Genomic DNA, 141,590 nt, shown 5'->3' with positions numbered 1-141,590 from the left:
CCCTCTTACTCCTATCCCCCCGCCTCTCTCTCCGGCCCCAGGATGTCAGACGCTGCCCAGTCGGCCCCGAGGTAAAGCCAAGGCTGTCGACTTCTCACCCTACCAGGCATTTTGACAGCTCTATCTCCTCTCTCTGTGTTGTCTGTGTCGTCCTAAGTGTCGGCAGGCGAGCTTAGCTACCAAAAACCTTCCCAAACTGACAAATAATAACATGCAAAGGTATTAGCACTGACAGAGACGCAGTCGGGATTGCCTAGAGGTAGATGCTAACGTTGAAGTGGTTAATGACAGCATGCCCAGCCTCCAGCCTGTGACGTCGTATCAAGGTGTTGACCCTCCATCCCACAGATGCATGACGGAAGCCCACAGTAACTCTTGCGTGGTAGTGATTTAGCGTCACTGCATGTATTTGTAATACCTCTGTGCCACCGCCACCACAGACTGCAGTGATAAACCATCCTCCAGACGTTTTGTCAGTGTCAGCTAGGCCAGGCAGCAGCATTCCCACCCTCACCACCAGTTCAGGGGACAGCTCACGCCTGCAGAGCCCCGTTTTATCCCTCCTGCTTGCCTCTTTTGTTTTTCCCGTAACTGCCCCTCTGTCTCCTTGTGCTAAATCCTCCTCCTTTTCATCTCTGTGGTGTGTGCACATGTGTCAAGGATTGCTGTTGCGCAGATACAACAAAGACCGTTTCAGTCAAGGGATTGTGTTTGATTTCTCAATCATTTTTTTCCCCTGTTAGTTTTTTTTTCCCCGTTTGATTTTCTTGCTTTTTAATCACGTCTGTGAATTACTGTACACCTGCACTTCTTAACAAGACAGAAACTGTGTCTTAGTAGAAAGTCATGACAGTATGCTTTGATTTAATTTCTCTGTATACACATCTACACTAGGTTGCCTGGGCCAAAACATATTTGCAGATATTATATAATTAATTGTTAAAAAAACAAAATAAAAAGCCACTTTTCACAACAATGACAATGCTAATTTTTGTACGACAAATAAGCACTTTTAAAAAATTATTGGCAAATGGCATTTGACCCAGGCATGATGTCACGATGGTGACAGTGCTCTCGAGGTGTCAGGATAGTTTTTTATTTATTTTTTCGTAATCTTTCCTCTGCAGTGGATTGCCTGTCTTTTCTCTTCCATTCCTCCATTTTGACTGTTGTCCTCATTCCTGTTATTATTGTTGTGTGTACTGTGACTCCCAGTCGCTCCTCTCCTCTTTCTCCTCCTGCTCCTTCTCTCTGCTTATTACTGCGTGTCTTTCTTTCATCTGCTCCCCCCTTTGTCACACAGGTCCAGCCACGTGGGCTATGGCCACCTCCAAACCCGACATCATGAACATCTTACTCAGCAAACTCATCGAGGAAGGAGACAGTTTCTACAAGGTCAGAGAACAGGCTGTGCACTCAGCAGCTCAGATTTCATACTGTGAATGAAAGATGGGTTATGGATATCCTTTATATGCAAGTTTAAAGATGCCTTTTTGGTAAAGTCATAAACTCCCATTGAAAAATTCTGATCTTTGTGTCGCATATCTGGCTATAAATCATATCCATATTAGAATATTCATAAAGCCAAAGACATTATTTAAATAAGATCTCAGTAGTGTTTGTCCACAAATGAATTTATATGGCTAATTAGATATTTTGCAATTTATCCATCTAGAGTGTTTTGGTGCACGTTGCCCAATTTTGGAAGCTAGTACATGCCTATCCCCCATCTTTGTGAACACGAGAATGAAATGACGTAGGAGTTTCAAAGGAATACTATAGATACATCTTCTCAAACATCATAGGTGTGTTTGACTGTCTGTGACCTTGACTTGAGTGTCAAGGTCACAGAGTTTTCTGAAAATACTGTGAACGCGATAACTTGAGAAAGACGCCATCTTGGATTTTCAAATTAATATCATAGATCCATCTGCTTGGAGGGTGAGGGGTAGCCCACCAGTATTTTCTAATGTGTTATAGGTGCTTAAACGGTACAAATGGACTATTTTAGCCTGTGATGTAGTCGCTAGAGAATATTATGGTGCAAAAATATATTGGGCATAAGTTTTGTGGATATAAAATACATATCATTGGGAAATTAAAATCACACTATGTTCTTATAAGGTGTTACAAGTGGGTATTTTAAACCTCTTTTTAGGTGGTTGGGAAAAATGATGACATCATAATATCTGGTTTAGAATAGAAGATGAAGTTGCCTACGTGCTCTTTATGGTTCTTCAACTCCTGATCATGTCGGGGAAAATTTGCATTGGCTATTTGCTGTAATGATCTTTTCTTTCACTTAAAATAAATGGAATTAAAGAGGACCCAGCTTACGGTGCTAAAAGTGGAAACGATGCTAAAAAAAATAACTTAGCAGAAATGTCTCTTTCCAGAAATCAGTTTCTCAAAATAAATCGAGAGCAGTTTTGTTTGGGGAAACCGCTCAGATGCTTGACTGTAATGCCGGCTAGCTGCATGCTTCTTCTGGCTGGTCATTGTAGTTTATTAAAAATAAAATAGCTCCTACATAAAACAGCTTACACCAAAATGTATTAGACGATTTGACTTGGTGCAATTTATTTATTTGTTGTTTGGTTTCTGGAAAGAAACTAAATGTATTTTAAGAAGGTAGAAATCTTCTATTCTGTCTATTCTACAAAACTTGGCAATTCACAACAAAACCATCCAGATGGATGAATAGCACTGCAACAGTACTTGGAAAAAATGATTTTGGAATTTGGGTGCAGTGATTAGTCCAGCTGGCTCCGTACAAGAAAGTTCCTGATTCAAAATAACTGATTGTAATCATGTATTGGGTGGAAAATAAATGGTTACCAGCTGAAACATCAAATATCTGAAGAATATGAAGTTTTCATGTTATCCTGTGTGGGTACTTCTTTGCACAGTCCAAATACATGCTTGGTAGGTTAATTAGTGAACTTGAAAGTAAATTAAAACAAAATATAATTTTACATTAAATAAAAAAGTTTTAAACTTAATTAAAATAAAACATGTCTTAAATTAAAATAAGTAAACTGTAATGTTTATTGCTGCCAAAAAACAAGTTAAACACATTTGGACAGTGAAGGAATGTCAGGATTCTTGCTCAGAAAAAGGAGCTGATCAACATGCTCTGAAGTCAGTTCCAGTCCACAAAAACTTTTTTTGTAACAAAATATCGATTTCTGCTGTCCCTGTATCGATACATTATTAGCAAACAAAATATCACGATACTACACAGTATCGATTTTTTCCCCCACCCCTAATATATATGTGTGTATGTGTGTGTGTGTGTGTGTGTGTGTATACAGTGGGGCAAAAAAGTATTTAGTCAGCCACCGATTGTGCAAGTTCCCCCACTTAAAATGATGACAGAGGTCAGTAATTTGCACCAGAGGTACACTTCAACTGTGAGAGACAGAATGTGAAAAAAAAATCCATGAATCCACATGGTAGGATTTGTAAAGAATTTATTCATAAATCAGGGTGGAAAATAAGTATTTGGTCAATAACAAAAATACAACTCAATACTTTGTAACATAACCTTTGTTGGCAATAACAGAGGTCAAACGTTTACTATAAGTCTTTACCAGGTTTGCACACACAGTAGCTGGTATTTTGGCCCATTCCTCCATGCAGATCTTCTCGAGAGCAGTGATGTTTTGGGGCTGTCGCCGAGCAACACGGACTTTCAACTCCCGCCACAGATTTTCTATGGGGTTGAGTTCTGGAGACTGGCTAGGCCACTCCAGGACTTTCAAATGCTTCTTACGGAGCCACTCCTTTGTTGCCCGGGCGGTGTGTTTTGGATCATTGTCATGTTGGAAGACCCAGCCTCGTTTCATCTTCAAAGTTCTCACTGATGGAAGGAGGTTTTGGCTCAAAATCTCACGATACATGGCCCCATTCATTCTGTCCTTAACACGGATCAGTCGTCCTGTCCCCTTGGCAGAAAAACAGCCCCATAGCATGATGTTTCCACCCCCATGCTTCACAGTAGGTATGGTGTTCTTGGGATGCAACTCAGTATTCTTCTTCCTCCAAACACGACGAGTTGAGTTTATACCAAAAAGTTCTACTTTGGTTTCATCTGACCACATGACATTCTCCCAATCCTCTGCTGTATCATCCATGTGCTCTCTGGCAAACTTCAGACGGGCCTGGACATGCACTGGCTTCAGCAGCGGAACACGTCTGGCACTGCGGGATTTGATTCCCTGCCGTTGTAGTGTGTTACTGATGGTGACCTTTGTTACTTTGGTCCCAGCTCTCTGCAGGTCATTCACCAGGTCCCCCCGTGTGGTTCTGGGATCTTTGCCCACCGTTCTCATGATCATTCTGACCCCACGGGATGAGATCTTGCGTGGAGCCCCAGATCGAGGGAGATTATCAGTGGTCTTGTGTCTTCCATTTTCTGATGATTGCTCCCACAGTTGATTTTTTCACACCAAGCTGCTTGCCTATTGTAGATTCACTCTTCCCAGTCTGGTGCAGGTCTACAATACTTTTCCTGGTGTCCTTCGAAAGCTCTTTGGTCTTGGCCATGGCGGAGTTTGGAGTCTGACTGTTTGAGGCTGTGGACAGGTGTCTTTTATACAGATGATGAGTTCAAACAGGTGCCATTCATACAGGTAACGAGTGGGGGACAGAAAAGCTTCTTACAGAAGACGTTACAGGTCTGTGAGAGCCAGAGATTTTCCTTGTTTGAGGTGACCAAATACTTATTTTCCACCCTAATTTACGAATAAATTCTTTACAAATCCTACCATGTGAATTCATGGATTTTTTTCTCACATTCTGTCTCTCACAGTTGAAGTGTACCTCTGGTGCAAATTACTGACCTCTGTCATCATTTTAAGTGGGGGAACTTGCACAATCGGTGGCTGACTAAATACTTTTTTGCCCCACTGTATATATCATAAATGAAGGATAAGCCAGATGTATCTTTTTGTATTTGTCCAACAGAAGGGGAAGGTGAAGGAGGCTGCACAGCGTTATCAGTACGCTCTCAAAAAGTTTCCACGCGAAGGCTTCAGCGAGGACCTTAAGACATTCAGGGAACTCAAAGTATCGCTCTTCCTCAACCTGTCCCGATGTCGAAGGAAAATGAACGTAAGTCAGCAGAAAAGCAGCAACAGTGAAAAACACTAAATTGTTAAAACTGAAGGATGTTACTAAAGCCTTTGATGGTTAATGATACTATTGGCCACATGTCAATTTCTCTCACTGTTCTGTAGTGTTCATTATTCTTCTCCTGTGCTTAATCTCTCCAGGACTTTGGGATGGCTGAGGAATTTGCTACTAAAGCGCTCGAACTGAAACCAAAATCTTATGAGGCATACTACGCCAGGGCACGCGCCAAGCGTAGCAGCAGGTACACTCATTTTTATCCTTGTACAGATCAGAAGAATGCTTTCCTTTTTCCTTACCCCTTTCTCCGTGGTCTTCCTTTTTAAAGGATCTCTATATTCCTCCCCCAGATTTTACAGTTTTGCGTAATTTACTTTATTTATTTTATTTATTTTCTATTATTTTAGACAATTTCCTGAAGCCTTAGAGGACCTGAATGAAGCCATAAAGCAGTGCCCCAATAACAGAGAAATCCAGCGGCTGCTCCAGAGGGTGGAAGAGGAATGCCACCAACTTAACCAGGAGGAGCACCAGCAGCAGGACCTGGAGCTGGAGCCTCCTCCCTCACCCCCTCCTACACCTCCCCCAGAAGAGGAGGAGTCCCTGTCTCTGTCCATGCCTCTCCCCCCTCCACCAGAGCCCCGTCTGGAAGACATGGAGCCCGTACAGGACTTGTTTGAGGATGAGGACTACCTGGAGCAGGAGCTGGAAGCTATGTCGATGGGTCTGCCCCCACCTGAGTCCCTCTCAAATCCCTCCAGCCTTCCTATAATTCAGAGTCCACCCCTCTCCCCCACACATCCAGATCAGATTTACTTGGCTGGAGGCTCACCCATGGGCCAGCCCTATGAATACCACCCCACCTCTTCCTCCATGTCCTCCCCAACTCGGGGCTCCTACCAGCCCACGTCACCCTCCCTCTCTCCAACACATCAGAACTCCCATTACAGACACAGTCCCCCTCACACCTCCCCAGTACACCAGCCATCCTACCGCTTCAGCCCACCTCCTATGGGTACCGGGGGTCAGGGGATGGATCACCAGAGCCCACCGCCTTCCCCTTTACGTCGGGCTGCTCAGTATAGAGCCAGTCCACCGTTAGAAAGTGTTTGTCTGTACAGGTCTCAGTCTGGGTCACCTGTGCGCTATCAGACAGAGCAGCTTCCTGGAAGACCCAAATCTCCCCTCTCCAAGATGAGCAGCCAACGTTCTTTCCAGCTGAGTTCGCAGCCCTCTTTATCCTCACAACACCACCAAGCCCAAGGCCTCCGTCTGCAGCCTTCCATAGCCCAAATAGTCCGCACAAACCAGCCCAGCAACGTAATGGGAAATAGTAGTTATGGTGGCCAGATGGGCCACTCCATGGGTGGTCGCTATCAAGGGGGTTCAGTGGATGTAGAGAGCCGCTTGGTGTACCAACCCTCACTGGATGGACGGTCAATGTCCCAAGTCCAGGCCAGCCTCAGTTCTGGGGCCCTCTGTCAGCACGGCGGCCGAGGAGGGGTTATGGAGTCGAGCCTGTTGAAGGATGAGCTACCCCAGCGCCCCTCCTCTGCCTACCGCGCCAGCAGTGGGGGCCCAGGGGGCATCCGTTACAGCCAGACACCTCAGATAAGCCGCAGCCAGTCAGCCGCCTACTACCCAGTCTCTGAACACGTTCTTGAGCGTGCCAATGCTATGCCCCCCTGCCAGCTGGGCTCTCCCGAGATCCCCCATATGGTTAGACGCCCTGTGAGTGCCAATACTACTGAAATGAAGCAGCATGTGCCCACCCCTAGGCCTCTCATCCATTCTCAGAGTGTAGGCCTTCGATTCTCACCTTCCAGCAACAACATCTCAACTGGATCCACCTCGAATTTAGCCCCGGGTTTCAGGCCTTCCTCTTCCATTCAGCAGATGGAGATTCCCTTACAAGCCACATACGAGCGCACCTGTGATGACATCTCTCCCATTTCTCCCTCCCAGGGTGGTGGGGGGTTGTATCAGGGAGAGACCACTCGCTCCCGCAATACGCCTTTTATGGGGATCATAGACAAGACGGCTCGGACTCAGCAGTACCTGCATCAGCCCTCACGGTCCAGGGCAATGACATCTATGGACTCTGCCATCAGCCCCACCTCCCCCGGTCAGCTGGTCCAGCAAGGTTCCACCTACAGTCCCCCCGCCTCACTGGGTAATATCGCCTACTACAACAAGACCAACAACGCCCAAAACGGACACCTGTTAGAAGAGGATTACTACTCCCAGACTCAGCCCCCCTCTCTGGGAAAGCTGGCCAATGGCTCCCGTGGCAGTGGGGACATCCTGGAACGGGTCAGCCAGGTGCCCACCTACCCAGACGTGAAGGTGGCGAGGACTCTGCCCGTGGCACAGGCCTACCAGGACAACATGTACCGACAGCTCTCGCGTGACTCCCGGACCCAAGGCCCCACCTCCCCCATCAAACCAAAGAGACCATTTGTGGAGTCGAATGTGTGATGGCCTGTCTGTGATTGGATGGTTGGACTGGGCTTGTTAGTGGAACTGAGAGAGTAAAAAATATTTAGCTCGACAGAAGATGTGATGGGGTGTGTGTGTGTCATGGACGAACTCATCTCAACGAACTCACTAGAGAAAGAAAACCACAAAGCCAACAAACACATTATCTAAATAAAGACATTATCTTATATGAAAAACATAACGATGAGAAGTGATCCTTTCAATATCATAATCTGCAAACAGGTAGGATAACAGGAGGATCGCAAGTTCTAATCTAAATCAGAGACCAGTTCACTTCCGACACGTGGCACATTGTCCCCACGTGTGACCACATCAGGTGGGACTCCAAGAGTGAAAGTACTACCCATCGGACTCTACTTGTGGACTCTGTATCCATCTTCTGTTCTTTCAAAGTGTGCTCTTAACCAAGGTTGCTAGTAGGCTCTATTCTATGTAATACAATATTATATGTTCAATACTGTACATTGCTCAGAAAATACAAATGGCTCAACAACTCAGTACTTAGAGAAAAATGACAATATTTATAATTAAGTTATATATTGTACATAAAAAGAAAACAAAACATAGTTTGCATTTTGAATTTTATTCTGTTAACCCTGCCTCTGTGTCACACTGCAAGTCATACGGATGTGGAAAACCGACCGGTGGACAAGGGACACAGACAAACTTTGACTGATGAAGTTACCTCTGTTGTGTCAAAATAAAAAGAATTTTGCTATAATATAATGCAAGCGAATGTGTCAACCTGCAGATTATTTTTTGATAGATTAGTTAGAAAATGATAAAGTTATCATTCCCACTTCCCCAGCAACATCTTCACAACATATTTTGCTCTATCAGCAAACCAAAAGAGTTTAAGGAGAAAGCAGAAGAGCAACAAATCTTCACCCTCTTTTAAATGATATCAGTCGATAATCACAGTAATTAAATATGTATTGTCTGTCAGGCAATAATAGCAAATTATTTTGGCTGCAACTTGTCTTTCACTCAGTTGGGTGCTTTTATCAAATGGCAGAAAAATCAAAATCAAAGTTTGCCTCTGTCCCTCCTCCGTGTGAGCGATGGTGGAAAGTACTCAGCGACTAAAAGCAAGCAAATGCATACACAACCACTGTTACCAACCTTTCCCTTTCTTCTGCATTGTTTTTATGATTTCTTTTAAATCATAATGCATTTTTATTCAGCCACTTCTGCACTAAAATGCCTGACAAGGTCTTAACTAATGGTGCACTTTATGTATTTTACTTACTTTGTTGTTACGATTGTTACATTAGGAGTAAGTGAAAGTGGGCGTGTGATCCGTCAGATCGCTGATCAGTGCTAACCAGACTACGACAGACACTTATTATGTGAATTGCAATGCAGTGGTGAGTGACAATGTTCAGAATCTGGGATGATATATAAACTTTCTAGCACAAGAGGTATGTATTGGCTCAGATATTTCACTCTGTCCAGTTCAGGTTTGTTAGATAGTTTGTCTGTTTAGAGAGGCAAATCATACTTAAGTAACTCCACCTCATAAAAATATATTCCTCTAACTCTAAATCACTGGTTTTGACACCATGTCCACTGGCACACGTCTTCTAAATAAATCGAACCTACTGCAACAACAAAAGCCTGAGATTTCAGTATCCAGGAGCTCTGTAATTTGGAGTTTGAGTCATAGAGATGATGAATAATGAAAATATTGAAGTAATTTATATATGTGGGAATGATTATAGACTATTTGTCTGTAACATTTTATTTTGGATGTCTGATAAAGAATAAATGGAGACAGTTGTCCTCAGTTTCACCTGCTACTGGAGAGAAGCCCTACTTAACTTTATAGAAATGAAGGTATAAACTGTATTATACTTAATTTAAACAGGACTTTTTAAGTTGAGGTTATTTGAGGGTGTATGGTTTCAAGCTATCTGTGTATATTAGTTCGCTGTAAATAGTCTGATGCATGTTCTATTCTTTCCATGACCTCAAGCAGAAACATGTATAGCAGTGTCTCTGGTGTGTGTGTGTGGTACAACGTTTGGATTAAGATGAGGAGACTGCTATCCCCCGAACTTATCCTTGTCATTTTCCCTCAACCACGCCAGACAAAAAAAGTTCTTTTTATTTTATTTTAACATATTTGCTTGCTGAGCAGAGTTCTCTTGTCTGTAAATGTGAGCTTTCAGATCGCTGTGAAGTTTAATTAAAAACAATAAAAAAGAATGTGTTTTTATCTCATGATAACTGATTGTAATCTGTACAGTCGAACATATGTATTGGAAAAAAGGAGAACATATTTATAAATGGTTACCAACTGAAACACGCCCTGCATGTCAATCATTTATTTTTTTGCTGATTTGGGAATAACATAGGAATGTAGCTTTCAAGTTTTTCGGTCACAAAGCAATAACACAAAACTGAGCATCAGACATCTGCACAATGTTCAAATTCTTTGCCTTTCACTAGTCGCAAATCTGAGGTTTTAAACCTCGGTAACAATCTTTGACTCGTAAAGATTCAAACAACACAAAATGCACATAAACAAAGTTGCACTTTTCCCAATAAAGTCGATATTTAGCAAAAATACTGTAGTATTTACAACACTTATGATTGCACTAGATTCACTAGAGACATACTTTACGCCACAATGTCTCAATACCGGCACTTTTAAAATCATCAAATAAGAGGAAAAACACAGGTCACAGACTGGATAAAAGGCCATTGTTTAGTGAATTTTAAGACGTGAAAATTAAACTTAACCCATACCCATCAAAATGGTTCTGAAACGCAGCAAACATTAAACATTAAATGTGTTTATACAAACTCTGAAGGAAACTCCAGTTTTGGGAGGTGTTTAAGGTGCACATCATGTGTGGAGGAACTCTTCTAGTCTTTCTTTTTTTTGAATGTTAATAGGTGTACCAGCCCAGGCACAAGTACCATAACGATCAGAGGCACTAGGACGAATTTGACAAAGAACAGGCTGTAGAAAAGGCCCAGTGGTCGGACCGGGAGCGGTAGACGATTCACGTGGTAAAGACCCATGGATGATACAGCCATAGACAAAGCTCTGGGAGCCCAAGGTAGAGACCATCCACCAGGCTTCCAGTACTGTGCCAGCCCCAAACCCAACAGGGCCCCACAGTCTCGGGTGAGAGAGGAGAATGGGGCTGTGTCCAAACGAATCCATTCTGCATGGCTGCACCATTTCTTGGCCAAAGCAATAGACCTGTTGAATCAAAAACATGACCGGTCATGGAAGGAAGTCCCTTTATATTATCACAATATATACTGATCAGACTCACTGATTAAACATTAATGTAATAGAGTAACTCACCAGGAGAGGTCAATTCCCAGCTGCTTTAATCCAGCATGGAGCATCAGAGCTCCGAACAGCAGCCCAAAGCTTAAACTAAAGAAGAACAGCAGGGGGCGACCTTCTGGTACTCTGCAGCTCAGGACAATCCCCAGAATGAAACCTGACAAGAGCATTTCATCAGATTAAGCTGCACACATGGGAAAACTACCCTATGGGTCTGACAAATCCAATTATGAAATTCTTTTTTGGGAACTACAAAAATCCTGTAGAATTGCACAGATAGTTGATAGCAAGCAGCTCAAAAACCAGCACAAGTGATGATGGAGTGCACTAGTTCTACATGTGTTAGAAATATTAACACTGAATAATGTTTTGGAGCAACCAATGCTTTGATTCAGAGGACACCTGTTTTAGGAGGGGCATCAATCATTTCAGCAAATCACATTCTGCAGCACAGCTGCATATTTACACAATCTAGGTCTTAAACATTCTTGCCTGTAATCCATTAGAGTCAGTCAGTGAAAATATTTAGTGTATTTTGAATTTAAACCTGTATGATTTGCAGCTGTGATCATATATCAAACAAAAATGGCTTTTACACTTTGGAGATCACTGCATTTGGCTTTTAATATACTTTTTATAAAGTGCCCCGCCTTTTTCAGAAATATGATTTTTGCATAATATGTATTCAGACCTGTAATGGAGCCAGCAACGACCTGATGAGGAAAGTGTGCGAGGATAAAGATCCTGGAGATTCCAACTGCAACAAGCATCACCACATAGAGGACGTAGGGAGCAGCTGATAAGAGAACACTCCGGATTCAGAAAAGGAGAGATTTGTTTAAAAGTAGTTCCAATGTGCAGCAGTTTTGTGCATTTTTAGAGCCAAAGCAGCATACTGCACTGGATTTAGCTTAAACAGGGACGTACCTGTGAGAACGGGAGTACAGAAAGGACCCCAGCGAGGACACAATGACCCACCAGACTGCTGCTGTCACCATCGCATGTCCAGACGGACTGCCTGAGAAACAGATGCCAACTTTGGACTTGGAGATCTGAATGTTTGATGATTTAAGGACATTGGCTATGACTCAGACACAGTCTATTTTTCTAAGACAACTTCTAACCTGGGCCTGTTTCACAGGTGGACGGAAACTGGTGAATTTTCGGTTGCTTGTTGACAAAAAGACGCGATTCACCGATCCACCAGAATGGCCTCTCTCCAAACAGCAACCTGATTAAAAATAAATATAATATATAAATACATTTACACACACCCCAAATAACACAAATACATTCAAGGTCATGGCTTCACTATATTTTACTACATTTAATACAGTTTTTAACTTGTTGAATCTAAGACTTTTTTTGTTAATTGTTGAGGATTTGGGGCTTCATTTTTTCTATGCATGTTCCTCTGTCTTTTGCATGTTTTCCTTAAATTTATCTTGTTTTATTTCAAGTTTTTAATGGTATAATGTAAATGCATTTATTATAATGAAAAAAATGTATTTGTAATAACATTGTAACAACAATGTTATTAGTATGCAGGATCGCACCAAAGTATATTTCAGATCTTGAGGTCCTCAGCTAAGGCTGCTCTGGCCACCCCATAATCTCAGCTGGAAACCAAATGTGTTCAGGCTTTTTCTGTCAGGACACCCTTTCTCTGGTACAATCTGCCTGAGGAGATTTAGCTCATTATAATCTTTTAAATTTCTTAAAGAGACGTTTTACGAGCATTCTTTCCACTTCGTGTTACCACTTTGTTGTCTCTCATATTTGCTTTATTTTATATTCGTATTTGCTTCTTTTAGTAATCATTTTTTAATTTATTTATTTTCGGTCTTTAATTATCCCGTTTATCTTTGCGTTCTCAGTATTCATATACCTTATGTTGTTTAATTTTTATTTCTTATTAAACGTTTTATTTGCTGTTTCCTATCTCACCTTGTGAAGCATTTTATAACTTTGTTATTATCCATCTATATCGTTGCTTCCCTAAAATTTAATCCGTTGAAAATTTTGGTCAAATTTATGTTATATCGTTAGCTTCATAGCATAATTGCCTAAGTCATTGACTTAGTCAAATGACTTAGGCAATTATGCTATGAAGCTAACGATATGGTTACTTCTTGTTTTTAATTTCCGTTTCTTTTCGTCACTTTTCTTGTTACACTCCAGGCTGTTTGTGGGGAAAATTCCATTGAACGGTCCCAAAGGTTCCGCTCATTTCTGTTTCACGTCGGACTAATACAGGGTTGTACTACTTTGCTGTACCGGAAGCAAAGACTAAACTAAAATTATTTTTATTTGTTTAAACTGGAAAAAATGAACATGTGCAGGCGGTCTTGAATATATAATTAACAATTTTAATGTGAAAAAAGTTATGTATGTAATGTAGCAACATGCTAGCATGAGACATACAACCGCAATGGTAAGTGTAAAAACTAAGATGGACGGGAATATTCAAATCGTGCTTCATTAAAACGCCTTACCATTTGAACACTAAGTTTAACCACTCCGATATAGCTGCCATCCAAAGCACCGCTACCCCAGCTCTCCTGTTGATGAAATAAGTAAAAGGAAAGACGAGCAAAAAGGCTGCTTTAGGGTCTCCCATATGAGTGACCGTAAGCCAGAATTTCTCCTGAGTCTTCGTCCTCTGCTGGAGACCTTCGGCCATCCAGACGCCTTGGGTATAAATCTCCTCCATTCCTTTCTGCCTTCTCCCAGTACAAACACTTTGATATGTAGATGGAAATCTAAAGACAGCCCTTTATTTGATGTGTTACAATGAATTCCACAGTACTGCTCTACATCCGGTAGGGGGCGGGGCACATCGGAAGGCGGTTCAATGGGAAACAAAGCGACATCCTTCGTCGAAGAGAGAAGTTGTATTCGTAGTAGTTCTGCAGTTGAAGACCTTAGTTAGTGATTCAATGACACAACTTTACTTAAACTAGATTTGATTTGGCAGGAATTATAATTCATCACATTAGAAGAAACGATCGACGTACTTTTGTTACGCTCAGGTTTCGTCTCCATACGACATCGCGTCGCTTTACGTAAAGCAGGCGCTCCGGTTTCCTGGCGGAGAAGATGGCGGCTCCTGGACCCGGGGAGTATTTTAGCGTCGGGAGCCATGTCGCATGCGTCACATGCTTGGGCCAACGTCTGCAAGGAGAAGTTGTCGCGTTTGACTACCAGTCCAAGATGTTAACTCTGAGTATCCTTTTGTTTGTTTCGAGCTGCGGATGGAGGGGTTGCTGGCCTGCCTGGCTGCAAGGGCCTGTAGGGTAACCGAAATGTGGCAAATAGTGATCCGCGCAGGCGTAATTGGTGCTAGCAGAAGCACACACGTTTGCCCGTTTTATATATTTTCTTGTTTCGGATAGCACCTCATCTATCTTCTGTCTGTATAAGCCTTTAGTTGGGGTTGCCTGGTAATTTCTTGGCCTCTCGTTAGCCGCTCTAGCAGCGCATGTGTTTTGAATCCACTCATTGTATTGCCAGCCCTCAACATGGATCACTATCTGGCAACGAATCCTCGTAAGGCATCATGGCTGTGTGCTCTCAGCAGGCACAACCGTTGCTAGTTAGCGAGCTAACTGATACTGGGAGAGTCTCGCGTGTTGATGGTCCACATATTGACCTCACATGGTTGGTGGTGCCATCAGCCGGAGATGCTCACGATTATTTGTACAAGTTAGAGATTAAGTGGTTTCCGAGTCCACGCTACACAATCAGGGTGGTTTTAGCATGTTAGCATGCTAGATTTCGGTCAACCCCACACTGCAGCTACTGGCTAGCTCAATTAACGGGTTTGGCGTTCTCAAGCTTATCAGCTGGGCTGTAAATATTGTGTGATTGTGCCACAGTTCATTTTAACATGAGTCATTTGGGTGGGAGTAATAACTTACTTACTAACACTAGTTTGCTGGTGAACATGTCTACACCCATCAGTGTGAGTGAATGAGTGAGTGAGCGAATGTGCATCTTATCATGTTCCTTTATCTCTGATCATAGAGTTAATTGCACAGACTCGTGAGGTTATCGTGTAGTTGTCGTCATTGTGGCCAAACTTTGAGGTGATTAAATCAAATGAAGAGTGGGGAGCGCTTAGAGCTGATAGTCATGGTCTTTCTAAGTGTTAGTTTAACACTAAAAACACTTTGTGACGTTGTCTGAGCTGTAGAAACGCCTGGACACCTACTTTCAGCTCTACAATGTGTGATAATGACGTTATAAACGTGTAAGTGTGCTCAATAGCCATACAGGCATTGTATGTATTGTATGACTAATCGAGGTAATATGTTCACATGCTAAGTTTGAATGCAAGGCCTGTGTAAAATCAGATGACTTTTCTTATGTATTTATCGACTTTCAGACAGTCGTTTCCAATGTATTTATTGCAAGAATTCGGTTTATTCATCAACAGAAGTCATAACTTAAGTTTTATTTTTATTTTTTATGGATCAGTTTGCCAAAAAACATATACCGCTCAGTTAGATCTAATGTTCATAAATGGTGTGCCTTGGGATTTAGTGGGATCCATCTATTATTTATGCAGCTGCACTAGAACTTAATGAGTTGAATTTATATTTGCTAAATTAGCGAACTTCTAAGGTCCCAAAAGATGGTGAGGAAAACAGGACAGTGGATCACTGTATTTTGTGAACCAGAGAGTGGGCAATCCCCTGCCTATACAAAAGAGACTATCTGTGAATGACAGTATTATCTTTCAAGACAAGTTGACTAATCTTAACATTATTCCAAGACGGGATACTTAAACCCACACTCGATTTGAATTAGAGGCAGACAGTTTGTTGGAATATCTGTGGAGGGAAACTATATGGGAGTAGAACTTACTGCAAAGTGCAAAAGGGCTATTTTGCTACAGGCGTGCTATCATAAGTGTATAGTCAAAAGAAGAATTGATTGCATGGAGGATGTTCTATGCAGATGTGAATTCATGTGTGCCATGAAATGTTGGTTTGCTCTTAGGTGCACAAAACATTTGAAAACTGCTGCTGTGATATAGAACCCAGAGCGAAACAAAAATCTGACTAGTTCTTATGTTACGCTTGAGTTCCCAAGTCAGCAGTTTACTGTTTAAGTAAAATTTCCCGAGAGTTGTTATAACTAGTTACTGTACAGTGAGAGGAAACTTTATGTGTTATGACTTAAATAAATAACAAACAGGCAGTGTTAAAGCCCAAACAATGTGTGTATTTCCGGTCAGTCATAGAGCGAGCCAGCCCTGTATTAAGTAGCAATAATAATAACACTTTAGTAATGTAGCTCTTTTTGAGACTTTGTTACAATAAGCTTCACAATCAGTAATCAGCAAGAGAAGGTAAAATGGTAACAGCAGCAAGTAAACACTGAAAAACTTGGATAAACTTGATATGACGGGTAATAAATAAATCAATGCAGTAATAATAAATTAAAGTGGAGTGGTGATAAAGCAATTTCACTCGCTAAAAGCCGTTATGGTAAGTTGTAGATACTGGGTTTGCTGACCTCGTTATGGGTGCTTCGTGACTGTGGATCAGTACATGTTTTTTTTTTTTTTTGCAGTTTTTCCTCTCATAACACATTTTAGCCGTCTCCATTCATTCTTTCATTCATTCATAGATGCTACAGGTGGCAGCAATGCTTTCGGTAGTCCCATGCTGTAACTGGCACTACCTTTCACTGTCAGTGTTTGTCAGCCAGTGTTCTCTGAATAATGAGCTTCTCTGTGCAGAAAACCAATGTCCCAAGTTCTTCAAGGGGACAGATAATAGTCATTTTTGTTCTGTCATTCACTGTCACAAAGTTGTTTGCCTTGACCTAAGTGCCTTCAAAGAATGTGCTTCCTCCAGTGGTAAGCCAAACCTCAACGACGTCATCCTGATCAACTTAGCCTATGTTTCTGATGTGGACATTATAAATGACCGCACTGAGACTCCACCCCCTCTAGCATCACTGAATGTTAGCAAGGTAAGTCCAATAATTTATTTTCTTTTTATACCATTTATTGGTTTTTATGCCTCGGGTTACATCAAGTGTGGTGGGTGTCAGGCGCTGTTGGTGAATGGGCCAGGATATCTCCTAACTTTACAATGAGGATTGCCTGAATGCTCCAAAAATACTTGGCCCTCAGTGAAATACTGTATTCTTTTGGCCAAAATGCATTTGCCGTTTCGGCTGCGTTTTGAAGAGGCTGTGAAATGGGGCTGGCATTGTCAGTAGGTCTAGAAATAGACTTCTGAGGATTGAGACCCTGATTTGGAAAATTGGAACACAGCAGAAATAAAAGTCAGTGTTTATAGATTATTTCCCTCCCCCCACTTAAATAAAGTAAGCCCAAACTGAGGCCGTGAATAAATGGAGACATGTCGAGGGTGTTTAAATGCTGAGATATAAACACTGCCTCTGTAATCCTATGCGGGAAAGTGAAATGTACTTTTATATAAACCAAGTTCACTGCTGGAGTGCTGAACCTAAAATCACAATTGGAACCTGAAATTTAGTTTTTGCAGTTAAAAGAATAAGCTGTTCTTGTTTCAGACCAAATATTTGATGTGCCTAAAGAAAAAAAATTAAATAAAAAAATGCTGTGTGTTCTGTTTTAATCTTTACAGCTTGCCAATCGAGCACGGACAGAAAAAGAGGACAAGCTGTCCCAAGCCTATGCAATCAGTGCTGGGGTTTCTGTGGAGGGCCAACAGCTATTCCAGACTATTCACAAAACGTAAGAACTTTATGCTACTGTTCATTCACTTCACAGGTCAGATGGGGGTAAATGTTCACCTGATCGGGTCAAATTTCTCACTGCATACTATATGTATCATTGACCACTAATTTGTGAGTATTTTATGCCACTAGTGGCTTAAATCACTTAAAGATCTTCATCATTCAATCAAAATCAATGGAAGGACACTCACTGACCATCTTGAATCCTACAAAGAGATTATAACAACAAAGACTTTTAATGTCATGTCAAAAAGGGAAGTAAAATATTCAAAAGAAAACCCAACAGTTCAGCAGAATCATGCTGCTTATTTAGAAAACAGAAAGCAATGACATCATTTTTTTCCTTTTAAAAAAGCTGACTTTGAAAGTTTGAAATGTGAACTAATATAATTTTTTCTCTAGCCATGTTAAAAATGAAAAATTCACAGTGTACACATCTGTACATTGTGCAGATGTGTACACAACAGTGAAAACAAACCAGTGAACTTGCTGTTTGAAGAATTAGATTGAATTTTAAATACATAGATTTTTTTTTTTCTCCCATTGCCAAAACTTTCAGGGATTTTCTTGATAGTTTAATAACCTCACAGTTGCATCAGAGTGAAGCTCTTGCCAGCATTCAGATACAGTTATGACCGTATTTATTTGGACAGAATGGACAATGACAACTTTAATTTTAGCTACACTGAAACCTGCTTCAAGTTACATTTATACAACTGGTGTATAACTCTTGGCTTTCCCAAAAAGTTGATCCTGTTCATCTGGACTGGTTTTCAGCGGGAGAAACGTTTCATCACTCATCCAAGTGACTTCTTCAGTCTTAGCTGACTGCAGGTCTCCCCAACTTTATAAACAGTACATTTGCACAGTGACTGAAATACTAATGATCAAGGAACTGACCTCACAGCCCATTGTTCCTTCAGTGGGCTAGTTTCAGTCCTTCAGTTTCAGTCTGATCACAGTTTTTTATAAATTAAGCAGGTAAAAAGTCTGGTGATCATCGTGGCTTTAGAGTTTGGAAGCTGTTTCTGTGAATCTACGACATGTGATGAAAGGAGCTGTCAATGCAGGCCAGAATGACGTGTCTGAGAGATCATAGACTCTAGATTACAGTGCAGCAACTATTCCTGGCCATCATGCAGTGTTGGATGAAGTAACAGCAATGACTAGTTGTCTGTGGGCTCTTCACTTGTCTGAGTCCATAACGGTGTTTAATGCCCTGCTTTAGGCTGCAGAGTCAAATCTCGATCTTTGTAATTGTAATGGGGACAGATGGATGCTTTGCTGGGCTTGGCAATTTAAAAAAAAAAAAAAGAAGAAGAAGCCTGGAACAGTGGTAGGTGATGACAGGATCCTTTCTATAGTCAATAAGAAACACCCCCATCATATGTCCATCATAGAGAGAATACTCTGTGACAAGCTGCAAAATGGCGATCGTTGATCAGTCACAAGGTCAGGTTAGTGGGAAGAAGGAACAAAAAAAAGGGGGGGAAAGCCAGACCTGTTTAGGAACAGCAATATTTGGACAGTCAAATGCAGCTAGGTTGACTGGAAAGAGCTTTACAATGCAAATTGAAACTTACTGAGAATGCACTACAAAAACAAAGCGAAAGTTGTTGGAAGGCAGAGATGTTGAATTTCAACAATAACCTGATCTTAACCCACTCGAGCAAGAATTTCCTTCAGTTGTATGATAAAGGAAAAGGAATGCAAAGTATTAAACCCAGTCATTGATGTCTGAGATTTAGGAGTAAATCGGTTTCAATTTACTATAATCTGTAAATTGAAACCGAAATGTATTTTCATCTTGTTCCCTTTGAGCTGATTCATGAAGATGAATGCGCCTCTTGATAATTTAACTTTTACACTTTGTGACATGAAGGAATCAGGCTGAAGTTTCAGATATCTGATCCAGCCATGTTTTAGCCCTGAATCAGACTGTAATTGGATACCTGTCTGAGCCTTTTCCGTCTTCTTTAGTCAAAGGTCATATTTTGAATAAAATCTTTTTTGCAGCTCACATAGTTTTTGATTTAAAATGTTTTCAAAAACACAGGAGACCAGATGCCCCACAGAATTGTTCACTCAGAAACGTGAAACCTGTCCATTGTTGGCTCTGGTTTCACTTTCAGGTCGTTAACTCTCCGTATGACAAATGTGCTGCTTGTTTAACCTGCTTAAACTGGTTACCTTAGAAACAGAGCTATAGATGTCATAAACACTAGTATGAAATTTGCAGAAAGAAAACAAAAAAGCATTTTCAGCTGTGGCTAAAAGGTCGTTTTCTTTTCTTTACAGCATCAAAGACTGTAAATGGCAGGAGAAGAACATTATTGTGATGGACGACGTCATAATCTCACCGCCTTACCAGGTTGAGAACTGCAAAGGCAAAGAGGGAAGCGCTTTAAGTCATGTACGCAAAATAGTAAGTACTACTACACTTTCTATTTTCACATGTGTAACTGTTTATTACATGATGACTTTGTCTTCAGCTTTTGCTTTTACTTGATTGGGGGGGTTAGAGATGAGTGGCATTTTCAGACTTGATTTTTTTTTCCTCTTTTTTGTGTGTGAGCATGTGCTCATCTCCACATGCTTGCAAGTTTGGATTAATCTAATAAATCCGCAAATCCCTCGACCTCTGTTACTTCACCTTTGTCCGTGATGAGTGCCCCATATGCTTCATTTTTAACAACAGTTTTTTGAAGTTGTATGCAAATATGATCGCTGTGCTCTGTGTTGAATGTTCTGTTCTTGGTAGCATGCGTCACTAATTCCCTGAAGGCATATAATCGTTCTTATTGAATGAGTTCAGTTCCACTCTTAGCCTCTTCCTCGCTGACGATTTGATCGCTTTTCTAGGAAAATTCAAGCCTGTAAATCTGTGCTGTCTTGTTTTGGGCACAGACAGAAAACGGTGTAAATGGAAAGTGCAAATGTTCCCCCGATTAGACACTTTCCCCCCCACCCAACGCAGTGTAAGACTTCCACATTCAAGTGTATACAGTAGGTGTGTGTCTGTCACATAAAGCTGCTCAATCGTTACAAACTATTATCAGGATTATTTAGCACAGTCATTCGTAAACTTAAGAGTCTCATCTCGAAGGGGGATGACCAGTGAATAAGCTGCAGGTCAACTGCTGGAGGGAGGTGGGTGCAGACAGGGATGGGGACCTTGGAGCACCTGCATGGCAGCAACAGGGTGAGCGATGGAGAGCTTAAGCTGACTGCCAGCTGTTAGGCACCACAGAAAGCGAACTGTTGTGAGACACCCTGAGCAATCAAGAGAACCACTAATAGCACTTTACACAGGTTCATATATGGAGACTTTGTGAGTTTGACTTTCGGTAAAAAAAAAAAGTTAAAGGGGGGGGGTGTGTATCTCTGGCTTTCGGTCCTCTGTGCAGAAATCACGTGTATTTTTATGCCATGGAGCTGAGAGCAGCTTCTTAAATATGCCAGTCATTGGTGTTGCATTCGGTGGCCTCAGGCCTCATTCTCTAGTTTTTATACACCCATTCCCATCACACTCCAGAACTTGACAGACACTTTGTTGATGGGTACCAGATGGTCATGGCTAAACACGATTTGAATTGAGCAAGACCACATTCATTTAGCTATTAACTTTAGCTATGGTCCCAGTGAGGGGAACTTAAAGATAAGCATGTGTTTGGGGGGCCGTAACAGTAATTCGTCATAAGACTTGCTTTTTATATTTGGAAAATGTTTGAGCTTCTCGGAGCCGGTGACTTGTTTTGTTTCACGTCAGTTGTGACTCAATTTTGTTGTTATTCCTATCTTTGGTTTTTCCAGGCTGAAACAAGTTCAGATTTGTCTCGTTTCTGTCAATTTGGTGTCTCTATGTTCTATCTGTAAACCATAGCTGGTTCAAGTCTCACCATAGGAATTTTATCTATTAATAATGTTTTCTTTATTGTTTTTGCTTTACCCTCACAGGTTGAGAAACATTTTAGAGACGTGGAAAGTCAGAAGTCCATGCAACGTTCACAAGCACAGCAAACACAGAAGGACTCCACTTTATCTTCTTGAGTTGGCGGTGCGGGTCGGCCGGAGAAGGCGACGCGGGTGGTTTTGTTCCCACTGCCAGACAAAGTCGGCATTCCTTCTCCACAGTCGGAGACCACCAGGAGGAGCGTTGAGGGCCCTGGATCCCGAAGATCAAAATACCATTAAATGAAAAAGACAAAAAAAGAAAGAGGAAAGATTAAATCTTAAATTAGACTTTATAAAGAATAATTTAAACATGAACCATAAACCAACCATAGTTTCCTTAACTAACTTGTCTCATTCTGCCCCCACTCCTCCCCTCTTGTCCTTGAAGCCTTTTCTTTTTCCCGCCCTCCTTCCTTTGCCTTCAGTTCCATTTCAAAAAAGAGAAAACTAGAGCAGTCAGAAAGGCTTGTTAGCTTTATTTTCTGTCATTGTTTCCTTTCTTTTCTTTTTTTTTCTTTTTTTTTTTTTTTTTTTGCTGTATCCATGTTCTACTGTCTGTATTTTCTGTATTTTAAACAAAATGTGACTTGAAATGCCACACTTTAAAGGACATTTTCTAAAATAAAAGTAACAAAAATTCTGACTGTAATACCATAATTTTCAACGACTTTTTTGAGAGCAACTTGTTTTTGTTTTATGTTTTTTTTTTTTTTTTTTTTTTTTTAAATTGCCAGAGTGCTGTCTTTTTCTTGTCATAACCCTGATTTTATATGACATCCTCGGAATACATTTGGCTGCATTCCTGAGGAACCACTTCACTTGTGTCACGTGAACTCAGACTGACCATCAGCTGTCCTCAGTAAGGACGTTTTAATCAGATACGGGTTACACTCGGGTTTCACTTTCTGTCCTGTTTGGTAGCGTTGTAATCTGTGTAATTACAGGAAACTGACGCCATGTCTCTTTCAAATTAATTATTTAAATGTTTTAAGCCTCTGGGTTACTCTAAAGCTGGTTGATGACATTTGCCTCCATCCTGTGGGCAGCAACGAACTTCTCAGTAAATCAGTGTGAATTTTTAAATGAGTACCACTAATGGAGCTGCAGTTATGTGGAAAAAATGTTCTTTTTTTCCTTTTTCTGGGTGGAGGTATGGCTACATTTCAGGTAGGCTGATGGTTGTTGTTCAGTGATATCTTGTGGTTATCTTAATGAATTATTTCAACTCCAAAATGTCAGAAAAGTGTGAAAAATGCTCCCAAAGGTGAAGTCGATTTTATTTTATTTTTTTTATAGAAAGGTGTATTTTTAAAAAAATAACATTATACGTAATAGTCAATTTTTAATTTCTTTGGGGCAGTCTTTAAATATTGAATTGTTTTTGCTGACTGATCCTCGGTGCTTCCAATATAATGGTCCTGATGCTGAATGCTGTACTGAAGATTTACTTTTAAAGAGGCTTTTCCATTACATTACTACCAGTGCTACCTTTACCATAATAGAGATTATAAAAACTCATACAATCTTATGTAACATGTTGCTGAAATCACAGGGATGTGGGAGTTCTATGATGAAAAAGAGCTTAATATATCCATATAGAAGAGCAGATGTAAATCCTTACTTTAGGAAAGGATCCAAAATGGACCAAGTTTCCTGCCCTGATGTGGTGGTTATGTGATCATCTGTTTAAGCCATTAATCCCTCTCTAATCGGGAACCGTTCGATGTTTGCTCATGGAGAATTTGTTGAAATGACAGCGTTATCGTGCCCTTGCAACAAATTCTCTGGGTTTCTACATGTATTTCTCGGGGGGACTACAAGAGGGTAACCATGCCTTTCAGCAGGAGTGAGGTCACTCAGATTCCAGCAAGATGCCTGGCTTTGGCTGCACTATGCTGGCCACGATGTTCCTGCTCCCTCTCCTCCTGAATGCCGTGCTGGGCTTTAAACTGTGCCCCAGCCCCTGCTTGTGCTATGAATCTTCAGACCTGGTGGACTGCAGGTCTCGTGGGTTGACCCGGGTCCCATCCAGCATCTCCCACGGCACCTGGCTGCTGGATCTAAGTGCGAACAAGGTGACAGAGGTGCACACCAGGTCTTTCATAGGACTGTGGTCACTCAAGATCCTCCTCATGTCCAACAACAGCATCCATATTCTGCACCCACAGGTACGTCAGTAAGAGCTGGTTATTGTGTGTTTTCTGTGTTTGATATTTTAGTGCAGCTGTAGAAGTCTTTAGATTCTTACATCAAAGAAATAACCACACTTAAAAAGGAGTACTGCAATTTTCTAATTAATATTTTAACATGAACTGGTTATTGAAGTTCTCTTTCAAAGTCAGTATTTAGTGTCAGTTTGTAGTCTTAGCTGAGGTCTTAGGGGGTTATTATAAATTTAGATTGTGGGTGGATTTTGTCAGAGGCATATTTAAGAGGTTTAGAACTGATATTACAATGCGGACGGCACACAGTCATGCAGATGTCCTGAGCTCGATAAACAAATGCAGACATTTTTCCAGGACAACCAGCAAAGCAAATTTAACCAAACTGACAAAAGCTCTATATTTTATTTCTGCGAACTAAAATCCATCCTTTCAATCCTGAATGGTTTATCTAGTTCAGGGTTGCACAGGGCAGCTGGAGCTTATCTGAGTTATCACGTATTAAACCCGATGAGATGAGAGGCAGAGTATATCCTGGCCAAGTCTACGCTACCACAAGGAAATGAAGAAAAAAAAACCCGTTCACTCACATTAACATACAGCCAAGTTAGAATCAGCAAGTAACCTAACAAATGTGTTATCTACAAGAAACTTGCTTAGATTTTCAGTGGGGCATTAGTATATGCAGTACTGTGCAAAATTCACGAGCTGAAATTCGTTTCTTAATATGTTGCTAGGAAGATGGGAAACGAGTGCACTTTATTCGAGTGTGCACACATACATGGAAATGCAGTAAATAAGGTAAACAGAGTTTGTACAATTCTAACAAACTTGAGAAAGTCAAGATTTGGTAGGACCAGCTTTTAATCTTCTGCACCACCTAAACTTTCTCTATGCTTGCACTGGCAGTGTGTTTGGGATCAATGTCATGCTAAAAATTTAAGACACTTCCTAGATTATATTGCACAGTATGATGGTATTTTACTTTTCATCTCTAACCTCCACTGGCTACAATGCAAACCAGGAAAGAGCCTTCGCTGTGTTTTACAAATGGATGTAGACAGCCTTATTCTTTTCAGGGTCGCGGGGGGGCGCTGGAGCCTATCCCGGCTGTCATAGGGCGAGAGGCGCGGTACACCCTGGACAGGTCGCCAGTCTGTCGCAGACAACCATTCGCACTCACATTCACTCCCGCATTCACACCTACGGGCAATTTAGATGTTTTTCAATTAACCTATCCCCACAAAGTGCATGTCTTTGGCTTGTGGGAGGAAGCCGAAATACCCGGGGAGAACCCACGCAAACTCCACACAGAAAGACTCCCTTAACTGCTGTGAGGCAACAGTGCTAACCACCGTGCCGCCACCTCCATACATATTGATGACAATTTAAACCAAAAAAATTAAAACTTGGATTTGTCAGTCCGTAAGAGCTGTTGTCCTTGATTTTCAGTCCAGCTCTTGTGTGTTTTGGCATACCTCAACCTTTCCTCCATTTCCCTTCCTTAAGAATGGCTTCTTGACGTCCAATCTTCCACTGAGATCATTTTTAATGAGGCTGAAGGAACTGATGAATCACCAATTTCCTGTGCCAGGTCATTGCTGGACTTTTTTACTGGTTGTTTTTTTTTTTTTAAAGGAGATGACTGTCACACCATCTACTTATTCTTTTTGCCTCCACTTGTCCATTTTCCTCATTTTGCACACCATGCCAAGTTTTAAAGAACTAATTGGTCTTTGGAAATCACCATGTTGGTGCAAAATACAATTTCATGTCTTTCAAACTGTGTAAATTTTAACATTTTTCATAGTCTCAACAAAAGAAAGGGGAGCAAATGTGTTTTTGTCACCAGGCTGCAAATACCAAAGTGCCAAAAGATATTGTTTAAAAAATGGTTCTTTGCTAAATTGTCGATGTGTAGACACAACACTCTTTCAACTTGAACTCCCTTGATGCATTTTTTTTAATGTTTAATAATTAATAAGTCAGTGTTAAGTGTCTTAACAAACAAACATACTTCCAAAAATGATAAAAGGACACGGATGCGTGAAAAAGCAGCCAATGCCCAAAGATAACCTTGACTTTAGCACATCCATCCATTTTTGCTGCTCATCTGGTTTCGGGGGCAGCAGTCTAAGCAGAGAAACTCAGACTTCCCTTACCTCACTTACCGCCTCCAGCTCTTCTGGTAGGACAACAAGACGTTCCCAAGCTAGCCAAGAGACAGCAAGTCCCAGCAAGACTAGGACTTGCTGGGACTCTCTCCAGCAAGTCCTAGTCTGCCCCAAGGCCTCCTCCCAGTAGGACGTTCCCAGAATACCTCACCTAGGAGGTGTCCAAGAGGCATCCTAGTCAGACCACCTCATCTGGCTATTTTCGATGTGGAGGAAAAGCAGCTCTGCTACGAAGCCCTCTCAAATAACAGAGCTCCTCACCCTATATCTAAGGGAGAGCCCAGCTACTCTTTGGAGGAAGCTCATTTCTGCCGCTTGTATCCAAAACCAGAGCTCACGACCATAGGTGAGGGTTGACCAGTAAGTCAACAGCTTCACTACTATATAATATTTAACTCTTCCCCCCCCTCATAAAGACAACATTTGACCTCTCGTGTTCCCTTCATGACGAGTTTTGATACATCAGTTCATATCAGTAAAGATGTGGTTTGATGACCTCACTAACTTTTCATATCCACACCCGGTTATTTTCTTATACAAGGATGCATGAAATATAAAACAAACCACCAGTTCAGAAACATGGGTTAACTCTAGAAGATTATTTAAAGGGAAGAGTTAAAATTTCTATTTCTCCAATCAATTCAAAAATAAAATATTTCAATTAAACAGAGACAAAAAAAAAAAAAGTCTGCACAGCTTTGTTTGGGATTTTAGCTTGGCGGAAAAAACCCCTTAAATTTCCCTCTGGAACCGGTTTCCTGAGATGAGATGCAATATATATTTAAAAGTTGCTGTGAAAACACACCCGATAACTGACCACGTTTTAAGTTAAACCACAATTCAAACTCAGCTGATTTGAGTAACGTGTTGTTTCTAATTTCTTTTTCCATTTTAGTCTCTGTCATCCCTGCAGTTTCTGGAGAAGTTGGATTTGAGTTTTAACCGGCTGCGGTGGCTCCCTCAGGACTTCTCTCAGGGCCTATACTCCCTCCAGGAGCTCCGGCTGAGCAACAACCTGCTGCAGCACTTAGACTCCAAATCACTGGAAGACTGTGGCAGCTTGAGGAAACTGGACCTCAGTTACAACCACATCCGAGGACTGGACATCAAGGCTTTGAGCAGCCTGTCTCGACTGAGCTTCCTCAACATGGAGGGAAACAGGCTGAATGTTCTTAAAGATGGCCAGCTGAACAGGCAGCAAACCTTGGAGGTCCTGCTGCTCAACTACAACAACATCTCAAAGATTGAGGCCGAATCTCTGGCTCCCTTGCGAAGGCTCTCTCTGCTAGGTCTCAAGGGAAACCAGCTAGAGCACATAAGGTTCAAGACCTTCCTGAAGCTCCAGACAACCAGCACCTACCTTCAGATGTCCCTCAACCCCTGGATCTGTGACTGCGAGCTGCAGCGCATCTTCGGCAAGATCAACCATGTGCGACATCTGCACGTAGAGGACTACAAGGACATCATCTGTCACGCTCCTGCTCAGCTAGCTGGAAGTCTCCTGGCTTCGATGGACAGCCAGCTGTGTATAGCTGAGACTGCCTCAGTGCTCGTCATCACCATCACCGTGATGCTCGCTGTGATTGGTGCTCTGGTAAAAGCGGAGCGCAACCGTAAGAACAAACAAGCCTCAAGTGAAGCAGAGTCCCAGGGACAAGAAAAGTGATACTTTTTACTCATTTACAGGAACTCTAGGACTAATATGTGACCTGATTCTGGATGCTGAGCAGCAGACAAGTACAAATTATCACATTCTATTCTGTTTCAATGCTCTTTAAAGCTTTTTATACTTATGAAGCAGGCACTGTAGGAAAAAGGAGAGAAATCAAAGTGGAAATGGCTCATGTAGTAGCATAGTAAACAATCCAAATTTACCCATATGTTCTGGGTAACATGAACATTAAGTGTCATCTTGTATACTTGCCTAAAGAACTTTTTAATGAGACGCAAACTTTGTCTTAATCTACAGATTACAGCAAAAGAGCGCGAGTAGGGCCTAGAGAAAAGCCTGAGCACTATTCCGGTGCGTGTAGGACTCATTCAACATCAGGCTACCTCCGAACATTTTTGAAATTCCCTTTACTGGTCTTACGACACAGCCACATCTCAACCCCTTTGAAAACTGGTTGGTCTCCAGTACCTGATCTATCCTTTTTGTCATTGACCTTTTTTAAATGAGCTAAAACATGTAACATGTTCCATATGGGATGTGACACTATGGTCATATTACACTGGTTTTATTGTTGATGGAATATGAAATATTGTATGAAGAAATCTTTATTTTAGCAATGGTGGCCAAACCTATTGCAAAAGTTCATAGCAAACCACAAAACAAAACAAAACAGACTGACCAGTCTGGCAGGTTGGAAGTGATTCAGTGAGATTAGTAAAAACATAAAACCAACATATGACTAAAAAAAATTATTGAAGTCATTAATGGAATAAATGGAAGCTCAAAGGTGAATCTTCTTTAGCTAAGTATAAAAACACATTCAGGTGTTTTCTTTGTGTTGAACTACATGTTGGTTTAGACACTGACACAAGCCACACATTAAATATAAATCCTCCAAAAAGGCTTTATGCATATTTAATCACTCATCCTGGTAATTATGCCTCCTAAACACACTGCACAGTCTTGGACATGAAGGATCTGTTACATTCAGCCTTTCTTCCTTGTTAACTGAATGTTGAGCCAAATTGGGCACATCATAGAAAACAAACTGCAACTTTCAGTAAAATGAAGTGACTTGAATACCCATGTAACGAAACAGTTATTTCATATAAAATGTAAGCAGTTAAAAAGTATTACAGCTGTAGACATATAAAAGACGGACTGGGTCTAAAAAGTGAAGCCAATTGAGTTTGTAAATTTCGGAAGGAGAATAATGAGTACACTTATTTGTTAAGGCTTATGATTGACAACCCATTAAACAATGAGAGTGCTGTTTCATAGTCAGACCTGCTGCTTCTAATAACACAATGGTGAAGGTAAAAACGCGTATCTGGAAGCTTTAAAGCCAGCGGGAGACATCACATTGCCAAGCCCACCTTTTACACCATCTATGATGTCAGACAGGACTACCCATTGAAAGACTGCTTTAAACATGGTGTTTATTCCCAATAGGCCAGCATAGTCATTCCACTTCAAAAGCAATATCACATAAGACGTGCAACAAATTAAAGGAAAAACCTGAACCTTTGACCCTTCCCCTACAGTGAGGGGTGGGAGTTAATTAAACTTTTTATAGGAGTTCTAAATTGGCTGCAGGTGTGAGTGGCATACCCCGCCCCTCGCTCTCACCCAAAGTCAGCTATGACAGGATCCAGTTCCAACCTCTGGTTGGTGGTTAAGAAAGACAGCTGTATGTATGTACGTACAGGAGAGCTGATGTTTTAAGTTGGCGCTCTGCAAAAACCAAATCACAAAATTAGTGAATAATCTCTTAGGTTAAAGCTGTTTATTACAGAGACAGCTGGACTGAAGCTGTTCTGGCTCAGCATGTTGCTAAGCACAGATTGGCAATTAATCAAATTATACTTTCAGTTATCATTTTGGCCTTTTCTCGGATTGGTCTCACTGCTGTGTGGTATTTTGCACAGTACTGCTGGTTGTGGAAGAATTTATCTAAAATGATGCTTTTGTTGACAACTAAGATAAGAACCACCTAGGATAATGCATCTCAACTTTTCTTCAGGTCAAGAAGGACTTTGGAATTAAGTCAAATTTAAATTCTGTTACAAACATGGCTTCTAACAATTACAAAAACAAGGTAATGGACATAAAACTATTTGTTTGTGTTGTTCCTTTGCAGCCGTGCACTTTCATCCCTCTCTAAAACCCCAATCAAGCTGTTGCTTCATGATGGCTTTTTCCTTTAATTTGTCACCCAGCAATTTTTCCCTTTTTTAAAATCACGTATTTAAACCATCCACTGTAAATAGTGATTGAAATCATTAAGACCTCTTTTAAAAGTTCCCAGTAGGCTTGTAGTAATAACACTCCCTGTCAAGCTTCAGAGCATATCAGAAACAAAAATGTAAACATAAATCCAAATAAATTATTAACATTTAAAAAGCAAGGTTGTGTTTTTTCTTTTTCCTTGCAAAAGCAAAGTTACAAACTGGATAATCGACGCCGCTTACATCCAACCGTCTCAGCAGTGACTGTTTTTAATCCTGAGGCGTCATCGAGTGACGGCAGCTTTGAGTACAGAGTTGGGCCACGATGAAAAGGCCAACGACATCTTCCTCTGGTGCACACACCTTGGTCTGTAAAAGCTGTCTGAGTGTGTGACTGTTCAGCCATCAGTGGCTAGGATCAGTACAGCGGCGAAGATGCCCACATTATGACCTATCAGCTTCATCTGGTTCCAGAACTCCACCTTCCGAGTGTGGTGCCAGTAACCAATGTTACCATCGATGAGCAAGATAATAAGAGGAAGGATGGTGGCCAGGATCTGAGCGGCCAGGCGGATGTAGCAGCCGGAGAGGAAGGCCAGAGCCAGGATGCCAAACACCACCTCCAGCAGCATCAGAGTGACCTCTCCCCCAACGATGTGGTTCAGATAGACCTGCCTGTCCTCTTTGCTGTGCTGGAGGGAGTAAACCTAGTGGGGAGAAAATAGCACTGCAGTATTTGAACTAAAAACAAGGTCTGATCAATAAAATGTTACTCAGAAATTTATGGAATATTATTATTATTTCATATAAATGATTATCTGGTTTGTAGAAATTAATTACAAGTAGCTAATTTCATGTTATTTGATCACAGAAAGAATTCTGGTCAGACTCTGAATCTAATTTAATAAAACAGATCAATTCAAAAATGACCAGTATGCACAGTTTTGTATAAGCAGGACTAAAAAGATATACACTTAGTTTATAAAGACACTAGGGAAAATAAGGAACATCTTATATTTAAAACCTATTTAGTTCACAATGGCATTGAGTGAAAATAACAAAACCTCACACTTAACAATCTAGGTCTGGGTCGTTGTGGCAGCTGTCTAAGCCAAGATTCCCACACTTGCTTCTCCCAGCCAACTCCTTCAGCTCTCCTGGGAGGACACCAAGATTTCCCTAACAAGCTAAGAGACATTATCTCTCCAGTGTGTCTTAGGTCTGCCCTGGGGTCTCCTCCTAGTAGGACATGCCCAAAACACCTCACCTAGAAGATATCCTAGTCAAAAACCTGAACGACATCAACTCATCGCCTTAGAGACACTGATGTCTCCTCGTAGTGTCTCATGAACAAGTCAAGACACCTTTCAGAAAGAGCTCATTTCCACTGCTTGTATCCACAATCTTATTTCTTTAGTCACTACCCACAGCTCATGAACAGGTAAGGTAAGGAAAGGAAAGTAGATTGCTAAATAAACTGCTTTGCTTTCACACTCAGCCTCTCCCTCACTGAACACACTCCATGTGTCAATCTCCTGCTACACTCTCCCATACTTGTGAGCAAGACCTGGAGATTCCTAATCTCCCCAAAGTGGACTATAGCCCAACTAGCTCTAAAATCTATAGAAGTGAAATGTGTCTTACCATGCAAATGAGATAGACTCCCAGAAAAACTTGTCCAGTAGACTGCAGGGATCTGCTGCGAGGTTTCTGTCTGTATACTTCCCCTGCGCCGCTGGCCAGAATCAGAAAGCCTCCAATAATGGCCAGCGCTCTGGAGTACATTCGCACCTGTAGTGAAAAAGATTCAAGCTGTCACAATCTGAGGCAAGTTCCTACCACAGTTGCTCTGATAAAGCAATCTACTCTGACTTGTAGTGGTGGCCCAGATCCAATTTCACCGCCATGTGTGACACAGATCCACTTTTGATTAATAGCTCAAAGACTGATCCGGGCCATTGTTTGATTTAGTAGAAGTTTAACCTCCATCAGTGGTCAAAAAATGAAATTTATTACATTCAATGAGTATCAGACATAAACAAATATGTGCTCAAAAGTATTAGAGTTCATGTGTAGTGCAAAAAGACAACCCAAAAATAAACATCTCGAAGAACATATTACTGCATGTTCACACCATGCATGTTATATATTATCACTTCAGACTGGTGTCAGATATTACATTAAATAAAATCTGGCAGGCAATGGTGACGCAGAAGATCTGCTATGGCAAATACTATAGGGAGCAGCCAAAAGATTATTCAGAGGGTCCTCATAGGTTTTATTCATAGACAGGATTCTTCAGAAAGTGGGAGAACCAGCAGAATCCCGTCTCCAGTCTCTCCACAGAAAGAGACAATGATACAGTCATAACAAAAAAGAAAAATTTGGGTTTTCAAGTATTCTCTATCACAGACTAATTTATTCCTTTTCAAACCAAACTGTTCCATTTCACCAATCTTCTGAACTATTTTTATCCACTCAGTGTTTGTTAGAGATTGCTTATTTAAACACTTATTAGTTATTGCTGTTCTACTTTTAGTTAACAATATAAATATAACAAAAAGCTGTCTTTTTTTCTTTTTAGCTCAGGTAGCATATTCACTAAATAACACTAAAATCAAAGTTAATCTGTTTAGCTGACAATTTAACTTATATCTGTGAACAGAACTGACTTTTCTATCAAAGGACGTCACTCACCTTAAGCCATTCCCCATAATACACCTGCTCTCCAACGTATGATGCGTAAGTACTGATGGCAAGCTGTACGGCAGCAGCCAAAGCAAACCACCGTCTCTTCACCCCAAATGACATGAAGCTGGCACAGATCACCGCAGCGCCCATGTCCACATACAGGTACGGTATGTGGATATCTGGCTTCCTGTAGATTGTTGGGAATTAAAAGCGTGTCAGTGGGTCAGTTTTACCCCGCCTCAGAATAAAATTTTGTGTTACGTTATAGATTTACACTTATATTTATACATTTTCCGTGAAGCAGCTGTAATTACAGGATGGTTCAAAGGGGTGTGGTTGTCCACCATAGACTGAAAAATACACACCCAGTATCAACACTGAAACGACGACCAAGAAAGAAAATTACAGCCTACCCTATCTAAAATTACAGACGAGGCCAAATATAACACGGCTTCTTAATTTAAACCACTTCTTCAGCCCATCAACTTTCGGCATGGGAGTAATTTCTGCAATTCAACTCACATTAGCTAGCAAGCACATTCCCACATTTAAGATAAAAGAAAAAAGGTTGCTTCGTGTAACTTTATCCTTTAAACTCAACCTTTTCAGCCATAACAATTTTCAGCTAATACTTCTCCAATAACATGTTTTAATATTTAGACTATTTTTTCCCTCAAAGTTTGACTCGATCTTAAAGTAGCAGGTTGTTAGCGCGTCAGCTAACTTGAGCTAGCTCTCTCGTTCTTTCTTTATTTACCTTTTCGAGTCCGCTCGTTCAGCAAAGAGCATCAGCATGCTGAAGCAGTTCCAAAATCCAAACCGGGTCAAAATAAACGCCCCCACTTGGCTTAGAAACCTCAACATCTGCTTCCTACTGGGACCCGCCATCGTTGCTGCTGCACATCTAATCGCCAGCGATACAGTATTGGATACATCATTAACTTCCGGGTAACAATATGTTCACGTGTCGAACTAAAAGCATATTTTTCAGCTATTATTTTGAAAATATTTTTTTCCTGTCTTCCTATTGGCTGATGTGACAAACAGGTGGGTTGGGCCACCGGTGTGGCCCAATCACTGCACTGCCGGGACAAAAGCTATTCGACAGCTCCATCTGCAGGAAATGATTCGTAATTACAGAAAGGTTTAGAGGTCATGAGAGGAAATGATAGTTGACCTCCATTGCTCTAAATAGAAAAGGCTTGGATATCTTTCTCCAATTAAAAAAGATCGTCTTTTAATATTGATTCATTTTTAGTGAATTCATTAAGGCATTCATTAATTTTTCTTCAATAAAACAAGAAAGATTAGGCGACTTAACGTCAAGTCATCTAGTATCCCTTAACAATAACTATGCAAAAATATTTGTAAATATTTTCTTTTCTTTTCTTTTTATTTTAAAACTGAATTTGTATACACCCCCAAAAAGCTTGTATTTAATAGATTAACGCTGTTGCTTAAAAGCATTAAGTTTTATGTTGTATAGTTGTATAGTTTACACATATTAACTTTTTATATTCAAAATATAAAAGCAAATATTTAGTGCGAGTCTTACTAAAATATTTATTTATATATAATACAGTAAATATTCTATATAACCTCTTTGGCTCTGATAAAAGCCTCAGTAATTTATATTGTCAATTTATCAGGCCCTGTTGCATCTTAAAGACTTCATAGTATCATATTATCCTAATAAAGCATTTGCTCTAATACTCTAATACTGCTCTAATACTGTAGGGTCAGTAGCTTACAATATAAAGTGCCAGGAGGTAACTGCTGTTGTAAATTGTGCTACATAAATAAACTGAATTGAATATTTTTTGTTTTTACTCTTGATTGTTTATTGTACTAAGGTAGCCAAAATCAAAAATTAAAATATCTTTAAACTTGATTCTGGTTTCATTCAATTACAATTTTTTTTTTAAACTTGATACTTAATTTCCAACTTATAATTCATGTATTTTTTGTGTAACTGTGGAATATAAATTGGCAGTTTGTTAAAACTCTTCCAATCCCATATAAATGCTATGAACACACCAGTGACGGTCCTGCTCATTAACAAGTGTTCATAACAAAAGAAATATTCAAAAAACAATAAAATAAATTGTCAAAGCCACCAGTGACAATAACAAATACCTGTAAATGACATTTAGCACAGCTGTTTTGCAGTAAAAATGAACTCAAGGTGGGGAAAAAGCCTCTTCACAATGAAAAGGAGTGTTTCTGCTCTGCTGCTAATCCACAGTGAGGTTAATCTTGAGTAAATGAGACTAACCCAGATTCTGATAATGGCTTAGTGTGAGTCCTACTGAAGGTTTAGTGGAGGCCAATTAGCTTTCCATGTCTGTCAGATGTCAGTTGGAGGTGATGGGAACAAAGCGGTGAAAATGTTAATGCTTCCAGATTGAGTGACGGCAGCTAAATGCTATCACTTTAAATGAAATGAATGGCTTTCAGTTAATGTTCAATGTGTTGTTTTAATAAATTAATAAAGTACTGCCAATACAAAGCTGAAAATAAACCCACATTTGAACAAAAATGCTTTACTCACCAAAACATATTCTACAGAAACAGCAAGATCAGAAACCCTTCCTTATTGTTTTATGATGATCAGCAATCTCACCCACCTTTGTATTTATTTTCACTTCTGTAACTTATTTCCAAAGTAAAACTATTGTCAGTACTTTAACTGAATTAACACTAATGATAACAGAAATATGCAAATATCCACACATTCTTCACTGAAGCAATGCAGATAAGTGAACAAAAAACATATTACTTTTTTCTTGTACTTTCTCTGAAGGACATTTCTAACAGCTATTTTTGTGCAAAGCTAACAAGTGATGCCACTAACTGTACTTCTGTCAAAAGCATGTCTTTGCTTTGCACTTGTGTGTACTGCGTATGTTTTTTTGCCCTTTTTTCTATACATCTCTCTTCTCTCTACATTTCTCTATGAATCATGCAGATAAGCACAGATGATAGATAAACCAATAAGAAGCCTTTTTATTCCTGCTATTTTGTTTTAAATCACTTTGATGTCAGAAAAGCATGCAGTGATGTAAACATAATCAATAACTTTCCTCAAACGAGTTAAAACTGAACTAATGAGTCTGTCATGAATATGTATTGAATAATGATTCTGTAATAACTTCACAGATTCCACCATGGTCTATTTTGCAAGATCGACCTTAAGTATATCTGCAATGAGTCTGTGGTACCACAACTCTGTGCACTGTATTGTTATTCCCAACTACCTGAAATCACAACTATCAGTTTAAACAAACAATAGTTTTGGGTAAAACCTCTTTGGGGGACAGACCACATGTATCTCAGAGCATATCCTCTGCAAAGGATCTGCTGTTCCCAACTCTATCATTTCTATGTCCATATCTCACTTTCTCCAGCATGGCGTCAACAAATTGAAAGGATCTGTGTTCCCTTGCCTTCCTCCTTCCTGTTTAGGGGTCACAGCTCCTGATTGTTTAATCTCATCATGAGGGATTGGTGACATCAGGCCCAATCCTGTGCCGACCTCATCCAAAAGCCAGCACCGGGGATCAGCTGGGATGAAGAGCAGTGGGGCAGCACAGATCAGTCAGTGAGCAGAAGCGATCGGACTACAGTGAGGCACACAGTTGATGAGCTCTTAGGGGCCAGCACATTTCTCTGACTGTTGGGGACCCCGCCATTCAACAGGTAACGACACTGTTTCTTTTTTTGAAATCTTTTTTTAAAATTGAGGATTTAAACATAACTTTGACCATTAGAAAAATCTAAAGACATTACGATAGTTAGTAAAGTACACTTTTTCAATCTGTTGTGACATTTAACATATTTTGATCTGTAATTTCTTCTCACAGCCAGGATGGCTCGGGATATGTCAGATAAGGAAATCTTGAAAATGGAGCTAGACCAGTTGAAGAAGGAAGTTAGCACACCTAGGACACCAGTAAGTGCCTCTTCTTTTAGTACAATTAGCTTTAACTTTATCCACCAAAGCCTTTTGTAAACATTTAATTAAGATTAATTTTAAATGACTTGTGCGACTTCCCTGATCTTCTTTGTTTTCATCTTTCCGATAATTAACAGGTGAATGCAAACTGTACAGACACAATTGCTTTTGTGGAGGGACTGGCCCCGAATGATCCGCTGATTAAGGGTGTTCCCGATGACAAGAACCCTTACAAGGGAGACAAGGGCGGCTGCATAATAACATAGCACATAGAAATCCAAGGAAAAGTCACACAGTTTTTTATGAGAGTTGGTTGCATTGCTGTGATATTCCTGTAGCCTTTGTGGATAAAATGTACAGTAGAAAGAAAACTGAAATCTGTAATGGATAATTCCATCACTGGATTTCTGTATGCACCTGTGGATATTCTTTGTCAATTTATAATTAAATCCAAATAGCTGTGCAAAGCTTCAACCTGACGTAGCTGTTCTTGTTATTGAAAAGACATAACACATGTGATTTTTTTGAGCTCCTACTGTACTTTAATCTCATTTTATCACACTGGTTAATATTAAATAGTGATAACTACTCACTGATTTGCGTCCAATATCCCTGACTGTAAGTCAACATCTCACCCATGTTACTGTACAGAAGGGGGTCAAAGTCCCAAGAGAGTCAGTACTACTAATCGGATTTCTTTGCTGAGGTAGAGTCAGTCACATGGGTCTGTTGACACGGAGCCGCTTCCTGTATCAAAGTCTTTAAGCTTATTCCACACTTCATCCTGACTTCCATTTTGAGCTCTCCATCCAATTAGTGACGCTTTCAGTGCTGGCATCAGGAAATACAATTAAAGAACTCAACATCTGAGTCATCAAAGAACTCAACATCTACCTGTCAAATAGCTTTTTAAAGAGGTTTAATTTTTTCAATATTGTAAGAATATTATAATAACACAAAAGATAGATGATGGGGCTGCTGGGTACAGATTACAAATCAGAGTATAGAGACAGAAACTAAAACAAAATACAAAAAATGAGCAAAAAAGGATTTTTGAAACATAACCTATAAATATATATAATTATCACATAATTTACCAGTAAATAGTAAACAAATTATTGCATGATGACTTGTTTATATAAGTGTTATTATAAAGAATAAGTAAGATCAAAAGATCAAAAGAAGAATCACTTTTAAATGCACCAATTGTGAGTCTAATAAAGTTTTCGTTGTAATTTTAGTGTAATGTAAAATGGGAGAGTGAAAGCATTTTGAAAAGCCTCAACATTGCTGAACATCAAGTACACAGGTGTGGGGTAACCTGAGTTTTTCTGCCTATTATCAAACCAATCAGTCACTCCCTGCTTGGCTGGGTCTCAACTAATAATCAAAACTGTTTAGTATTTTCAGTCTACAAACAGAGAAATCAACAGGTCAGCACGAGTGGAACCAAATCCAAATAAAACTGATAAACACTTAGATAATGTATAAAATAGGGGCATAGCTTCTCAGTCTAAAATGTGAAACCTATGCAAAAGTGCCATAAACCCGTTTTCTTTCTAATGGCCAGTAGGGGGTAAATCTGGCACTTTAAGACAAGTAGACTTATTTTTTCAAGTCTAGTCAAGTCTGGTTAAACAGCCCTAGACTGCCATGCTCTCTGATCTCAGTTAATACTTTTCTGATGAGTTTATGGTCTGAATCTGTACTTACTAAAGACAATATGATATTTATTTGTAAATTTTTGTCACCTTTAATGTCCAGATGGACACTAAATCAGGGTGTACTCATGACTGTATAAGCGTCAGTTTTACTTTCACTTGCAATGTTCGAATTCAAAAAGCTAAAATCTCAGCAAATCAGCTACATTCATCTTGTATATGCTGCCTAGAAGGAAGAAAGAACAATTTTAAGAGGTGAAGTGTGTACGAATCAACTGCCCGGGGACCCTCAGTAGAGTCTTCATCAGAGTCTGCAGTCAGAAGAGACCAGCAGCCGGGCTTGGGGGCTTGTGGGCTGGAGTGCAAGCTTCTTAAGTACAGCAACCCTAATAGCTGCTGCGGTTTACTTGGACCCACTCTGTCCTATCGATCTTTTTGAGTTAATCAATCATTTCTTCTTCTTAAACAACAATGTGCCTTTAAGTCTCCATTCCTATAGGACTGCTGAAAGATGATTAATTTGAAATATGATTAATTTATTTTTATTAACTGGCTACATACCACAGGCTTTTGAGGTGGTGACAATAAAGCCATTACTTAAAAAGGCCTTACCTGATCCAGCTGTGTAAGCTAACTATAGAACAGTTTCTATCCTTCTTTGCATTTCAAAAATTCTTAAAAGAGTAGTTTTAAAACGGTAAGCGTATCATTTGCAAAGAAATGGTTGAAAAGCTTCAATCAGGATTTTGAGCACACCATAGCACAAAAACAGCACTAATACTTTTTACATTGTGCTTCCCTGAAGTAATATTATTAGAAAACACTGTACATATTTTCATTGGTATTTCAGATGTTAACTAGATTCACCTGCATTTCTAATGCTATAACAACTCTTAATGTCTTAAACCCACAAGAGTTACTCAGCCTGCTGAACTGTAAAGGCATAAAACATGACACATGCATATAAAGTCTAACGCAACTTGTTCATAGTGTATTATCTTAATTGCCTTATCAGATTACAGATATTCAGAATTGCTATAATGTATATGGGCTTCCTGTGAGTTGGTTGCAATAACAAAATAGCATGTTACCTTTAAATTACCACCTTTATGGGAATCTGAAATAAATTGAGACAACCAGATTGGCTTTATGAATTTGTAACCATTGTAAAGGGTTCAAATATGGACATGCTTTTTTTTGACCAAGAAAGGTTGTAAGCCTAGAATGTTCATTACAAGTTATCTGCTGTGGTCACAGGATGCTGTTCGAACACTGTTATAAAAAAAGATCACCATATACTGATGTACAGGTGCATCTGAAAGAATAAGGTAAGCTTGACAGAGCAAAATCTCACAAGTCTCCGTTACACATCTCACAAGTGTTACAGTGTTACACAAAACCATCAACATGTAGCGAATATTTACATCTGCATTTAATATTAAAAAAATCCACTTGAAGTTTAAGGCTACATTTCTGTCTGCCACAATTTCAAATTCCTTTCGACCATCGTAGCAACTTGTTGCTTCATTGTGGTTCACCCTATCTGTGGCTGCAGATTAAATCTGTAGCTCAAAGTCGAATGAACGAATGTGTAACTTGAGTGCAAAGTTCATGAGTGGATTACGTTAATAAAACTAGATCAGCTACAATCCATATATAGCTTCTTTTAAGAGAAATATAACATTGGTGCAGCAGGTCTAATTTCAGTGTTATTAGGCTCATTTTCTTCTATCGTGTAAGAAGTCTGACTCTTATATTCACCAGTAATGATTCTTAAAATGCTAAAATTTACTGAAGCAAGTTCCCTCAGATGCCCTGTTGTAAAAACATAAAATTGGACATGAAGTCCAAGAAGACTTCAATACAATATTATCTAAATTGTCTTATCAGATACAAGCAATTACAACTATCTCTATCTAGATTTGCCGTGAACGCTCTAGATTGACTAAATGCAGTTTATGCAATAAAATGGGTTATTGATTTGAAATTAATATCTTTAGTATTTATTCTTTAAAACAATTGGCATTCAGATTCCCCTACACAGTTTCAGTATCTTTAACATTTTAGGAATTTCTTCAAAAAAACAACAACAACAACAAAACAATTAGACCAGTTCCTAATTTTCCTTTGATGTTTTTGTCTTTGCCCTAAATGAGTGCTCAGCAAAAAAAGCATTACACACCATCGTTATTGTAATCTGTTATCACAGGAAAAATGGGCCTTTCGCCACTTTACTGCTTGTCATAACACATATATCACTACATAGCAATCTCTTGCCCCCTTTTCCCCAGACCTTTGGCATTCAGCAGGATAAAAGGTGCCTCCTCAGGGAGGCGAGTGTTTAGATCACACCTGCAATTGCTGCCGTGAACAATCCTGCTGCAGATCGAGATCCAGAATCAGCAAATTGACAGTCTCTGAGATGTGGCTCTTGATTTTCTTAGTCTGCCTGCTCATATGTGCAGGTAGCACATACTGGTACCTGTTTGGGAAACCGAGCCCTTTCTCGCTCAACTCAGTGAGACCGCCTGCACCGCGGGAGTTTGATCAGAAGAAGCGCGACAAAGTCATCAAGCAAGGTAAAATGACTGCAGGTGAAAAGAGCTGCATGCAGCATCAGAATAAAGTTGTTCCTGGATAGTCAGAATTCCTGGATAATTAGCCCAGCCTAGAAAGGGAGGGGAACATAAACAACTTTTTATTTTTATTATATCACTTCAAGATATTATGGCCTAACTTTAAAAAAAAAGTCAGTGAGTCATTCATACAGGAAGAACGAATTCAAATCTTTCTTCAAAAAGTTCATCTTAAGGGTGTGATTATTATATTATGCTCCTCTTTTTATAAAATGATTTTTAACAAATAAAGAGTTCTATATTATATCTATTTTGTACGAAAAGTTTTACATTTAGGCCAAATTATAAAAAGCAAAAATATTCAAAAGCTTAACTGTTAAAAATCAGTTAAACAAAAATTAAAACACATTCTGTTATTAATAAACCATATATTTAAAGAAGTACAATTGCCACATGGGGGCAGCACGTTTGTTAACACTGGTGCAAACTGTTGCCTCGCATTAAGAAGATTCCTGGTTTATGCTCTAGCTGGAGTGGGTTTCCTCCTACAGTCCAAAAACAAGCCCGTGATTCTAAATTGTACATGGATGCTAGAAGGATATAGAATAAAGCACTGTATGAAAGCACACAGTATTTTAGTGAACTAAAATTCCAGTTTCTATGTTAAGCAAAGTTACTGTTACTTTAAAAACCTTTACTTTGCATTGAACAGAGGTTTCTGTGACACCAGTCTGATGAGGTAAAGATTTTACCTTTTATTTAATGCATTATCTATGCATTAAATAAATACATAGATAATGAATATAGATATCTGAAATGAATTTGCTATAGTCATTATAAGTGCTGATACTGTTATCTTAGTGATCTTAGAGATGAGAAAACTGTCACTAAATAAACCAACAGTTTTTCCATGTGTGTGTTTTATCTTAATTAGATTACAGCTATTGCTAATGGGAAAACACAGATACCAGCACCAGTTCAATGTTTATGACAAGAGAAGTGCACAACCTTCAGCCTGTATTATGTAACACAGGTTGCAAACGATGCATTTTGACGTCCCAGTTTCAGCACTTGGACACGATAAAATTTATAATGGACTTTTATGATAACGATGTGAACTGGAACAAAAATCTTTACTAGGTTAACACCACCATCTGTATGTTTCTGTGCAGGTTTCAGCGTTGACAAAGTGCCCAAGAACCTGGATGTCATCGTCATCGGCAGTGGTATTGGTGGTCTGACGGCTGGAGCCACACTGGCCAAAGCAGGAAAGAAAGTGCTGGTGCTGGAGCAACATGACCAGGCCGGAGGCTGCTGCCACACTTACATAGAGAAAGGCTTTGAGTTTGATGTCGGTGAGAAATCTTCTATGACTGACACATAAGTATCACTCTTTTTAAGGAACTGTTACATTTTCCAGAACAGTCATTTGGAGAATCATTAGAGATTCATGCTAACAGCTTGAATTACATAAAAAATAACTGACACAGAAAGAATAATGATACAACTAAAGCAATAGGCTGATGATAATTTGGTCTGTCTAGGGTGACAGCTGCTTTTTCAGAGAAAGAGCAAATAAAGGCATGCGCTCAGCCATCATAACCCTACAGTCCTAAAAATCATTCTTTTCTATCTAAAAATGTTCACTTCCTTCATCTTCAGGGCTTCACTACATTGGCCAGCTCCATGAGAACAGTCTGCTGCGTATCGCCTTTGACCAGATCTCAGAGGGCCAGCTGGAGTTTCACCAGCTCGATCAACATTTTGACACCATTCAAATCGGCCTGGGCAACGAAAAACGAGAGTACACCATCTACTGTGGGAAAACTGAGATGAAAGCTCACCTGATGAAGCAGTTTCCTGATGACACAGAAGTCATTGACAAGTTCTTTAAAATCATGAAGGTGCTGTTGTTACTTCATCACTTATTACACACATATTTCAGTCTCAACTGTCGGAAGCTTTAAAATAAAATGCTTACAAATTCCCCTGGTTTTTCAACAGATCTCAGCTAAGAAGACGCACTACCTGGCAACTCTCAAGCTTATCCCGCAGTGGGTGTCTTTATTCCTGCTGAAGTCAGGCATTGCAGACCTCATCTCTCCAGTTTTCAGCCTCTCTGGCACATGTGCAACAGATTTTGTGAACACCTTGACCAGCAACAAGGATCTCCATACCATCTTTTCTTACTTTTTCTATGGTATGAACTCAAAAAGTTATCGTCATAACAGAAAACATAAGATATAATATAGTTATTTATTTCTATTTTTGCCACTGAAAATAAAATGCTTTTGGATATCTAGAAGTCAAAATTTAAGGTTGTTATATCAAATCTTGAGTCAGATATCTCAAAATTTCAACTGAACTCCAACCTGAAAAAAAACTTTTGATTTTGAGTGGCATGGTGGTTAGCACTGTTGACGCACAGCAAGAAGGTCCTGAGTTCAATTCCAACATCAGGCCGGGGTCTTTCTGTGTGGAGTTTGCATGTTCTCCCCGTGTTTGCGTGGGTTCCCTCCGGGTACTCCGGCTTCCTCCCACCGTCCAAAGACATGCAGCTTGTGGGGATAGGTTAACTGGATAATCCAAATTGTCACTAGGTGTGAATGTGCGAATGAATGTGAGTGCGACTGGTTGTCTGTCCCTGTGTGTTGATCCTGCGACAGACTGGCGACCTGTCCAGGGTGTACCCTGCCTCTCGCCCTATGACAGCTGGGATAGGCTCCAGCGCCCCCCGCGACCCTGAAAAGGATAAGCGAATGGATGGATGGATGGATTTTGAGTTAAGTTGAAAATTGTTCCATATCATGAGACACACAACAAAAGAAGACAAACAAAAAGAGAGAGAGAGACACACATACATAAGCCTTGCTATGTTAAATCAATACCAACAGTAATGTCTTGCCACATCACAGAAGTGTAGATCCAATGTGTCCCGAAGATGGGTGGGAGCTTGGGTTTCCCATTAGTTTTTAGAAATCATATACTGTATATGTGGTACATATTTGGGGACAAGTTAAAAGAGAAAACCATCATAAGGTGTCTGGAATCAGGTGTTGGGACACCAGTTGTCAGAAGATCTTTTTTTTAATGGTCGAGAGCAGTTAAAAAAAACAAAAAAAATCTCTCATCGAGGCTCTAATGAGTAAAAGCGTCATAGCATATGATTTACATCAGTCCTCGAGGTGGACATGGTTACTCCGAACTTGTATTGATTTGCAGTGAGACTTCTAGGTAAGGGAAATAGAGGCTGTAATATTATCAGGGGCCCACAATAATAAGACTACAAACCCCGAGATAAATATAAAAAGTTACTGTGCGCAATATGTACTGTATAATAGGGGTATGCAATTCATCAACTTTTTAAAAATTCAGTTACAATTTTGTCTTCTAGCAATTAATCAAACAAGAAAATAACAAATATTGTGCCTCATTCTGTTTTGCAGTAATTCCCTTCCTTTCCTGCTGTCACCCCTGTAAAAAAAGGCCAATTTCATCCCTGCGGCAGATTTAGTTCACTTATTCTTTATGTATATAGGTGTGCCACCAAAGGACTCCAGTGTCCTGATGAATGCCCTCATGATTCATCACTACAAACGAGGAGCGTACTACCCTAAAGGCGGGGCCAGTGAGATTCCTTTCCACATCATTCGCACCATTCAGAAATATGGAGGAAACTGCCTGGTGAGAGCTCCCGTCTCCCAGATCCTGGTTAATGAAGAGGGAGCTGCTTATGGTGAGAGCAGAATCCACCTCATTTTTAAAATCAGTGTAAGGTTAAGTTATTGTCAAGTCAATAGTGTGTGTTTGTTTGAGATAGGTGTAAAGGTGAGGAAAGGTCAAGAGGAAGTGGAAATTCATGCGCCTGTGGTGGTTTCAAACTGTGGAATCTTCAATACGTTCCAGAAACTTCTACCCCCTGAGATACAAGCCAAACCAGGTGAGAAACTTTACTGAAACTGAGGTAAAGTTGGCCAGAGCGACAAATGCAGGTGAAGTGAAGACGATACAAGGTGATAAATAATGTCTAAGTAATGCTTCTATATTATAGATATTCAGCAACGACTGAACATGATGAAACATGGCAGAGGATCATTATTAGTCTTCTCTGGCTTTGATGGAACAAAGGAGGAACTGGACCTCGTTTCCACTAATTTCTGGCTGTTCAAAGACAATGATATGGACAAGTCGTGAGTATTGCAGAGCACCGATTGCAAAGAAGAGAAAGGCAGCATTAACCAACCACAAGGGGGCGCTGCTGTATCAGAATAAACAAGAAAATCTCTCCTGCTCAAGTCTCACACATTTTTATAGATACAATCTTATTTCAGAACAAAGAAAAAACACCATAGCTGAACATTATGCTAAATATTTTATTTAAATAAACACAGTATATGGCTTATGATGTTGTTTTTTAAAGTTAAAGGTCCTTTCTTGTTCGCTACATAGGGCAGAAGATCAGTCATGTTCATCTCCTTTCGTCTGTGTTTTGTCCAGTCTCCGTGTGCTCTATTTTCCCTCTTTTTTACCTTTTCCCTTACCCACCCAACTGGCCATGCTTGAGCCTTGTTCTGCTGGAGATTTCTCCCTGTTAAAAGGGAGTTTTTCCTTCCCACTGTTGCCTAGTGCTTGCTCATAGGGAGTCACTTGATTGTTAGGACTTTCTACAGGTGAGGTGACTGTTGATGACCGGTACTACCTAAATAAACCTTAATTTAATTGAAACGGAGTTAAGATTGCTCTTTATGGGATTTATGATTTGTATTTTTTATTTTATTTTAGGATGGAGGACTACTTTGGATTGAGCAGAGAGGAAGCACCTGATAACATCCCCATGATTTTCATCACAGTGCCATCTTCTAAAGACCCTGAAGCCAAGATAAGACATCCTGGTACATATTAATAACAATTACTCACTATTTCTACAGTTTCCAAAGGATATTTATGAGATCTAACAAAACATATTTTAAATGAGGATTAAAGTGCTCTATACTCTCAAGACTCTTTGCAAGATTTGAATGATTTTGAATAAATAACACTGTCCATCCCTCTGCCTGAAAGAAGCTGTTTTAGCGCCCTTCCCCCTTTCTTTAAGCCATCTTCTTCTGATAGGCTGGCTCGATGACTATATAAGGACATCCTCTCTGTTTGATACTATAGAAAGCCAGGAGAAGAAAAAAACTGTCAAAAACTGGGCATTGAGGGCAGTCTGAGGTCTCAGCTTTTTACATGAACACATGTTGACCTCAAAATTTTAAACGTCGAGCACGTCAAGTATTTAGCTTTAAAATAAAATATATTCTTTGGCATATTTTATACGATCTAACACAGAACTGAAAGTCCACACAAATTAAGAGTGGTGACTTGCTGTTCATTTCTACAGGAAAATCCTGCATGACAATACTCACCATGGTTAACTATGAATGGTTTGAGCAATGGAAAGACACTACTGTACGCAAAAGGGGTGATGAATACTACAATTACAAAATGCGATTTGCTAAGAACCTCTTTGACTGGGCCTGCACTGTGTTCCCTAAAATTAAAGACAAGGTAGGATCCGTCATGTTTAGATGTGATTCTGCTGTTTTTTCTGCTGTATGTTAAATTTAATAACTGGCCTTACTATTCATAAGGATATGTTTAATAACCACGTTCTGTTTTACCAGGAATGTATTAGTCAAACCAAATCTGCTTATTACTCTGCCATTGTCTGCTCAAGTGAGAACTCTACCAAGACCCTTTTCTCACTATTCAACTCTTTTAACAGGCCACCTGATTCTCTGCCTGCTCATCTCTATTCATCTAACTTCTGTGATTCTCTAATGCTATTCTTTATTGATAAAATTCATAAAATACACTTAGACCTGGACCCTAATGCTCAATGTAGCTTCTCTGTCCTAACTTCTCCCCCTTCTCACTTCCTCTCTGTTTTTCAACTTCCATCCTTAGCTGATATTGCTGATCTCATCCATAAATCAAAGCCTTCTACCTGCCAGCTTGATCCTATCCCCACTGTCCTCGTCAAAGCCTGCTTACTCCCTCTCCTTCCCCTCATATCTGCTATTATTCACTCTTCACTCACCACTGGAACTGTTCCTGCTTCCTTCAAAGTTGCTGCTATTACCCCAATTCTGAAAAAAACTGGTCTAGATCCCAACAACTTTAATAATTTTCGTCCTATCTCCAATCTACCATTTCTCTCAAAAATCCTTGAAAAAATAGTTGCTTCACAAGTCCATCTTCACCTAACTGATAATAACCTTTACGAACAGTTCCAGTCTGGCTTTCGTCCTCTACATAGCACTGAAACTGCTCTTATAAAAATAACAAACGACCTTCTTATGGCAGCTGATTCTGGTCTCCTCTCCATCCTTATTCTCCTTGATCTGAGTGCAGCTTTTGACACCATCTCTCATCCCATTCTCCTTAGCAGATTAGCTTCTATTGGTCTCTCTCACACTCCACTAGCCTGGTTTAAATCATACCTATCTGACCGCACTCAGTTCATTCAATTAAAATCCTTCACTTCTCAGCTTTCCCCTCTATCCACTGGGGTGCCCCAGGGATCTGTCCTCGGGCCCCTTCTTTTCATCATCTACCTTCTTCCACTCGGACATATTTTTCGTAAATATAATATTCAGTTCCACTGCTACGCCGATGACACCCAGCTCTATCTCTCTACCAAACCTGACTCTACTCTTCCTCCACCCTCCCTCATCCTCTGTCTAGCTGAACTTAATTCTTGGTTCTCCTCCAATTTCCTTAAACTCAACAGCAATAAATCGGAACTTCTTCTGGTTGGCACTAAACGACTGCTATCCAGAATTAACAACTTCTCTCTCACCATCAATAACTCGCTGGTCCCTATCTCTCCCTCTGTGAAAAGCTTGGGTGTCATTCTCGATAGCACATTATCCTTTAACTCACATATCAATAATATTACACGTGCAGCATATTTCCAACTCCGTAACATTAATCGCCTCCGCCCCTTCCTCACACCTCACGCCACTGCCATTCTCATCCATAATCTTGTTATCTCTAGAATTGACTACTGCAACTCATTATTATTTGGCCTTACACAAAAATCTATCAACAAGCTCCAACGTGTCCAGAACTCTGCTGCCCGTATTATTACTAGGACTTCTTCTACCCACCACATCTCCCCAATCCTGAAGCAACTTCACTGGCTCCCGGTTAAACTTCGCATCCATTTTAAAATAATTCTGTATACATTCAAGGCTATTCATTCTCTCTCTCCACCGTACCTCTCTGACTTATTACAGATGAAGCTCCCATCCCGCTGCCTCAGATCTTCATCTTCTCTTTCTCTCTCTGTTCCCTCTGCTCGTCTGATTACAATGGGAGGGAGGGCTTTTAGCTGCTCTGCCCCTCGACTTTGGAATTCCCTATCCCCGGACCTCAGAAATATTAGTTCATTCTCTCTTTTTAAGTCCACCCTCAAAACTCATCTGTTTAAAATTGCCTATCCTTAAATTTCTGTATGCTTTAACTTTTATCTTCTATTTTTATTATTGTGTATATTTCCAGTTTTTATCTGTTGTACAGTGTCCTTGGGTGCTTTGAAAGGCGCTATTTAAATAAAATGTATTATTATTATTATTATTATTATTATTAATAAAAATATATACTTTTAAGGAATAAAGAAACAAATCAAAAGCTATTGGTAATGTATACAAACTATTAATGCTTGTTTGTTGACATCAAGTAGGAAGGGTTTTGTTAAATCTGCATGTGTTGTGTTTTTCAGTTGGTTTTCCAGGATGTGGCGACGCCACTGACAAACATGCACTACCTGGGTGCTCAGCATGGAGCCATGTACTCCGCTGAGCACAACCTGGAGCGTTTCCATGCTGAGGCCGTAGCCAAAAACAGATGCAACACCCCAGTCAAGAACCTGTACATCTCAGGTATGAAAATATGGATTTTATGCTAAAAATCATCTGCAAGAATTTAAATCGTATCAATTAGGTTTTAGGATAGAGTAAAGGAAGGGTATATACTGTAGATATATTCCCAATCATCAAATTATTTTGAATCAGCTAGAAATCAAACCAAGCGTTTTTGGTTTAATAGTTAGCTTTATGAGTATTGACAGGACTTTAATTTAAGACCACTTTTCAGTTTCACAAATAAATAATAAATTTCATAAATGAAAGGTAGAAACAGCAACACTGAGCTGTGAGCAACTGTGAGCAACTTTATACACAAAAGTGACCCGTGGTCCTCAAGTTCCCCCCAAAAAATGCATACAGATTTACCGTACAGCAAAGTTTAACCAATCTTAAACTGTTGCTGCGATATAACAGAATGCAAGCTGTTTTCTAGATAACTGAATAATAAAACTTGATTTAAGCTGAAGGAAATACTAGTTTTATAGAGAATATAATGCTCTTAAGCTTATCTTTTTTTCAGGCTTAATGATGAGCTGTTCTTTGAAAAAGCATAATAACCGCACTTGGTTCCAAGATTATCTGGTTCTTGAAAACCATCATCTTATTTGAGGGACTGGGAAATTGGCTTTTGAGTATAGCGTTTACAGCTATCTGCAGAAGCTTGTAAAATTAGATAGGCTAATCCCTTTTAATCAATATAAGTCCCTTTTGGTGAACAATGTACAGTTTTCTTGGAACTGACATTTTTCATGCTGATGTCCTTGCCTTCTTGGTATTATGTATATGATAACTTTATGGGCTTTTATTGCTTTATTGTATTTTCATGCACTCAGCGCCTTTTCCTGTTTAAATGAAAGGTTCGAGAGGAAGTGGAAGGATAGTAATTGACTAAGATAATGCTTTTAAATATGACAGTTTACTTTTGCTGTATCTGTTAGCAGCAAATAAGTCGTCTTTTGCTGGTGACTACAATGGTGCTATGAAAACATGATCATAAAAAAGTCCCAAAGCAGAGACGGATATATTATTGGGGGCGATCGTGGCTCAAGAGTTGGCAGTTCGTCTTGTAATCGGAAGGTTGCCGGTTTGACAGTCTCGGCCGTTGTGTCCTTGGGCAAGACACTTCACCCGTTGCCTACTGGTGGTGGTCAGAGGGCCCGGTGGCGCCAGTGTCTGGCAGCCTCGCCTCTGTCAGTGCGCCCCAGGGTGGCTGTGGCTACAATGTAGCTTGCCATCACCAGTGTGTGAATGTGTGTGTGAATGGGTGGATGACTGAATGTAGTGCGAAGCACTTTGGGGTCCTTACAGACTAAGTAAAGCGCTATACAAATACAGGCCATTTACCATTTATTTAAGAAGCTTCAGAAGAAAGAACACACCGATTTGAATCTGTCTTCCAAGTAACGTCTCATACAGAGGTATGCATGTGTGGCTGTGTCTTCCAGGCCAAGATGTGTTCAGCAATGGGATAGCTGGTGCTCTGCATGGTGGACTCCTCTGTGCCTGTGCTGTGTTGGACCGCATTATCTACATTGACTTGCTCCTCCTCAAGAAGAAGCTGAAGAGAAGGAAAGCCAGAGAACTGGCAAAGCTGGCTCAGAAGAAACTGCAGTGAAATTGCTCTCTTCTTCCCCTGCAGGACAAAAACGGAACTACACAAGTAGGGTATAACAGGACCCTGAAATATTGTGGGAAGCTCACGAGAACACAACACTTGTTTAAATTCTCAAATCCTAATTTTTTACATTAGAATTCACTTATTTGATGGATAGGATGTCTTGTTTTTATTAAGGGAAATAATCCACTTGCAATGAAGACTCAAATTTAAATAAATTTTTATTCTTTTGTTGTTGTTTTTTGTGTTTGAAATGATCATTATGACTGCGGCAGATACTAAAATAAAGTCTGTAGCCTGCTGGTTCACTCATAAAAATCACATTTTGCATCATATTTTGTCACACTAACACATCCATTTCTCACCTTGTTTGGCTTTAAGGTTTTCATATATGCTAATCACAAATTATCTTAACAATATATTTAATAATCCATCAAGTACTTACAGATGTTTTCAGTTGTGGTTGTTGTGCTGTTAACAAATACTGAAAGCAATTTTAAGTAAACTGCAACGCTGTATTATTTAAATCAATATTTCTTAGGGGTTGGGATGGTTTTATGAGAAATGGGTATATATTCGTACTTTTTTGTGTGCACATAAAAAAAAGATGCAGGATTTTCACAAATTATCGTATCAATCTTTCAACAATAATTATTTTATAGTGTTGTGTCAAATAGGTTATTATTTTTGCTGTTTATTTAAAGATCTTTTACAGGTGAACTGAGATTATAAGGCCCCTGTGGGTTTAGTTCCCACCTATGTTGTTCTGACCTGACTTCCAAACCCTCGTTTTGTTTGTTTAACTGCTGAAATCAAACATATGAGGGGAAACCTCAGACTTCCTGCAGCAAGTGAACATTTCCTTAGTAAACGGTGGGCAGATTGGTTGACAAGCTGTGGTTTGTAGAGGACGACTGGGGGGATCCGAGGAGAAGAATGTCCCCTCTGTCCAGGCAGACGGTGGTATGCCAGCACCTCTTTCCTTCCCTGTCAGCCTCCAGTCCCTCTGCTCTACAAACCCTGGATAAGCTCCTACTGCAGTTAAAGTTACAGTAAAAAAGCTGCAAGCTTTACTATCTTTCATACAATGCTTTAGAATAAAAAGGGCCAAAATTAAATTCAAGGAATGAGGAGCTAATTATACTGACTGTGTGTTGCTGGAACTTCAGTACACCAAAACTTGTAATTACCATGGCATGATAAAGTGCACAACATCACCCGAAATAACTATTACTTTCCTACACTGAGTTCTGACTGACTCACAGACCAACTTGAATTCAGTTTTTCCCTTTTTTCAGTTCGGGAATCAAGTTAACTCATCCTTTTTTTTTAGTGACGTGGCTTCACGGGAGACAGCCTGTCGGATGGCTGGCCTGTCCATTAAATTGGACCAGGCTGAACTACTGGATGCAGCTCAAGGTTCCCAGAGAAAGACTCTTCCAACAGTGTACATTGTTGTTTTGAATGACAAAAACCACTGGACTGAAACATGTTTATGTCCCCTTCATTATTTTGTCCAACATGACCTAATTTACATGAACTTAAACTATACCACATGACCTGCAAAAGTAATTAAATGTCCATCAACCTATGCTATACTTTCTTTTCTTACTATTAATGCTAAACTGGCAGCCTTTGTAACGTTACACCTGCAAAACATAAGCTGTAGATCACAGAGGAAGGTTGTAGGTTCAGAATTTTCCGTGTGAATTTGCATATTCTCCCTGTGTTAGTGCAGGTTTCTCTCGGGACCTCCAGGTTCTCCTGCAATGAAAATCTCAGTTAGTGCTGCCTACGCATGGTTAGATCTCTAACCCAACCTGAAACTAGAGTTGGTGTTCTCATCTTCTTTAATACCAATAAATGGTAAATGGCCTGTATTTATATAGCGCTTTACTAGTCCCTAAGGACCCCAAAGCGCTTTACATATCCAGTCATCCACCCATTCACACACTGGTGATGGCAAGCTACATTGTAGCCACAGCCACCCTGGGGTGCACTGACAGAGGCGAGGCTGCTGGACACTGGCGCCACCGGGCCCTCTGACCACCACCAGTAGGCAACGGGTGAAGTGTCTTGCCCAAGGACACAACGACCGAGACTGTCCAAGCCAGGCTCGAACCGGCAACCTTCCGATTACAAGGCGAACTCCCAACTCTTGAGCCACGATCGCCCCGATACAGATTACTTTATGTGGACGTTTTACAGTTCACGCAATTCTAATAATTTACACCTACTTTCAACTTATCACAAGTAAAAGTTTGTTCGTATGTAAATCCAAAAAGTAAATAACAGAGAACAAAAACTAAAGGGGTTGTTTCCTCTCAGTTTTCACTAAAAATACAACCACATTCTGAAAAGAAAATTATGTGACCTAAAGTGGGCAGATCATAGGAGAAATTTTAGGTTTTCTTGACCAGCACAAGCACCACCTCAACCCCCTTTCTCTTTTTTCCTCTCACAGACGGCTCCCACATGTTTAGACATGCTCTTGCACCAGGAGAGGCCCAGAGGGTCAAATTTTAACAAAAGCAGTCCGTTCTTTCCACTGCTTTGACTACTCTGCAGATCTACACTGTTAAATGAGTGCGTCTGTGATTGACTGGCAGTCCAGCGACACAACCACCTTTAGAAAAAAAAGAAAAAGCATTTGCATAAAGCAGACAGCAAACTTGCAAACACTGTGCAGCAGGCTTGGCTCAGCGAGTAGTCATGTTACCAGGCTCTCGTTTCTGTGCTTCAGCCAGATTTTCTTCTTTTCCAGATGTTGGAGCTCCTCCCTGCTGGCCGGCCACAGCCTCCCACAGCTTGCACTCAGCCAGCAACCACAGCTGCTACCAATATGAGAACTCTGAGAAGAAAGTTTTAGGCGACACAGAGGAGAGGAAGACCCAGTCTGAAGTTTGCACTTAGGATCAGACTGGGTTTAAAGGCAAGAGCAGGTAAAAAAAAGAAAGAGCCAGCCGAGTTAGGGTCACTCCTACTTTACTAACCCATCATAGTTGATGTTCTTTAAAACCTTTGTAAGCTGCATTATATATACACCCTTTTTTTCCACCATCTAATATGTAAAGACAAAACATTTTTTGTCGTGTCTTTTTTCCTTGATTCCTTCAAATCAGTTGTTTTCCTGCTTTGCAAAGATCACAAACTTCTTCTGTGATTTCGATAAAAAGCTGATGTTTGGGGCCATCTCTCTGTTGAGCTAAATGGAAAATCCAAGGAAAATGGCAGCTTCCCAAAACTCTCTTTTGTCTGCATGAAAAGCCTGCCACAATCTGAAACTAGTTGTTATGTCTTTACACTTAGAGCTCACAATATCAGCTTAATCATTTTTAAAGTCTCAGTTTAAGGTACATACTATATCATTGGATAAATATCTGCCTCTTTATTTGATTAAAGCTACACTGGCTTCACTATCTAGCTACCAAGTGCTCTACAAGTAGGGTTCAACAATGGTGTTGAACCAAAGCAGTAAATCTCAGGGTAGCTGCTGAACAATGAGCTTTCCATGTTGGCTAATTACGAAAATGACTCCTTTCACACTCTCAGTTTTCCTTTTACTTGTACTAAAACATTGCCTATGTTTGCATTGAAATCAAGAAACTAACTACCAGACGGCACCAGACATGCATGCTGGCTGATAGGGTTAAAGTGCCAGCAGTTCCTCCAAGGCCACTTGAAGCTAGCTCCAAAAGTGAATCAATCCCTGTGGAATGCCACATTAAAATACCCTATTTTACCCCCATATCTCACTTTGACACAAGTGGATCTCACCAAATTTGGACACTTCTCAGACCAAAAAACAAACATTTAGGCTTTAAAATCTAGACTCCAGAAATGAATATGTGACATCATGATGACACGTCTTCCTTTTACATACAGGTTATGATAATATCAGGTAGGCAGTGCATGCTTCATGCACAATTTAATTCTGTGGATTTAAATTCAGCACAACACCTTTTTTTAAACTCACAAAAATTCTCCTTCCCAGCCTAACAGCAGAAATGAATGTGTCTTGGCAGGCCTATACTTTCCCTTTTCATCTGTTTGATGTATTTGATGTAAGACTGCTGCATGTTTGGAGCTTGGCTGGGAGAGTGAGCAAGAGAGAACAGGGAAGAGAGAGGACCAAGTGCCAGAGGGGCCCAAAGACAGGAGAACACTGGAGGCTAACTTTGTATATTCACATCTCTTTTTTTATGAAAGGGTAATTTTGGGTATTCATCCAGCGCACTTTTTAAAGTCAAGTGTCGATTCCTGTAATTATTACCTCTATATCGGTTAGATAGAAAACATCTGGACCGTCTTTATCCAGTCCTGAGTTTTGTGTCCATTTATTTAAAACTCAAACAGAATGAGTTGGCGCCACGTTGCTTAAAGAAAATTAAAGTAATAATTATCTGGCAGACTAAAAAGTCACCCTCAATTACACCATGTGTTGAGCTGTACTGATGATATGAATCTCTGTCTTGAATCCATTATTAGCAATTTCTAACAGCTGAGCAATGTAACATAGAAAAAAGATGTTATCCTTTTGCTTGAATGAAAGAATTTAACTCTTTGCTCTTTCACACCCATCTGCACTATGTGACTGCAGCTCCACCTTCCAGTGGCTGCTTCGGACACAATCCAGTCTCATATTTCACCGTTTGGTCGTCACTCCAAGCCGGTTCTCCACTAATGCTCATTTCCCTAATGCATCCGCATTCGTCATCTCATGTTTACACCATGAGGGAGCTTCTAAAGTTCAGGGGAGCTTATGCACTAGATGGGGCTCTTCTGTGGGTTTAATCCCAGTCAGCCCTCTTAGGCGATGACTCCTCAACACATGACTATTATAGACAGTCATTTTTTTTAATGTGGCGTTTTTCCCTTTGTGAATCAGGCATCCAAGTACAGAAAGTGTTAAATGCTGCGCAGGCTGAGCAACCCTCTGGTGCACACTGTGATTGCGGGGAAGTATAAATAAACTTAATTTAACTTTTTTTTCACATTTAAAATTAAAAGGAACAAAAATAGATTTGTTCTTGAGCTCACCTCAACAACATACCCTTTCCACATCCCTGCAAACGTGTTACACAGTTTGCTGAGACATGCTTAGCTCGTGATCTGCATGCACACCAAGTGTTTACTTTTGTACTTAACATAGAGGTGGGAAACATTTGGCCAGAAGGTGGCAGACTTAATACCTTCATAAACAGTTTAAACTGAATTTATTATTATATTATTTTTGCATGTGGTACAAAAACTTCTGGACTGTTATAATTAAATATGTCCTCTAATTAATTACATCTCCACTTCAATCTCCAGCTGAGGTGCTTAGTTTTAATCTCCTCTGTGGTGTAGATTTTGTTTTCCTACTGGGAGGGGGTGTTTTCTCTGGCTTCTACTCACTGGTCCCAGATCTAACTAAAAAGCCGTGCAAATTAATGACCCCAGAGGGGTCGTACCTACATGTTTTTACTTTGGCATTCAGGCACTGTGGAAAGGCAGGATTAGTTTAAACATCTAAAGGGGTTAAGGAGCATGTAGACAATTTTGGGGCTTCATAAAGGTTTTCTACCATCACCTTTTCCTCTTTCAGTATGAGATAAAGACTAAGGCAAAGCTGGAGGTTATTATTACAGACGAGATGCTCTGGCTCATGATTCACCCTCATTGAACTCATGTGTTTGGTCTTCCAGCGAGATGAGTGTGATTAAATTTCCCCACTGCAAACGCTGCACCACAGACAAAGACATCACTGGGACCACAATGAGCGACTCCACCTTTAGCCTTCTGGTCTATAGTTTTTCCTGCAAAGTAAGTTGCCACTTCAGGACATTTTGTATCCTTCATGCCACTGAGTGCCTGTAGTTGTGCACGTATTTAAGATTTTCTGCATCATATTAGGTCATATTTGTCTTTCTTATCAGTTTTCCCCTGTCTTGGGCCATTCAGCCTACACATAGAATAAAACTATATAACAAAAACAAGATATAACGGGAGAAAAGGACTACAAGTAATGATTATTATGGATAATCTGTTACATCCTTAATTAACAATTCAACTAAACTAAGTGCTAAAACGCTTAGAGGTTTGTTTTTGTTTGGCCAAACCTCTAAAAGATTCACTTTTCTATGACAAAAGATTAAGGAAAATAGATAAAAATAGACTTGTAAACAAGAATAAAAGCTTAAGAAATCATTTGTTGCGCCTCTAGAGTTGGTAACAAAATAGAAAACTAAACAGATGAATAAAAAATTGATTAGCAACACAAGGAAATTATTTGAAAACTGAGCACTGATGTTATTGAGCTTGTATACCTAGCTGAAATGTGTGTGGGCGGAATATACATAGCTACAAGTGATATAAAGGAGTAGGTAGCCTACTCGTTATGGCTTGTAATGCCCCGAAGGTGCTGGAGACAAGGAGTGCAGGAATCACTTTCCCTCTGTTTGCATAGACACTCACTCACTTAACAGTGAAATATGTTTACCTTTGATCTACATCAGGTTGGACATGGGTTTAAGAATGGTAACATTAACAACAGAGAAACAAAAATGTGGTTAAAACTCCAGAAGAAGCGAGTGCATTATTTTAATGAGACCTGTTTTGTCAAAGTTTTCTTTAGGTTAGCCACACTATAGAGTAAAATTACTTGTTTGTTATGGTTAATTTAATCTTCAAAGGTACTAGTCATAACGTAGACTACTATACTGAAATACAATATGTTCCTATGATCCAGAAAATGTTGCATGCATAAGTAAGTACAGTATCAGCTGATGGCTGAGATGATGCTCCCCACATGTCCCACGGGCAAATTTCAAAGGGTATTCTTTACAAAACCAAGGAGATTATAATTGCCTTGAGGACTAGCTATCAGCAACATGTCCCACTGGCTATCTGGAGCTCTCAGGTGGAGACGGTCCTTGGGAGTTCATCTGACATTCATGCAAACCTCCAGTGATGACAACACAGTCGTCATCATGAAAGCTCAACAACGCCTTCACTCCCTCTGCAGGATGAAGAAGGTGGATCTCCCCATCCTAGTCCTGACCATATTTCACAGAGGCACCATAAACTGGAGAAGAAACAGAGAGCTGCTGAGAAAACTGCTGCCTCACATGCTGCCACATATTCAGGACATCTAGTCTTGAGGGCTGTAGATGCGGAGCAGTCAGGACTTCACTCACCGTTCACATAACTTTGTCACACTCAAGGAGACACAGAAGTTTCAGATCAAGTACCAATAAACTGCTAAATAGCTCTCTTCCTACAGTAACATGACTGCCTAACCAGAGAATGTGAACAGATATATTTTTTTTAGCTTGCAGTAATATTTATAACAATTAAACACTAATTATACTTGTTGTTGTTTAGAACATTTTACCTGACACTGCACTACTGACCGGCTGATATGTGAAACCCTGTCCGTCTCAGGATGCACAGGCGTGCACTTAAATAGAATCACAGAGGTTGTGAATATATGCTAGTATGCTGCTTTTAATTGAGCTTTGAGATAAATTATATTTTAAAATGTGCTTTGCATAGAAGATAATGTAATAACTTCGATGAATGCATCAATACTGGTATATAGAATGTTTTTGTGCGACTAACCAAAAATCCTTGAGCCTGTTTTCATTTTTTTTTCCTTAAAGTTTTGTTTCCGAAGCTGAAGTCGCAGTTCAGAGCATAGTACGGCCAGCCCTGCAGCTGTAAGTGCTTCCAGATGCTTAAAGAATTGAACTCATGTGTGGGACAGAACAAAAAGATGTTTCCCTCATTTATCCAAGTTATCCCCTGTTGCCGTCCCCTTTCTTTTGCTTTTCTCAAATACATTTGTAGAACATAACATTTAGACATTAAAATGTAAAAAGAAGAAGCACTTTTCTAAAGCAATGACATCAGAAGAGATATCAAGAGAAAGGTTTTGAAATAAAAAAGAATCCTGGTTAGAAGTGGGAGGAGTGCTGCAGGGCTATAATCTTTTCTTACACTTTACTGCTGTGAACGACACAATAAAAACCTCTGCACGTGACCAGAACTGCACTGCATAAAAAATGACAGCCCTGCTTCGAAGTGCAAAGACAAACTGTAGGATTTCATGGTGTGGCGAACGTCTGCCTGCAAAAAAGTCCTATTGACAAGTCAAACAGAGTTGGGTGGGATCGAGGCTGGGTTTAATGTGTGGGAGAAGGTGGAGTCCGACACTAGGTCTGCACTGCTACCTCGTGAACTCTGATGATGCCCCAGGGTGGCTACTTTTTTTTTGACTGGGTGCTCCTCTTCCTCTCACTGAGTTTAAAGGGGAAGCGGGAGGGGGAGTGAAGAGAAATCAAGAACTTCAGCAATGCACAAGACAGGTAGAGACAGGACCGAAATGAAAGAGAGAGGGAGCGAGAGAGAGAGACTACAAAATGTGTTTGTCGAAGTCAAGAGTGAGGATATATATGGTGGAAAAAGACAAACAGATCAGGTGTAAATAATAAAGTCTTGAGCTACAATATGTGTTTACTGGTAGTTCATGCCTGTGCTTCTACAACTGCAAGTAGAGCGAAGAAACAGCAGAATATGATATTAAACTACATCAATCTTTCTATTGCAGATGATAGGGAAAGCAGATTGCATTCAGTAATGGTGTCTTGTAAAGCGGCTGAGCTCCAGGAAAACTGTGCAAAGGAGGAATGCAGACTGCTGAGTGTCTCGACATGTTGAGAGGGAGAGCAGCAGTGGACGGAGAGGAGTCCAGCGCTGGAGTTTTACACACTCCAGAATCTTATGTCTATGATCTCTACGGATGAAAAGCTTTTAAAAGTCTTAGCATGATATCTTCCTTGATATCACAGAAGCCAGCTCGTAATCTCAAGATTTTTATTTACATGACCCAGATTGTTATGGTGTCACACATTGTAATATAAAGAGTCCTAAAGGCTCAGCCTAAAACAGTAATTAAAATCTGAAGGCGCAGGAAGCTTTGGATAGATGTGGGTGGCCACCATCGTTATCAGGTTAAGTACAAGCATTAAACTTAATGAAAAGTTTTTCCCCTGATGTAATTCCACCACCTGAAGCTGACGCACCCACTTTTATTCTAACATTTAAGTTTCTTTTACCTTAGCACTAAGTGACATCACATTTTAATAAATGTCATCTGAGTATTATATCCTGTTAAACTACCATCAAATTCTTTCCTGGGTTAGACAATGTGCTTTAACTAGGACCATCTGTTTTAAATGAAGCCAGATCTTCGATGCATTGCAAAGATGATTCATTCTGTTCAGACTCTCCCTCACAAAAGGTTTCCTTTGCTCAGCGATCGTGCGCTAAGGAGCATATTTTAAAGCATAATTTGTTCTTCTCTTCACGCACCTTCTTTTCATATACCTTTTCTTTTTAAATGGTGTAGTACTGCATCAATAACAAAGCAGAACTAACACTAGAAACGCGGGCATCAGGGGGTAAAATAGGCACATAGTTATCCCCCATCTTTGCTCCTAAGCCAAGTATACTCCCTTTGTTGATGTGGCAGGCCTGGGAAATGAAGAGTTGATGCTTCATGTTAGGCAAAGACAAGCACCTCCTCTCCTTTTTTTTCCACCCCTCTTTTGCTTGCAAACGTGGACAGAAAAGAAAAAAAAAATAGATCATTTGGTAAGCTACCACAATGACACAAAATGTCAGGTTTAGGAGACGGTTCGTGGTGGCCAACATATATGAGCTACGCACCAGCAAAGTCTGTGTCTGGTCTTCTTTATTTGAACATCTTTGGCTTTATCTAAAAGAAAAAAGGACACCAATTTGAGTTTAGCAGACAGAAACAGTCTTACAAATTTAACTCTCTGGGGCTATCAGTAAAAACTGATCCTTAAATGTTATCAGTATATGATCTGATTTCCATCTACAACACAAATCATTAGCCAGGAAAAAATGACAAGACTTTACTTCCAAAGCTGCCAGCATGTGAATTCATCCAGGGGAGCGACAGAGCAAGGTGCTTTTCAAAGCCAGTGAACTAGTTTTCAGTGAGTTTCCGTGATGTGGGGAGAGGGAGAAAGAGGGAGAGCACAACCAGACATCTTACATTTCATTCCAAAGCACAGCTGAACACAAACCAGGGAGGGACATGACGCTAATCTAAATATGGGCAACCGACTGGAGCCAATCAGACTGTGTCCATCCGTTTTTTACCCACCCACTCCCGACTCACCCTCATCTCCCTGCACTCATTGTAGTTCAACACATGACGTGGAGACCTCAAACGCTGCTGCTTTTTCTTACCATCCCTAATCTTTTTGGCTCAGAGTCTCTCTTCTTGACTATACAGTAGTTCATGGTATTTCCTCCAAAAAAAGTCAGTGTCTGTATCACAGCTGAGAGGCTCTTCTATTGCACCAGACGCTTCAACCCAAATCTTTATGTAGCTTACCTTTCTGTATTAATTTTCATCATCAGAAATTAAAGCTACTGTTTATAGAATGAAAATAAATTAGAAATCAGTCATGAACTTGCTGCTACAGTAAATAATATGTCGATGTTTACTTTGAGCTGTGACGTGGAACCTTGACTCTCATCGGTCGAACTGGAGCTAAATTTTGCAACGTGTGCTTTTCTTTTGTTTACTCCTGTTAAATTTGAGTAATGCTCCCCTGATAAGATCGAATAGCAGCCAGCATCACGTTAAATTTGTCTTTCTTATTAACCAACAGTTGGTTTTAAAAACGTCATGTGTTTATACCCATTTGGGCACAGTCATTTTGAAAATGGTTAAAGCACATAACATATAGCACCTGGCTGCAAGGATGCAGTCCTGTCAGCATTTCATAAAGCTTAATTGCCCCCTCTCTGTGTTCTCCATGTGGTGTTGCAGCCCCAGCACTCGAAAGGCTTCAGACAGGCAGGGGGTAAGGGTTTACACATTCATGTTTGACTGAGAACACAACAAGCTGCTCCTGTTTAAGTGCATGTAAAACCTGCTGCCCCATCTTTGTTAGTTGTACCCTGCTACCTGCCGTATGCTACCCATTAGCTGAGGGGAAGCAGGCTGCTTAATGGAGCCGTGCCACTGGGGAGTCTGATCTTGACCACATTTAATCAGCTGAATAACCAGAAAAAGGCCCGTGGCAACAATCAGCACTTTAGCTCAGGTACTAAAGACCCCAAACACTATTCCGGCTTTAATCCAAATCAGTTTACATTTAGTCAGACACTCCTTCGAGGGCGATAAGCTTAATTCCATCTTAAATACTGAAATTTTTTTCCCACCAGTATCATTAAAATGTGCTAATCTCCAAGCTGCAGTGAAACTGTGGATCACAGCCCACCTCATCTGCTTCAGCCTTCTTTAGAGCCTGTCTGTTATGGGTCTTTTTATTCTTGTGTGCTTTTTAGAAAACATAATTTGGTGATTTCAATCAAAATGCTCAAGAAAAAAAAAGAATAATGAGCAAAAATTGGCTCCAACTGAGAAACCAAAAGATGCTACACATTTGTACGGTAGCAACCTGTCAGTCACAAGTTAAAGATAAGATAACATAAGATGACCTTTATTAGTCCCACAGGTGGGAAATTTGTTTTGTTACAGCAAAAGTGCAAAGTTATGTAGCAGAAATTAGAAAACACTGGAATGCAATAAAATAAAATAAAATAAAATAAAATACTATATACAATAGAATAAAATAAAATAGAATAATATATACAATAGAATAAAATAGAAATACAAATGCTATATACAACTAAGTAAGAAAATACAAAAGTACAACTTCGTCAGAAGAAGAATTACAAGAATTGCACATATAGCATATAGAATTGCAGCAGTCTTATTGCATGTGTGAGGGTTTGATCAGCTGCAAAAGTCTTTGTTGTGGAGTCTGACAGCAGTGGGGAGGAAAGACCTGCGTCCCACACCGTGGGGTGCCGCAGTCTCCCACTGAAGGAGCTGCTCAGTGTGTCAGAGTCTCTTGCATGGGGTGGGAGATGTTGTCCAACAGGGATGACAGCTTAGCCGCCATTCTCCTGTCACTCACCACCTCCACTGGGTCCAGAGGGCATCCTAGAACAGAGCTGGCCCTTCGGATCACCCTGTTCAGTCTCTTCCTGTCCCCAGCAGAGATGCTGCCGCCCCAGCAGATCACACCATAGAAGATAGCTGAGGCCACCACAGAGTCATAGAAGGTCTTCAGGAGTGGGCCCTCCACTCCAAACGACCTGAGTCTCCGCAGCAGGTACAGCCTGCTCTGCCCTTTCCTGTAGAGGGCTTCTGAGTTATGAGTCCAGTCCAGTTTGTTGTTCAGATGAACACCAAGGTACCTGTAGCTGTCCACAGCCTCAATGTCCATACCTTGGATGTTCAGTGGTTGCAGTGGAGGATGCTTGTGCCTGCGGAAGTCTACCACCAGCTCCTTGGTTTTACTGGCATTGATCTGGAGGTAGTTCTGCTGGCACCAGTCCACAAAGGGCACACCAAAATGGTTCATGTTTGCAAACCACAAGATGTCTGGAACAATGTCCTTTGGACAGACAAGACCAAACTAGAGATGACTGGCCATTATTCACGTCATTACTTTTAGGAAACTGTCAGCACGGTGGTGGAAAGGTAAAATTTTATGCTTGGTTGTCATCCACAGCATGTGGGCACCTTGAAGTCATCGAGTCGACCGTGAACTCCTCTTTATACAAAAGTATTGAAGAGTCAAATGTGAGACCATCTGTCCAACAACTAAATCTTGGCCCAAATTGCAACAGGACAATAATCCCAAGCACAGCAGCAAATCTATGAGAGAGTGGCTGAAATGGCTCACTTAAAGTCTGGCAAACCTCAGTGAACTGAAGCAAAGTAAAGAAGTGTGGGCAAAAATTCCTACACAATGATGTGCCAGACTGATAAAGTCATATAGAAAAGAATTACTTCAAGCTTCTTCTGCTAAAGGCAGTTCTATGCTACAGGGTGTTAACTTTTCAGGGGGACTAAAACAATTGATGATTAAACCTTAATTTACACATGAAACAACTGAATGTGGAACACACTTACCAAAACTTCCCAAGCCACTTTTCTAAGTAGGTGCATAGTAAAAAACATCTGCAAGAGCGATGAAAGGGGCCACAGATTTCTATATCAGTTTTCCACTAACAAAAACAAACCCCTACAGTGCAGCCATATTTAGTCTTCAGTAGGGGCCTTTGAGACCTTTAGTCACCTACTACACATTTTGCCAGGGCCTCAAAGTGGTTTAAGGCTCCTAATTAAAAAACAGAAGCACCTGAAGCTACTGTAAAACACGCAGGGGTACTGAAATACCTAAAAAAAGCCCTTGATCTTCTTAGTTCTTAATTAATGATGGCAGCAAAGCAGCCTCTCTTAAACACTGGCTTGCTACTGTGAGGGCCCTTGCTTGCTTGCTTTAATAAACACTTTAATAAAAGCTTTTTTCTTTCAAACAAGCCTGCTTTTTGATGTGTTTGAAAGCAGAGGTTCCCAAATTCGTTTTATAATAAAATATATTAAATGTGTATCCAAAAGCGATACAGAGGAAAAGATAACTTTGTCAAACTGTGAGCAGCACAAACTGAATATTTCACATCTGTCTTCAGCAAGGAGGATTTCCAGCTAGACACTTGTTTTAGTCTGCTATTGATCTGACAGTTGGCTTCTACACTGAGAATGTTCGCTCAGGTTGCAGCACCAGCATCCAAAAACATCTGGATTTGTCACTCTTGGACACAGTCGTGGCTCAGCCATTAAAACACATCTTTTATGACTGGAAAAGAAATTAGGCAGACGACACTGTAGAAGAGCAAAAGAACACTGTTTGGAAAAGTTTGAGGGGATTTCTGTACCTGTATTTGGACATATCTGCTGTTAGGTGGAACAAATTTGTGTTTAGCTGACGAATTATAGCACTGTGTCTGTTTTTTTGCCATTTTCAAAGTCTGTCAGGTGGCTTCTAGTGTTGATCAATGAAAATCTCAAACAATAACAAATGTGAGGTATGAACTCACAGATTCAAACTTAAATCTTTGATGCCTTTCTTGCAGGCTAACACTGCTGTAGATAACCATTTTAGACACGTGACCACCAACCATGTGATGTTAACTCATGGTGATGACAATTCAAGTGAATAGAGCCTCAGTGACACAGGCCTAGAGACTGGTTTGCAACCAGAAATGTGTACTCCCAAAATGTCTCGAAAAGACCATTTTGTGATTGCTTTGGTTGCAAGCATATTATTGCATTTGTAGTTTGAATGGAAGACTTGTCTACAAGCACTGGCCAGCTCATCTCCAAGCTGCAGTGAAACTGTGAAAAGTGCATCACCAACTAGAAACATTACTTTGAAGGTGAACCTTTTTAATTTCCAGTTTGGCTTGCACTTGGCACTGCTAGTATTTAGCGAAAATACATGAAAAACTAAAAGTAAAACTGGGACAGTATGGTAGGAACCAAAGCAGGTTTTTGGTGAAGCACCTTCCTTGCAACTGAATCCCACTCATCGAAAAGTGTCCCCAAATGTCTACATTACCCTAACATTTAAGCAAGATGAGACAGAGGAGGAGACGGTAAAGCAAGTCTTTACCATTCCTTCCTTCAGTGCTCTTCATTTTTCTGTCTGCCTCTCCTCTTCCACCCATTTCTTCTTCTTCTCACTCTCTTGACTCATCCAGGCAGCAGACCAAGTATAATAGGAGACAGGAAAGAAAAGTCCACAGCAGCTGAGTGCGTGGGGCCAAGAACCAAGCCCAGTGGCCCTTTTTTTCTCTCCATACTATAACCCTCTAATTTCGCATTTATTTTAGGATGAAAGTTTATTGAGCTCAAGTCTGGCTGCAAAGCCAAAATCCTGGGAGTCACTGTGACACTCACTGCCCTCTCCACTCATCTATGGCTTTTTGATCAGAGGGCAGAATGATTTTGCTGCAACGTCTCTGAGGAAATGGTGTCAAAGTTAAATCTAGTGTGGGATAGAGGAATGTGGAAAATGACAGGTGAACAACTACATTAAAAGACTGGCTTTTTCCTTTTTTCCCCTGTGAAATCACATGATCTCCCACTGCACACTTCTTTGGAATCTGGGGCTCCAAAGAAGACACTTTTTTTGTTTTTATCTGGCATTATAATGGAAGCAGTTAAATGCAGAACTGCAGGGAGAACAGCCGTTTCAGTTAAAATTCCAGTTGGTACATGGGATTGTAAAGAACATAAACAATCAGTAGGAATTTCAGCAAACTCACCTTGTTCCAAAGCGATCCAGGTGTACATGCAACATAACTGTACATTCAGGTGAAGAGAATGAGTGGAAAAATTATAGTTTCGTGTTGTAATGATGGGGCTGACTGGTCCTTACTGTCATTGAACACCAATGATAGGAGGAAGTATTATTGGAGCCGTCGTTCACTGTAATTCACTCATTTTATATACTTCATACTTACAGCTGTTGTTAAAGAATGCATACATTCATGCACACTGTACAATAACACCTGGATGTATTTTACATTCATTCTCACAAATGAGGGATTGCTGTAGCAGCTGGTCAGGCACTTTTTCCTCAGTCACAATTATCTCAGCAGTGCACACCTTTGTAAAGACATTCATGATACCCAAAGGCTAGATGCTAATGACATAATGAGTTTTTTTTAGCACTTCCATTCGGATTCTGGTTTAGAGCCAATGATTTATATTGTAAATATATAGCAGCACTTTTAGGAATCACCCTCATTGGGTCAAAATATTTATTTGTCAAATATTTACTTATAAACCTATAAACCTATATACTGATCTGAATACTATCTGAATACAAATGCTTGCATATTACTATGCTAAAGTAAGATTGTGAACCTTACTAAAACTTAAATGCTGTGTCTGAAACTGAAACCACGTGTGTGGAGTTTACGTGTTGTCCATCTGGCTTTATATGCAGGTTAAACTGTGGCTCTTTCTCTAATTCTTTGCCTTTTGTCCCGTCGTTCTCTCGTCTGTTCTCTTTACCCGCAACTCCAACCAGTCACAGCAGATGGATGCCCCTCCCTCAGCCTGTTTCTACCAGAGACTTCTTCCTGTTAAATGGGAGTTTTTCCTCCCCATTGTCATCAAGTTGTTGCTCATAGGGGGTCATGTGGCTGTTACAGTTTCTTTCTAATATCATAGGCTCTTTACACTACAACATAAAGCACCTTGAGACAACTGTTGTTGTGACTAGGCGTTGTATTAACAAAACTCAACTGAATCTTTCCTCCTGCTCAACGGAGGCTGTTATAGTACGGAAAGTACAGATGGCAGCGATACCAAGTGCTGTCTTAAAGCCTAACAGTTCAATACACAACCAAAGTAGTACTCCTAACCAAAATTAGACTGGAGCTTCCTCTTGAGTGAGAATACATAATACAGACCACAGTGCAATATGTGGCTAGAAGACTCAAGATCAGGCTAATCACTCCAAACACTCCCTCACCCTGCAACCACTCTGCACCATTCAATGAACGCCTAAATGCCTGTTTTGTTATAGATCATTTACAGTGCAACCTTCCTACGCTACCACTTTCATTCTCCATACTTCCTCCGCAGTCAACATCTGAAAGCTGTTAGTCCTTTCAGGGTGACACAGAAGGCAGGCATAAATCTTAACTCCTCCTTCAGCACCAGCGCTGATTTCTGAACATGTGGCTGGCACCACCTTATCAAGCATGAAATTTCTTCTTCTGAGGTCTCTGTGATAAAATTTGAAAGGGGTAAACAATGTCGAGGAGGCAAAACACGAGTTTATAATGCCACAGTAACAGTGAGGATCAGGTTAATTTATAGTAAATCAGGCATTTTAGATGCAAACCGAGCAAGTGGGAACTCATTTGGATTTCCATAATATCCCAAATAGCTCCTCAGCCACTCTCTTGTCTATCTTGTGTGGTCATATTTTTTCTAGCTATATTAAGATATAACAATCTGAGGGAACAGATTTAATATTTACATTCTATTTGTTTGCTTTTCTGTAAAAAATAAGATAAGACAAGACAGGCAAGCACGAGTTCCACAACTCAAATAATCACACATGCTCAAATAGGTCATGTAGAAAGGAAGAATGGCAAAAAGAAGAGAAACTGTGATTATTAGATGTGATCAGAGCTTGTTTACTTTACTGAAAAAAAACTGAAAGTCAACAAAACTTCACTATGCGTAAGAAAATGCACACTGGAGCAGTCACATCCTTATGTTCAATCGGTTTTTGTTTTTTTTTCTCGTTTTTTTTCTCTATGCACGTCTGCCAGTAACGACTGTGCTCATTTTGTTAAAGATCTCTTTACAGAGTGAGAACAATCACAATGGGAAGGAGAGAAGGCATTTAACGTGGCAAGTTTACACATATCCTCTTCATGAAAAGAGGAGGTGAAAATAAGGCAGGGAGAAGAGTAAGGAGGGAGGAGAAGGAGACTGTGGCTATTTAAATGTCTCAAGTCGTATACACTGCCTCTGCTAAACTGCGGGTTAAGAGAAGTAATTTTTACCCGTGCTGAATGTTAGGGGAGGGAGGACAGACCACATTGCATTCTTCTGCATTGAGGTCACCTTCTTCTTCTCAACCATTCTGAAGTACTCAGCAAAGTTTGGGCTGGACTGCAGGCTTGTTACACTAGGGCACTGAGGGAGCTACTGCACATGCTCAAAACTGATATCAAATACTGGTGTTTCCTCTTTCCGAAACAGACAGCATTATCAGTCCCAAATCCTAAATCAGCAGCTCTGAAAAGCAAAGTTAATAGCTCCTGTAACTACACTGGATTCTATAACATACATGTTTATAATGCCCCAAATTGCCCCAAATTCTTAACTCCTAATGAGAAGATAGACTTACACAAATAAGGTTTTGTGGCTATACTGAATATCGAGAGAGCTTAAAGTTGAGCCCAAACCATAGTAGATTTTGGGGGGAAAGGATCCAGATCAAATTTTAGTGATTAAATATACTTACATCAGTACTGTACATCATTTGATGCACTTTACATACATACATACTACACTAGGAGAAAATTTGCAACAATGTTTCTGATGATACAGAACAAAATAATACAATGTTTTATTGATGCTTGAGGCAGCTGCATTTATAAGTAAATGAAGGGCATCTTTCTTTATTAATGAGATACTGTGATGACAAACCTTATTTCAAAGAAAGTGGCTCATATTAAATAAAAGGCTTTGTCTTTGGTTGGTGGTTCAATCCCTCCAGTCTGCATGCCAAGTATCCTTGGGCAGGATACTAACTCCAACTTGCTCTCTGATGTGTGTGCATGTTAGATAGAAAACACTTACATATAAAAAAGCGCGGTGTGTATGGGTGAATCGGGGAAGTTGTGTAAAGCGCAATGAGTGCTTAGATAGAGTAGAAAAGGCCTGTATAAGAACCAGTCCATTTACCATTCTTACACCACACTGCATCATCTGTCTTTTTGTCAAGGTGGTGAAGCAAGTAAAGCTTTCAGATACAGACCTTTATGCTGATTCTTAATATTCAGAATTACACACTTCACAGGTTTGACCTCCAGTTCTTGGGGTTTTAGATGCTATTTTACTTCCAACTGATAAACAGTCTTTTCATGTAATGTTAAAGACTTTCACAGGCGCTCTTTATCTTAACTAGACTTTATTTTTGCTCAGTTTTGGTATCAATTATACTATTCAAACCTGCTGGTTTTATTTAAACACAGTATAATTTACTGTTAAAACTTTTACACTCAAGTGAGCTTCTGTTTTAATTGCTGCCTTCTTGGAAACCAAACTAATAACGGTGAAGCTGGATGTGTTTGATTTGAAAACAAAGCTTAACACAAGTTAAGCACAGAGAAATACATCAAGCAGCTCTTTGCAGGTGACTAGTTACATATTATTTGCTATAAAGCTAAATACTGTACTTTTGTGGTTAGGAAGCGATCAGCTAATTTGTCTTCTAGCTTACTTAGAATCCAAAACAATCCATCACAAGCCTTACTACTTAACTTAACAATGAGCTACAGGCACAAACATACCTGCTATCCTTGTAGTGCGGAAGGATTTCAGACATGCTGCTTTCAATCACAGGAAGCGGTGTGATTGGGTAGTAAACAATTGAAATTTGTAAATTTCGTGCTTTTAAATGAGCTTACTACATTGTCAGTTTGCCAATATGTTCAAAGGGGTACACGTTTTTTAGTTTAGTTTAGTTTTGGGTTTTTTTTGGTTACGGCACATCGTGTAAATAGACAGTTAAAAGAGCTATAAACCACGTTTGATGGGACTATACTGCTTCCGATGTTTAAGGTAGGCTATACTCCTTACCTGGTACGAAAGGAGAAAACGTCTTTGTCTTCAGGTTAAAAAATAAAATAAAATGGCAATGAAAAATAAAGAGCTCAATGGAAGTGTCTCAGAGTGGGACACTTAAGTGACTAACTGTACTCAAAGGCATTAGCATGAATATAAATGCAGTCAAGAGACGAGGTCCCCTACCTATAGGCCTACTTGCATTAACGCTGTGGTGGTGGTGGTGGTAAAAGAAAATGTATGAGTCAGCATAAGAAGCATAAGATTAACACTTAATATTGTAAAATACGTATAACAGTAACAAATTATTTTGGAAAATATACAAAAATGTGAGACCTTATGGTGAAGTGCATGGACATCATATATAGGCCTACTTCAGTCTACTGTCTGTGACTTCAAATTAAGGTTTTTGTGAGACAGTGATATGACTGGGATTCAACAATCATGTTTTGCAATGACACCTCAGTTTTTATTTTATGTTATTTACAGAAAGCTTAAGCATAGTATATTGCATGTTCAGTCCAAACTTGTAGCAGGGGATTAAATTGAATTGTGGATTAGATTACTATCAGCCTAAACTGATCCACTGCCAAACAATATCCACTGATGTTAAAACTCAAATCTAAGATTTTACCGGGGTATAACAGAGCAATATTGCAGCATGAGCTCCACAAAAAGAGGTCTAGCAATTCACATGACTCTGTAAGTATCTCTGAATTAATTTCTGAAGTAAAATCTAAGAACTGTCGCCAGGCAAACTAATGCACTTAACTTCTGCTTATCTGCATCAGGATAAATCTACAAATATAAGACTGCCAATGCTGTGATAACATTGCAGCTTGAATTTCACTATCTTGCAATAAAAACCTTTCTAACTAGAACAAGACAGCAAAATGTACTCGTTGGAAAATGATCTGTACACAACTTGACATTGCTCACAACAATACTCCTATAATGTAAACATAATATCAGGAATGTATCCTAATACTTTTATATAAGATGAGACATAATTAATGTGCCTAAAACATTCTTCGAATATCATCGTCTCAGCAGTGTAAAAACTTTAGAGTTGTTAAATTTCGCTTTGGTGGCTGAGGGGAGAGTATGACTCATAGACAGATGGGAATTTTCCCCTGCATAGTTACAGGGCTCCCTGTTTCCATTTCCAGTGTCTCTCAGTTTGAGGTTACCTACTGGGTATTCTACTCATTTTCTCTGCATCTGTTAGTTATATAGATAAAATCGAATCGACTGCTTCATATAACTACTAAACTCCCAATTAATGTCTCCTCCTTCTTCTCCTCAATTTCTTCTCTTGGTTTTCTTTGTTTGTCTCTCCTGCTCGTCTTTTTCATCTTCCACTCTTATACTCAGCCGTACCTCCTACTTTCCCCTCATTTTTCTCACACGCGAACATCTCTGCAGGCCACAGTATTTATGAGCCTTTGCAGAGGAGTGGAAGGCAGCTGGAGTAACGATGTTTCCAGACAGGATCTCTGAGCTCATTTTTCCCCAGTCATGCCTTTCAAACTCACTTTGCGACAGAGGCTGACTTCAAAACTCAAAGCAAGGTTCAGAGACGCTGTTTAAAAGTTAAATGTTAACACTTGGTGGTGCAGAGGAGAAATTAAAGTGCTCACAATGACTAAGCGACGTGCTGAAGATAGTTAAGAAAGCCAAAACAGCTCAAAATGCTGTAAAAATAAAAATGGAATTTAGCCATAAAGTAAGGCACAGATTGACGTGGAGATAAAGCTAAAAGCAAAAAAAGAAAGAAAACTACAGATAAAAGGGAAGGAATGGACTCTCTTATAACTAACTAACTTTCCCAGATGCTGGAAAAGACCAGTGTCAAACCACCCTGAAGAAATTGCAGGTCAACTGGAAAGACCATTCAGAGAGGAAGAAGACTTTAACTTCACCAGTGAAAGCTAGAATCCCTCAGATTTCAACAGTTTCATGAAGCAGTTTTAGCTGAGTTGTGTGTCACTTTTTCCTGTTTGTGTGTGTTTGTGTATGTGTCTGTCTCATCCAAAGCCCATCCCAACAATACTGAGCCGAGTCTCCTCTGCTTTGCAGCAGGCTCTCTCCCAGTTTGAGCTATTGTGGCTGGGAAATATGACACCCACATGCACAGGGGGACTCTTTAGTTTTTGTCTTGTGGCCTCTGATGTTGTGCTAACATAAAGATAACCAACATAAGCATTGTCAGATAAGGGGGGGGACTTTGAGGGTCTGTGATTTTTCTATGATTAAAAATAAAGACAACACATTTGTTGTGATGTTTGTGTAAATCCTTAAGTTGTTGGAACATGTTTTCAGGTGTAAAGTGACTGAACTTTTACTTGCAAATGACAAACTAACCACAAAAGTTAGTTAATGACATACAAAGAGCTCCCTTTCAGATAAGCTGTTCACTGTCCGGTATGCTCTTATTCTTCCCTGTTTTTAGAGGTGCCACGCTCGCCAGCAGTCTTGCACATTATCTGAAGTCAGGGAAGGATCCAGTCATATTTTCCATCCACTCGCTGAGTCTGACTGGATGTCTGCACCGGTGGGGGGAGTGGAGGGATGGGAGGAAAAAGGAGGAGGCAGGGCGAGAAGGAGGGAGGGATGGAGAGCTGAAGTTTGGATGGGGGCTGGGACACTGGAGAAAACCAGATGCAGAGATGAAAAGAAAACCAGACCCAGAAAAGGTCTTTACAGAAATGTGTGTTCTGTGAGGGAAACAAAGTCAAGAGATAAATGTTGTTCATGAAATCCTTGAAAACACCTAATGTATCAGAAAATGTTATTTTAAGATAGGCTGATTAAAAATGTAGCTATAGGTTTGTAAGGGTGGGTCCCACATCATTCTGTTCCACACCTCAAGAGGATGTGGCATGCCATGATGGGAGGAGCTCTTGAGATGGTGGATTTGTTAGGCAGCTGAACCTTTGAAAAAAGGAGACTTTGAATTATTTAAATAGTTAGCATCTATTTACTATTTAGTAAGTTGTTTTACTGTGATCACTTTTATATTTAACTATCAAGATAACACCAACTACATTTTAATGAGTGATCTTTGTACCAGTATATAAATGATGCGCGTAATACTGGCACTGGCTTGCTAACTTGGTTAGTAATGTAGTGTGGTATTAAAAGGGATGCTAACTTTGGCTACAAATAAGATTAAAACAACAGTTGCCTGCTTAAAGTGTCATTTTTACAAGCTAATGTTGCACAAGACAAAATGTGACCCACTTGTCATACTGAAGCAACAGTCATACATGCAGAAAGACTATTTGGCGACCCCATTACAACCATTGGTTGGTTGGCCCTTGCAACAGTAGGTCATTAGCGAAAAATACTCCTCGACTTGTTGCTGAAAGTTGCTTGTTATTGAGGTCACATATCAGATCAAATCTAGCAAGCAGACCTTACTAAATAAATATTTTTTTTTGGCACAGACTTGTGTAGTGCTGAGAGTAGTGCTCAGTAGCAAGCACAAACCATCCTGAGGCTAAAAAGACAGAAAGCAGGCCTTTATGAGATGATTGCATCTCACATTGGGCTCTGCTTGAAGTAACAGGCAGAAGTGGGATCAGACGCTCACCCTGTAATTGAGCATTTACCCATGATGCTGTGTGGAAATCCTTTTTTTTTTTCAACTGATGCTGCTACTTTGAATAAACCTGCAGAGTCTGGGCCAGAGCTGGAAGGTTTATTTTCATGGAGGTGACTGCTGTAGTCACAGTAGTCATTTGCCCGTCTGTACACGTACACGGCAGACTTTAGCTCTCCTGAAACTGAACGCAGCTTACAGTTTAAAGAGTTGACTTGAGTGAGAATCTGCAATAATCCTTTGGCTAAGTTTCTCAGCCTATTTGATGGTCTGTAATGTAAAAGATGAAACCCAAACTGTTCCCCATGTATGCAGTTATTCCCAATGAACTGTAGCCCACTACTGCACATATTCAGTTTGTTGTTTTTTACTGTCATCCAAATGTTAACAGAGAATTATTATACCCTATATAATGGAGTCAATCTTCCAATTTGAAGAGGAATGTATACAATAAATGGCCACTAATTGGAGTAAACTGCCATCATGCAACAAAAAAAGAGGGAAAGTGAAATCTAAATCACTTGCCTAGAGTGGTAATACTCTTGTTAGCCCATAACATAGATTTCACTTCACAGCAAAAACACACATTTTTAGGATTTAAAAAAACCATTGCTTTATATCCAGTGCCATAAGAAATACATATGACCATACTAAAAGTGGTTAATGGGGATCCATATATCCCTATATACTGTATATATAAGAGAATGCAACATGATGCTTTTTGAATATGTTAAACACACTTCCAAAGCTTTCTGTTTTTGGAATATTTCTTTCATCTAATTCGAACCTGTTATATCAGCAGTGCTTTAACATTCTACATTGCAAATGTAAATATACTGCATGATCTTAAAAGTATCAGAAAATATTATTATCATTAATGTTAAGTAAATAAGCACATTTAAAGTTTGAAGATGCTCAAAGACAAACAGCATTACTGCTCGCCTTTGCACTTGATTACAGCCATTCAGAAATTTAAAGATATACTGTGCAGTGACTGATTTTAATTTACATTACTGTACAATTTTCCACATCATACCCTGTAATTTGTCTGAAGCAGGTGGGCCTAGAATGGGCTTCCACCTAAACAAAGCATGAAAATTCTTGTGCTTAAACCTGTAATTGAGAATAATTAACAAACGTCATAATCGCCTGGAACAAAGACTTAACACCAAGTAATAGTGGCCTTATTGCAAATTGGCAGTCAGGCAGCAAGTCAAAGGAGATATTATAGTTTTCAAAAAAACAAAAAAAACAAAGAGGAAAAACTTATAAATACCCCCTGGCACCTTAAAAAAGTCGAAGAAAGACCTTCAGGCACTAAGTGATAGAAAGCAGTGAGAGACAGAGTGAGAGATAGTCGGAGAAGGGGTTTGGCTTTGTTGAGTGTGGAACAGCAAAGGCTCTGAAGACGTACAAGTAGAAACACGTGGACAGCAAAGGCAATGCTACGTGTTGCTGGCTATAGCTCAGAGGCTTGCTGTGGAATGCACAGTTTAGTTGCATCGCAAGCTCTGTGACATCTTAATGCTGAATGGAACAAAAATACATCTCCAAAATACATCTCCTTTTAAATTAATTTTTTAGTCTGAGTTGCCGTGAGGCATGTGAGTGCTCGGATAGCCCCCAAAAAATAAGTATAGGTCTTATTTCAAATCACAGCTGTTTGACATAGGCCCTACGGATACGCCGCATAGCTTTTAACAAACACAATCTTTTTTTCCCCAAACACCCTCGGTTTCTGTTCACAAATGCCTGTCCTTGTGAGGCCTGTTAGTTTTCATTAAAGAAAACAGTTGCAGAATTCTAAATATTAAGATGCAAGACATAAAAACTTTGCAGCTGCAACTATGAAGACACCTTTTCCCACAATTTATTACATCTTGGGCTCATGAAGTTCAACAAGCTGCCAGTGACAAACGTGGAATTTCCTCCCTTGAGTCGACAAAGCACGGTGGCTGCAATTCAATTCTTTTTCACTCCCTGTGTTGTGATAAAAAAAGACTGTCTTACATGGGAGGATTTCAAGCTGTTACCTGCGTTGGCAGAAAAGAGAGTTTGTGTTGTTTCAGCTTCTCTTAACAGCAGTGTCATTTAATTATTTATTTTTTCTCAAACATCTTATCTTACAGTGAGAAAAAACATCTAGCTTCAAGCTGCACTGCTAGAATATTTGAAGGCAGCTAAAATGCCATAAAATCACTCTGAGCGCTTCCACCCAAACCACCAGTCTGGACTCTATATATTATAGATTGCAGCAACTTGAGTCCAAGGCAAACACTAGAAAATTACCAGTTCTATTTAAACACTGTCCTGTGAGCTTCAACTTCATTTCACTCATGGAAAGTCTCTTTGAAAGTGCTGCCTTAAAGATTTATCATAAATCTAACCTGATTCACATCACATTTCACATTCAGAAAATTTCAAATGATGACATTTTTCAGTTGTATTTTCTAGGTTAGAATCACAGAGGCAGCACACAGACACAAAGCTTATCAAATGAATTTCCTCTCAGACTAACAGCAGGACTTCCCTATTTTCATTTACAACCCCTGGAAAGCATTCCCACACTAAAAGTCTTGAAGCTCCTTCAGTGCACATTCAAAATTGTCACTTGGAGCCATTTCTAATTCATGATTTATTTATATGCTGCACAAATTACTCTGTTGTCTCGTACAGTATTCTCATTTATGTCACAAATCAGTATCTTTGACCTCAGAAAGCCAGTGGATGTTGCACAAATGCATAACATAAGCTGTAACTTAGGAGAACAAACAACCTTCTGGGATTAAAAAAGAGAAAACTTTTAGGTTGGCTCTGAAAGTAAAATTGATCGCTGTATGTTTATTAGCAGGTGTTTGAGTGCATAACCTGATTTCAATACACAAGGAACAAATTCTATAAAAGATCTGTTTACTTGATACAAAATCACTAAACAACTCCCCCTCAATCATCCAGACGGCTGAATAAATATAAAAACAGTGAAGATTTATGCAACCTGACAATTTATCTAATGCTGTCTTCATGTAAATATGCACTTCTTCAGAGTAGCATTAAAAATATTGATTGCTTAAGTAATGCTTCTGTAAATATTCAAGATGATTTTTATTCTGTTTACAGTGTCGTCACTAGCTTGTATGAAACTACAATTTAAGTTTATTTTTGAGGCAGATACTATGAATTAGCCTAACTATGAATAGGAAAACATACAAAAACTTTTAAATTTCAGATGTAATAAATTACCATAGGAACATTTCTTTACAATAGCTGACATGGTGGTTTTGGGCCTTGTTTGTACTATTATGTTGTTTTTATGTTTTTCTTCTGTCTTTATTGCTCCAGGTAGAATGATAAATATTGTATAGTATATAGCCGTGGGACTTACCTTCACTGCAGTATGCATTGTACTTTTTATGTTGGTATGAGGTTTTTTAAAATTAAAAGATTTCCTTTAATTTTGGGATGACAAAACTGAAAAAAATTATTTTCCCCCAATGCTGAATCAACTATCTAACATGCTTTTTTCCTTTTTTGATCAGTTCCTGATGGAGTCTCATACATCATCATTGTATCGTCAATATTGTTTCTTATATCTTCACTCTTTCTACTTAATGGAGGACAAGATAGCTTGAATGTAAAAAAACAAAACTCAAAAAAGATGAAGCAGAAAGAGGCAGAGTAAATGAAAGGTCAGATTGGGCCACACTGTAGTTGCAGAAGCTGCAACGTGTCCACAGTTAAAGCAGACTGCTTTGTGGACTTGCCAGATTTTTTTTTCTCGCTCTCTCTTTCCCTGCTTCTCCATCTCTAACATCATGGGATGTCCTATGTTTTTGGGGAATGGGAGCTTTTGAAACAGAAACATGGATGTTTTCAAACTGTGTCAATCTTTCTTATTGGTTTTGCTAATGCCAACAAAACACCAAATCTGTAAGCAATGTTATTGGTGATTGAGGAAGAGTTAAGATAATTAGGGGAAACATAATGGGTTATAATATGTTAATATTTTGTGAAGGCATCAAACTTGCAGTTACTTATACTTGTAACTGGATTTAATAAATCTATGTAAAATACTTTATTTGAATATGAACACATATGTTCTGTACACACAGAACACTGGTGTAATCTGCAATGTCCTGCAGATGCTTGATACTCGAAAGTGTTTAGGCCCCAAGAATAAAGAAATGGACCATAAGACCATAAAATGAATTCTTTTCAGCTTAAGTTTGAATAAATTTACTTGAATTGAATACATTTACATATACATACACAAAATGTTTCTCTACAAACATGTAAGGAGTCCCAAAATATCCTGTTTAATCTTGTTACTCTTCGTGCGTAAATTACGCAAACTTCTCTTCGGCTGAATTCCTCAAACATTGCGTTGAACCCTTTACATATATAAAATAAATAAATTAAATAAAACTCCCGTCATGAAATAAAACTGTGAAAAAGAACTCAACTTCCTGCACATCTGAAAGCAAACAGCTGCTCAGCATATCGATGAACACGGGAAAGACAAAACGCCTCAACACGAGTGTCAATTAAGAAAATCCACGGAGCGTTAAGAAGATAAAACACGTCTGCGCGGTGGAGAGCCTGCGTGTAAATGATGCCTTTCCTCATCATCCACGTTTGAGCTGAAACGTGAACTTGTTTGACATGTTCTAAGACGGCCCATCTCTCTGATGAAGGAGGGCCTCTGACTTGAACATGTACAAGTTATCTGCTGCGCACAGGACCTCCCCAAAAGTTTAGGCATATAAAAGCCAAGTTAACTCATTTGTTTAGGCAGTAGGGAGTTTCTGCTAGGGTCTGGATTGGAGTTACACACAGACCGGACCCTACCGTGTATGAGTGGTGTCTGAGGAGATAGAGGATTCCCCTTTTCCGCAAAGAATCTACATGTCTAATATTTAGACATGTTCAGCTTTGTGGATATTCGGTTAGCGCTTTTGCTCAGCGCAACAGTGCTTTTGGCGAGAGGTCAAGGCGAGGATGATAGTAAGTATCACTTTCAAACATTGATTTGAGTTGTTTTTGGAGCGTTGGCACCCTCAGGATGTGGATAGCCAGCAAAGGATGCTGAGCAGTTTGCTGGTGCTGATCGTCCTCTGCGGGATACCCGACTCCAGTGGGCAGACATGGTGAAAGTTGTTACACAGTGAGGCGCTTTGGTGGTTTCTTTGGAGACTTGGAAGCGAGTAGGAATTTATAGACTGGATTTTTTCCATTATTGACTGCTCCTTTCACTGGCATGCAGATACATGCTCAGTGTGCGTCCTCCTGCTGGAGTGCAAACCTGAAGGGAGCAGCTGCATTGTGTCTGATGCGCAGTGACAGGACAATGGTTCCATGAGATCTGAAGCAAATTTAGATAGGCGAATGAGTCTGATAAAACAAATCGTTTATATCTGTTTTGTCTGGAAAGCAGTCTTCTCTAGTTTTATAAGTTTGCGTTCTAGCTGATAATAAGCATGCGTCAAAGCCTGTAAGACTTGATCTTTAATCAACAGTTCACCAAAAACGCATCAAGAGAGAGCAGACAGAATTAATTTTGGTAATCAAGTGTGAGAAATTACTGTTTCAGTTGAAAAGGCAAAACTTCATGTCTAATGTCTAAGAAGCACACCGAATTAAACGTTTTTTCAGGCTGTGTAAAACTGGACACGGTTACCTGAAAAAAAGCGAGAATGGAAAAATCGCTTAAGTCTGACGTCGACCGTTAAAAACGCCAGTCTAGACGTCAATTAATCACCAAAGCAGCCTGGGCGCGGAAGGTGGTTTTTTTTGCAGGGTAACAGCGCCGCTTTGTGGCAAATACTGGAACTGTGCATTCATCCTCCCATTTCTCTGGCCCAACCTCATATCCACTGCCTGACATCTGCGTAGGCCCCACGAAAGTTTCCGTTCAGCGTTATAATCAAATGTTTCAGGAGGGAACATCTACGTAGGACAGTTGGACAAGACCATTACTACCCCTTATCTCTCTGCAGCCAGAATTTCTATATTTGACAGGCTCAAATTATATGTAGTTCCTGTAGATGTGCCTGGATGTTAGACTTTATTATATGCTCCTTTCCTGATCACACATCAGTCACCAAACACACAGTTTTCTAAGGTCAATAACAGCCCACAGTTTTTATATAAAATATGCCAGCTTTGTGTTTGTGTTATTTAGAGTCTGGTCTACGTGGTACTAGCTCCCTTGATCTCTTATATGAATTTGATACAGTCTTTAAGCAAAAGCCCATCCACCATAATGTACACCTGTGCAGGTGTAGCAATTCCAAACTATCCAATCTAAACACAAATTAGTTGTACTAACTTCTAGAACTTATGTTCTCATCACATTATCGCCTAACTCATCGTGATTTTCTTGTCTCAGGAACATTTGGCAGCTGCACATTAGATGGACAGTTGTACAACGACAAGGATGTATGGAAACCAGAACCCTGCCAGATCTGCGTCTGCGACAGCGGAACCGTCATGTGCGACGAGGTGATCTGTGAGGACACATCCGACTGCGCCGATCCCATTATTCCAGACGGAGAGTGCTGCCCTATCTGCCCTGATGGTACTGCTCACCAATTCCGAGCTTTATTTAGCTTTTTGGCACCACCCACTTTCCCTTTTGCTCCATCTTTGACCAGCCATGGCTTTCTGCCCTCAAAAGGACTCAATGCCCTTGGCCTTCCTGCCTGCCTATCTGCCTGCTTGTTTAAGGATTTTTCATTCAGAACCGAATCATTTTGGATTACGTTTTGATCCCTAAATTTTTAAATGTGAATTCTTTTAACAATGGATTATCCCTGCTCTTTGGCAAAGTTTGGCAATGATTATATAATTTCCCATTCAGTCCACATATGCAGTGAAAGTAGAGGGTTCTGCTGAACTTATACCTACTTTCCTATTTTTTCCACTGCAAAACTTACTTAGCAGTAACGTTTTAGATTGGGTTGGAGTTGATAATTATGAGAAATCCAGCATTTCATGGATGATTCAGCCTTCACTCACAAGTAACTACAGACAACTTATTGCTTACAGTTACCCATCACTTTCGCCTTTTCCATTATCTTTAAATATGAATAAATGTGTCTCCTATGAACATTAAAGAGGTGCTGACATTTTTTTTCTGTTTGTTTCCAGGTCAAGATTATCCTGAGGTACCTTTCCCTTTTGATGATGATTATTTTTATTAGTCTTATTATTATTATATCTAATTATGTTGTATATGAATTAGCATAACTCCAGTTTTCTGTCTGTCCATAGCCAACTTCCGAAGGACCCATTGGCCCCAAGGGAGACCCGGTAGGTGCTGCATTATTTAAATTATTAAAAACATTCATACTATTGAAGACATCTTCTGTTTGTCTGTCAGTACAAGTGACAGATAAGTTTTTTACATATATGTATATATATATATATATATATATATATATATATATATATATATATATATATATATATATATATATATATATATATATATATATATATATATATATATATATATATATGGCCATTTGTCTGTTTAAAACTGACAAAGGGTCTGTTATCTCTTTCAGAAATATGGTTTTCTTCTGAAATGTGTTGAAACAAAGATGGTTGTTTTTTGCTGTTCTCATGAGACATAATAATATTTTATTCAGCTTTAGTTCCAAATCTTTTGAATCACCATAATTGGTGCATAACAGGTGGCTGGTTGTGTTTGTTTTTAGAAGGAGGATGTTTTGTTTCCTATATTCTTGTCTAGCTAAAAATGTCAAAATAGACACAATCACTATGCATCAGCTAAGTGAGCCCTCACAAACTGATTTGATGAACTGATTTTCTGATGAAGCTGCTTGTTACTGATGACCTTTGATAATTAGGTCAGAAGGTCAAAAGGTCATTGCAAACTTCACAAGTGATTAAAGACAAATTGGAGGAGGAGGAGAAACATTAGGGCCAACTTTGAAGCTTTTTTAAGTACTTAAAACTACATCTGCATCACTTCTTTATATTGTAAGATCCTTTATATTTGCTATTAAGCTTTGTGAAATTAAGAAAAATAATTGAAATAACTAGCCCTGAATATTGCTAATTAATCTTTTTCCCCCAGGGTCCTCCTGGTTATCCTGGCGGTAATGGAATCCCTGGCGATCCTGGCCCACCTGGCCCCCCTGGCCCCCCTGGCCCCCCTGGCCTTGGCGGAGTAAGTATCATCGCATCAGAACATCCAAGACAGGGACTGAGTTTTGTTGATGACAAATGAGACCCATCTCATTTTCCATGTTACTTCTGCTATCTGGCATGGATTGTCTTCAGTTCTATACTGAACGCCAATTTAATAATCAAGGTGCTGAAGATTTCACTTCAAAGCTGGGACAGTTCCTCCATGTGTATTTCAGCACTGAGAGTACTGACAGCTCCCTTCTCCTCACATTAATGTCTCAAAGTGAAGAGTGCTCGAAGTTTATCTAGTGACCTGAACTGATACATAAAAGGATTCTTACTATTTTAAAATCTCCATGTTTGAATAGATCACATTGATTTCCATACAGAACATCCTATTCCTACCTTAGAAAACGAGTCTTTACACTATAGGGTGTGTGTTAGCAAGTGACTATGTAACATACAACAGTGACCTAACAGTAGGGGGGAAGATGGTGTGCTGTGCAAAGTTTTTCATGCTCTTCTATTGTCTTCCACTACAGTAACTGTACCTTGAGGTGTTTGGTGATTAACTCTTTGTGTGCTCCTCCCACAGAACTTCTCTCCTCAATATTCTGACCCCTCAAAATCTAGTGGCCCACCTGTTCCTGGCCCAATAGTAAGTAGGTTTTATCTCTCTCAAAATACCCTCATTTGATAATTATGTATAGGTGCAAGTATTTATTGGCTTCTTCTCTGCCTTCGTCAATAGGGTCCTATGGGTCCCCGTGGTCCTCCTGGATCTTCCGGCCCCCCTGTAAGTATTTCTCTATTAAATAAACGGTAGTCCAAGTATTCCATGCATTTGTAAAACCATGCAATTACAATAGGCCAGAGATTTCTTCCCTACATGTTTTCTTGCTTTAGATGTAAAACAGGAAAATGAATACTTTAAAGAAGCTATTACACTGAAATGTTTCTCTCGTTGTCCCTCAGGGTCCTCAGGGTTTCACTGGACCTCCTGGAGAGCCTGGTGAGCCCGGAGCTTCTGTGAGTATACATGACGTTCTACTAAACCTCTACCTTCCCTTGTTTTGTCTGTGCCTTTTTCCAGTTCGAGCTAGTGTAAAAGTTGGTTGTGAACCCCAGAAAGTCTTTAGACAGAATACTTCCTGTATTCATTCTACTTCCTGTTTTAATCACTGACCTACTGACACAAATCACTTTTTTCATGCCAACCAATTCCCTGTGCTGTACCTAGAGCAGCACAGAGCATATTCAGACACTTGCTTAAAATAGTCAGCAGTGTGTTTTGCTAATCCAGTAATTTATTGGTGTTTTTAGGGTCCAATGGGTTCTCGTGGTCCTGCTGGTCCCCCTGGAAAGAACGGAGATGATGTAAGTGATCTATTGAGAATTTTATTTCATGTCTATGCTTGTTTGCTGGGACACTTCATACAGAAATGTCATGCCTAGCTAACTGGGACACATAACTAATATTGGTTCACTTAAAATAGTGAATATGCTATTCTTTTAAATGTGTTGAGGTCTGTAATTGCTTTTGTTGATTGTTTGTTTGCACGAGCTTACTTCATATTCCTCATCGCGTCTCTGTGTGTTTACAACAGGGTGAGGCTGGCAAACCTGGACGCCCCGGTGAGCGCGGAGCTGCTGGACCTCAGGTGAGTGGTTCCCACTAGGGCAAAGGTCAGGAGATGGTAGGCCAAAAATGAAACCTAAACTGAGAAAAGCTGTTATTCAGCATGTATGTAGGGGCAAACAAGTTGTTGTGAAATATATTCATTTCCACATATTTATCCATTATGTTTAGTTTTCCAGGCCTCATTGTGCTACCTTCCAAATGCAGTCGAAGTTATTCACATCGTTCTTCTTTTTCTCATCTAGGGTGCTCGTGGATTCCCTGGCACCCCTGGACTTCCAGGCATCAAGGGACACAGAGTGAGTCTGAATAGTAATAAAAAGAAAAAAAAATCACTTTTAAACAGTTATGAGTGGTGATTGAGTTTAAAATGCTCGCTAATTTTCTTTGTAGGGCTTCAGCGGTCTAGATGGAGCCAAGGGAGACTCTGGACCTGCTGGCCCTAAGGTAAGATTTCACAATGATTGCATTTCATTGTGAAATGATATTAATCTGCATCTTTATAAAACCACAATTTAAAGCTGATCTCTTGTCTTTTTCCTGTATTTGTTTACAGGGAGAGCCTGGCGCTTCTGGTGAGAATGGTATCCCCGGTGCCATGGTATGTTTTTGCTCCCATTAATCAAGTTGTTGACATATGAATCATTTTAAGGATTAAACACTGTTTTGTAATAACAGTTCAGATTAGATGCAGCACTGCCATTTTTTCCAACGCATATCTTCAAAAACTAGGCCAAACCTTCTTGTGACCTTGGTTTGTTTTTGTCTTTTCTAGGGTGCTCGTGGTCTTCCCGGAGAGAGAGGCCGCCCTGGAGCTCCCGGCCCTGCTGTAAGCACTTTTCCTCTCCTTAGTCACTTATTAAAAGACCCATAATTACTACTGAAAAACAACACAAAAGCTGGGAGATTGTTGTGTTCTTCTCTCATGTTTCGTGTCTTACTATTGGTTGGATCTGAAAATATTTGATGTAATCTCTTCTCTCCTCTGCAGGGTGCTCGTGGTAATGATGGCAACACCGGTCCTGCTGGTCCTCCTGTAAGTACTGAATTTTGCATTGTTCATTTCAAATTCATTCGAGACTATAATTTAGATCTGTCCACAAAATGCTTTAGTAAGAGATTCATACCATAAACGAAGGGACTCTTCCTCAGCTTTCCAATCAATTTATTACAATGTTTGTGGCTCAGCATTGTGTCTTAATATGCTCTATATTAAATTTCAGGGACCTACTGGATCTGCTGGCCCCTCTGGATTCCCTGGCGGTGCTGGTGCTAAGGTAAGTCACCCAAAAGAGTTCAAGAGTACATATGATATCATAATAGCTTTCCTGATTGACCTTTATATTTATAACCATTAGATAATGTTGACAGTAAAGCTCTCTCAAGTCTAATCTCAAAATTTAGGTAGCCAAGGAAAGCTTTGGAGAACCATGACAATATTTTAGCTTATTATCCCCTTAATCCCTCACTAGGTGTCTCATCAACTCCCCAAGTATTAGTAGCTTATTAGTAGAACATTACGGGGACTCTGTGTGATTATGCCTTGTTTGGACTTAAAATGAGCAAACTTCCTGGTAAGAATTGTGTAGAAGCTACATACATCTAAGAAACACAGAATTTCCCAAAATGAGAAATTTGTGTCCAATGTCATGCATCTCTCCTCTCCCATGAGAAAGGTCTCGGCTTAACCCACTTCAATCTTTTCTTACACATCTGGTCTGTAAAGCTCTTTGAATGCCTAAAGCTTCTTGGCACTGGTCAGATTTCACCCTCAGGCCATTTGAATTACAATATACTCCAAGGTTAGCATGGATTGTAGCCTATTACCCAAGCAGTAAAATTGCTAATAGCGTATTTAGCCTAATACTGTATACTTCAGGTGAACAGTCTAACCACCAGATGGCATCAGTAGGCTTCTAATGGCACGTTAATCTCTGGTGCCTCTCCTTCCTGATGCCATTACTGAAGGAGCTATTTTAAATATCCTGTAACTTTCACCTACTATGATGTCACAAATTCCTGGTTTATTTTAGGAATAAAGAGGAGGAGAATTAAAAAAAACAGTCATGATGACAGAACAATCATGCAGTTTGAAGTTTCTTTCTAGATAAATCACTTTAGGATTATTGTGGGGACAGTTATGTCTCTAAAAACACACATTATTTGTGCTCAAATTCCTTCATAAATAATATTGTTAGGTGCATGTGTTACGCTCAAAATACATTTTATTTTCCACTTGTATAGCTAAGAGCAATACACCATAGCTTTGATAGAAAATTGCCTGTCTTTTGAGTGATATTTAGTGTGTATATAATATTTAATCTTTAAATTATGTTTCTGATGTTCAGTGTGGTCTCCTTCTCCTTTATCAGAGCACAGACATAATATTGGCGGTGCAGATTTATGAAATATTTTTGTCTTTGTGCACAGGGAGAGACTGGTGCTCCAGGAGGCCGTGGATCTGAGGGACCCCAGGGAGCACGTGGTGAGCCTGGTAACCCCGGACCTGCTGGACCCGCTGGACCTGCTGTGAGTAGATGCTCAACTTACACATACCATCATGTCTATCTCAGATGTTATAATAAAAAAACACTGAACAATTTCAACATTTTATATTATTCCTCTTTTAACAGGGTGCTCCTGGATCTGATGGTTCCGCTGGCTCTAAGGGTGCTCCTGTAAGTATCATTTACAATGATTACATTTATTCCATTTCAGTCCTGCACATGAAGTGTGCTTACACCCCACATTTTCCATCTGTAGGGTGCTGCTGGTATTGCTGGTGCTCCTGGCTTCCCCGGTAGTCGTGGTCCTGCTGGAGCTCAGGGAGCTGTTGGTTCTCCTGGCCCTAAGGGTAACAATGTGCGTTGGCAATTGATTTAGTGTTTTTTAATGTTTTTGTCAGTATTTTATAGATCCTAGATTACCTGATAGCTAAATAAAATGTGTATGCTTCTGCCAACAGGGTGACCCTGGTCCCTCTGGTCCTAAGGGAGAGCCTGGTGCCAAGGGAGAGCCTGTAAGTTTCAAAATACAATGATCCTGAACAGTTTCCACTGCATCTTGCCAAGATAATAAATTCATGCTTGGTTTAATGAAATTTCCTTTCTTTTGCAGGGACCCGCTGGAGTTCAGGGACTTGCTGGCCCCTCTGGTGAGGAGGGAAAGAGAGGAGCTCGTGGAGAGCCTGGTGGTGCTGGACCCCGTGGACCCCCTGGAGAGCGTGTATGTTTGTCCCTCTTTATCTTCGACCATGTGAAATTGTGTGCCTTATGGAAAACAGCATTAAAATAGCCAACACTCTCACCATCACTCATTATGTTTTAATTGAAAATGTCCATGTTGAAACCCTTTGATTTCTTTTTCTACAAAGTGTTCTGAAATTGCAGTGTGCTAAATTCCCACGGGGATTCATCTTAGTAGTTGGAGCCCAGCACCTACTTCCCTTTTAATGACTTGGTCGGTGTCTCTGTTCTTCCATTAGGGTGCCCCTGGTGCTCGTGGTTTCCCTGGTGCTGATGGAGGTGCTGGTGGCAAGGTGAGTTAGTCAACTAAAATCACTTAGCCACCTTACTCCAACTTATTCAAACCTATCAGAATAGCTAAACAAGCCATTACTGATCATTTAAGTCATAAATTGTATCCAGTATCACAGCTTCTAGATCTTTTATTAACTTATATTACAGGGTGCCCCAGGTGAGCGTGGTTCCCCTGGCCCAATGGGAGCTCAGGGAGTCACTGGTGAGTCTGGAAGCCCTGGTGCTCCTGGTGCCCCTGGACTGAAGGTTAGCACGACGATGTACTTCTTCAAATGCAACATTTCTGTGATGTTTTGGTCATGAATTTTACACATTAACTGTTCTCCTCAGGGTATGACTGGTAGCCCTGGAAGCCCTGGACCTGATGGCAAAGCTGGACCTGCTGTAAGTATTGAGCATCAAATAAACATATGTTATATGTTACATCACTCTTAGAACTTCATTTTTTGTTTTGTTTTTTTTTATATCTAGGGTTCTCCTGGACAAGATGGTCGCCCTGGACCTCCTGGCCCCGGTGGATCCAGAGGACAGCCTGGAGTTATGGGATTCCCCGGACCCAAGGGAGCTTCTGTGAGTTTACAGAGCTTTTCTGCTCATTGTCTTTCCAGATGTCATGGATGTGATTTTTCTTTTTAGCCCATAGAAATTAGTTTAAATAGAAATAATAGAGCAGAATTTCCCCATGTGGCAGATATAAATATGCACTTATTTCTTTTTACTAGGGTGATGGTGGTAAACCTGGTGAGAGAGGTGCAACTGGACCTGCTGGCGCTGTTGTAAGTAATTATACTTTTCCCACTTAAACAGTCACTTAAAACAAGTTCCACCATTAAAGACTGTATATATTAATATAATAGTGGAAACAGAGTGTAACAGTCGAGCATTTGGCTGTTTTTAATCACAGGGTGCTCCAGGCAAAGACGGTGATGTTGGTGCTCCTGGACCTTCTGGCCCCGGTGTATGTATCTTATCTGCATTATTAAACAGAAATTATGTTTGCATAGCATTTGAGTAGTTTGATGTATCAGAGGACAGAAGCCATAGTTGTATCTTTTATGTGGCTGACATGGATGCTTATGGTGAATCAGAGTTTGCATTGTATCATTTTGTTCTCGTCTTTTTGTTTAGGGACCTGCTGGAGAGAAAGGAGAGCAGGGACCCGCTGGACCTCCTGGATTCCAGGTGGGCTTTAGACATTATTCCAACAGCCACAGCACTCTCATATCTATTGTTGTGTTATAACGTCAGTTGATAACCCTAAAACATTGTACCTTTCATCCCTGTGCAGGGACTTCCTGGACCCCAAGGTTCTACTGGTGAGACTGGCAAGCCTGGTGAGCAGGTATGTAGTCAGTTACAAAGGACACACTAGAACCAGCTTTCCCCCCTTCTGTCTTCATGTTGACACAGTAAGTCAGACGTCATAACCCTCTCCCTTCTCCTTCTTTTATTCAGGGTGCTCCTGGTGAGGCAGGACCTTCTGGCCCATTTGGACCAAGAGTGAGTATCCCCTCTGTTGCAGAAGCAAAACATTTTCAGCTCCTGTGGTAGACATCAACTTACTGGCAAAACATTTTGTGGCTGATGAGTTCCTTCTTTCCTTCAGGGTGACAGAGGATTCCCTGGTGAGCGTGGTGGAATTGGCATTGCTGGCCCAACTGGACCCCGTGGTGCTCCTGGACCCGCTGGTAACGATGGACCTAAGGTAGGTCAGAAAAACGTCTAAACGATGAAGAAACTTTACTGATTTGGCATTTGAGATTCCTTTTTTTTTCTTGCTGTGTGTCAAATCCAGTCCATTTTTTGAAATGGCACAGAAATAAAATTGAAAAATCTACCTGATGTCAAGTTGTAAACCACCAAAAACTAAACACATATTTACTCAGGTATGTTTCTACTCCCAGCTTTTCTCAGAAAACAAGGAGAGCAAACTATTCAGTATTTCTGCCCTTTGTTTTTAAGTTCTTCTTTTATAGTATAAACCAGCCTGCCTGGACATTTAAACGACACATTCATTAAAAATCAGATGTTCAGAGTGGATATGGCACCAAGAATAATCATATTTATATAAAGACTTAAAAGTAGCAAGCAAGTTATTTATGTTGCAAAGGAACTGTAAGGTTTTCAGTTCAGAAATGTTTGTCACAGTCCTATTTATTTGCATTTTAAAGATAGAGGACACATTTTTCAACCCAGACCTCACCTGGATCGCATATAAAAATGATCTAGTGTTTGTAGCTGCTGTGCAACACTATTAAACCATCACAAAACTCATATGTTAAAAACACACTCCTGTATATCGTAGATTAGTTTGCAGGTCTGTTTTTATCACTACATATTTGATTGGTAGATCCTTATGCAGGGTTCCTGTTGCAGCCCCAATCTTCTCCTGGGATTAAACTAGGGATCTTTTGCCTGTTAGGTAAAGGTGTAACCCGCCACACTATAAAGCCAATAGATTTTACCTCCTCTGTACTTGTAAAAAGGTAATTTTAGCATTTTGTATGTATATTCTTTCATTTCAAGAATAAACAATAATATATTTAGAGCATATAGAGCAAGCTTTCTGCTTCAACCTGTTGTCATTAGTCTATGGCTTCACATGCTTAAGGTTTAAAGAAACTGCTAAACATAAATGTGTACAAGCAAAACAGTAGCAGTAAAGGTGTTTTTTTCATCCACAGGTGACTTTGTGGACAATTTATATTTGCTTTTATGACAGAAACAACCTGAGCTTCAGATTCAACAGAGAGCAATATCAGAGATCCAGAAAAACACATTAACACCCATCACCTGGTGGTAATCAGCCTGTAATGTCACGCCTGTAAAGATAATTCTTCACTTTAGTTTTGCAGGTTTGAGTGCAAAACTAATTAACCCATGAGTTAGAGAAACTAGAAAATGCTGCAAAACAACAAATGTCTCAAGACTAAAATCACTGGGCATTGGTGCAAATAACTAAAATAAGATTTAGGACCAGCAAAATTCTCCTTTTCTTAAACTCATTGTGCTTATCATAACAGAAACAAATCTACCAACATGGTTCATTTGTTGAGCTCCAGTGACCTGTATTAGCTGGATAACAATGTGAGTCTTCCTGTTTTTGTGTGTACCCAGGGAGAGCCTGGTGCTGCCGGTGCCCCCGGTGGTTTGGGATCCCCCGGTATGCAGGGAATGCCTGGTGAACGTGGAGCCGCTGGTCTCCCCGGTGCCAGAGGAGAGAATGTGAGTATCACACCAATCCCATTCGTATAAAGAAAAAGGCGTGCACAGTTCGATTTTCTCATCATTAAATTTTTTTAAGCTCAGTGAAGATAAAATATCTTATGTATTATACCTGTTATATCATGTGAAATCTTATATCATGTTTTCCCAATATTTAATAAAGATTTAATTACTCTAGAAATGTTGTAATGATTCAAATAACTGTAGCTGTGTAATTTTTATATCAACACAAGTAACTTTTTGTAACCTTTCTCTTTTTAGGGTGAGGCTGGTGGCAAGGGAGCTGATGGTGCCCCTGGCAAAGATGGCCCACGTGGTCTGACCGGTCCTATTGGAGTCCCCGGACCTCCCGGTGCTCAGGGTGAGAAGGTGAGATTGGACAAAAAATTGGTTTTGGCCTTCAAATATTAGCTGTTCGAGTTTAATAATTTTACAGGACCTTTTCTTCATTCAATTTTCATGTCTGGAGTGAAATTTGTTAGTAGTCTTACAACATTTTTACCCACACTTACAGTATGCATAAGTCAATGTCATAATTATATGAAACATGATGAATAGCATGCCACATTAATGCAATATTAAAAGATAATAAGACCAACCATGAGTTAAATAGAAATTCAGTGCTTTACTTAATTTTGGCTTTAATGTGGATTATCTGCAAGTGTCATTGATCATAAAATACGTGATTGGGATTAGCAACCAATGTGCCTACTGACCTCCTTTTTTCTCCTTCACCTCTGGTTTTAGGGTGAGCCTGGTGCTGTTGGAGTTGCTGGACCTAGTGGTCCTCGTGGTTCCCCTGTAAGTTCTTTTCTAAACTCAAAATCAGATTAAAACCTGGGGAAAAACAATCAAAATATTTATAACTCTGATATGCACATTATTATGACTGAATGACCTTTCTTTATTACTTCAACAGGGTGACCGTGGTGAGCACGGACCTCCTGGAGCTGCCGGATTTGCTGGACCTCCTGTAAGCCCCTTTTTTTCACTAATTTAGATGCTTAAAAAAAGTCACATTTGTTGACTTTGGATAACATTTGAGACGCAAAAAAAGCCATGCATTGATGCATTTCTTCTTTTCATCTCCAACCTCAGGGTGCTGATGGTCAGCCTGGTGCTAAGGGCGAGAGTGGTGACAGTGGACCCAAGGGAGATGCTGGTCCTCCTGGACCTACCGGACCTGCTGGAGCTGCTGGTCCTCAGGTAGATTGACCTTCATTGTGATTTGTAGTATACATCTGGTGAATATATAGTAAATGGAATAGAATAAATGGAATAAAATGTTCTGGGGGGTTTTGCACCGTAGATTCATTATTGTGTTCATAAGAAATTGCATATACTGTTTACATAAACATTCATATTTTTCCTATTTTAATTAGCATTGTTGGTATTAGATGCCTCACAATATTTCCGTCAACAGGGACCTTCTGGAGCTCCTGGACCCAAAGGTGCTCGTGGTAGTGTTGGTTCCCCTGTAAGTATTCATTCATATTTTTCTTTTGACACTCTGACTTACAAACTCAATGAGATTATTTGTAGTTACAGTTGCTTATGTGTTTTAAAGCTTCATTGATCACGTATTTGGTTTGGTTGTGTGTCTTGCTAGGGTGCTACTGGTTTCCCTGGACCTGCTGGAAGAGTTGGACCCCCTGGCCCTGCTGTGAGTTTCTGATCATTTTTAGTGCGATCTATCTATGTTATATTGGAACAGCGATCAGTGATTTTTATGTTACCATAACATTGTATGTTGTTTCCAGGGAGCTGCTGGAGCCCCTGGACCCGGAGGACCTACTGGCAAAGATGGAGCAAGGGGAGCTCGTGGTGAGACTGGCCCTGCTGGCCGCCCTGGTGAGGCTGGTGCTGCTGGACCCCCAGGACCTAGTGGCGAGAAAGGATCTGCTGGTTCTGATGGAGCCCCTGTAAGTCACTGTTACCCTTTTGGTCCATAATAGATATTCTATGTGTTTTTTGAAAGTCTAAAACATAACTAACCATTATTTCCTTATGTGCAGGGTGCCCCTGGTATCCCTGGACCCCAAGGTATTGCTGGACAGCGTGGTATTGTAGGTCTCCCTGGACAGCGTGGAGAGCGTGGTTTCGGTGGTCTGCCTGGACCATCTGTGAGTTTGTGTCTGAAATCCTTTATGTCTGCTTATATAGGGGGTTCTGTGTAGGGGACAATACAGTGAGCTCAACCAGAAGATGAAAAAAAAAACTTAGACTACTTGGTTCATTTTCTTGAGTCTGTTAATTACATCACTTAAAACATGACAGATCAAAGTAACAGCATGCATTTGTTGTGATAAACACACATTATATATAATACACTTATCCAATTAAATTATTAGGTCAAATATATTTTGGAGTCTATATTGTCATGCTCTGCCCTTTTGACCTGTAACCTTCAGCATTTGTTTGGACACAACTTTTTGTAATGCATTGTCGAATACTGAGGCTAAAGGAATAATAACTAGTACTGCAAAGAGCAAACTCACTATGAAATATATAATTAGTAGCAAAGAAATTTGGACACATACAATGTTAAATAAACCATCCTTGTGTAAGGACATGGCAATATTACAATATTCCTTGGGAAATATTCCACAGTTTTCCTTTTGTCCATCTGACATCACACAGACTAAAGGTGAAAGACCAGCTAATATCTGATTTGATCACATTGGACATTTGGGTTCTCATATGCGTCTCTCTCTCTGGGTGGTGCTTAGAAAGGTTCAGCTCTGCAAAGAGCATCCACAGGAATCTAGAGGACTGACTTCTTATGCACTTTCTTTAGGGTGAGCCTGGAAAGCAGGGACCATCTGGACCTGTCGGTGAGCGCGGACCCCCTGGACCTGCTGGACCCCCTGGACTGTCTGGTCCAACTGGAGAGGCTGGCCGTGAGGTAAGAAGTCCCTTTTTTCTGTACTTTAACCATTAATTGGGCTAATCGGGCTACTCAGGTAGTACAATTAAAAATGCACTCACAATTCCCACAAATTCAGTTTCGCTGGCGAACATCTTTACTGCTTTACTTCCACAGGGATCTCCTGGTCATGATGGTGCACCTGGTCGTGATGGTCCTTCTGGCCCTAAGGTAACCCTATTTAACTTGGCTAATTTGATAATATTGACATGCATGAAACTATCTTCTCACTGGAAATGTGCACTCATAGGGAGACCGTGGTGAGACTGGCTTGGGTGGTCCCCCTGGACCTCCTGGTGCTCCTGGAGCTCCTGGAGGAGTTGGCCCCTCTGGCAAAACTGGTGACCGTGGAGAGAGTGTAAGTCCACTTTGTAGCTACCTTGAGCACATTTAAACAAAATGAACACACTTGTGATTTTTTCTGAATTCATATGTTCATATCTTTCTTTCCTTTAGGGTCCCTCTGGTCCTGCTGGTCCCTCTGGCCCTGCTGGTGCTCGTGGTCCTTCTGTACGTTTTTCATTGTATAATATGTATTATTAATATGAAACGTAAATTTTACATATTCAAGAAGACTGATTACTGTCTAATGATGAGATGGCATCTGGATCTTCTTTTTCTTTTATTCAGGGTCCAGCTGGTGCTAAGGGAGACAGAGGAGAGGCTGGTGAAGCTGGAGAGAGAGGCCACAAGGGACACAGAGGATTCACTGGTGCATCTGGTCTGCCCGGACCTTCTGTGAGTAACAGTTACCACATTAGCACTTTGGAAGAAATAAAAACTTTGTGCTGATAGCTGCATTTATCCTGTTACCCACAGCTGGATTTGCATTTAAGATTCAGGTGGATATTTACTGGAGTTTATTAAGGTCTTATAAACAGTTGCTAGTTACATCCATCATCAAGTTTTATAAAATACAACATTAATCAGTCTCACTTTTTAAAATTGACTTATGGACTTATTAAACTTGATTTTATCACATTTTCTATATTCTACTATATTTTGTTATACCATAGTTCATGTTAGCATCCTCATCTGTCTCTAGGGACCCCCTGGAGAGAGAGGCCCTGCTGGTGCTTCTGGACCCGCTGGACCTAGAGTAAGTACTACTGTTAACAGACACAAAACTTTCTTTATTTAAAGTTTTCCTTCAAATTTGTCAATCAGTTCAAGGCAAAAGGTGATCATTTGGTTTTCCTCCACAGGGACCTTCTGGATCAAACGGTGCCTCTGGTAAGGATGGTGTGAACGGTTTGCCTGGACCCATTGGACCTCCTGGACCTCGTGGTCGCAATGGAGAGATGGGACCTGCTGTAAGTTGAGCAATTATCATTACTTTATCCATATTCTTACACCTTCAGACAAGTTAAGCAACCCCTGGTGTCTCAAAACAGGGACCTCCTGGACCTCCCGGACCTGCTGGACCTCCTGGACCTCCCGGCAGTGGAATTGAGTTCATCAGCCAGCCTGTTCAGGAGAAGGCCCCTGATCCCCTGCGTGGTGGCCACTACCGCGCTGATGATCCTAATGTCATGCGCGATCGTGACATGGAGGTTGACACCACCCTTAAGACCCTGACACAGAAGGTTGAGAAGATCCGCAGCCCAGACGGTACCCAGAAGAGCCCAGCCCGCATGTGCCGTGATCTGAGGATGTGCCACCCTGAGTGGAAGAGCGGTGAGCGCAGATCAATTCTCTGACACAGCCTTTAGATAAAGTATAACACGAGGGTGAGCTCAGCGTGAGACTTTCTTTTTTTGATGTCCCTGTATTACAGGCATGTACTGGATTGATCCCAACCAGGGCTCTCCTCTGGATGCCGTCAAGGTCCACTGCAACATGGAGACTGGTGAGACTTGTGTCTACCCCAGCAAGTCCACCATCCCCATGAAGAACTGGTACCTCAGCAAGAACATCAGAGAGAAGAAGCACGTCTGGTTCAGCGAGTCCATGACCGGTGGATTCCAGGTGAGAAAACAGAGCAAATGAACAAACCTGGACAGTATTCATGCTTTACTATTAGGCCTGTGACACTATGCGTGCTTCTATTCTCTCCGTCACGCAGTTCCAGTATGGCAGCGATGGAGCTGATCTCGAGGATGTCAACATCCAGATGACTTTCATGCGCCTGATGTCTAACCAGGCCTCTCAGAACGTTACATACCACTGCAAGAACAGCATCGCCTACATGGATTCTGCCACCGGCAACCTGAAGAAGGCTCTGCTTCTCCAGGGATCCAACGACGTCGAGATCAGAGCGGAGGGCAACAGCCGCTTCACATACAGTGTCAGCGAGGATGGCTGCACGGTGAGTTTGCTCTCTCTTTGCCCCAGGGCTAAACTTACACAGGATCCAAGTATAAGAAAAGAGAAACTAATCTCTTACAATGTCTCCTTTCTGTTTCTCTCTACAGTCACACACTGGCACATGGGGCAAGACAGTCATTGACTACAAGACATCAAAAACATCCCGCCTGCCCATCATTGACATTGCTCCTATGGATGTTGGTGCACCTGATCAGGAATTTGGCGTCCAAGTTGGCCCTGTTTGCTTCTTGTAAAAATGAAAGAAATATGGACATGACATTGTTGTTTTTTTTTCTAGCAGTCATCTCTAAATCCTCTTTCTATGCATTCATTTGGCTGCCATTGGTCCACATGCTTAAAACCACTCTACTGAAGACAGTGTTTGTGTCTTTCCAATCATGAGAAGTTTTTTTTGGGACTGCTACTTCAAACGAAACCAACTACGAGGACACTTTAAAAAGAATCTTTTGTTTTCACTGGCAACAAGAAAATAATATATGCTTGTGTAAAATTTCCCCCCGGAGATTAAGACAAACAAAAAAAACAACAACCCAGATCTGCACATGCAATGAAACACAGGTGACTTTTGCCATTTTCTACCACTGCAGAAGGACATTGAAAACAACAAATGATATGTACCATTTTTCTGGTGTTAAATAAATTGTAAAAAGTGTGAAGTGTCTTCTTGTTCTAAATTAATGAGAAAAACACCTGAACGCTGAGCAGACAAAGCAAACACCAGCAAAAGAGCAAGACTAAAAAGCTCACCTTCATTGCAAAATCTAGATGGCTACCTCATAACAAGACATCACCCCCACTTTTTGCTATGTCACACACCACAAGTCTATTGGGGGAAACACTAAAACCATTCAAAGGTGCTATTACCGATTCAATGAGGTCCAGCTAGTGGTGTTTGATGGTGAAACTCACACTGTCGTACTGGAATCATTGCCACTTAATGCCTGCAGAACCTTTGGTGCTACTAAATTGACTCCTTGTCTTGTTGTCTATGCAGTGCAATTGTTTTCTTCTTAAGTGTTGGTTTGATAACAGAGGTCCTCTGAAAAAGTGATCACTGCAATTGTATTGCATGCAAATATGTCTGGTTCAATATCATTTTCCCTGCCCATGTGTTCAGTGTTGATCTTTCTGTCTGTTTGCCCCTGTGGAAAACTCCTCTTTACTAAAAAAACAAAAACCAAACAGCACACATCTTCCACCCTGTTGTTTATGTTGTTTGTTGATGTCTTTCTTGCGAAGGGTTTCTTAAAAAAGAATTTGAAGCAGACCCACTTTCATGGTTTAAAAGAGAGATTCTGTACTTATTTTGTACATGTATAATAAATCAAGATGTTTTTAATTATTTTGGGTGCTGAAATAAAGCATGTGAAGTGGTCTACTCAGTGGCAGAGTTTTCACTGTCCTGTTTTGCAACTGTTGTGAAACTGAGGTTTTAGAGAAGATAGCTCACGCTGAAGCTGTTTTTTGGGATTTTTTTAGAGAGCTAGGTCTCTGGCCGAGAGATACAGAAGCAATTTTGTCCATGTGTTTAGAAATCAACTGTTCCACAACAGTTGCACTGACTACTTTTTGTTAAGCAGCAGTGAAAACAAGGCCAATATACCAAACTCTAGCCTTTTTTTGTGCCTAAAAAAGTTATTGGCTCCTTAGCTAAATTTCTTAAGAAACCAAACCTAAAATACTGCAAAATGCAGTTTGAATTATCAGTGAAGCAGCCGTAGTTGTTTCCTTGTCACACTGAAAAACAAGGAGCTAACTTTGCAGAAATGAATGCTTGTCTCAGAAGAGAAAACGCCCATACCAAATGAAGATACACCACCAGCGACTCCTTCTGGATGTCTAATGCAACAACGGCTGCTTCCTGCAGGCAAAGCACAGAAGCAAACTGGAATGAAAATTACTGCTGCAGTGCACTGCAAAGCTGCTATTATTTGCAGGCTTCATAGGCTTTCATCCTGCAAAACCAGATAAAAGCTGCAACCCTTTAAGAAGAGGGTGAACCTCTTTTTGATCCAGCCATAAGTGATGAATGATCTGTAAACTGTTGAACTGATCTCCTCTTCATAGTTTGCTTTGTCACTAGACAATTTACTGGCAAAACTGATTAGTGGTTCATACTGTCACAGCCCAACTCACCGAATGTGACGAGGTGATGATGATGAGGATGATGAGGTGACTTAGAAAACAGATATTTATAGATAAAAACAACATCACTCGTGTAAAGCCGGTCAGGATAAGAAGCAAACAAAAGAAAGAAAACAAAACAAAATCATGCTGTGAATCAGAACATCACAGCTTACTTGCATAGCAGAGACAACCCACATGTATCTCTCTGCTCACGGCCACTTTGTTAGGGTTCAACTGCTCATTAACACAAATATCTAATCACCCAATCACTTGGCAGAAACTCACCGCATTTAGGACATGGTGAAATAAATCTCCTTCAACTCAAGCAGATTAGGTAAGAAAGGCTATTTCAGTGACTTTGAATGTGGCATGGTTGTTGGTGCCAGACTGGCTGGTTGGAGTATTTCAGAAACTGCTTATATGCTGGGATTTTCCCAGCTTTCCCAGGGTTTACAGAGAATGTTTAAAAAAGAGAAAGTGGTGAATGGCTGGACTGATTTTTGGTGATAGGAAGGCAACAATAGCTCAAATACTTGTTACAATCACGTTCAAAGAGCATATTTGAACAAGAAATATGTTGAACCTTGAGGCAGATGGGCTACAGCAGCAGAAGACCACACCAGGTGCCAATCTTGTCAGGTAAGAACAGGAAAGTGAAGCTACAATTAAAATGGAATCACCAGAATAGGTCAGTAGAAGAGTGGAAATATATCGCCTGGAATGAGCTCCATATCCAACTAATCACTGTTTAGATGCCAGAGCCCATCTGAGTATTGTTGGTGACCATGCTGATCCCGTTATGACCCCAGTGTCTTCCAGCAGGATATCACACACCATGTCACAGTTGCTCTGATCTCCTCAAACTGATTTCTTGAACATGACTTCATTGGTACTCAAACGGCCTCCACAGTTACCTGAACGTAATCCAAGAGAGCACCTTTGGGATGTAGACATTCACATCCTGGAAGTAAAGCCAACAAATCTGCAGCAACTGTGTGATGCTATCATGTTAACATGGATCCAAATCTCTGAGGAATATTTCCAGCACCTTGTTGAACCTATGCCATTAAGAATTGAGGCAGTTCTGAAGGCAAAAGGGACACCAAACCAGTATTATGAAGGTGTAACTAATAAAATGTCCAGTGAGTGTATACAAAACTATAGTAAGAAATAAGAATAAAAAAATATCCTGGTTTTTTTTGTATATACAGCATACACACAGATCCAAATTAAACATACATTTGAGCTCATCTTTATCCTTTCTAGCTCTCTTAATGCTTCAGCTGCTGATTCTCTAAAGCAAAGTGTAAACAAAGCATTTCTACTTTGAGCTCATAAAGCAGAGCATGCGTGCTGCAGGTGCTGAATGCCAACTTTCAAACCCTACCTCTGCCTGACATCTACTGCATGTACAACCTGTGTTTAAAAGCATATCTAAACTGAAGCTGTCCCTTCTTATTTTTTATTGTATTACCACTAAAGAAGGATAAGATGAATATAAAGAATGGATATTGAGCATCTTTCAGGTCAGTCATAGAACATGCCAGAGTAAGAACATGATTTTTTGCTGGAATATAATAATACGTGAATGAATAATAATTCATATAATATACATTTTTAGCAGCCTGGGTTAACCAAATCAAATGGATTTCTTCCAAAGTTTGTCCAACTAGTCATCACATACCCTTTAAGAAATTAATAAATATAAACAAAATATTTTATGAACCAAAGAAATATTTAATCCACAAAACATGCTTCAGTGTTTATAAAATGACCCATGTATTAGTTTACAACGTGCGACAATAATTAGTTTGATATACACAACATCTGAGCTATTAGTATACTATTCATTTACTTTAATGGAACCCAAACAGGAAGAAATTATAATATCCAAATGCAAATATAATCCACAAACTGTGTCTCAGAGAGGTTATTAATAATACTCCATGTGTTATATCTTATCCATCGCTGCTCTCACTTCCTGTAAACACACACAAAAAAATATTCTTAGAATAATCAGCAACACCGAGCAGAATCAATGCGGAGGAGAATCCTGTGAATGGGCTTACCTGGGCAGTGTGTCACTGTATGGATCTCTACCAAGAGAGTAAGAAAATAAATACAATTAAAAACTACTTTATTTATTATGATTTATTACAACTGTTGGAGAATAACTCATGCAACACAGCAGTAATAGTGACACTAACTTCACCAACAGCAGATGGCAGGTGTGATGAGATGTTAGTACTTATTCTTTATATGCTATACTCTCATAAACAAAATACTTCAGATTGTAAACTGCTGGTCATACAAACATATTTGAGTATGTAGATTTTCATTTGGTAATTTGTGACGGCTGTTTGGTTACAATTTCTATTGAAATGGTGTTGATTCATGGACACAAGAATGACTTTTGATGTAACTTATTATAAGCTTCCTTTGTTTTACAATACTGAGCAAAAGACTTGAGTCACCCCTCATATACATACAGTATGTATTGCTTCTGAGGAGGAAGATGTTTTTGTAAATATTTAAAGTGATCTTTTTGGAAATCTAGCAAAGAACTTACACATGACCTGAAAGAAACAGCAGGTTTGGGGATGCGTTTCAACAAGTGGTGTTTGCAAAATTGAAAGAACTGAGAAAATAGAAAAGTGCTGTCAAATTTCCACCCTGCGATACTATTTGGAAAATGACAGGAGAAGCATACCTGATCAGAACAACCCAGTGCATCATCAGAGCAACATTAGAGTGGTGTTACATTAGGTTCTTATTGTGTACCTAATAGACTGGCAGCTCAGTGCACATAACTGATAGGAATTAATGGGTGTGGTGCTTACTGTTGGGCCATGATGAGTGGGATGCTGTCAGACTGCAGCGGGGAGGCCCTGTCTCCAGTCCGGCTGTTAAACATGGGCAGTGTGGAGAGGGGTGGAGGCACCCCTCTGTTTCCAGCCATGGTCCTCAGCTCGTCAGTGTTCTCATGGATGGTGTAGTGGTGGTACAGCTGAATTCTGCAGCACACATCACATACAGATTTTTTTTTCTGTAAGCTTGGAAATATTTTTGCTGCACTATATTTCAGATTCATTCTGTGAAATATCACTTATAATGCTGTCTTAGCTGACTGGTAGTAAAAAGTTAACCATCAGATCATGTTTTAAATTGAAAGACAACAATCAGGTTTCAAAATCTGTTATAAACAAAGTACTTACTGGTTTGTTCTTGCATTCCTTTTGCCACTATAGAAAAAGAGTAAAATATCCGTTTAATATTGGATCAATCAAAAGTCTAAATATGTTTAAATAGATTCCCATCCTTGGTGGAATTTATCCCACTTGGATGACTACATAAAATCCCAGTAGAGGGAAGAGGGAAAAATATAGTTTGGCATCCAAAGCCTTTACATATTTATTCAGAGATTAGATTTAAAATTAGATACATACATTCCTTCCCTTCTGCCAAACATGATGTAAGCCAGCAGCAGAAACAGGATGATGGCGAGGATCAGGGGCACAATCACTGTCACGATGTAGTCTGGGAAATAGTCTCTGTTTGGGGGAGACTCCAGAGGTTTGAAGTCCTCTCCAGCCTCCAAAATCCCTGAACCCATAGTGGGAGCAGGTGGCTTCGGCTTCATCTTTGTCAGATCAAACTGCAGGAGGAGGAAGAGCATTAAAATGAAGCACAGAGCAGCAGATGAGATAAACAGCTTTATGCTGTTTGCTTCTGCTTAGTAGTTAATGAGACAAAATGAAATAATCAATTGAGGCTTTGATCATATATATTTATATATATGTTCCTTCTTGGGCGTGCATCTTTTCTGGCCTCACCAGCTCCGTCTTGCACCAGGTGATACAGTTGCTTGGATTTATGCAGAAGTGGCATTCTCCAGGGACTTTGATTTTGGCCTCTTCCTTGCACTGCTTTTTGTTCTCCGGTGTCAGCACCCTCAGGAGACATTTGGAGAAATACTCCTCTGACCCTACCTTCACATACACACTGTCACAAATCAAATTTGACTAAATATGCATTTTTTTCCAAAGCAAGTTCTGTTACAGCAGCAAACACGGTGCTAATAAAATACAACAAACTTAAGTAGTAGTACTAAAAAAAACATAATTTTAAATAAACCCAGTATGTATAAGAATGTACAGATCTAAGTTTACCCTTCAAAGTGCCCTGCAAGAGGGAGTGGAACTCTGCCACCACGATCGAGGGCGTTGGTGATGTTGATCGTTTCCAGGGTCTCTGTGTCCCACAGCTTCTGCAAATCCTGCTTTATCTCATCCTGAACAGTAGAGGGCAGCACTTTTTCAATCTCTCTCAGCTTGATGAAGACTTCGACTTGATAGGGCAGAATCTTGTCTGTAAATACACCGGCGAGTTTCGACATTTGACACACCCTCATTCATTATAACTATTATTTTGGGACTTAAACGTAATGGGACGGATTCATCGCAAATACCTGGAACGACTTTGATTATGAGAAGGTGTCTGACTGTGTCATAGCTCCGCTGGTTGGTGGCATAAATCTGTCAGAATGAAATGTAATATTATTAAGATTATGACAGTTCATATGCATTCCAGGAGCACTTTTTGCAAAACTTGAATGTCCGCTTTTCCATTTGCTGTCAATTTCCCTTTAGCTGCTGTCTGCTCATTAGTGTATGAAAAACGTTTTTGCTTACAGTAACAAAAAGTATCTGTTTCAAAACCAATTCGTTATTATATATCTAGAGATATATTAATAATTTAAGACTTACACTAAAACGAAAATAAAGAAAATAAAGCGGTAAAGATTAGTTTAATATCTTACATTTTCTGCTGTATAGCTGCTTAATACTTTATGTTCACTGTTCTGTAAAAAGAAAAGCGAAAAAAAAAACAAAAACAGGATGAACTGTTTAAACAAAAGCAAAAAATTAATGCACTTAAAAAATGGCGTGTAGTTTGTTACAATGGGAAAAGTTTTGAATCAGAATACAGCTGTGTTCTGTGTTTACACCAAAAATTTAGCATGTTTTCTAACTGAAATAAATTCTGTTTGGTTGAGACTAAAGTGTTACTTCTGACATTTGTATCTCTTCTTCTTCAAAGACAGCTTACTTCCTGAATTTTTAACGTTGGTTCAAAATAGCAGCTGAAGAGAAGAGGCCCAAGGCTTTTGTCTCTGGGGATTTGACAACAAATCCTGACAGCTGTTTTTGATAGCCGCATATTTTTCATATTTGTCTCCACTGTAGCTGCGCTGGAATGTTATCTTTGTTTGGCCTACCATCACGACAGAAGAATGTGCAAAAGTAAGGCCAGAGGTGAATGTTAGATGTGCAGCATGGAAGAATATTGTGCCAATGTTGGTGTAAATGATGATTTCACACCTCAATTATACTTTTTCCTGGAGACATTGGTGTGCCATACAAGAAGCCGTTGTCATAGGGGTTCCTTTGGGTGAAGCGCAACCACTCTGGGAGGTCTGGGAAATTCTGTTTGTTGCACTTAAATATTATGGGGTCGTTGTACAATATGCCTGATTTGCAAAACACAAAAAGAGCAGAGAAAAACAGCATTAACACATGTGGATGTCTTATCCTTTTAACTGAATTTAGATCATTCTGTCTCACCGTAGACTTTGCCCAAAGGTTCAAAGTCGTTCTGGAAAGTCTCTCTAAACAGTTCATGTGTAAAAAACTTCCCCACAGGAATGGTAACTTTGATGTCAGAACTGGCCTCAAACAAACTGGCAGAACACACTGTGTGGAAGTGTAAAAAACACACCAGACAGTTTATAAGAAGGGTCAAAAAAGGCAAACAAAACCTTAAATCTGACATTAAATAATGACAACACACACATCCTGATGCTAGAATCCTACGCACAGTCCTTAAAAGCTGATATCAAGGGCGAGTGTTTTTACTAAATAACACAGAGTTGATAATTAATGTTGAGGAAGGTCAGCGAAAGTTGTTCTTTGATGAAGCTAAATAATTTTACGAGTGAACTTGCCTGTTAAAAAGAAGACCCAGCTCCCACAGCCTGCCATCTTGTTTTGGGTTTTGATTGACAGAACCAAGTGGAGAGGGGCTTGGTCACTGCAAAGGACATGTCAAAACTATTTTTGTCTCACTTACCTAATAACATCCGGAAGGGTGACTGTGAGTCTGTGAACAGTAGGCCTTCGAGGGATATTTATGTCCTTTTTGTTGATATACAGTCATATAAGTCATATACAGTCATTCATTTTTGCTCAGTACGTTCGCACATGTATCCATTTGCCTTTAGTAGTTAATATTTGCCTTATATTTCTCCACTAATATATTTAGGTCTCAAACACTGTTGTTGCAATAGTGCAATAGGCTAATGAAGCTTAGAGTGATTTTGCTACCTAATGTTTTAACACTTTAGGTATATTTATCAAAGTTTATTTTGTTTCTTTAATTTCAAAAAGTGTGTGATTAGATTTTCAATTCATATGAGGGCGATATGATTAATAAAAAAAATACCATTATTACCTTTCATTTTTTCTAGAAAATTTACACATTATTTTCTTACCGAGAAAATATATATAAATAAACTGAGTTTAATGCAAATTTAACTCAACTCAGCTCGTTTTGGAATTTGAACCTTCTGATCAACCAGCATGTTACTGTGTGGAGTTTGGATGTTCATGCCTCTCCCTGTGGTTGCTCTGTCATAGACTAGCATCATATCCAGAGTGTACACCCCCTTTCACCCTCTATCAATTAGGATTGGTTTTACACCATGGGGCCAGTGGGCAGTTACATTTCCCAAGGGGGTCACATGAGAAACTGGGTGTGTTGTGGAGGTCCCTCACCAATGTGATAAAGAGGTAAAATTAATATAATTGACTTCAGCTTATTGGTGCTGCCCTCTAAACAGTCCCAGTTTCTCATGTGGCCCTTTGGGAAAATTAATTGCCCCCCTCTGCTCTAGACACCGCAAATGGAGAGAAAATTGATGAATTGATGTAATAAGGAGAAAGGACACTGGTATATAACTGACTAACTTTAAAGCCACTTAATTGTGAATTCCTTTTTTTGAAGACCGTGTAAAACCTTTTAAAAAATATTTAAAAATGTTAGAAGAACGTAAAGGAAGGATTTTATGCTTAAAATGTTTACATAATGTCTTGAAGAGATTCCAACTGAAGCTGAACTAGGACATGGCTGTACTTTTGTGTAAAATACTATTTTTTTTTAAACCAAAAGTTGGTCAGTATATGCCTTACTTAACCAGGTAAAGCCCATGTTTTAGCATTCTTTTGCATGGGCATTTGCCTACACAGACCCTACGTGGAAGAGTATGCAATAAAAACAAACGAACAAAACAACAACAAAAGAGCACCCAGCTCATCATGGATCACGGATGGGGCTGTGCATAGGTTGCATTGCCAGGTATCCTGTGATTTCACAGATCTGTTGTTTGTGACACTGCCCCCTGGTGACAGTAAACAGCTACAATATGCAGGCGACGGTCTGCAAACGAACGGTCTGTGTGACACCAGTGACTGTTCTACAGTCATAATGTGACACTCATGCAAAAGCACGAAAAAGACATGAGTCATTAAGAACACGTTGTATTTGTAGGGTGGTAAAAGGCAAAGTCTCTCATGGGAAATAGGGGTTGGGTTAAAAATGAATCAAAAGTTAAAAGTACAAAAGTACACAACTAAAAGCTTTTTAACACATTGGACAGAATTAAATATATTTTAAATATATTTTAATTTTATGTACTGAGTTTATTTGTGTCAATGTTTCTTCAGCTGGTCATTACTTTGCAAAACCCCAGTAACACAGTCAGATGAGAACACTGGCTAGGTGGCACTACCGCCTTGTTTAACATCGCCTCAGCCTTTTTTCAGTGACTAATATTCACCATGACAGTTAACCCATGTAAACAAGTACATTACACTCTTCTTGCCTATGTATTGAGGCAGCTGCATGAATGGGTCGGCCTTGCAGATAAAACAAAACAAACCCCAAACGACTTTTGAAACCGAGACTACGTGGGCAAGTTCAAAGCCTTCAAAAAAAAAAAAAAGAAAAAAAAGAAAAAGAAAAAGGAAATGCTTTGTCTACGCTCGGTAATAACGTTTAAAATATCTATCGGCGCAGATGTAGAATGCAGGAAGCAGCAATGTGTCCTGCAAATAACGGATGTGTTATTGGCCAAGGAGATTTGACGTGAGTGAGGTGTCACTGGGTCCTATCGCTGGTTGAACGAAAAAGACCGCGACTTCAGTTTTATTATTTTTCGTAACGAAACGGTAAGTATCCATATTTTATACTTTACAGATACATTTATTTAGTGTAAAAAGCTGCCTCTGGACTGCTTTATTAGGGATTTCCTTTTAGTGGAGGGGGAGGGGTTTAAAAAATACGAAAAAAAAAAAACATTCGGGGCGTCCGTCTTTTTTGTATAGTGTGCCACCACAGCCTCATTAGGTTAAAAAGAAATCATAATTTTTTTAAAATATTTTTTTAAAAATTATATGTTATGTTTTTTTCTTCCTCTTCCTTAGAGTAGCATTGCGTATCGCTTCTTCCTTGGAATGACTGCTTTTTTTGTAGCGGGAATGAAAACCACACCACTCACTGTAACATAGTAGCTACAATTAATGCACCTCCGCCAAATATTGTAAATGAAGATCGTATTCGTTTAATGGTCAAAGAATTAGGAGCAGACGGGCACTATGACCCATGCATTCCCCCCTCCATGCAGCAGCAGCAGTCTGCCGCTACCAGAGGACCAGAAATCTGCAGCTCACAGAATGAAGAGATCAAAATGATGCTGCCTCTAAAAAGGGATTAAACGTAAGCAATCTGTCGTCAGCTGCGGTAAATCCGCGGCTCATTACTCTTCTGTTTTTCTGTGCAAACATTTTCAGTAACTAATGCAATTATCTGAGAAGGTCAGGCTCGCATTGTTGTAACTGCAAACGAGCTATTGACAGATGCATCGCGCTCACTTTCTCCGCTGCACTAGACGAGAATTGCAGCGGATGCAGGCAGGCCTTTAATGCGATCTGTTGTTTTTGTTTCTCTCCATCTGCCGGTCTAGTCTGGGCGCCACCTCGCTGGGATCGGCTGCTGGTGGATAATACAGATTTGCCACCGGGAGTTGAGAAAGGAGACATGCCGTCGTTGAGCATCAGTTGCGACGCTTGACTGACCATGATGAAGACCGAATCCACATCCAAGAGCACCGGCTCTGGCTCCACGCTCAGGAGCCCATCCCCGCACAGGAACGCGTACGAGGCGGGGATGCAGGCCCTGAAGCCCGTTAAAGACAATGCTGCAAATGGGGACATGCAGGAGGGCCCCCGAGGGCGCAGGTACGGCTCTAATGTGCACCGTATCAAGAACATGTTCCAGCAGATGCAGACCACATCCCCGGCCGACGCAGAGGGTGAGGACAACGCCAGGATCGCCGACAAATCGGTGCGCCTTTCCCTGCCCAGAGCCGGTAGCCTGAACGAGAACGTGGATCACAGCGCGCTGCTGAAGCTAGGATCCACCGTGTCCGAGCGCGTCAGCAAGTTCGACACAAAACCGGAGAATGGGCACCAGCGGGCCTCCTCGCCCAGCTACTCCAAGCTACAGGAGACCCGCCGCATCTTTGAGGAGAAGCAGCAGCAGGAGAAACTGCAGCAGGAGAAGCTGCAACAGGAGAAACTGCAGCAGGAGAAGCTGCAGCAGGAAAAACTGCAGCAGGAGAAGCTGGCTACAACCAGGGTGTTATTGAAGGCAGATAAGGCCTCGAGCTTTCAGGATGGCAGGTTGGATATGGTGGCCCGTTTTAATGGCAGCACAGAGTCCCTGGACAGCCTGGACACTAGTGAAGCAGTGTCCCCTACAGTCAGCCAGCTCAGTGCTGTGTTTGAACGGGCAGCCGAGCTCCGGAACAACCTCCACCGTCTCTCCTCTACACCACCACTCCCTTCCAGAGGGGTCAGCACCAAGGTAGGCGTGTTGAATTCCAAGATAATCACAAAGAGGGTCAGTGCCTTTGCATCAGGCAACCAAGGGGATGAGATAAGCATTCAGAAGGGACAGGAGACACCTCCAAGGGGCTCCAGAGGAAGGGTGACTCCTCCATCTGAAAGCGTTAATGGTGGCCAGTGTGCCCCAACTACTGAACTTTACAGTAATGTAGGAGAGCCGAATGAACAGAGAGAAAAGACCGTTTCAGATGCAGGTGTCGAGGCCAAAGTTGATGTTAAACCTGAGGAACACTCTGGGACCAGCGAGCCCAGCAGCACAATACTGCAAGGTGACATCCACATGTCGGTGCAGAATGGAGAAACTGCCTCAGAGAAGCGAAGCTCTCCAAAAAGTGCCGACATGGTCAGGCAGGATGGGGACAAAAATACAGAGGAGGAGGAAGACAGGACTCTCAGAGAAGAACAGTCGGGCCGGGACTCTGTGGATATCAGTACCTACAGTGCGGTGGGGGAGGACTTTGAAGGAAGCCAGAAGGATGAGGAGGAAGACGAGGGCGATGACCGCTATGAGCCAGAGTCCAGCTGTGTGGAGATTTCAGGGCTGCCTGTGGAAGAGGATCCACCCCCTTCAAGAAAGATTCGCTTCAGCACAGAGTCCATCCAGGTGAGGAAATGTGAAGTGTAAAAACACCCTGAATTAACAGAAAGAACTGTAGCTAGAACACGGAGGTGTTTGCTGTCACATTGTACCCCCGAACCTTGTTTATTAATCAGGCTTGTGTGCTGATTTCTGAATTGTAACTATGTTGTGGTGTGGGATTTTCTTTTCATCCTGTGTCTTTAGAGGCTTGTTGAACTTGACCTTAAAGCTTATCTGCTGTGTTACAGTCATAGCCAGTGCCTCTGTCAGCTTTTTTAATGAACTCGCTCAGCCTCTGCCAGTGTCACACCAGTGCTGACATTTTGATTTTAGCCTGTTTCAACACAGGGCTTTGCACACTACTAACACCCTCCTCCCCAGCAGCCAGTTGCTAATGGATGGGCCTGCATTCCTACTGTGCAGCTGACACGGGCCCCAAAAGTGCCTCAACTGAAATGCAGCAGGAGCTGCTTTTGTAAATAATTGCCTTTTTTTGGGGGGGGGGGGGGGGGGGGGGGGTAAAACAGACCTGGCAGGCCTGGATAATTATCCCCATTTTTAGAGAAGTGGATATTGTACTGTGGAAAATGAAAGGTCATCGGATGCTGTATTTGTGATTGTGTGTGAGATAAAGACAGAGGAAGTGAGAAAAAAAGAGCACTGTAATCTCTTCTTGGACCGGTGCAATGAGAGAATAGGACAGACGAGAAGGAGGAGGAGGACGAGTTGATTTGAAGTGTCTCTCGTTGTCTGGGGGCGGTGTAATGATCCGGAGAGGAGCATCAGACTCTCTCCAGTTCAGTGTTGCTGCTTTGCTCTGCCTTGAGGTCCAAGGCATACAGCAACTCTGCAAGCTAAAGTGGGCCCTGACACTTTGTGTCACACACATTACTTCTCACAGAAAGGCTCTCCTGTACCATTTCATAGCTTGTCAAGTCCAAATTTTCTCTTATCGCTGCACATTGTCCAGAACCATCCAGTTTCTGCACCCTGACATTTGAATATTATAGTTTAAAAACCAACCTGACATAGATACTAACAACATATACATCAAATATTGGAATTAATGAAAGACTGCTAAGGACTGCACATATATGTGTTGGATCAATGCAGATATTTCTAAGCTAAATAAGCTAAAGAAAACAAACTGAGAAAATAAGCTTTTGGGATTATAATGACAAATATTGACAATATAAAATTAAAAAGTGTACAATTAAAGGCCACCAGTGGTGCTCTGGAAGCTTTGTTTTTGCACCTGCTTTCTACCTTCACAAGCTCATACGAGTGACATTATTAAATATATCCAGTGGTTTCAAACCATTTCATCGAGAAACAGTTGTTCGTGGTAATGAACCCAAAACTGTAGCAATCTGTCAGATAACGGAAGAGAAGATTACTGAAGAATATAAACAACACAAGTTATGGAATATACTTGAAAAAAAAAAATCAGCTCTGCAGATGTTTGTCAGGCCTCAAGGATGCACACAATGCACTGTGATCCAGTGAGAAAGACTCAGTGAAGCATAATTCTGTGTGTAATGCAGTGTTTTATGCACATTCCAAAAATTTGGAGAACGTCTTTTCATGTACGGTAACTGACACAAGTGTGAAATCTGATTGTCTACAAATTACTAGTTATTCTGTTAAAGGTGAAATTAGGCCTAACATTTTAATGGTAGAAAACAAGCTTTCGTTTATAATGTTAGAGCCCTGATCTGGTTTGTTAATCTTCCAGCACTAAAGATTCTTTTCCAAGGACATATCCACCCACCTTGGAATGGTCAGAGTCAGACACACTGATTAGACTGGCTGATTTGAAACAGTGCACATTCAAAAAGAAGAACCAATCAAAAACAATGCTCAAACTTTGAGAGGAATGGAGCCTGTCTGGAGAGACAGTGCTTTATTAGCTATGTTATCCTAGATGGCATTGCACTGGATTTGCTGACTGGCTTTTTCTGGACATATGTCAAAAGAAGGAATTAATGCACTGAGAATAAAGTGCAAAGCAGTAAAGAATAATGATATATTCTACATGTGGAGTAAGCCTTCTTGTGTAAAGAATATAACCCTTAGTAATAATGGACAATTTGATTGGTAACTGTAATTTCATTACATATTGTAACCAATCACAGTAACATTAATTGAGACATTAAATTACATAGTTACTTCCGAACAGCAATTATACCAATAGTGATGTGTGATTATGTGTCACTATTAAGCTCTAATATATTGAGCAAATGCCTAGAAATCAGCTTTGTCCCATAAATCACATACAAGTCATTTGTGGGCTTGCTGTGCCTGTCATGCAAGTGCAATAGAGAAGAAAACACACTTTCAACATTATTTTATCCTCATGAGATCAAGCGTGGTTACCAGGAGGAGGCATTATCTACGGTGTGATAAAAGCTGTAAGTCACGACTTTGATAAAGAGGAGAATTTCGTTGTGACCCTGCAGCGGTCAGTGAAGAAAAAAAACCTCCTACTGAGTCCTTTCACACTGTATCAGTGTGGCCTTTGTTATGGAGATTGATGCAGGGGTGGATGAGAGTAAGGGGGATGCGAGGTCAAATGGGAGGGGCGTTATTATGCAGCTCAAATGTCATGCGAGTGCATAACAGCCAGCTCTTAAGTCACACTGTCACTTAGTTTCACTGCCAAACAGGAAGTGCTCATTTTTAGCGCATATTTCTCGTCTGAGCAACAGTGCAGCTTTTGGTCACAATTAAGTCTTGTTGTGGTGACAGCGGTTGGACGTCTGCATGCATGCCTTTCTCTGTCTCCGATTCATACTGATTGTTCCCCTCCATCTGTCTGTCTTTCTGTCCGTGTCCTCTCAAAGTGGCAAAAATAGCAGATCTGCTTCGGGTAGAGTTCACACTGCATTCTTTGTTTGCTCCTCCTCACACTCTTTCTCCTGCTCCTTCTTTTCTCCCTTTCGCTCTTTGTCACCAGTCTGCTGCTGCTAGTAAAAATAGCAGCATTGTTATCATCACAGACCTGCCTCGCTTTTCAGGGCCGCCTCTTTTGTCGAACACAGGAAGCTGCTTCTCATGTCTTATTTATTTCTTTAGCTTGTTTGTTTTGACTCAATTCTATATTACTCGGTGTATTTAGCCTGACCACTTAGCCCCCTAGCTTGTTGTGATTTTTAATTATTTATCCCACTGTGCAGGGGGAGCTTTTTGCCCCTCAAAAAAGAGAGAGATAATCTCCACTAGATTTGGGCTGTGTCTCCTCCAATCCAGGAATAAGCAGATTTATTTGCCACCTTGCTTACCCCTCACCTCACCTACTCCTAAACATTTTGTCCTTCTGCACCACCAACCTGGACTCTTTCTTCTAGGTCTCTGCCTACGCTCCTCAGTCTCACCAGCCTGCTCAGAGAACACCTATGATTTTCTTTCACACTGTGTTATTAACACAAACGATGACTGTACTTATAAGGTAATAAACAGAGGGTGTTGAATTTTGACAAACATAGAAGGAGGTGTTGCTGCTTTAAAGTGTCTGCCACAAAACACAAAATACAGACTACCCTAAATGCACCACAGAGATCATCCAATAAGGGAACTGCCCATGAAGAGGTAACCATATGTTAAGGTATCCTCAAACTGTCTATCACTTTGACTCAGCAGGCCTGCAGTATTTCATACAGTGCATTACTCACAGCCAGGAGGAGTGGAAGACCAGACAGATTATCAGCAAGGTCAGACTGCCCCACTTCTCGGCCCTGCACTGGTTGGTGGTGGGCTGCAAGCATTTATGTGATGTGCCCACTCGTTCAGGTTACTGCGACAAGCCACATTACGCAACGTCTTGCTCATGATGTCTGAAACTGTTTTGTCTTGTCCCGCCTGCCATCATCTTGTCCAAAAAATGACAGGCGTTGGTTACAGTGACATGTGAGGTGCCAACCGTGCTGTATGGATGGCTGAACATGTATATTTGTCTTTCTCAGGCTTTACTGGTCCTGTAGTTAGGATGATTGTTATTTTATGTTTTTATTAATACCAGAAAATATAGAATGGAAGAATGGAAACGGTTTTCCTCCTTGAGTAATGGTGCTGCTAGTTAATATGCTTTTAAAAGAGGTTTTTTTTCACAATTCCTTGACTGGTTAAGTGAGAAAAGGAAGGCTGGAAAAAAGACATGCTGTGGAAGAGAGCCAGCGATTAATAACAAGTAATAATTAAATGCAGAGAGATCTATTAATACACAGTGAGTGAAAAAGGCGACTGAAGAACAAATACTCAATGCATCATGGGAATCCCCCAGCAGCCTACACCTATCGCAGCATAACTAAGGGAGGATTCAGTGTCACCTGATCTGGCTAAACTATATGCTTTAGCAAAAAGGGAAAAAACCCCAAACTAAGTCTGTATGTAAAAAAGAGCCATAGGGATACAAAAGAAAATGTCATAACAAATGTAATCAGTATGATATGGTAACATAATAAAACATATACCCAACATAAACACAACATAATAAAATATATATAGTTACAGAGTTTAGTTGTTGTATCCTTCTGTATAGTGTAATGCCATTCAGCCCTCTGTGCTGACCTTGTTTTCATATTGCCGTGCCTCTCTCCAGCGTTAGCGCTAAGCCTAAACATGACTGCTGACCAAAAATTGTTCTGCCAAAATAGATGGGCTTTGGTGCCATGCAAACATTACTATGACGAGCTGACCATATCCATTTTATTGGCAAGAGAAGACTGGTCAAACGTGATCGCTGCCAGAGCCACATCCTTATTTTCTGTCTGCATGGTGCACATCTGGCATGTGGATTAACCCCCAATTTTAGTAGGATTTAGAAGCAATTACCTGCCACTTGTTTAACCTATGTTAGTTTAGATAGTGGCGTCATTAATCTTTAGGAGGAAAAGTGTAACATACGCTTAATTTTGACAGCTTTATTAAGGATGGATTAATTACTGCGCACATATTCGTATACAGGGAAAATTGAGGCATTCATATATCAGTGCATGGTAATGAACTTTTGCATTTAGCTAGAAATTGAGAAAACTGTACGTCGCACATGCAAAGCCTAGTATGAGCAAAAAAATGCTGGAAAGCTTTTTTTTTTGTTTTTTTTGCTGAATGCAACGAGAGTGGAAACACTCTTTTAGGAAAAACCAGTGGCACCACCTACACACATCCTATTCGCTCCATCCAAAATTAGAACAGTTTTTGGAGTCAAGAGGGAAAGAAACAGCAGTTGACGTGCTGCTGTGGGCAGTGGGGGTGGTGGGGTGTGGGTTACGGGCTTGCTAGTTAACACAACAGCGTTATCCAATCACACTGTAGCCAGAGGGGCATCAAGATGCAACCACACTGGAGCAGAGCAGAGGCATGGTGTGGCAGCTGTATCATTTTGCCATTTCGGTGTCACGACAACAGCGTTGTAAAATGGTTGTCGTCACTTACTGGCTGCTTTTTAATACCCTTTACAATCCCAAATAGGTGCTCTGTATAGACACAAACACAATCTCTAAGCTGGTGAGTGGCTGTAGTTTTCTGCCCATGGAGCTTTTGTAGGACATCCGAGGCGGCTGGTAGCAGAGGGAGGGAGGAAGGGAGTTTCCTGGCCATCTGTTAGCTCCTCTGACCTACTATCTGCCACAACTGGAACAGCGTCCTTCTCTACCACACCCCCCCTCCCACCACACTGCCTTTAATCCCAATGTTTGTCTTCCCAAGATAGCCACCTCACTGTTCGTAGAGTTCATCTACAACGCTGCGTGCTTAGGTAAAGCGAGGTCAGAGGTTGTATCGTGGAGAATCTCAATTAGTCTGTCTGTAAGGAGGGAGATAGACTTCCTGCTGGAAGCGAGAGGTAATTCTGTCAGTCAAGGATGATACTGTAGCTTGACTTATAGCATGGCCAGTTTCTCCAATAGCTGCAACGCACAGCACAACTACAGTGGTGATCATTTATTACAATTGCAGTAAAATAGAGTCGCTCAGTCTTCTGTCTTTGATGTTTTGCAGTATCATGGGTGTAAATTGAGGGCTTCACAGACCATCAGCTGTGACCTATTGATCTTTAAACTCAAGGGGTGATGCAGTGCCACGTGAAAGTGTCACACTGGTGCTCAGAGGTCTCTGTTGTTGTTTTACACTCTGTTACTTGCAAATAGTGTATTTTTTTGGCCGCTTAATCCACATTCTGTTAATCCGTCTAAATACAAAGGTAACCTAAATCAGAAGTCATCTGACTTAAGTTCTTCTCCCATGCTAACTATTGTGAGTTTAAATCTGATGGGATTCACAGAGTAAAGTGTAACAGCAGTGTATCTAATGGTTTTAGAACTGCTGAACCTAATTAGTCTTTACTCCATTCCTTTTTTGATTGAGTGTTTTATTTACAAAATAGTGTAAAATACAGCAATTTGTCTACTTTGGAAGTTGGACCCACTAAATAATGAGCATTTATGGATATTTATAGGTTTTGTGGTCAGTTAAATGAAAAGCCCAGGACAATGGGAACTATGCTTATTTGCTTTTTTTTCTTTTCTTTTCTGAGTGTTACATGAGAAGATTGGTAGATTGATACCGTTCATGCCTGCAGGGTCAGTATGAAGCCACAGCCAAGAGTTGGTTAGCTTAGCATAAATGTAAATGGTAGAAAAGAGAAAGAAAAAACTATCTGGGGTACCGTCTGCAGCTGCTCAAGAAGCAGTTTTTAAAAATATTCATGTGTTACTACTTTATTATGGGGCCATAATTGTGGTTTCTAGTTTTTGTGTTCAAGTAAGCAAACCTGCTGCTGGTCATAACTTTATATTCAGTACCCAGATGTCACAATGTTTTTCCAAAAATACTAAAACAAGTGGCAACCTCCATGAAAAATGCAACTACTGTGGAACTGAGTAATCATAAGATGGCCGGTTCAGGCTCACTGTAAAACTGAGTCAATCCCAATAAAGTGCAATGTTAAAATGGCTAGTTTCAGCTATAAAAGTAACATCTTTACAGCCTGGTACCAAAACAAGTCCCTCACAACAAATATTGTCACTTCCACCTTAAAAAACAAAAAAACAAAACAAAACAAAAATCACAATTACTGTATCCATCTTTTATAGACAGTATTTGTACTGAACTAATTCTTCCCTGAGAAACTAATAGAATAATTGACACTAACTGAACTCTAAAGCAAATTGTAATTTTTATGCCATAATTAGCCCCCCCCCCCCCCAAAAAAAAAAAAAAAAAATCAAAAGAAAAAATCATCCATGTCATTGCTTGCGTGATCTGACAGTGATGGGGAGAGATTTAACTCAAGGCGATTACATTTTAAACTCTATTGTTATGGGTAAGGACAGCCCAAAAGTAGGAGCAGAAGCTTGTACAGTGCTCAATGATGTAAGAGAATACAATGATACTGAATAAATTTAAGAGAGGAGGGGCTGGTTACATTTCAAAGGAGCTGTCAGAAAACTGACAGGCTCTTTACTGTGGGGTTGCCACGGAGACGGGGCCCCATACTGTAGGACTGAAGAGCAGCACGGAAGCTACGAGATGCTACTTCTGTAACACAGATGGACAAGCTAAACAGGCCGGCGACATGCAAGAGTTGCATTGAATAAAGCAAACCAAGGCTTGAGGAAACAGTGTGAAAGTGTTGCAGAAGAGGGAACAAAGATTGTGGAGAGAAAAGTTGATAAAATAAATCAAAGAATGTGTAAAAGGAGAAGGTCCAGCACTGAATTAGTGTAGCCAGCGGAGCATGCAAGGTGGTGCATACATAATCACCCTGGAAGACTGAAAGTGAGGCTTTTAAAGATTGGGCTCTCTCTTTCTCCCTGTGTGTGTGTGTTTGTGTCTATGTGAGGCCTGTGAGCAGCAGCTGCAGAAGGCCTCCATTAGCATGCTGGGGGTGGTTATGTAAACTGTCATGCTGTTAGACCAGAGTGAATGTGGGAAGTTGAGCCCTGAAAACAGAGGCCCCTGTCTTCATAAGAGCAACTTCAGTGGTTGTGATTGATTTTTATTTATTTATTTTCTCATTAGTCTGTTTGATACAGATGACTGCTGTGAAACAATACAGCTCGGACTAAATGCTGTGGCTGTCTCAGTTGAAAATGTCAATACATTTGAATTGCATTATGTCCGCATTAACAATGTTGGTCAGTTATTATCGAACCATGAAGCCATCTTGTCTGTCTCAGCTACTTACGCATCCAAAACCTCTAAGTAGTGATCTTAAGCTTTTTTCAATCCATTAAATTGCTGTCCTCAATGGAATGATGGAAATCAGTGAAGGTGATTTAGAAAGAGTCATTTCTCTGAATAGATCATATTAATTTTAACTTGTGTTAGCTTAAGCTGGATTTTCTAAAGAAATCAAACAGAAATATTATATATAAGCTTACTGACCACTGTGTGTGTGTCTAACTTTAGCTCAGTGCCATGTGGACATGGTTTAGAGCTCCAAATAAGTATCAGAGTGAGAAAGAAAGGTGATTTAAGTGGCTATGAACGTGGCATAGTAGTCAGCTGGTGGTGGTGGAACATAAAGCTGTTAGAAAGGAATTTGAGCACCGGTGCAAGAAATGTGGGGGAGAAAAAAAATAATACTCAGATTAGAGTCAGTTTCCTGTGAGTAATGGTCCTGTTTCCTCCAGTACTTCCTCTCTTGCCTTTCTGTGACTCTGTAAGTCATCTTCCACAAAGCACGTGTAACTGATATTAACTGAACCGTTCAGTAGTTTGAATTTAAGTATCTGTAGTCACGTCATTCTGCAATCTGCCCACTCTTTTACCTGTTAATACACAAATGCAATAAAAAGTAAAAAAAAAAACCCAAAACGAATCACTGCTCCTCAGGGTGCACAGGAAGTGATTCTGGTGACAGCAGCAGTTACTATATTTGGAGTATGTGCAGGAAGAGTGATAAGACACAATGGCTCCAAGGAAAAGAAAGACTTGTCTAGAAAGAAAGGATATCTATCTATCTCTCTATATCACAGAGGCCAGTTATAAGGAGGTTTATTAGGCAACAATGACAGTGGCGTGAAGCGTGGATATGGCTGTGCGATAAAACCAAAATCTCATATCCCGATATAAGACATTTATCGTCCTGACAAGGATATAAATCACAAAAATGTAATATTTTCTGTAAATTCTGTGAATCTCAGGCATCTCGACTTGCGTGAAGTTTTTCCAGTTGGGCGTCCTTTACCTGTGTTTTAACCATGCATGAAACTATACATTTTTAGACATAAGTTCTTTCAAAGTTTGAGCCTAATGTTTATTTTTAGCACCTGACGGCTCTTTTTTGCTTCTCATCCGTAAACTCTCTGCATACTCTTTCCCGTGATTCAGTTTATTTTGAAAAGTCTCAACAGGATCTTGAGCTTTATTGTGAAAGGCTTACGTGGAAAACAAACAAGCGGACTGCAGTTTTGTTGCTAAAGACAACACGTAAAAACTGGCACTTGTCCATCCATAGTGTGGTTATTTTAAATATAAGAGAAAGATAGAACTTTAAGAAATTTATATAGCTACTACAGTGACCATCAAAACGATGAAAAAATATTGCTGTAAACAAACGATAGCATAATAGGAAAGATAGACGTTTTTATATCGTCATTCGATATATATCGTTATATCGAACAGGCCTAAGCGTGGATCTAATTTTTGCCAAGAAAACAAATAATTTGCCATAATTTTGAACATTTTCTTTTCAAAACAAAAAATCCCAAAACAACTGTGACTCACAAATGTCCCGTTTCAACAACAAACAAATTCTGAACAGGAATAGATGCTAGCAAAAATCTGCTCCGCCTTGCAGAGACTTGATGTAAGTGTGATTCTCAGTCTGATCTTGTCCCTGTCTCATCCTACAGGTGTTTGCCACCTATTCCAACGAGGACTATGACAGACGCAATGAAGATGTGGATCCAATGGCAGCGTCTGCTGAGTATGAGCTGGAGAAAAGAGTGGAGAGGCTGGACCTATTCCCTGTGGAGCTGGAGAAAGGTATCAGAACTAAACCCTGTTTTTTTTCTAACCAGTCGAGTATTTATACAAATTCTTTCTGTAAAATCTGCACTTTACTTCGGGCATATAAATAATTCTAAGCATTTACTGTACTTTGACTTGCCTGAGGCTTCTTTGCACCTTGCTAAGAAAGAGAATACAAAAAACCCACAAATGTAAGGTTCTGTATTTGAATGATCAAGCTCCCATTTGGCTCCCATCTCCGAAGCAATTAAAAAAAGTCCTGCTTTAAAAGACCTGCAGGGTTCACCAGCTGCCTTCTGCTCTCCCCAATGACTTACAGATTTGCAGTATCCATGTAACATCATAGTGCATTTCTATGTGTGTAGAAGACTTGTGTACAGGGCAGATTACGTGGGTTACCATATGTAGCAGTGTTCTTTATAGGTGTTGCGGTGTGCACGCTCTACATTAATTAGATCATGATAGAATAGAAGCTGAAATAAAAAAGAAACAGTGCTTGAAAAAAAGAATACGCTAAATCAGCACATAACGCCTCTGGGAGGAATCTAGGTGTTATATTGATTATCATCTAACTTTGACGTCACAGACGTCAACAAAACTAATGTTTTATTTTTTCAAGATCACATGAAGGTCAGAGCTTTTTTTTTTTTGTCCTCAAGGTACAAAGAAACTTATGCACTAAAACTCAGTTGTAGTTTGCACAGAATGCTGATGTCAGGTTGAAAATCCCCAAATTCAACAGACGAAAAAGCTTATGATGCGTCATCGTGACATAGATTGGGCTTTCTTTAGAAATCTTAAATCCCAACTATGTGGTAACACAAACAAACAAACAACAACTAATCTTTTTAACCTCTCACATATCAAGAAACTACAGTTACAGTTTTTAGTGTACCTTCCTTGTTGTTCCTGCATTCATTCTGACTTTCAGTTACATATTTCTACTCTTGAACTCTATTAGAGTGCATTTGCGTGACTCATCGTTACCATTATCTATCTCATATTAGCCCTTGGTGCATCCCCTCAGTCAATCCTCAGTCTCAAACGAGCCATTCTGGTTTCCTATCCCCTCACTTTGCACAAACAGAAGGTTTGAACAGAAGGCACCTGTAATATGTGTTCGCTTTTTTCTGACTTATAATCCAACACTTTAAGCTGATATTTATTTTTTACAATATTGGTTTATTATATATTATGGTAAGCAAGTCATTTTAAGGTACCCTGTGGAGCGTGCTGGTAAACTTTGCTGGTAACCATACATGGTTTCTATATGATTAAAGCTGGCGCAAATGTTGGGGGAAGCAAATGTATAGCCTTGAGGACACGAGTTGTGTTAAACTTAATTTAAACTTTACTTAAAATTAAGCGAATATAATTAATAAAAAACTACAGTGCACCTTTGAGTGGGTTTAAATTATAGAGGATAGCAAACAAAGGTTCACTAACTAATTTATTAGCGCACAGCTGAAGAATTATTAAAATTTAGCCTCTTCTACAACCACTGAAAGCAGCTATATTTCTTTTTGCTATGCCATAATAACACATTCATAGACTGTACATTAAAACATGGACATAGCCACACTGACTTCAAGCGCTGGGTCATGAATTCCTGTTTTAAAAGATCGATTTGAGCATTGTGACTGTTGCTATCCCGTCGTTCTGAAGTCAGAAGTGAAGAGAGGTGGAATGTTATGTTGTTAGCTAATGTTAGCTATCTTGTGGCCATTCAGACAACTGCAGGTTCTGTTACTTTTGTGTTGGCTGCATTTTCAGTCCCAAAGGTTGCCTCTTCAACAACAAGTCTGTTACAGACAGATTACAATACCAGTTTGGTAACAGCAAGCCTGATTTCTTTCAGACGGTGACGGCCTGGGCATCAGTATTATTGGGATGGGTGCAGGGGCTGACATGGGCCTGGAGAAACTGGGCATCTTTGTGAAGACTGTCACAGAAGGAGGAGCAGCACACAGGGATGGCAGGTATGTTTCTTCGTACTTTAAATATTCCTGATATGATTAAAAAAATGTACTGCAGAACTGAAACATCGCAGGTCAGAAATTAAGGGAAGTTGAACAGGCCTTTGTTTTGTAAATCAAATGTCACCTTGAGGTTATCTTAGTAGTTGTAGTGTTAGTTCCAGGAGTGGATTCCTTATTGTTCCTCTAAATTCTAAGCCTTTAAACTGTCTGCTTCAGGATCCAGGTGAACGATCTGATTGTGGAGGTGGATGGGACCAGTTTGGTGGGAGTCACCCAAAGCTTTGCCGCCTCTGTACTCAGGAACACCTCAGGAACCGTTAAGTAAGTCTCTCTGACTAACCAATTTGCTTTGAATCACTTTTACATCACAAAACAAACCTTTTTTCTTTTTTGTAGACAAGTAGAAGTTGAAGTAGAAATGCTAGTTTGCTATCAATTTCAGTTTTACTGATATATCTCGACAATTTTATGGATTTTGTTAAGACTTTCACAAAAGGATCCATTATAGTGTCTTCGGGTGTCCCCTGAATCTTCCCTTTTAGCACCATTTTAAGTAAAAAAAAAAAACTGGTGCAGTCAAACTATGATGCACAACTTTTTGCATCAGCCTACTCTGGTTTATTGTCTATTCTAGTACAAATGGGACCATCATTTACAAAATAGGACAGCATACTTTATTGAATACAACTTAGAACTGCAGCATATATGTACCAGAAATGTTATATTGAGGTCATAAAAGGAAGTGCAATGTGCTATCTTTTTCTAGTGGCAGCTAATGGAGTTGCCCCCTACTGGCCATTATAAAGAAAGCAGGGGCAGGGTATTTCCTTATTGGCTTTTTTTGACTCATTTGCAATGTACTTGACCTGGAAGTTGGAGACACATACTTGGTACTGAGTTGAATGCATTCTGGTAATAAAGTTGCTCCCTAGCAAGATAGATCCATTCATGCATCACTGTCAAAACAGTGCATTGCATGTTTTTTTTGCCCCTTAAAACCACAGATGAGGAATATTCACAGAGTACTGGGTTATTTAATGAGTCACAAATACATATCAGCAGTAGTACAGTTTTACTGCGGTTTACGTGCATTACCACCACCTTGAATCATTAGGTCGGCGTTCTTGAATTTCCAAGTTGGAAGTGTGAAAATTCTGACTAGGAACTCAGATATTCCAACTGCAAATGTAACGCACTGAAAGCTCCTGAACATCAGACTGTTGTCAGTAAATTGACTTTCTAATGTTAGTATTTAAAGTACTTCCATACTTTTAAAGTAATATAGATTTAAAGTACATTAAACTACTTTAATTTGTGGTCTTTGTTAAATGGTCTTGTATTTTTGTAGCTACTATTTTGTGGTTTTCTAAATGCCTTAGCAGTGACCAGGATATGTGTTTTCATTGCTAGTTGCCCTGACATTAAGCATTCTTCCTGAAGGAGATGATTTCCTTTTGATATTTACCCACAGCACATTTTTTCACACAAAGCTTACTTCTACCACATCCTGCCCATTCACTTCACCAGACTTTAGATTTATATCGCCAGTCTCCCAGGGTCGTGATTATACCCCTTAGTATTGAAAAGCTCCTTTTAGAGACATTCGGTATAAAGTCCAAAGGTTCCACATCAGAGCCACTGAAAACAGTTATCAGGAACCAAAACACTTTGTATCAAAAGTATAATTTCAAAATGCCAAGGGTCTATTTGTAGCCTTTGCGCTTTGGATTTTTGGTATGGCTCACTGTTCCCGTGTGCTTCTTTTGTCATCCATGCTCATTCATAATTCAGGGTTTAGTGGTCTGCGCTGTTGGGATAATTGCTAGTGTTGTGTGACTTGTGAAGATCAGAGACCTCCATAGATAGCTCATACATTATAGATCTGCTGCAGTGATGGCGAAGGGCAATAGAGCTCCGACCTATTCATAAAACAAACGTCACGCAGACAAATAGATTGGGACAGGAAGTGTGTTTATGAGCATTTAATTACCTCTCAGTGCTGCAGAAATTGAAAGGCTACAGTGGCTGGCTTAACAACCATCTGTGGCTTTGTCATGATTCGCTGTCCTTTACCCAGTTTACCATTTGTGAGCGTCAATCAAGAGAAAATATAGTGTCTGTAATGATCTGTACAATGTGCTAAAAGAGAGGACGAATTGAGGGTTTGATTCGTGCACCCAAGAGGGTAACTATGTAGAGAAGATCTTTGTTAGAGTGTAAACAGGAAGCCATTTTCTGTTATCAGAGAGCCAGCGCATTCCAGCTACATTAATACATTATGCTATACTAACTGAAGAATGAAAACATTCACTGCCTAAAGAGCCGGTGTTTGTGCTCCTCAGTGTTCAGAACAAAGAAGAGGCCAACATGTATTATTTAGCATATACATACAGCATCACAGCATATATATATGGTTTTGTCATAGTTTTCTGTTCCTGGCTGAGGTGGAATAATATATGCCTAAATGCAGGTTTGTGATTGGACGAGAGAAGCCGGGTGAACAGAGCGAAGTGGCCCAGCTCATCCAGCAGACCTTGGAGCAAGAGCGCTGGCAGAGGGAAATGATGGAGCAGCGCTACAACCAGTACATGGATGAACAAGAGGTTAGAGGGCAATAAGATTACTGAGGTTACTAATGAAGCGTCTAAAGACAAAACACGTTGATTATCATCTCTGTAAGTCTGTGAGGAAGGGGGCACATTTCTTCCCACAGATAATCCCTCAGTTGATGTTTTCATGATGGTGGTGAAGACTGTTATCTAACACATGATTCCCCAATCCCCTCTTAGTTAAAATCAGGTGAAAGCATATGATTCACATCCTTTTTATACTCATCAGTCCATTCAGTGATCCTTCCTGCGCTCTAGGTGGTGGACTTTGTAAGCGAGCATGCCCATCAGGGTAGTAGTGTTATATCACCGGATAAAGGCGATCACTCAGAACAACTTTGAATTGATTTGTAGGGATTCCTTCCTCTTAAGTGGCCAAGTGAACCAAAACCATGCCAGGAAACTGTCTCCCCCCCACAGCGTAACAAAGCTACCACATCCCATCACTGTAGGGATCAAAGCATAAAAACTTTGCTTGCGCCTGGTTTATCATTCTTTAACTGGTGATGGAGCAACATCTGCACATGCACAGTAGAGAAGTGAGGGTGAAGTGCTTACTAATCCAGCTTCACCCCTCCCCTCTGCACAAATACAAAAAAATGGGACATAAGATATTATTTAACCACTGCAGATGACGCACAGTCCCACACAAGCTGAGCTAACAGAGCAAAGACATCAGTAAACAGCCTCACAGTTAAGCACAAAGTGCTACCTTAAAATCCTCACTTAGCCCTCTAGGATATTGGTTTCCCTGTAGGATTAAAAAATATGTGATTATTTTTATGAACAGTGAAAAAGAAAAAGCCACACTGTGATATCCAGTGTATTATAAACATGATCAGAAAATATGCTCCGCTCAGGGTTGTGACTAAGCAGAGGGACTTTTTTGTGCCCTTTAGTTTGTCAATGATGCCTCAGATTGTTTCGCTTTTCATTCACATACACGGAACAGGCTCAGGAACTGTCTATGGTTTCATTAGAATAACAGAGAGGAAGTTCCTCCATTCATGGACAGTAAGAAGATTAGGTGTGGAGTTGCGTAATGAAAAGTACAGGCGCCTGCTTGAGTTGTGCACCATCTAGTGTCTATTTGGCGTCACAGCACAAGAGGACGACACCATCAAGACACTCATCAACACTCTACCTTCTTGTTTCCTTTAGCATTATGTCCAAAAATTAATTAAACAAATTTAAAGAAATATATTTGGTTTTCTCCAGGAATTGCATAAATTGAAAACCCTCCTGGAAACCAATATGTGCAAAAACTATATTTTAGCATTGGAAACATTGACAGATTCAAATTTTGTTTTCTCTGTGTAAATCGTATCACTTGAAAGAGTTTGTTTACCTGCAAAGGAGAAGGACAACAAACTTTAATCTCACTCACTCTCCAGCTATACATGCACTTTCATCTATATATATAAAATATAAGTCATAAGCTCTCCTTTTTTTTTTTCTTTTCTTGATTTTTGCCTATGAACGGGGTCCTAACCTTGACCATATCCCTGCAGGGTGGGGAATACGGCACAGATGAGGAAGAGGATGATGATGAGGAAGCTAGTCCACCGTATCCCACTGCGATCGAGGTGTTTGACTTGGCGGAGAACGAGGACATGTCGCCTCTGGAGACAGACCCTGAGAAGCTGGCCCATAAATACAAAGAGGTGAGCCATGAATGTCGTAATTACAACATTTCTTCTTTAATCAAAACTTTTTTCACTAATGCACCTTATATTTAGAGATGTGTTTAGAATAGTAACACTGGGATTTTTTTTTATAGCTCCAAATAAAACACGCTGTCACCCAGGCTGAGATCCAGCAACTGAAAAGAAAGGTAATTTAAAGTGAATATTATCATGATATTTTATGTAATGGTTCTATTAAGAATAAGCAAAAGAGCATTTCTTATCTTTAGAGTCAGAGGAGTGTGTCCGTTTACATCATCATGTGATTGAAATGAATGAATCACGCTTTCTTCCAGCTGCACCACGCAGAGCAGGAGAAGCAGCGCTGGCGTATGGACAAGGCCCAGCTGGAGCAAACCCTGCAGGAGAACAAGGAGCGAATGGAGAAGCTGGAGGGCTATTGGATGGAGGCTCAGAGCCTGTGCCAGGCAGTGGATGAGCACCTGAAGGAGACGCAGGCCCAGTATCAGGCCCTGGAGCGCAAATACAGCAAAGCCAAACGTCTGATCAAGGAGTATCAACAAAAGTAAGACCGTTTAACTACATGTACAAAAGCCCGAGAGAGTTGTGAGATCAGAGTGCCAATGCTGTTATCCTCTTCCTTTAACAGGGAGATTGAGTATCTGAAGAAGGAGACCCAGCGCTGTGCACAAGTTGGGGCTGAGGCCAACCTTCTGAAAGAGGAGTCAGGGCAACTCCAAGAACAGGTATACGAGGTGCCTCAAGGCAGTGTGTGCACATTTAATCTTTACATTTAGCAATTAATATAATATTCACACAACAACTGTGTGCTGGTAGGTTTGCAGAGCATTTTGTAAAGTGTTCAAGAGTAAACACCACTTTGCTTGATCCAGACCAAATCTGATCTTGAAACTTCTATTAATCAGAATTGCTTGTGGTTTCAAGAAAATCTTGAAACCACAAAAATGTCTTGGGGAACTTGGAGAAAGTGTGATGAAGTTGAAAGAGTTTATGTATGTTATCATTGAGCTGCTGTGTGGTTGCATTACTAGGAAAGTGCATGTCAGGTTACGGTGTAGGATTTCAAAAAGGTTTGAAGCAGAAGTATAATGCAACGGAAAACCTTGTTGCTGATTTAGAGGTTAAGGTTGATTTTATTGCATTAAAAACCCAACATCCCATACAGAGCTTCTCTTCGGTCTAGTTTATCCTCCTGCCTCCCTCCAGCAATTTAAAACTTGCACTAGATTCATTCATAAGCAAGACCTCCTTCTGATTTTCCAATATTGAAATGTTGATATTTGCTTGTAAAAATGGCTGTAAAAAAACTGTTTTCTACTATTAAGGGAGGAGTCTTTGTACCTTTTATAGTGCTGTCATTTAGCTTTTAATGCTGTCGTTATTTTGCTTAGGATTAAAACCGTTGATGGAAAGAAGCTTTTGCTAAAGTTTATCTGTAGTTCCTATTTTTTCCCTGCTTGTTAGTAGAAAACAGAATACATGAGTGTAAATGAGAGGGAGATGGGTGTAACAATGAAGCAGCAAGCCATAGAGATATTGTTCCTGTGTGCCTCTTGACAAAGCATGCTGAACATGGAGCTGCCAAGCAGGAGGATAAAAAGAAGACCATAGAGGAGGTTCATGGATGTAGTGAAGGAGGACATTCAGAGGGTTGGTGTGACAAAGCAGGAAGCTAAGGATAGGATGCTATGGAAGAAGATGATCTGCTGTGGAGATCAATGGACCAACTGAAAGCAGAAATGCACAGCAGAACACATCATCTCCAAAAAATACAAAAACAGTACGAGTCACATTCCAGCAGCGCTTCATTGTTTTAAGTGCATTTTCCTCTCTTCTCTTTTAGGTGGCTGATCTGGAGTGCCGAGTGGAGGAGCTGAAATCTGAACCATTATAAAAGCCTTTTCTAATAAATATAGAACTTCACCCGACAAAGGAGTGTTTTAAGTACTTGCAACGAACTGCAGGGTATCTCGTGTGTCCAACTTGAGCTTAATTTGTGGTCGCATACTGTATGTGCCCTCAGGCTTTGTATTTCACCCACTTAACCCTTTTAACCATGTTTTTCTGTTGGCATTTATGGGAAGAAGAGCAGTTTTATCATCACAAACGGACTCCGTAGATGTACTGTTCCTTTTTCATTCCTTTTTCATTCAGTATTTTCTCCCTTAATTTGTGATTCTTGTGAAAGCCCAGGCTGTTGCTTTTCAATTGCCAAAACAAAACAAAAATCCTTTCTTTCTTTCGCTTAGTTTTGTGACATTTTTTTCTGAGTTTGTACAGATGTGATACTGTGTGGTTTAACAATCAGTTTGGTTTGTAAAAAATTTTAATGTGCATAACATTTAACATAATATAAACTAATGAGAGTCGAGGGTCGTATATTTTGCGTGGCAAAGATGTGTAAATTGGATGGAGACCGCACTGAAGACGACAACACATGGTGCTTCACTGGATTGGAGTAATAAACGGGAACAAGTCTGACGTGTCTTTGAAACTGTACAGTATCCCAACCTTCGTAGGGGTCTCGTCACATAACCTTTAGAACCAACTGCTGCCTACCTTTCAGACGTGTTTGTGTATTTTTTACACATTAGGACTCGCGAACAAGCGACTAATCCTCTGGTTTCAACCCCTCACTTCTATCAAAAAGAAAAAAAAAATAGAAAAAAGGAAAAAAATGGACCACGGAAACAAGCCTCCACAACTGCTGTGCCACAAACAATGGATATCTCTTCCCTCCCCTTCAAATGGATGTTGTCATGGACTTGTAGAACTGGAATTAGTTAGGACTACTGATGTAAGAAACATTACTGGACTGGGAAGTTAAAGAAGCCGTTACCAGCAGCAAAGTTTTAGATTTAAGGAGCTCCTCTCTAACCAGCAGCTGCACTTGACACCGCTGTGTGTAGCACATGGAAAACACTGCCAGGTTTCTACCTGTTTCAGTTTACGCACAGTTTAAATGAAACTGAGTTTTACTTGTGTCAACTGTCATACCAGTATGTTTGTATAGTTCAGGTCAGACTGAAATATTTTAATTTTACTTAATATTTATAATATAGTCAAGTTGGAAATATGAGCTAACAAAGGACAAATAGTGACAAAAGCAATGCAAAAATTAATGTCCAATAAACAAAGTTATACTGTGTCATGTAAAAAAAACAAGAAAAGACAAAAAAAGTAGTAGATCTGACTACAAAAACAAATTTAAGACTACTTAATTGAAGAAAAAAAACAGGCATGGTTATGAGTATTTTCATAATATTAAGGCTTGTACAGTGCACATGCTTTGCATTGTATGTTTTGTGGAATAAATGGTCAACAGTGATGGTTACGTTGGTTGTTTATTTTTTAGTGCAGTTTGACACTCAAAGACAAGTATTTGTTGGTGTTTTTCCTTTTTTAACTAAAAAAAAAAAAAATAACTAAATGCTTTACAAGAAAAATAAAAGAATGTTATGTACAGGACATTCAATAAGTCATCAAGTACACAAGCGGGAAAGTGCAATTTAGTTCACATTTAAGCTCCTGTATTTCATTTTAATTTAAAGTCTTCAAAAAAAATGCGATTAGACTAAATGTGCATCTTCTGATGGTGCCTCCTGAGATGATAGTTTCGGGAAAAGCTCTTCCCGCACTGAGTGCATTTGAACATTCTCTGTCCCAAGTGAAGCATCTGGTGAGCTTTGAGACTCTGCGGTCGGCTGAAGCTTTTGCTGCATTCGGGGCAGCTGTACGGTCTCACCCCCGTGTGCTTTCTCTCGTGTCTCTTCAGATCTCCCGACTGCCGAAAGCTCTCCCCGCAGTGGGTGCACAGGTAGGGCTTCTCCCCGGTGTGAGTCCTGAGATGTACGTTGAGCTGACCGACGTACGAGAAGCTTTTGCTGCAGTGAGGGCAGCTGTACGGCTTCTCGCCCGTGTGGATGCGCTGGTGCTGTTTCAGACCGTAGTGGTTTGTGAAGCCCTTTCCGCAGTCGTTACACAAGTACAAAACCTTCACTTGCCTGAAGCATGTGTGAGATTTGAAAGCTTTGGCAGTCATACAGTTCATGCCACAGTGAGGACACGTATATTCTTTTTCCCCCTCTTGTTCCTCCAGCTGATCCGTTAGGCTGTCCGACTCGCAGTGTGAAAGATACTCGACGGGATGGTGCCTTTTAATGTGTTTAATAAGATAGCTCTTCATGGTGAAAGAGAACTGACAGAAGGAGCATGGGAAGAGCTCAGACGTGCAGTGATACTTCATACAAGCGTTACTCTTCTGATGCTGTTTAAGGTTACTAGGTGTAGTGAAGACCTTACCGCAGCGATCGCAGCTGTAAGATTTGGCCTCTACATGTACCATCTGCTCGTGCCTTTTCAGGAAACCAGACTTATTAAAGGTTGCTCCACACTGGCCACATCTGTGCTGCCTCAAAGTGCATTTATGTGCTTTGAGGTCATCTGGGTTTCCATATGTTTGTTTACAGCGATTGCAGCTGAACCATTTGTATTTTTTTAACTTCCCATTTCGGACAGAAGCCGCCTCTGGTTCAGCGGAGCTCCTCGCAGGCTGAGCAGGACTGGTAGCTCTTCGTTTAGGCGCAATGAGCTTAGTTATGGCAGAAACTCTGAATCTAGCTCCAAATCTCTGAGGCCTCTGAGAGGGAGGATTCTGGACCGATTCAACGCTTTCACCGTCAGGCATTACATCGTCTTCGTTATTTTCAGCTGTGCTCTCATCAGAGTGATGTTCATTTATGTGCTGCTGAAGGTCATCCACTGAGGAAAACGCCAGTGAACATTCGCCACAGCTGAAGGGCAATATGTCGGAGTCCTCTGGATCCTCATTTGTTTTTGTTTTACTCTGTTTCTGGTGACGCTGCAGGTGTCTGGTCAGGTCATTGTACTGACCGAAGCATTTCTGACAAACAGCGCAGACGTACGGACGTATCCTCTCATGGACAGTCACCTTATGCTTTTTGAGGGATGATTCCTTTGTGAAACTCTTACCACAATCTAAACAGTTTGACTGGAGTGTTTCTGACTCACCTGCACAAGACTCAGGAGCCTCAGTTGTATCCATAGCTTCTTGTTGGTTCTCATTTTCATTCATTTTTTCAGATACAACTGAATCTCCTGCCTTTAAAAGTTCTGACTCTGGCGTTACACTCTCTTTGTTGCTGAGGACTTGCTTCTGATTGGAAGCTTTTCCTACAGCCTGCTTCCTATGAACTAACTGATGTCTGATTAAGCCAGATGCCTGGCTAAAGCTTCGCCTGCAACATGGGCAGCAATAGGGGCGTTTGTTGGAGTGAACACAAAGCTTGTGCCTCCTAAGATGAGGTATTTGCTTGAATGTCTTTCCGCAATCGTCACATGTTTTAGATTCAAGAGGATCAACAGACAGTACCACCAGTGATCCTGCAGCACTGGAGGCATTATTTTCTCCATCAGCTACTTCAGCACTTTCAGGCTGCGTGTGAAAGTATTCTGTGTGTCGCTGGAGGAAGGCTTTGGTGGTGAAAGACAACTGACAGTGGGCGCACAGGAAGATCTGAGTTGTACCGGATACAGTACTCTCTGCATTTTAGGAGAAAAAGGCGAAAACATCAACAAAAAAACAAACAAACTATAAATCAAATTTTTAAATAACACAGTCAGGAAAATTTTACATGACTATGGCTCTTACAACGATCACTTTTATGGACTATTGAGACTAGCAAAGTCAGGGTACCTGTTGCATTCAACTTCAAATACCACATCTGGGCCCAAGGATCACTAAAGTGGGCATGAAGTTTGCTGCTGGGCCACACCAAGAGCTCATCTCCAGTATTTATGGTGCGACAGCAGTGAAAGAGGATGCTACCTTTGTACTGGACTGCCAACAGATTTGCCTCATCTCTATGACGGGCATGGTTGACATACCTGTGTCAGGAGGGAGGAAAAAAAAAACATTTTCTAATAATGTACAAGCTGTACAAACTGTGATTTATTTCATAGAATATAATTAAAAATTAATTTTGTAATTCAACAGGAAACAACAGAAAAGAATTCAATACCTCATCCAGTTTGAGTATGATTCTTTGGCAGCATCAATGTAGTCATAGTCATCCTTATCTTTGTAAATCTGCAGTAAATTGGAATATTGTCACAAAATACACACAAAGAACAAAATATGCATCAAGAGGTTTAAACTTGTTTTATTGTTTGGGTTTAATACATCCCAGCTCACCTCCCATGAGAAGTCACTTGCCATGGCAATCTCCCTTGTTGTCACTTCCCCCTCAAATGGTCCAAAATGCATTCCAGGAGACACTGCAGGCCCATAATTTAGGACCCCAATCCCTGCACTGGGAATACTAGATCTGCCTATCATCAGGCCAAAAGGCAGAGTCAGGAGGGCCCTCTGCATGACGCCCATGTTTGTTGGAAAATCGAGAATAAAAGATGGGCCATTAATGTTGTCAGGATCACTCTGGTCCTGGAAGAGAGTCAGGCACTCCTCGCAATCTATAAAAATGTAAAAACAAGGGAAAAAAAACAGAAAAAAGCTCATCTGGGGTAATTTTTACTGGACATACCACAGTGACAAATTATCAGTCAAATATTGTCATTATTATTATTAAATATTAGTAAATCTTTGAATGAATGTGTATACACTGCAAATATTTGTGTAGGTTAGGTCCTCATGGGGAAGACCACTGCTAAGTCATCCATCTAACACATTCTACAGTTCAGCTCTAGTTTACAAATGACAAAAATGTGTGGCTCAGAAAGACATGTACTAATCTACAGGTGTGTCCCTATTAAAATCTAAAGAAGATATAACCAGACAGAGAGGTAGGGTTAATGGGATAGAAAACTGAAATGTGTAAGTTTAAAGACTACTGAATAAGACCATAGCAAAACACTTTGACTTTCATTTAAGCGTATTATATTTACTTAGCAATGGTCCTGGAGTTGTGGTCAGAAGTTTTGACACACTTATCACGGGCCTGAATGTCAAGTTAATTTTTGACTTTTAACATTTCTTTGAATTATTCGATTTCCAGGGTGAAATGATTGTACAGCATACATCTTTAAAAAACAAGAATTGGGCGCACAAGTTTATTTTGGATTTTCTCTAATCCACAAAGGGTTAAAAGTATACATACAGGTTCAAATAAATCCCTACCCCCATTTGGTTAAATGCCCTGTAACATGCTCGGCCAGTCTCTTTTGGCAGCGATGGACAGGCTTGTGACATATTTCTGGCTGGATATTAGTTGTACCTAAACTGCAATAGCAAAAGAGTAAACATGGGGTTTGCTTACAAAAGCCATCGTCACCATCTGGGTTTTCTCCCTGCCCCACAGCGTCCAGTAACTTCTGTATTGGCGTGTCTGCTGGCTCTAAAACTGGCATCACAAGAGGAACAAAGAAACTATTTTAAAGGCTATATTACAGCACTGAATTCAATTCAATTTTTTCAATTCAATCTTTATTGGCAGACTACATGTCCATAAAAACAAGACAAGAAACACACACACACAACTCCCCCCCCCACACACACACAACACAAGGTATACCATTAAATATATATATGTATATAAATAAGTATATAAAGCATTTGTAAAAATATAAAACCATAATATACATAAAACACAATTACTTAAAATAAATCAATAAATACACAAACACTTTAACCAGTGCTTTCTGAGACTGGATGAGTAACGGGAACCACTCACTGTCGGATCTGTAAGTGCTAAAATTATACTGTTACTCGAACCATCCAGTCGTTCTCTAAAACTGAACATTAACTTTCTTAAAAGTGCTTTAAAAGTCCAGACACCCACAGCTACAAACATCTGACTGGCACTACCACTTCTAGGTATCCTGCAAAGGATTCTCATCGCATCATTATATGCAACATGCAGCTTCTGCATGCTACATTGTTTGTAGGATGACCACAAGGGGGCAGTATATAGCGGTGTGCAATACGCTTTAAACAAAGCCACTTTAACTGGAAGTGAACAAAAGCTGAATTTGCGTGCAATAGTATTTGCCTGCACATAGAGCTTACATCGTTGTCTGTATATGTCATCATCATCATTCATTTGCTCAGTAATAAAGTGACCGAGGTATTTCACCTTTTTATGAACTTCAAGAGTTTTTTGTGCCAGTTTAAACAAAGGGAAATTTAGCTGTTTATCCTGCTTGGTTCTACATATCAAAACAGCACTTTTAACAGCATTGTACTCAATGTCATATTGCACACCATATTCAGTACAGACATTAAGAAGATCCTGTAACCCAGCACTGGATGTCAACGTTATTTGTAATGTCATTATAGTGTACCTGCAGGGGGGTTGTTTTCAATGGGAATGCACTCCTCAGTTACAACCACCTCCTCGGTTGTCTCAACCCACTCCACGCTGCTGCTTCTGTCCGTCATGAGTAAAAACTGTGGATAGCTGGTGGGAATGATCAGTCTTTACGGCAGTTGCTTACACAGGATGCATGCACACTGTCAAAAACATAGTAACATGAAGCTACAGCTAGCATTAGCTAACATTATCTCAGCACGTTAAACCTCTTTAGCCTTTAACATTACAGCTATAATACTAACACAGACAAAAAAAAAGGACCAGTGGCAAAGGTACTATCAAATCAGTCTCCGATAGCTAATAACGAAAATGTGGCTATCACAGCACAAAACATGACAAATGGCATTAATGCATGTGTAGTTAATAATATATAAAGAATAGAACTTTTGTACCAAGCTGACGTTCAACGGCTATATTTCTGGAGTTGTTTCGTAACTACCGTCCAAAACACGAAAGATTAAGCTGTTAGCGCATGACGCTTCACTAGAAACCACAACTAAAGTATCCGAACCCTAAGATACGGTCCCCCGGAAGAAAATAGAGCACACTTTCAGAATAAGAGTAAACGTTTCCTTCTTTTTAAATAAAAGTGGCAACGTTTTTCAAATATGTGCTGTTCTTCTACTATCGCTTCCTTTTATCGTTTTCACATATCAGTAATATATAAGGCGAGCATCCATAAACAAAAATACACATAATGGTCCAAAACTCGACCAAGCTTCACGCCGATAAATTGCTTTCTATCAGCCCCGCTAACAACGGCGCCGCTGGTGTAGTGGTATCATGCAAGATTCCCATTCTTGCGACCCGGGTTCGATTCCCGGGCGGCGCACGAGTATTTTTGTTTTCCTCTGAAAGAGACTGCAAAGCTCACCTCAAGATTAACCATTTCATGCCCTTAACATTTGACATTAACATTTGATCCTGAGCCATATTATGGAAGTTTGAATTATAGAGGCAGCTAGGTGATCTCAGGTGACCGAACCTGGTGCGAAAGGGCACGAGTGTGTATATAGTGTGTGTATACTGTAGACTATATTAAGAGTGAAAATACATTTTTTTAATTTTAGGTTCCCTCCTCCTTTTCTGTGGTATACCCCTCTGGGTTCTCTACATTTTTTTTACACTACCTTTATTAATCTTTGAAGATGTATTTGACACTGTGAAAAACATTATCACAAGAGTTCAATACACTTGGACACTTTTTTGATTATGCTTATTTATTTCTGAATGTGTTTGTTTGGAAACAAACAAACAAACAAACAAACAAACAAACAAACAAACAAATAGAGGCAGGCAGCCTTTCACACGCAAATTAAAACCACCTTAACTTAATCACCTTATCCTAATCGCATGTATGTCTTTGGATGGTGAGAAACTCCACACAAAACCACCCAGCCACCGTCACTGTACCACCCTTGATTTAATTTGAGCTAATTTTCTTTATAAAGACACTTCATTTTATTATTAAACTAAAATATTTGCATTTTACAGAGTTTTATTTCATTTCTTATTTTTTTTACTTTGATTTCACATTGTTTTCCTGTTGTTTTTTATATTCAAATTTAATTGAGCTTCTTTTCATGTTTAATCAAGCCATTTCCTTTGTCATATTACAATTCATTTTACTGAATAGTTATAATTTGTTTAACCAATTTTTGTTTTGAATGCTGTAAAACGGTAATTTGCCAACGTCTGGGATAAGAAAAGTACATTTTATCCTATTATTTTACCTTATGTTTCTGAAAGGAAAACAACCAACACAGCAGGAACAGCAATAAGAATAAGAATAAGAATAAGAATAAGAATCCAACACCTCTGTAAATCAGTCCAGGACACACTAAGCATTTAAATCTTAAAGGCCCTTGGATTTAGTGCCCACCTTATGTACCTAATAAACTGTCTCGCCTACAATCCCGCGCGAGCATCCATTCAGCTGCCGACACGCTGAACTTGTTGCATGGCAACCAGTTGAATTGTCACTGCATGTTTGTGTTCGTTGTGATGTTTAAAGACGAAAAAAATGTTGCCTGGCGCGGACGTGGTGAATGTAAAGGAAACTACTGAAAGCCTCGACATGAAGTCTGTTAATGCCTCGAAGTCTTTCAGCACCAAAAAAGCGGAGGGATGCGTCAGTATGTGCGGTATATGTCCGACCTGCGTCTTTGCCTCCAGTCCTCCGGGTTCCAGTCGGTGTCTGTGGAAGGTGTCGGATGAGTTCAAGAGGAGGTTCGCGCTGACGCTCCTTTTACGCTGCAGGAGCGTCCAAGTCCTCGAGAACATCCAAGGTGTGCTGCGTGGCGCGACGTCGTGGACGCTGCACACCTACGCTAGGTCAAGAAGCCCCATCACACCTCAGGAACACCCCTTACGCTTTTCCCACCAAGGTCATGATGGAAAACCCCTGGGAGTGAACGTGAAGGAAATCTGGAAGTGGTTCAGCAGCAGTCCGGACTGGGTCAAGTCAAGCTACGTTTGCCGTATTTTTTCACTGTGTGACTCCGAACTTTTACGGATGGTCGCCAACTTAACCAACGTGCTCCTGATCAGACAGAAAAGTGGATTCCTGGAGTTTAATGGTAAGATCTCAGGAGTGGGAAAGGACTTGGTTTCCACTGCACTGCAATTCCCGCTACGGACCACTAGAGGCCACCAACGACACATATACAGTTATAGAATATACACAAACAATTATAGTAAAAGCAAATTCTTGTTCTATAAGCTTTGCGTTACAAGGGTTGTCTTCTCCCATAATGACTCCAGTGTTAGTCTCCATATAGTTATCATTTAGCTCAGGGTTACCTTACTTAACAGAAGTCTAATCACATCACTGCCATTTGGAGCCATTTAATAAACATTCCTCTACAAATATGCCATCTGGGCCAATTGGTGGGTTGGTCCAGCTAAGGTGAAGCACTGTGGAAACAAGCCATCTTCTTGGATCATATACTGATTTTATTTAATTCTGTTTTTATTGATGATTTAGATTTAGTTATTACATTTTATATGGATTTCAGATTATTGATATATTTACTTTATTAAACTGTAATTTCTATAGTATCAGATTTTACCTATTTATTTATTTTATTGTATTCAGATTAGCCCAATCCTGAAAAACTGTGTTTTATTTTATTGTGATATAACTAATTATTTTATTATGTTATATTTAATTTTGGGACACACCAACAAATTAATTTCCTAGTTTTTGGGATCTATAAGGTATGTCTTATCTTTTCAGTAAGTAACCACAATAACAATCATGACAATCAGGAGGAGTCTGAGGACCCTGCTCTAATGGTAGTGCCGGGATCCTCCAAGTCTGTGTCTGGGGTCAGCCGACACAGAGACTTCATAAGCTGCCTACCTGTTGATCTGTCCAAGAGGATATTAGGCAAGTCTTTGCATACTACTGTACTACTGCAGCCTGAATTTGTGAAGTGTGCCGATATGTCCTTAAAGTAAAAATTTCAATGTCACTTATGTCTGCATTTACTAAATATACAGTAAATGTTAAATTGAAAAGGTGCAATGCCGTATGTGTGTTTTGTAGGAATGTTAGGTGAGCATACTTTGATTCATTGCACGGCAGTTTGTCAATACTGGGAGCTACTTGCGAAGGAAACCATGGAGGAAATGAAATTCAGAAGAAATTTTCAGGGCCAAATTATTCCCATGATAGAGGTTGAGATTTTTTTTTTTCACATTAAATTATATAAATATTTATAGTGGTTTTAATTAATGAAAATACTTAAAAAAAAATCAGACTTCTTTAGAATAATTTTAAAAAATCTGATCAGTGCTAATCTTTTTTTTTCTGTTACAGGGGTCCAGCAGTGTTAATTTTGTGAGTCCTACTTATGCAAACATTGTTGAAATCCCTGTACCAGTAAAGGATGACAAGGAAGAAGATATTTATTCTACTGTCCACAAGGTTTCACAGAGTCGTACCATCTACACAGTAAACATCAGCTTTTGGAATCAGCCGGAATATTCAACACAGTGATTGTGTGTTTATTCGATTGGTTCTGCAGCTCAAGCCATTTAACTCCGCTTATGCAAACATCAGAACCACAGCAGTGCAAATGGAAGAGCGAAATGTTTACTGCGGTGCATATTTTACCAAAGTGCTGCTGGACAAGTGAGTGTTGATTTCCCTGTATTTTATTTTATTATATTTTTCATAGTGCCCAAATAAACTCTGAAAACAGGAATGAGAAAACGTTTCTACTGGTACAGCTGATGTGATTCAGAGGTGTGCACTTATGTGTTTTTGCAGCGAAGATCCTTATCGGGTGTTGGACTATAGAGGAGGACTGCTGCTGGCCACCGGCTCAAAGGACCGTTTGGTGCGTCTGTTTTATGTGTCATCAGAAACAGAAGACGTGTCGGTGCTGAAAGGACACGTTGGAAGCATTCGGGCAGTGCTGCTCTGTGAGGACAGAGATCTGCTGATAACCGCGAGCTTTGACACAAGTATCAGGTGAAAAATCATCTAATTTATGAGTAGAATTCTGTGAGTAGGTAATAATTGATTATGCAGAAGATGCTGACGACAATGCATTTGCATGAATGAATCTGATTTAATTGATTGTGTTTTGAAGTTTTCCTGTCATCACACTTTCAGGTGTTGGAACTTGAAGACAGACCGGTGTGACATGGCGCTGTACGGTCACACTGGCACCGTCAACTGTCTGGATGCTGATGCTGATAAACTTGTCTCAGGAGCTAAAGACTGTGCAGTTAAAGGTAAGCGGCCACTGATCGGTATACACCATCTTTACATGAGCTCACATTTACATGAGTAAATATAACCACACGTTGTCTTTAATAGAAAAAACAAAAAACACACTTATCACATATTTTCATTTTCCTGTTGAGAAATTGTCTTTTCTAAGAAGCAATTCATATGTCTTATCTTAATCAGTGAGTTTCTTTTAGGTATTTTGGATAAACCCAAATGCAAACCAACCATTTAAGACATACCTGCACTCATATTTGTGGAGAAAAGATTATATGTCATCTAAAATACTGTCAGTGTTTCTTTTAATTATACCCATCTTCAACTGGACAATAATGCAGCATCTAAGCTGCTAGCCAGCGCTGGCATGTCACTCTCATTCTCGCTCTCCTTTACGAGTTTCCAGTGAATTTCAGTCCATTTTAAATTTTTATTTATAACATATCAAACCTTCCACGGCTGGGCTGCTGTGTACATAGCAGAGCTACTGAGACCTTAAAACAGCAGTGGATCAGCTGATCAGGGTCTGTGAGCTGCGGTTTCTTTTAAAGAACTGCTGAAAACAGTTTTTATAGGTTAGCTTTTCCTGAATCTTTCTCCCATTATTTTTATCGTTTACATCTGTCCTGTGAATGGAAATGTGTGTATTGAAATCAGTGTAATGTATGTATATTGTCATGTTTTTACCCTCAGAAAAAAAACTTCCTGTTAACATTTTCATATGTAAGCAAGCTGAAATGAACCATTGCTTTGCCAGTGTGGTGTCTGCAGACCGGGAAGCCTTTTAATGGTTTTAATTTCAAGCACCCCAGTCCTGTCCTATGTGTAAAGGTCAGCAAAACTACTATCTACAGCAGCTGTAAACAGGGCCTTGTTAAAATATGGGACATGGAAAATGCAGCACTCCTCCGGGTGAGAAACATTTGTGGAAAATCAAATACAGAACACTTCGTGTTGTCTGAAGCTGATGAAACATTTCCGTTTTTCCATATGTTGTTCATGAATGTCCCATCTTCCACAAGACAATTGATGCCCACAGGAGTGCAGTGAAGTGCCTGTTCCTTGACGACTGGCACCTTCTATCTGGAGACTGCACTGGCAATGTCATGGTGTGGAGCATCAACCATAATGTTGAGGAGTGTCTTATAACATTCAGCCACCAAAAGTAAGCATGTAACCTCTGAAGCTGCCATGTAGAACAATTTAAATGGGATCTTACTAGGAATACAGGATCTTCTGATTGTTCTGCAGGGAGGTAAAATCTCTTATGCTGCTCTACCTTCGTGTTATTACTGGCTGTGTGGACGGAAAGATTCGCATATTTAATTTCCTCACTGGTGATTGTTTAAGAGAGATCACAGCAGAGACCGGAACAGGTCGTCTCCTGTCCCTGCACTTCCTTGACCAAAGGTGAGTCGGATGACTCGCATGAGCTTGATTATTTTTTTCTTATTACACAATTTTTCTTAGTGCGATCTCTAGCTTGATTTTATACTTTGTCTCACTAATGTTCCTTAGTATATTAGTGAACACGATATACAGCGTGAAGCTCTTCCAGTTTGCCAAAGTGTTCTGGGATTATGCCAGTTCCTCACGGGGAGACCACTGTGATGTGATGCCACAGGATAGTTTGGTTTCTGAGAAATCTGCAGCTTCTCTCAGAAAGTTTCCTCTTTCCGCTCCTGCGGGAGATCACGTGGCACAGTTGCCTTCAACCACCCAAAAGATTCACAGCCATGACTGTATGAAGCCAGAGAGAGGTGAGCGGCTTCACCGGACCCACATCCTGTCCTCCCCCATTAAATGCCAAATACAACGTAAGCATGCTCAAGGTGGAAGAAAAAATATACTTTAAAATTAGTTGATTTGTGTTGTAAGTGGATTTTTTTTCTTCACAGCCAGAGTGTGCAGTGAGATTGCTAAACAGTCAGTGAAGCTTAGCGAGAAGGCTGCAACTGAACGGATAAAGAAGCGAGGCCTTCATCATCCTCTGACACGGGACTGCATCCACCTCCGGGTTAACACTATCCTGAGGTCTCAGTGCACGGAAGAAGTCAGCATCAACATGGAGAGCAAGGCTAGACTGAGAGATTTGTGGGGTCCTCACACAGCTAAGGCTTCTCTGCACTCATCTCCAAAACAGAGCATGCACATGTGCTCACTGCAGGAAACGCATGATGGTCATCCCAGCAGGGCCAAGACCTGTGTCCCAGTTGTGAAACGAACTATCACTGAACATATGACAAACAAACCACAAGGCAGACAGGTTTCCACTGCCCCTAGGGACACAAAAAGAACCCTATAGTCTTTACACACTCAGGCCAATCAAAAGGTGGCCATAGACTTATCAATACATCTTCATAAGATTACAAATAAATCCAAAATGTTACATAAAAACTAGGATTAACTCTTTAAGTGGAAAGGATTCGGACTGCTCAGTGACACTGGTGGAAGCAAAGAGGGAGGTCACACAAAGCACTGACCAAAAACTGTCCAAGAGGCATACATTACAAAATGTGCATCAATAAATGTTGAGCACTGCACAATGCATGCTTTGCAGATTTGTTTATCCAATGAACCTTACCTTGAAATATGTTGTTTCATTAAAATTCCACTAGAGGTCAGTATTGTATCATGTGATAGGTGGTTGAACAGTGACAAAGGCGTATGGTTCTGCAGTATGCTTGAGTTTTTTGTAACAATTACATTTATCATCACTTTAACTTTCTTAAATAATTACATTTTGTTTCCTTTAGAAAATTTTCAGTTTTTGCATACTTTTTATGAAGGTTGAGTTAATGAGAAGAGGGATTATTTCTAAGTTTAATTTGGTTTTGTACTTAGACTGTGTCAAAAATGTAGATGTTTTAATAGTAGTTTAGTTTTTACAAGGAATAGAAACCAGTGAAACTATGAAATTCTCAGATTCCAGCAGCTTATTATACTTTCACCTGTCACTCACATCACCACTGGCCATTTTAGTTTATCTGTCTCAAAAAGAATAAATAAATAAAATTAAGCAACATATCTTTGTAGTCTTTTGAAGCACTACAGAAGCTACAGAGGTAAACCAGCTGAGTGAGCTGGGTTTGTCCTATCCAGAGAGACCTTTCACCCTGCCACCTGCCCTCTAGGCCATGGTGCCTCGAGGGCATCATTGGAAGTCACGAGGGCTGAAGATCAGGGAGAGAAGGCCCTCTGGTTTAAGAGCAGCGGCACAACAGCTGGGCACCTTTGAATAACAAAGGGGTTATGAGGAGAACGGTCTTAGTAACACTTTGGGGAATCTCTTCTTTCATGAGCGCACTGCAGATAATTTGATTTGGTCTGCAGAGAACTGGGGAGAATGGCGCTCCCTTCGTTTTTCCTGCTGCGCTTAACCGAACCCCCACAAGCTGAGTTTAGGTTCATCAGGCAGCACAACCCCCCTTTTGTTTCATCAGGTACGGAGCCTCTTGTTGAGGAGTGTCAGAGCTGTAGGGGTGGATAACAAGCATAAAATCAAAACAAAGTTAGAAAAGAGAAAAGTCTTCATGTAGGAATGCTCCCAGACCTTTGAGCTAGCCCTAGAGTTTGCTTGGGGAGAGGAGGGCACAGGTTTATTTATGCACGAGGAGAAGAGGGAAAGAAATGACATGTAAGACGCTCAAAGTTAAAAGAAAAAAAAAAAGGTTGGAAGGGTTGGAAGTGGGGGAGAAGGCAACAAAAGGCAATTCAGTGTGCCCCAGCTGACATCAGTCTACATGGATCTGCATCTCCAAAGGTGCATATTTGCATCATAGTTCATTTGTCAAATAAATTTTTCAAATGTTGTCATGCTGTGTCAGCGGCAGGTTTGAGCTTCCAACTTCATCTTGAATAGTACCATCTTTGCAGGCCAAGTCAGTCATGGTACAGAATGTGATTAAGAAAATAACAATCTGCTTTACTTTTGTATTTGCATGTAACTCAAATCACGTCATTCTCATGGGGAACTGAGTCATGATGAAAATGGTTTCCAAGTGACATACAACCATGTACTGCTGAATCTAAAGAAAAAAAAAGGAAGAAAAGAAAAGTTGTTGGAGAATGAAATTTGGGGTTAAACAAGGATCTTTATGAATAAGTTCAAGTTCCAACAGAGTAGTGACATCAACACATGGGAGCGATGACAAGTGCCTTTGTCTCAGGACAGCTTTAAATGCCAGGCCACACGGCCAGCACTCTTTCCAACCGTCCCCTGTTAGCATCCAACAAAGCCAGGCTGGAAACAAGATCCATATGCCTTTCTGACCTCATTTGCAGATAGAGATCATAAGCGAAAGGGAATACAGCCACAGTGAAGGGAGGCAATTAACAGGAACACCATTACTGAGATATGGGACTGATTAACAGCCGCATCCAGCCAAGCCAAATAGATAAGAGGGAATCTGATTGCTCATTGACTGCTTCTCTGCGGTGCCTCCTCAGTAAGCAGGTTCTTGTTTTCTGGATGTTGGAACATGCGGATATCAAGGCCCCCTTGATTGAGCCAAAAGAGAGTAGGGTGAAACCGCTGTGACCGCACATCAGGAAGATGATCAAAGAGGCTACTGCTGGCTTCTGG

The 141,590-nt window shown here is 40.2% G+C and overlaps 12 protein-coding genes across 26 annotated transcripts in view; 8 read left to right on the top strand and 4 right to left on the bottom strand.

Moving 5' to 3' along the window:
* tanc2b (tetratricopeptide repeat, ankyrin repeat and coiled-coil containing 2b) overlaps positions 1-9,847 on the top strand; it is a gene marked incomplete at its 5' end in the record, with an annotated part of 176,719 nt that extends 166,872 nt beyond the window's left edge. For 4 of the 12 annotated variants that reach the window (XM_080872113.1, XM_080872116.1, XM_080872114.1 and 1 more), the window contains 4 exons: positions 1,304-1,395; positions 4,969-5,115; positions 5,277-5,377; positions 5,541-9,843. In XM_080872113.1, the coding sequence (XP_080728239.1) occupies positions 1,304-1,395; positions 4,969-5,115; positions 5,277-5,377; positions 5,541-7,611 (2,411 nt within the window). In that variant the 3' untranslated portion in view covers positions 7,612-9,843. Of the gene's footprint in view, positions 1-1,303; positions 1,396-4,968; positions 5,116-5,276; positions 5,378-5,540 lie in introns of all 12 variants that reach the window. The other 8 variants (XM_080872119.1, XM_080872110.1, XM_080872120.1 and 5 more) reach the window with 5 other exon arrangements.
* A 116-nt stretch (positions 9,848-9,963) lies between these two features.
* g6pc3 (glucose-6-phosphatase catalytic subunit 3) lies at positions 9,964-13,652 on the bottom strand (the record flags this gene model as incomplete). Its single annotated transcript, XM_080872123.1, has 6 exons — positions 9,964-10,846; positions 10,955-11,096; positions 11,631-11,749; positions 11,867-11,957; positions 12,064-12,170; positions 13,435-13,652. The coding sequence occupies 6 exons, from the start codon at positions 13,650-13,652 to the stop codon at positions 10,504-10,506; spliced, it is 1,020 nt and encodes a 339-aa protein (XP_080728249.1). The 3' UTR covers positions 9,964-10,503.
* A 178-nt stretch (positions 13,653-13,830) lies between these two features.
* Positions 13,831-22,298, top strand: lsm12b (LSM12 homolog b). Its single transcript, XM_080872124.1, has 5 exons — positions 13,831-14,165; positions 16,791-16,924; positions 17,569-17,678; positions 19,979-20,105; positions 21,638-22,298. Exons 1-5 carry the CDS (start codon positions 14,039-14,041, stop codon positions 21,728-21,730), a joined length of 591 nt encoding a protein of 196 aa, XP_080728250.1. The 5' UTR covers positions 13,831-14,038; the 3' UTR covers positions 21,731-22,298.
* Positions 22,299-23,505: 1,207 nt separating this feature from the next.
* LOC308390805 (uncharacterized protein) lies at positions 23,506-28,113 on the top strand (the record flags this gene model as incomplete). The annotated part of the gene is made up of 2 exons (XM_080873092.1): positions 23,506-23,802; positions 26,866-28,113. 2 exons carry the CDS (start codon positions 23,506-23,508, stop codon positions 27,634-27,636), a joined length of 1,068 nt encoding a protein of 355 aa, XP_080729218.1. The 3' UTR covers positions 27,637-28,113.
* A 222-nt stretch (positions 28,114-28,335) lies between these two features.
* On the bottom strand, positions 28,336-33,494 carry tmem101 (transmembrane protein 101). Its single transcript, XM_080873093.1, has 4 exons — positions 33,319-33,494; positions 32,568-32,748; positions 31,515-31,661; positions 28,336-30,577 (listed from the first exon to the last, which is right to left on the bottom strand). Exons 1-4 carry the CDS (start codon positions 33,447-33,449, stop codon positions 30,269-30,271), a joined length of 768 nt encoding a protein of 255 aa, XP_080729219.1. The 5' UTR covers positions 33,450-33,494; the 3' UTR covers positions 28,336-30,268.
* A 2,594-nt stretch (positions 33,495-36,088) lies between these two features.
* On the top strand, positions 36,089-37,068 carry gngt2b (guanine nucleotide binding protein (G protein), gamma transducing activity polypeptide 2b). The gene is made up of 3 exons (XM_080873094.1): positions 36,089-36,260; positions 36,425-36,513; positions 36,654-37,068. Exons 2-3 carry the CDS (start codon positions 36,430-36,432, stop codon positions 36,780-36,782), a joined length of 213 nt encoding a protein of 70 aa, XP_080729220.1. The 5' UTR covers positions 36,089-36,260; positions 36,425-36,429; the 3' UTR covers positions 36,783-37,068.
* Positions 37,069-40,599: 3,531 nt separating this feature from the next.
* On the top strand, positions 40,600-50,511 carry LOC308391378 (inactive all-trans-retinol 13,14-reductase; the record flags this gene model as incomplete). Its single annotated transcript, XM_080874003.1, has 11 exons — positions 40,600-40,756; positions 41,926-42,108; positions 42,416-42,657; positions 42,758-42,953; positions 44,292-44,489; positions 44,574-44,693; positions 44,805-44,943; positions 45,536-45,645; positions 46,137-46,303; positions 48,522-48,681; positions 50,112-50,511. 11 exons carry the CDS (start codon positions 40,600-40,602, stop codon positions 50,279-50,281), a joined length of 1,842 nt encoding a protein of 613 aa, XP_080730129.1. The 3' UTR covers positions 50,282-50,511.
* Positions 50,512-77,927: 27,416 nt separating this feature from the next.
* col1a1b (collagen, type I, alpha 1b) lies at positions 77,928-96,342 on the top strand. Its single transcript, XM_080872390.1, has 51 exons — positions 77,928-78,150; positions 79,535-79,723; positions 80,296-80,312; positions 80,419-80,457; positions 81,251-81,343; positions 81,899-81,961; positions 82,055-82,099; positions 82,279-82,332; positions 82,627-82,680; positions 82,911-82,964; positions 83,188-83,241; positions 83,336-83,389; positions 83,499-83,543; positions 83,718-83,771; positions 83,934-83,978; positions 84,166-84,219; positions 85,373-85,471; positions 85,576-85,620; positions 85,706-85,804; positions 85,908-85,961; positions 86,060-86,167; positions 86,427-86,480; positions 86,629-86,727; positions 86,812-86,865; positions 86,953-87,051; positions 87,204-87,257; positions 87,386-87,439; positions 87,610-87,663; positions 87,770-87,823; positions 87,937-87,981; positions 88,088-88,186; positions 89,599-89,706; positions 89,968-90,075; positions 90,454-90,507; positions 90,626-90,679; positions 90,805-90,912; positions 91,130-91,183; positions 91,316-91,369; positions 91,467-91,628; positions 91,722-91,829; positions 92,504-92,611; positions 92,750-92,803; positions 92,883-92,990; positions 93,089-93,142; positions 93,263-93,370; positions 93,678-93,731; positions 93,838-93,945; positions 94,027-94,309; positions 94,410-94,600; positions 94,698-94,940; positions 95,047-96,342. The coding sequence occupies exons 1-51, from the start codon at positions 78,069-78,071 to the stop codon at positions 95,191-95,193; spliced, it is 4,335 nt and encodes a 1,444-aa protein (XP_080728516.1). The 5' UTR covers positions 77,928-78,068; the 3' UTR covers positions 95,194-96,342.
* Positions 96,343-98,820: 2,478 nt separating this feature from the next.
* On the bottom strand, positions 98,821-104,534 carry sgca (sarcoglycan, alpha). 2 transcript variants are annotated; one of them, XM_080872286.1, is made up of 12 exons: positions 103,092-104,534; positions 102,712-102,840; positions 102,469-102,617; positions 101,907-101,948; positions 101,556-101,622; positions 101,257-101,455; positions 100,921-101,089; positions 100,534-100,742; positions 100,303-100,329; positions 99,928-100,101; positions 99,157-99,183; positions 98,821-99,068 (listed from the first exon to the last, which is right to left on the bottom strand). In XM_080872286.1, exons 1-12 carry the CDS (start codon positions 103,126-103,128, stop codon positions 99,062-99,064), a joined length of 1,236 nt encoding a protein of 411 aa, XP_080728412.1. In that variant the 5' UTR covers positions 103,129-104,534; the 3' UTR covers positions 98,821-99,061. The 2 variants fall into 2 exon arrangements, with proteins under 2 accessions (XP_080728412.1, XP_080728413.1); XM_080872287.1 differs by lacking the exon at positions 101,907-101,948 and having other exon boundaries at positions 103,092-104,467.
* Positions 104,535-104,916: 382 nt separating this feature from the next.
* LOC308390352 (neurabin-2-like) lies at positions 104,917-127,247 on the top strand. 2 transcript variants are annotated; one of them, XM_080872284.1, is made up of 12 exons: positions 104,917-105,372; positions 105,828-105,919; positions 106,167-107,713; positions 117,547-117,679; positions 119,523-119,643; positions 119,860-119,964; positions 122,114-122,246; positions 123,764-123,916; positions 124,033-124,086; positions 124,234-124,463; positions 124,548-124,644; positions 125,763-127,247. In XM_080872284.1, exons 3-12 carry the CDS (start codon positions 106,280-106,282, stop codon positions 125,811-125,813), a joined length of 2,511 nt encoding a protein of 836 aa, XP_080728410.1. In that variant the 5' UTR covers positions 104,917-105,372; positions 105,828-105,919; positions 106,167-106,279; the 3' UTR covers positions 125,814-127,247. The 2 variants fall into 2 exon arrangements, with proteins under 2 accessions (XP_080728410.1, XP_080728411.1); XM_080872285.1 differs by lacking the exon at positions 105,828-105,919.
* LOC308390350 (histone-lysine N-methyltransferase PRDM9-like) lies at positions 127,245-132,798 on the bottom strand. 2 transcript variants are annotated; one of them, XM_080872279.1, is made up of 7 exons: positions 132,660-132,798; positions 132,239-132,354; positions 131,215-131,298; positions 130,134-130,411; positions 129,961-130,028; positions 129,636-129,826; positions 127,245-129,481 (listed from the first exon to the last, which is right to left on the bottom strand). In XM_080872279.1, exons 2-7 carry the CDS (start codon positions 132,333-132,335, stop codon positions 127,494-127,496), a joined length of 2,706 nt encoding a protein of 901 aa, XP_080728405.1. In that variant the 5' UTR covers positions 132,336-132,354; positions 132,660-132,798; the 3' UTR covers positions 127,245-127,493. The 2 variants fall into 2 exon arrangements, with proteins under 2 accessions (XP_080728405.1, XP_080728406.1); XM_080872280.1 differs by having other exon boundaries at positions 132,239-132,407; positions 132,660-132,791.
* A 1,455-nt stretch (positions 132,799-134,253) lies between these two features.
* fbxw10 (F-box and WD repeat domain containing 10) lies at positions 134,254-139,633 on the top strand (the record flags this gene model as incomplete). The annotated part of the gene is given in 13 exon segments (XM_080873029.1): positions 134,254-134,282; positions 134,284-134,846; positions 135,506-135,658; positions 135,818-135,948; positions 136,091-136,198; positions 136,299-136,405; positions 136,544-136,747; positions 136,892-137,013; positions 137,763-137,917; positions 138,028-138,170; positions 138,257-138,415; positions 138,524-138,822; positions 138,904-139,633. Coding segments are annotated over 13 exon segments (2,580 nt in total). The 3' UTR covers positions 139,311-139,633.
* Positions 139,634-141,590: the final 1,957 nt, after the last annotated feature.

This window comes from Rhamphochromis sp. 'chilingali' (genome assembly GCF_963969265.1).
Source record: "Rhamphochromis sp. 'chilingali' genome assembly, chromosome: 22".
NCBI classification, from domain to species: Eukaryota; Metazoa; Chordata; class Actinopteri; order Cichliformes; family Cichlidae; genus Rhamphochromis; species Rhamphochromis sp. 'chilingali'.
The sequence above is the reverse complement of the archived record's forward strand: the minus strand, read 5'-3'. Positions and strand labels throughout refer to the sequence as shown.

Bases quoted from the DNA above. Each gene is read 5' to 3' on its own strand.
- LOC308390352 (XM_080872285.1), top strand. From the start codon at position 106,280: ATGATGAAGACCGAATCCACATCCAAGAGCACCGGCTCTGGCTCCACG. The intron at 117,680-119,522 runs GTATCAGAACTA...GATTTCTTTCAG, and splicing joins CCCTGTGGAGCTGGAGAAAG to ACGGTGACGGCCTGGGCATC. The intron at 124,464-124,547 runs GTAAGACCGTTT...TTCCTTTAACAG, and splicing joins ATCAAGGAGTATCAACAAAA to GGAGATTGAGTATCTGAAGA.
- lsm12b (XM_080872124.1), top strand. From the start codon at position 14,039: ATGGCGGCTCCTGGACCCGGGGAGTATTTTAGCGTCGGGAGCCATGTC. The intron at 14,166-16,790 runs GTATCCTTTTGT...GTGCCTTCAAAG, and splicing joins GTCCAAGATGTTAACTCTGA to AATGTGCTTCCTCCAGTGGT. The intron at 20,106-21,637 runs GTAAGTACTACT...TTACCCTCACAG, and splicing joins TAAGTCATGTACGCAAAATA to GTTGAGAAACATTTTAGAGA.
- LOC308390350 (XM_080872279.1), bottom strand. From the start codon at position 132,335: ATGACGGACAGAAGCAGCAGCGTGGAGTGGGTTGAGACAACCGAGGAG. The intron at 130,029-130,133 runs GTGAGCTGGGAT...AATTTACTGCAG, and splicing joins CAAGTGACTTCTCATGGGAG to ATTTACAAAGATAAGGATGA. The intron at 129,827-129,960 runs GTATTGAATTCT...CTCCTGACACAG, and splicing joins TCATACTCAAACTGGATGAG to GTATGTCAACCATGCCCGTC.
- col1a1b (XM_080872390.1), top strand. From the start codon at position 78,069: ATGTTCAGCTTTGTGGATATTCGGTTAGCGCTTTTGCTCAGCGCAACA. The intron at 81,962-82,054 runs GTAAGTAGGTTT...CTTCGTCAATAG, and splicing joins CACCTGTTCCTGGCCCAATA to GGTCCTATGGGTCCCCGTGG. The intron at 91,184-91,315 runs GTAAGTATTCAT...GTGTCTTGCTAG, and splicing joins GTGGTAGTGTTGGTTCCCCT to GGTGCTACTGGTTTCCCTGG.
- gngt2b (XM_080873094.1), top strand. From the start codon at position 36,430: ATGGCTCGGGATATGTCAGATAAGGAAATCTTGAAAATGGAGCTAGAC. The intron at 36,514-36,653 runs GTAAGTGCCTCT...GATAATTAACAG, and splicing joins TTAGCACACCTAGGACACCA to GTGAATGCAAACTGTACAGA.
- tmem101 (XM_080873093.1), bottom strand. From the start codon at position 33,449: ATGGCGGGTCCCAGTAGGAAGCAGATGTTGAGGTTTCTAAGCCAAGTG. The intron at 32,749-33,318 runs GTAAATAAAGAA...AACAATCTACAG, and splicing joins GAACGAGCGGACTCGAAAAG to GAAGCCAGATATCCACATAC. The intron at 31,662-32,567 runs GTGAGTGACGTC...TTTTCACTACAG, and splicing joins ATTATGGGGAATGGCTTAAG to GTGCGAATGTACTCCAGAGC.
- sgca (XM_080872286.1), bottom strand. From the start codon at position 103,128: ATGGCAGGCTGTGGGAGCTGGGTCTTCTTTTTAACAG. The intron at 102,618-102,711 runs GTGAGACAGAAT...TTTGCAAATCAG, and splicing joins ACCTTTGGGCAAAGTCTACG to GCATATTGTACAACGACCCC. The intron at 100,330-100,533 runs GTATGTATCTAA...CTTTTTCTATAG, and splicing joins TTTGGCAGAAGGGAAGGAAT to TGGCAAAAGGAATGCAAGAA.